Source organism: Rutidosis leptorrhynchoides, chromosome 9 (genome assembly GCF_046630445.1).
Source record: "Rutidosis leptorrhynchoides isolate AG116_Rl617_1_P2 chromosome 9, CSIRO_AGI_Rlap_v1, whole genome shotgun sequence".
NCBI classification, from domain to species: Eukaryota; Viridiplantae; Streptophyta; class Magnoliopsida; order Asterales; family Asteraceae; genus Rutidosis; species Rutidosis leptorrhynchoides.
In genome coordinates, this window is record NC_092341.1 from 82,312,694 (window position 1) to 82,456,872 (window position 144,179).

The following is a 144,179-nucleotide window of genomic DNA, read 5'->3' on the forward strand; positions in this document are numbered from 1 at the left end:
CGATAATAAGGTGGTGATGTTAATAAAGAGGGTGATGATGCTATGCTACTATGATAATGATATTGATGATGGTTTCGCATGATGATGATGATGTATCGACGCTTGACTGGTTTTTTATTCATTGTTACGGAGTATATGAATTCTGAAACCATCTGCTATTAATAATTGGATTGTTAATTGGGCTTAAAAAGAAGATGAAGGCAATAGAAAATTTCGGTTTAAAGTAATTAAACGAGTGAGATAATTCAGAAAGATACAAAGCAGTGCAATGGTTGAGTGTGGTGTTGGGCGAATGGGAGGTCGTGGGTTCGAGCCTGGGCAAGGGTGGTGTTTATTTTTTTTAAAGCTTCTTTCATTAATGTAGTACTATTATTATTATTATTATTATTATTATTATTATTATTATTATTATTATTATTATTATTATTATTATTATTATTATTATTATTATTATTATTATTATTATTGTTAGTTAATTAGGATTACTACTTTTATATTAACATTATTATTATAACAAATAAATATTTTCTATATCTTCTATATAAGAGTAAATATATTACAATTACCATAATATTACATATAAATATATATATTAAGATTACCTATATAAATATTTACATATAACAAATTACTGATTTTTAAAATATAATATTAAACTATATAAATATTAACTATTTTAAATATATACAAACTAAATATATAAGATATATAATATAAGATATAATATACGAATTTATTCGATTACAAATATATGTGTTAATATACATTACATTAATGATATAGGTTCGTGAATCCGGGGTCAATCCTACACTTGTTAAATGTTGCCATATGTATTTTTACTACAAAATACATTAGGTGAGTTTCATTTGCCCTTTTTACTCTTTACGTTTTTGGGCTGAGAATACAGGCAAATGCTTTATTAACTGTTTTACAATATTTACATGCGTGAGTTTCATTACTCCCTTTTTAATTGCTTTCGCAATATATATTTTTGGGACTGAGAATACATGCGCTGTTTTTATAACTGTTTTACGAAATAGACACAAGTAATCGAAATTACGTTCTATGGTTGAATGATCGAAACTGAATATGCCCCTTTTAGTCTGGTAATCTAAGAATTAGGGAACAGACACCCTAATTGACGCGAATCCTAAAGATAGATCTATCGGGCCCAACAAGCCCCATCCAAAGTACCGGATGCTTTAGTACTTCGAAATTTATATCATGTCCAAAGGAGGATCCCGGAATGATGGAGATATTCTTATATACAAATTGTGAATGTCGGTTACCAGGTGTTCAATCCATATGAATGATTTTTATCTCTATGCATGGGACGTATGTTTATGAGAAATGGAAATATGAAATCTTGTGGTCTATTAAAATGATAGAAATGATTATTTATGTTAAACTAATGAACTCACCAACCTTTTGGTTGACACTTTAAAGCATGTTTATTCTCAGGTTTGAAAGAAATCTTCCGCTGTGCATTTGCTCATTTAAAAGATATTACTTGAAGTCATTCATGACATATTTCAAAAGACGTTGCATTCGAGTCGTTGAGTTCGTCAAGATTATTATTAAGTCAAGTATAGTTGGATATATTATGAAATGGTATGCATGCCGTCAACTTTCGATGAAATGAAAGATTGTCTTTTCAAAAACGAATGTAATGTTTGTATAATGTATCATATAGAGGTCAAGTACCTCGCGATATAATCAACTATTGTGAATCGTTTGTAATCGATATGGACTTCGTTCAGATGGATTAGGACGGGTCCTTTTAGTTGGTATCAGAGCGGTGGTCTTAGCGATCCAGGTCTTGCATTAGTGTGTCTAATTGATAGTTGTTAAGATGCATTAGTGAGTCTGGACTTCGACCGTGTCTGCATGTCAAAAGTTTTGCTTATCATTTAGTGTCGAAAATTATTTGCTTATCATTCTTAGTCTAGACATGTCTTACTACCTCTATTGCATAGACAGTGTATAGATAAATTCATATTTTAGCGTATCTGTTATTGTTACCTTTGCCTGACAGCTTCCGTAGATTCCTCCGTAACTTATGGGATTTTAGTATTATATATGCATATGTAAATTATGTATTTCAGGGTACTAATCTACATCCTATAATCTATTTCTTATCGACAATCCTTTATCTGATTGTACGAGATGAATACCTCAACCAGTTCTAGTCCCTCAAATTTCGATGGCTATTCCGATAGTTATTCCGACAACTATTCCGACATGGATATTCACCTAAGCTTTGAAAGCAGTGTCACCGGAATGAATCAACCAATCAGTCATCCCCAATTCATCTGATGGTTTCGTAGTCTACTAAATCAATGGAGATGAGAAGAAGGCAATCCTTTCCACTCACTAACCTGCACTCTTGACAATGAACCTGAAGTGTTTACCGGCGAACCTGTTCGTAATAATATTTTCTCTCTCATTTCCAGAGTATTCCGTCACGATTATATACTATCTGAAATTTAAAACCTTATACATCCGCTCGTTCCGACCGATAATCATCCCTGAGTGATCGAAGAAATCAACGAGCTTCGCGCGAGTAATAAATTTGGAAAATGTGGTGCAAAATGTACCAGCTTCAGCAACATCACCGGCACCAACAGTACCACCAACATCAATAGCAGAACCACCAACAACCCAAGTTTCAACATCACACGCCTCAACATCTCATTATGTACCTCGATCATAATCATCGTTCTACGAATCGATCTACATCTTTATCTTCGTTCTACATGGCGATTATGTAATCTCTAATGTTTTAGAGATTATGTATCATAGTTCTAATCATAAATCAAATGAGATTAATATTATATTAACTCATTAAATCCATGATTACATCTGAAGAAAATATATGTAAGTATATTTTCATAAAGATTGTAATTAAAAATTCTTTTGCACAAACCGTTAATGGTGAAAATATTTTAACGGGTAGGTAATACCTGATGAATATTTAGATTTCACATTAATAAGTTACACTGAATATTCTTCCACTCTGATTCAACAGTCATTTACTATCCTACTTACATCCACAGATATACGTATTTGTTCACCGCAGGATAACCATTTTCATTCAATTTCATATTTGGATTTTGACCTATCAGAATCCAACAAGTGGCATAATGAAGAAAACATTGGACAAAATAAAATTTGTTAGAAACAAACAAATTAATTATGAGAAAATTCTGTTAAGAATCCATGCTAACAATATCCTAGCTAACTGTTTCTATATCCATTATGGCTATTCCTTATAATACACTAGTCTTGGTTAAACGTGAGACAATATAAAATAATCTTGGTTAGTTAAGACAATAGATATACAATACGTCTTCATTAATTAGATTATATATTGAATTATGGAACTATTGGACTACATTTAGACTACTAACATTGGACAATTAAAAGGTATTAAAACATTGGTTATAATATATGCAACTAAACCATTCTTCAAGATTGCCACTTGATTCCATCTTAAACCTCAATTGTATCTTGACGATTACAATCTATGTCCAAACCTTTCATGATTCTTGAAAACACCTCAATCGAGAGGATGAACCAACCACACTTCACCTACGGAAGAAAAGATTGATGCATATAGTTATGCACCTAGAAAACTCTTGGAACCTGAGTAAAGGTTTAACATGTATCAGTGCTAGCTCCTTTGCATTGTTATTATAGAAAATAACATTTCAATTCTTTTTCACAATAGTCAGTTTTGTCACAGTTCCAGCAAGTCAACTTTGATTTTTTATTCAAAACAACCTTATTATAACCTTGATATATATGCGTGCTCTTTTATTGCTATTGGAGAACCTTTTATATTCCACCATATTACCATCAGCGTTTAATCATCTAAAAACACAATTCTCCTGAAAACACCTCGATATGATAACCAATGATCCAGATCCATTAACTTTGAAAATGCTGATGAAGCAGCATGTAGTAAATGGTCTTAATGGCCAAAGGTGACGATAAAAGAATGGAGTGTTGGGAATGCTCGATAGAAAATATTTGGTACTAAAAAATAGATTGAGCTAACCATAAAGGAAACCAAGGAGAAATACAAGTAACATACCCTAAATCATAGAACCCAGATAAATCTGGATCCAACGAAATCTTAGAGAATACCTTGCTCCGAAGTCATGTTAAAATCTTGCGGAAAATTTTTCTTCATCAACCTTCGAACTTAGAAATTCCAAAATATCATCATAAATATCTTCGATATTTCTGACGATATTTTCATAAATATTCTTGTCCGAAATTATCTACCTCTTCGTGTTTTCTGTATTCCATTATATTGGAAACTTCTGTAAAAATCTAAGTATAAATTATGAATGAATTGTGGAGAAGTGTTGGGAATTAAAGCATGAGTTAGTATAATATAATGGCGCTTGGCCAACGTGATTATATTACAGTAAGTCATGCTGAGTTTCTAATGAAACGTGATGACGGTTGACAGTAGATCATACCATCATCATGTGTCATGTTACATAACTCTATCATTCAACTTAACTTCTGAACATATCAAGAAAATGTATTCTTGATGGTTCCACCTTACATGATGTTGATAAATTTGAAAACCAAATCGTGCTATCACGTTCATTTCTGCTTAGAACATTATAATTATTCGAAACTCTATATTTACAAATTCTGGACCATTATTCGCTTGACTTGAAGTCGGGAAGAGAAAACAAAAGCATTGAGTTTCGAAACATAAGGGAGAATATAAAGCCCGATAACAACACATAAATTACAAACCGTGTATGTCAATGTTTATCGCAATATAAAGACACGGGAGAATTAAAAACATTATAACCCCAAGGGCGAAGAGGAAGAAAACAGATTCATCCGGTGGTAATTAGAAAAGGAGAATAATTGTTGCAATAGTAAGAATAAGAACAAGAATCAGAAATGGATTAAGCATTTTCACAATTGTTTGAATTTGAGAATTTAAAATAGGAGTGGTGAAAATAATGGAACGGAGGAAGTTCATTTATAGTGGAGATACCAGACAAAGTAATCGAGACAGGTGATCGTATTAAATTAAAGAGATTTTAATTTCCTTAATCCTGAAGAATCAGATCTTATAGATTTCCAAGATTTTCTTTTAAATCCCTTGAATCCCGAAAATCAACTGTATATACGTCAAGAGATATGATAAAACATTATTTTCTCATTCTACTCTTTTGAGATAGCTTCATTCGTGCTCTTCGAATAAACAAATTGTTTTATCTATATTACTCAATAATGATAAAACTCTATTTATCAACTCATTTTCGTCATGAAAACATTTTTATCGTTATCCATGACCACCTCACTCAAATTTCGGGACGAAATTTCTTTAACGGGTAGGTACTGTGACGACCCGGGAATTTACGACCAAATTTAAACTCAATCTTAATATGAATTCGACACGATAAGCAAAGTTTATATAATTGAGTTTTTAAAATGTTAAGCACTGTTTACATGAATACATTTGACCTTTGACAATTCCGAAGATTCACGAACAATGGGTTGTAAATAAATATAAATGTAAAAATATATACTAACTTGAAATTATAAATTATAATTTAAACAGTAGAATTAAATATGTAAAATAAGATATAAAATAAATAAGTGTAATTAAAATGAATAAATATATAAATATATATATAACTCATAATTAGTTGTAATATAAAATAAATGTTATCATATAAAATAATATTATATATTATATTAAATGTAATTACACATTTAGTTGTTACATTATTACATTCAATATTAATAATATTATTAAAATTTATTATATGAAAATTGATAAGATTATTATTATCATTGTTTTAATTATTTTTATAGGTTTTATTATTTATTATTAATATTGTTATTGTTATTATTATTGATATTATTAGTATTTTTATTATTAGTATTCTTATCCAAATTAATAATATTAATGGATTTTTATTAGTAATTTGATATCAATAATTTACTTAATATAACCCTTATATAAATATAGATATACTACGTATATAAATATATAATAGATAGGTATATATAATAGATAATAAATAAACACGGTTTTATAAATTACAGATATATTATGATACAGCTATAAAGCGCAATGTTTATCTATCACCATCATATTTTAGGCTGGTATGACTAGGAATATATATCCCAAAAACTATATGCAATTGATTTCTATTTATGCATGCTTGATCATTAATCTAATTGCTAGTGCATGTACCACTCCTTATTTACCTACATGGCCGATGCTTATAAAAGAAAAAGAGAAGACAAAACCCACTTGCTACTCAAATAATCAAATAGCCAACATATATCATCATTTTAGGTGAAGTGGGAAACCAGCAAATTTTTTTACAACTTGTCGTGACAAATTGCAAACAACAAGACACCACTTGATATTAAATATACATGTTTGTTGAATTGTAGAAAACATGATTAGGGGAAAAGGATATCAAATTGTAATAGAATTCTTGTAGGGCCATAAAATAAAACGAATCCTAGGGGGTTAAAGTAGGTGTGCGACGAAATGGAAGTCCTTGCTGGCCATCATATTTTCTTTGTTACATTCCTGTTTTTTATTCGTCAAATACAATAGCAACCATTCATTTAAAATGTCCTTGGGCCGTTTGAATTTTTATTTAGTGGACTTCCACTGCTGGGCCGGGGTTTTCTCTCTGTTGGGCCACAAATTCAGTTCTGTTGGGCTGATGGGAAGCTGGGTCAGATTATAAGGATGAGGTTATAATTATGAATGATAATGGTGCTACGTAATATTGAATATATATAATGCTGATGATTCGATAATAAGGTGGAGATGTTAATAAAGAAGGTGATGATGCTATGCGACTATGATGATGATATTGATGATGGTTTCGCATGATGATGATGATGTATCGATGCTTGACTGGTTTTTTGTTCATTGTTACGGAGTATATGTATTCTGAAACCATCTGCTATTAATAATTGGATTGTTAATTGGGCTTAAAAAGAAGATGAAGGCAATAGAAAATTTCGGTTTAAAGTAATTAAACGAGTGAGATAATTCAGAAAGATACAAAGCAGTGCAATGGTTGAGTGTGGTGTTGGGCGAATGGGAGGTCGTGGGTTCGAGCCTGGGCAAGGGTGGTATTTATTTTTTTTAAAGCTTCTTTTATTAAGGTAGTACTATTATTATTATTATTATTATTATTATTATTATTATTATTATTATTATTATTATTATTATTATTATTATTATTATTATTATTGTTAGTTAATTAGGATTACTACTTTTATATTAACAATATTATTATAACAAATAAATATTTTCTATATTTTCTATATAAGAGTAAATATATTAAAATTACCATAATATTACATATAAATATATATATTAAGATTACCTATATAAATATTTACATATAACAAATTATTGATTTTTAAAATATAATATTAAACTATATAAATATTAACTATTTTAAATATATACAAACTAAATATATAAGATATATAATATAAGATATAATATACGAATTTATTCGATTATAAATATATGTGTTAATATACATTAATGATATAGGTTCGTGAATCCGAGGTCAATCCTACACTTGTTAAATGTCGTCATATGTATTTTTACTACAAAATACATTAGGTGAGTTTCATTTGCCCTTTTTACTCTTTACATTTTTGGGCTGAGAATACAGGTAAATGCTTTATTAACTGTTTTACAATATTTACATGCGTGAGTTTCATTACTCCCTTTTTAAATGCTTTCGCAATATATATTTTTGGGACTGAGAATACATGCGCTGTTTTTATAACTGTTTTACGAAATAGACACAAGTAATCAAAATTACGTTCTATGGTTGAATGATCGAAACTGAATATGGCCCTTTTAGTCTGGTGATCTAAGAATTAGGGAACAGACACCCTAATTGACGCGAATCCTAAAGATGGATCTATCGGGCCCAACAAGCCCCATCCAAAGTACCGGATGCTTTAGTACTTTGAAATTTATATCATGTCCGAAGGAGGATCCCGGAATGATGGGGATATTCTTATATACAAATTGTAAATGTCGGTTACCAGGTGTTCAATCCATATGAATGATTTTTGTCTCTATGCATGGGACGTATGTTTATGAGAAATGAAAATATGAAATCTTGTGGTCTATTAAAATGATGGAAATGATTATTTATGTTAAACTAATGAACTCACCAACCTTTTGGTTGACACTTTAAAGCATGTTTATTCTCAGGTATGAAAGAAATCTTCCACTGTGCATTTGCTCATTTAAAAGATATTACTTGAAGTCATTCATGACATATTTCAAAAGACGTTGCATTCGAGTCATTGAGTTCGTCAATATTATTATTAAGTCAAGTATAGTTGGATATATTATGAAATGGTATGCATGCCGTCAACTTTCGATGAAATGAAAGATTGTCTTTTCAAAAACGAATGTAATGTTTGTATAATGTATCATATAGAGGTCAAGTACCTCGCGATGTAATCAACTATTGGGAATCGTTTGTAATCGATATGGACTTCGTCCAGATGGATTAGGACGGGTCCTTTCAATGCATCTTCATAGTTGTACTAATTCTTTCGATTATATACGAGTCACGTTAGCGATGTCATTACACTTTGTTCATTTTAAATCTGCACGATTACATGAACTTGATTTTTATGGAGTGATGTGGGAATGGAGGTATGAGTTAGTGTAATATAACGACACTCGATCAACGTGGTTATATTACAGTAAGTCATACCAAAGTTCTAATGACACGTGATGGTGATTAGACTTGATCAACCTAGTCACCACCATGTGCCATGTACATGACTTTATATTTTTGTTTTGAACATCTGAAAACTTCGAGAATATTGATAACAACCATACCAAGGACACACCTTTGGTTATTGCCGAACAATATTGATGCTTCTGAATAAATGACCAATTCTTTCAACTTCAACACATATGTTACACATGTACACTATCTCGTCTTCGCACAGTTTTATCGATGAACTACAAAATGCTTGATATGCTCACATCGAGGCAGAAACTTCTCTCGCATTATACTCGTACTTCTGTATAAGGAAATATTTTATCTAAATTCTCAATGGAGAGAGAGACTCTTCACGTTATACTAGTATTCGCCACGAGGGTGAATAGTCCTAACAAACGTTTTCAGAAACAGATAAGAAACTTGTTCTAACAAACGTCTTTTAGAAACCAACAAGATGGGAAAGACTTGTACGACTATACATTATAGGAATTCTATCTCAACACGGTGTTCCATTGTCATTTATTTCGGATTGAGATTGTAGTGACCCGAACTTTTCCATGTTTATTTATATTAAATGAAATTGATATTTACATGATTAAGTGTTTCCAACATGTTAAGCAATCAAACTTGTTAAGACTTGATTAATTGAAATAGGTTTCATATAGACATTTGACCACCCAAGTTGACCGGTGATTCACGAACGTTAAAATTTGTAAAAACTATATGATGACATATATATGATTATATATATAGTTAACATAATATTATGATAAGTAAGTATCTCATTAGGTATTTTAACAATGAGTTATATACATAAAATTGAGTTTATTGAATTAAGAAACTCGAAACGATATATATAACGATTATCGTTATAACAATGTCTTACTAAATACATATAAATCATATTAAGATATTGATACACTATATTTAATCATGATAAATGATAAGTAAACATGTCATTAAGTGTATTAACAATGAACTACATATGTAAAAACAAGACTACTAACTTAATGATTTCGAAACGAGACATATATGTAACGATTATCGTTGTAACGACATTTAAATGTATATATATCATATTAAGATATATTAATATATTATAATATCATGATAATATAATAATTTAACATCTCATTAGATATAATAAACATTGGGTTAACAACATTTAACAAGATCGTTAACTTAAAGGTTTCAAATCAACATTTACATGTAACGACTAACGATGACTTAACGACTCAGTTAAAATGTATATACATGTAGTGTTTTAATATGTATTCATACACTTTTGAAAGACTTCAAGACACTTATCAAAATACTTCTACTTAACAAAAATGCTTACAATTACATCCTCGTTCAGTTTCATCAACAATTCTACTCGTATGCACCCGTATTCGTACTCGTACAATACACAGCTTTTAGATGTATGTACTATTGGTATATACACTCCAATGATCAGCTCTTAGCAGCCCATGTGAGTTACCTAACACATGTGGGAACCATTATTTGGCAACTAGCATGAAATATCTCATAAAATTACCAAAATATGAGTAATCATTCATGACTTATTTACATGTAAACAAAATTACACATCCTTTATATCTAATCCATATACCAACGACCAAAAACACCTATAAACACTTTAATTCTTCAATTTTCTTCATCTAATTGATCTCTCTCAAGTTCTATCTTCAAGTTCTAAGTGTTCTTCATAAATTCTACAAGTTCTAGTTTCATAAAATCAAGAATACTTCCAAGTTTGCTAGCTTACTTCCAATCTTGTAGAGTGATCATCCAACCTCAAGAAATTTTTCTTATTTATAGTAATATATATTTCTAATACAAGGTAATACTCATATTCAAACTTTGATTCAATTTCTATAACTATAACAATCTTATTTCGAGTGGAAATCTTACTTGAACTTGTTTTCGTGTCATGATTCTACTTCAAGAACTTTCAAGCCATTCAAGATTCTTTGAAGCTAGATCATTTCTTGTCACTTCTAGTAGGTTTACCTACTAAACTTGAGGTAGTAATGATGTTCAAAACATCATTCGATTCATACATATAAAACTATCTTATTCAAAGATTTGAACATGTAATCACTAGAACATAGTTTAGTTAATTCTAAACTTGTTCGTAAACAAAAGTTAATCCTTCTGACTTGACTTTTAAAATCAACTTAACACATGTTCTATATCTATATGATATGCTAACTTAATGATTTAAAACCTGAAAACACGAAAAACACCGTAAAACCGGATATACGCCGTAGTAGTAACACCGCGGGCTGTTTTGGGTTAGTTAATTAAAAACTATGATAAACTTTGATTTAAAAGTTGTTCTTCTGGAAAAATGATTTTTCTTATGAACATGAAACTATAACCAAAAATTATGGTTAAACTCAAAGTGGAAGTATGTTTTCCAAAAATGGTCATCTAGACGTCGTTCTTTCGACTGAAATGACTATCTTTACAAAAACGACTTGTAACTTATATTTCCGAAAATAAACCTATACTTTTTCTGTCTATATTCATAAAATATAGTTCAATATGAAACCATAGCAATTTGACTCACTCAAAACGGATTTAAAACGAATAAGTTATGGGTAAAACAAGATTGGATATTTTTGCTTGTTGTAGCTACGTGAATATTGGTAACAAATCTATATTAATCATATCCTAGCTAACTTATAGTGTATTATACATGTATTCTAATATATTATGTAATCTTGGGATACCATAGACACGTATGCAAATGTTTTGACATATCATATCGACCCATGTATATATATTATTTGGAACAACCATAGACACTCTATATGCAGTAATATTGGAGTTAGCTATACAGGGTTGAGGTTGATTCCAAAAATATATATGCTTTGAGTTGTTATCTAGCCTGAGACGTGTATACACTGGGTCGTGGATTGATTCAAGATAATATATATCGATTTATTTCTGTACATCTAACTGTGGACAACTAGTTTTAGGTTACTAACGAGGACAGCTGACTTAATAAACTTAAACCATCAAAATGTATTAAAAGTGTTGTAAATATATTTTGAACATACTTTGATATATATGTACATATTTGTTATAGGTTCGTGAATCGACCAGTGGCCAAGTCTTACTTCCCGACGAAGTAAAAATCTGTGAAAGTGAGTTATAGTCCCACTTTTAAAATCTAATATTTTGGGATGAGAATACATGCAATTTTATAAATGTTTTGCGAAATAAACACAAGTAATTGAAACTACATTATATGGGTGAATGATCGAAGCCGAATATGCCCCTTTTGCTTGGTAGCCTAAGAATTAGTAAACTGATCTACTATTTGACGCGAATCCTAAAGATAGATCTATTGGGCCTAACGAACCCCATCCAAAGTACCGGATGCTTTAGTACTTCGAATTCGTTTTTATCATGTCCTAAAGGATTTCCCGGAATGATAGGGGATATTCTTATATGCATCTTGTTAATGTCGGTTACCAGGTGTTCACCATATGAATGAATTTTATCTCTATGTATGGGATGTATATTGAAATATGAAATCTTGTGGTCTATTATTATGATTTGATAATATATAGGTTAAACCTATAACTCACCAACATTTTTGTTGACGTTTTAAGCATGTTTATTCTCAGGTGATTATTAAGAGCTTCCGCTGTTGCATACTAAAATAAGGACAAGATTTGGAGTCCATGCTTGTATGATATTATGTAAAAAAAACTGCATTCAAGAAACTTATTTTTGATGTAATATATTCTTATTGTAAACCATTATGTAATGGTCGTGTGTAAAAGGTATATTTTAGATTATCATTACTTGATAATCTATGTAATGCTTTTTAAACCTTTATCGATAAAATAAAGGTTATGGTTGTTTTAAAAATGAATGCAGTCTTTGAAAAACGTCTCATATAGAGGTCAAAACCTAGCGATGAAATCAATTAATATGGAACGTTTATAATCAATATGAATGGGACATTTCAGTTGGTATCCGAGCGTTGGTCTTAGAGAACCAGAAAATTAAATTAATGTGTTTACCGAGTTTGTTAGGATGCATTAGTGAGTCTGGACTTCGACCGTGTTTTTCTTCAAAAACGATTGCTTAACATTTTTTTTGTTGGAAACTATATATTATTAACATGTAAATATTATGTGATATATTAATCTCTTAACGTGTTTGATATTATGTGATAGATGTCTACCTCTAGTACAAATCCCATTGATTCACCTAATAATAATGAAGAGTCAAATATATTTTGGGAAGATTCACAAATTCCCGAAGAGGAACCGGAAGAGGAGGAACCGGAAGAGGAGGAACCGGAAGAAGAGAAACCAGAAGAGGAGGAATCGGAAGAGGAGGAACCAGAAGAAGAAGAGGTTCCAGAGGAAGAAATATTGATACCTATAGTAAATCGATTAAATAAAAGAAAATCCTCAACCAACGGACCAAAGTTAATAATGGTCAATGGTGTTTCTGCCAAGGAAGCAAAATATTGGGAAGATTACCAATTTTTCGATGAATCGGATCCCGATGAGGATTCCGATGATGTTATAGAAATTACCTCGACCCAATTTAATAAAGCGAAAGAAAATAATAAGGGAAAAGGTATAAAAATAGAGAAACCCGATTCCAACCCCGATGAACTTTAGATGTATCGTCAACATCCGTATTTCCTAAAATGTAACAATGACCCGGGAACCTCTAAACCACCAGGTTTTTCTAAACCATTATGGAAAACGACGGCTCGTATTAGAGGAACATCTTATATTCCTAGAAAATTAGGAAAACGAACCAAGTCCGAAGAAGAAGAAACCAGTGATTCAGATTAGAGGGTTGTAATCATGTTGTGTATTATATGTATTGTAGTGTGCTTGTACTTTTATGTTCTATGTAAAAATTGCTTGTATTGTTTGTTAATTATCTTTTACGAATCTAATCCTTGTCTATTTTACAGTATAAAAACAAAATGGACGTTAAGGGTAGACAACCGAATATTTTAGAAGACCTACCAGAGGATATGATAGAGGAAATCTTGTCTAGAGTCGGTCAGAATTCATCAGCACATTTAGTTATGGCGAAATTAACTTGTCAAACATTTGAAAGACTTTCCGGAAATGCCTTAGTTTATAAAAGGCTTTCCTTTGATAGGTGGGGTATATCACATTGGGCAGACCGTAATTTACGCCGTGTTTTCTTTAAAGCATTAAATGCGGGGAACCCAAATGCAATTTTACGCTACGGGTTAAGAACCTATTTTGACTCAACATATCCCAACATAGGATTTCGTGAATTAGAAAGAGCTTCTAACATGCAACATAAAGAAGCATGTTATGCTTATGGGTTAGTGATGTTCGCTTCTTACCAAAGTGAGAAAAAGAACATCGGATTGCAACTTTTAAATAAAACCTTCCCACAAGTGACGGATTCAGTACTTGGGGTGAGAAACAAGGTTTTTAGATTATTACGGGGCTGTTGGACATTACGAAACCCTCGTCCTTTTGACGACGTTACAACATGCTGCCTAGCCAATGGTCATAACGGTTATTTTCCACAAGACCAAGGATGGGAAGTTGTCTTAGTAAAACCAGAATGCATGACTTGTTTCTGGACTTATGAATTACGTGTCTTTATTTCCTTTGCTGAACAACTTTCGTATTAACTAGGTTTATCTTCAAAACTGTCCTGTATCAAAGTGTACTATATTTCATGTTATATGTAATATAGCGAAGTTGTAAGTTTGAAGAATATTTGTATGTGATATATTATTATAATCAGTTTTCATATGGAATTGTAGTAATTGAATTGTATATTAGCTACTAAGTATGAACTTAACGGTAGGTAGTACCCGAATTTAAACTTATAAAACGCTAATATGAAGAAAAAGCTTTTATAAATGAGTTTATATTATGCTACGAAATACTATTGACTACTCTTAATACTCTGTATGATTAACTCGATTCAGTTGTCTATTTTGAAGGAAATGGCACCGACTACTCGACACACCATGAATATGAACGAAAAGGAATTTCGTACCTTTCTTGCTGTAAACATAGCCGCAGTACAGGCTGTGATACATACCAACAATAACGCTAAATCTAGCAATGCAGCTAACGGCGCAAGAATTCATGTAGGATGCACCTACAAAGAATTCACTGCCTGCAAACCTTTGGAATTTGATGGAACCGAAGGACCAATTGGATTGAAACAGTGGACAGAGAAAGTCGAATCGGTGTTTGCCATAAGTAAGTGTACTGAAGAGGACAAAGTTAAGTACGCTACGCATACCTTCACAGGTACTGCGTTAACGTGGTGGAACACCTATCCTGAACAGGTAGGACAAAATGCTGCTTACGCACTACCGTGGTCGGCATTCGAGCAATTGATGAACGAGCAGTACCGTCCTAGAAACGAAGTCAATAAACTCAAGGCAGAACTTAGAGAGTTACGAACACAAGGGTTCGATGTTACCACATATGAACGACGATTCACAGAGTTGTGCCTATTGTGTCCAGGAGCATTCAAAGATGAAGAAGAGAAGATCGACGCGTTTATAAAAGGGTTACCAGTAAGGATTCAAGAAGATGTAAGTTCACACGAGCCTGCTTCTATACAGAAGGCAAGTCGAATGGCTCATAAACTCATAAATTAGATTGAGGGAAGAATTAAAGAGCAGGCTGCCGAAGAAGCCAACACGAAACAACTCAAGAGGAAGTGGGAGGAAAACGGCGACAAGAGTCACCAGTACAATAACAATAACAATTACAACCACAATCGCAACAACTATCCCAACAACCGTAACAACAATCGCAACAATAACCACAATCCTAACAATAACTACAACAAACATCCCAACAACAACAACAACTACAACAACCGTTTCAACAACAATAACAATCCCAACAACAACCTCAATAACAACAACGGCAACAAAAACCAAAAACAGCCATGTCATAGGTGTGAAGAAAATCACCAGAGGTTTTGCACGACATTTTGCAACAGGTGTAAAAGAAATGGTCATAGCGCGACAAAGTGTGAGGTCTACGGACCAAAGTTTAACAGAACTAAGGGAGCAAATAATGTCGGAACAAGTAATGCCGAAACGAATAGTGTCGGAGCAAGTAATACCAACGCTGTTTGTTATAAATGTGGAAAACCAGGCCACATTATTAGAAATTGCCCGAATCAGGGGAATACTAATGGGCAGGGACGTGGAAGAGTTTTCAATATTAATGCAGCAGAAGCACAGGAAGACCCAGAGCTTGTTACGGGTACGTTTCTTATTGACGATAAATCTGCTTATGTTTTATTTGATTCGGGTGCGGATAGAAGCTATATGAGTAGAGAATTTTGTGCTAAATTAAGTTGCCCATTGACGCCTTTGGATAGTAAATTTTTACTCGAATTAACAAATGGTAAATTAATTTCAGCAGATAATATATGTCGGAATCGAGAAATTAAACTGGTTAGCGAAACATTTAAGATTGACTTGATACCAGTAGAGTTAGGGAGTTTTGATGTGATAATCGGTATGGACTGGTTGAAAGAAGTGAAAGCAGAGATTGTTTGTTACAAAAATGCAATTTGCATTATACGAGAAAAAGGAAAACCCTTAATGGTGTACGGAGAAAAGAGCAACGCGAAGTTAAATCTTATTAGTAACCTGAAGGCACAAAAACTAATAAGAAAAGGTTGCTATGCTGTGCTAGCACACGTCGAGAAAATCAATTCCGAAGAAAAGAACATCAATGATATTCCCGTCGCAAAGGAATTTTCCGATGTATTTTCGAAAGAATTACCGGGACTACCTCCACACCGATCCGTTGAATTTCAAATAGACCTTGTACCGGGAGCTGCACCAATAGCTCGTGCTCCATACAGACTCACACCTAGCAAAATGAAGGAACTTCAGAGCCAATTACAAGAACTTTTAGAGCGTGGTTTCATTCGACCAAGCACATCACCGTGGGGAGCTCCTGTTTTGTTTGTCAAGAAGAAAGATGGTACATTCAGGTTGTGTATCGACTACCGAGAGTTGAACAAACTTACTATCAAGAACCGCTACCCACTACCGAGAATCGATGACTTATTTGATCAACTACAAGGCTCGTCTGTTTATTCGAAGATAGATTTACGTTCTGGATATCATCAAATGCGGGTGAAGGAGGATGATATTCCAAAGACTGCTTTTAGGACGCGTTACGGTCATTACGAGTTTATGGTTATGCAATTTGGATTGACTAACGCACCAGCTGTATTCATGGACCTCACGAACCGAGTGTGTGGGCCCTATCTTGACAAGTTTGTCATTGTTTTCCTTGATGACATACTTATTTACTCGAAGAATGATCAAGAGCACGAAGAACACTTGAGAAAAGTGCTAGAGTTGTTAAGAAAAGAAAAACTGTACGCTAAGTTTTCAAAGTGTGCATTTTGGTTGGAAGAAGTTCAATTCCTCGGTCACATAGAGAACAAAGAAGGTATTCAGGTGGATCCAACAAAGATTGAAACCGTTGAAAAGTGGGAAACCCCGAAAACTCCGAAACACATACGCCAATTTTTAGGGCTAGCTGGTTATTACAGGAGATTCATCCAAGATTTTTCCAAAATAGAAAAACCCTTGACTGCATTAACGCATAAAGGGAGGAAATTTGAATGAAAGGATGAACAAGAAAAAGCGTTTTAATTATTGAAGAAAAAGTTAACTACAGCACCTATATTGTCATTACCTGAAGGGAATGATGATTTTGTGATATATTGTGACGCCTCAAAGCAAGGTCTCGGTTGTGTATTAATGCAATGAACGAATGTAATTGCTTATGCGTCTAGACAATTGAAGATTCACGAGCAGAATTATACGACGCATGACTTGGAATTAGGCGTAGTTGTTTTTGCATTAAAGACTTGGAGGCACTACTTATATGGGGTCAAAAGTATTATATATACCAACCACAAAAGTCTTCAACACATATTTAATTAGAAACAACTGAACATGAGGCAGCGTAGGTGGATTGAATTGTTGAATGATTATGACTTTGAGATTCGTTACCACCCGGGGAAGGCAAATGTGGTAGCCGACGCCTTGAGCAGGAAGGACAGAGAACTCATTCGAGTAAAATCTATGAATATAACGATTCACAATAACCTTACTACTCAAATAAAGGAGGCACAACAAGGAGTTTTAAAAGAGGGAAATTTAAAGGATGAAATACCCAAAGGATCGGAGAAGCATCTTAATATTCGGGAAGACGGAACCCGGTATAGGGCTGAAAGGATTTGGGTACCAAAATTTGGAGATATGAGAGAAATGGTACTTAGAGAAGCTCATAAAACCAGATACTCAATACACCCTGGAACGGGGAAGATGTACAAGGATCTCAAGAAACATTTTTGGTGGCCGGGTATGAAAGCCGATGTTGCTAAATACGTAGGAGAATGTTTGACGTGTTCTAAGGTCAAAGCTGAGCATCAGAAACCATCAGGTCTACTTCAACAACCCAAAATCCCGGAATGAAAATGGGAAAACATTACCATGGATTTCATCACTAAATTGCCAAGGACTGCAAGTGGTTTTGATACTATTTGGGTAATAGTTGATCGTCTCACCAAATCAGCACACTTCCTACCAATAAGAGAAGATGATAAAATGGAGAAGTTAGCACGACTGTATTTGAAGGAAGTTGTCTCCAGACATGGAATACCAATCTCTATTATCTCTGATAGGGATGGAAGATTTATTTCACGATTCTGGCAGACATTACAGCAAGCATTAGGAACTCGTCTAGACATGAGTACTGCCTATCATCCACAAACTGATGGGCAGAGCGAAAGGATGATACAAATGCTTGAAGACATGCTACGAGCATATGTTATTGATTTCGGAAACAGTTGAGATCGACACCTTCTGTTAGCAGAATTTTCCTACAACAACAGCTACCATTCAAGCATTGAGATGGCGCCGTTTGAAGCACTTTATGGTAGAAAGTGCAGGTCTTCGATTTGTTGGAGTGAAGTGGGGGATAGACAGATTACGGGTCCAGAAATAATACAAAAAACTACCAAGAAGATCATCCAAATTCAACAACGGTTGAAAACCGCCCGAAGTCGACAAAAGAGCTACGCCGACATTAAAAGAAAAGATATAGAATTTGAAATTGGAGAGATGGTCATGCTTAAGGTTGCACCTTGGAAAGGCATTGTTCATCCGAGGTATATTGGACCATTCAAGATTATTGATCGTGTCGGACCAGTAGCTTACCGACTTGAGTTACCTCAACAACTCGTGGCTGTACATAACACTTTCCACGTCTCGAATTTGAAAAAATGTTTTTCTAAAGAAGATCTCACTATTCCATTAGACGAAATCCAAATCAACGAAAAACTTCAATTCATCGAAGAACCCGTCGAAATAATGGATCGTGAGGTTAAAAGACTTAAACAAAACAAGATACCAATTGTTAAGGTTCGATGGAATGCTCGTAGAGGACTTGAGTTCAGTTGGGAATGAGAAGATCAGATGAAGAAGAAATACCCGCACTTATTTCCAGAAGATACGTCAACACCTCCAGCTGCTTAAAATTTCGGGACAAAATTTATTTAACGGGTAGGTACTGTAGTGACCCGAACTTTTCCATGTTTATATATATTAAATGAAATTGATATTTACATGATTAAGCGTTTCCAACATGTTAAGCAATCAAACTTGTTAAGACTTGATTAATTGGAATAGGTTTCATATAGACATTTGACCACCCAAGTTGGCCGGTGATTCACGAACGTTAAAACTTGTAAAAACTATATGATGACATATATATGATTATATATATAGTTAACATGATATTATGATAAGTAAGTATCTCATTAGGTATTTTAACAATGAGTTATATACATAAAATTGAGTTTATTGAATTAAGAAACTCGAAACGATATATATAACGATTATCGTTATAACAATGTCTTACTAAATACATATGAATCATATTAAGATATTGATACACTTTGTTTAATCATGATAAATGATAAGTAAACATGTCATTAAGTGTATTAACAATGAACTACATATGTAAAAACAAGACTACTAACTTAATGATTTCGAAACGAGACATATATGTAACGATTATCGTTGTAACGACATTTAAATGTATATATATCATATTAAGATATATTAATATATCATAATATCATGATAATATAATAATTTAACATCTCATTAGATATAATAAACATTGGGTTAACAACATTTAACAAGATCGTTAACTTAAAGGTTTCAAATCAACATTTACATGTAACGACTAACGATGACTTAACGACTCAGTTAAAATGTATATACATGTAGTGTTTTAGTATGTATTCATACACTTTTGAAAGACTTCAAGACACTTATCAAAATACTTCTACTTAACAAAAATGCTTACAATTACATCCTCGTTCAGTTTCATCAACAATTCTACTCGTATGCACCCGTATTCGTACTCGTACAATACACAGCTTTTAGATGTATGTACTATTAGTATATACACTCCAATGATCATCTCTTAGAAGCCCATGTGAGTCATCTAACACATGTGGGAACCATCATTTGGCAACTAGCATGAAATATCTCATAAAATTACAAAAATATGAGTAATCATTCATGACTTATTTACATGTAAATAAAATTACACATCCTTTATATCTAATCCATATACCAACGACCAAAAACACCTACAAACACTTTCATTCTTCAATTTTCTTCATCTAATTGATCTCTCTCAAGTTCTATCTTCAAGTTCTAAGTGTTCTTCATAAATTCTACAAGTTCTAGTTTCATAAAATCAAGAATACTTCCAAGTTTGCTAGCTTACTTCCAATCTTGTAGAGTGATCATACAACCTTAAGAAATCTTTCTTATTTACAGTAAGATATCTTTCTAATACAAGTTAATACTCATATTCAAACTTTGATTCAATTTCTATAACTATAACAATCTTATTTCGAGTGAAAATCTTACTTGAACTTGTTTTCGTGTCATGATTCTACTTCAAGAACTTTCATGCCATCCAAGATCCTTTGAAGCTAGATTATTTCTTGTCACTTCCAGTAGGTTTACCTACTAAACTTGAGGTAGTAATGATATTCATAATATCATTCGATTCATACATATAAAACTATCTTATTTGAAGATTTGAACATGTAATCACTAGAACATAGTTTAGTTAATTCTAAACTAGTTCGTAAACAAAAGTTAATCCTTCTAAATTGACTTTTAAAATCAACTTAACACATGTTCTATATCTATATGATATGCTAACTTAATGATTTAAAACCTGAAAACACGAAAAACACCGTAAAACCGGATATACGCCGTCGTAGTAACACCGCTGGCTGTTTTGGGTTAGTTAATTAAAAACTATGATAAACTTTGATTTAAAAGTTGTTCTTCTGGGAAAATGATTTTTCTTATGAACATAAAACTATATCCAAAAATTATGGTTAAACTCAAAGTGGAAGTATGTTTTCCAAAAATGGTCATCTAGACGTCGTTCTTTCGACTGAAATGACTACCTTTATAAAAATGACTTGTAACTTATATTTCTGACAATAAACCTATACTTTTTCTGTCTAGATTCATAAAATAGAGTTCAATATGAAACCATAGCAATTTGATTCACTCAAAACGGATTTAAAACGAATAAGTTATGGGTAAAACAAGATTGGATATTTTTGCTTGTTGTAGCTACGTAAAAATTGGTAACAAATCTATATTAATCATATCCTAACTAAATTATAGTGTATTATACATGTATTCTAATATATTATGTAATCTTGGGATACCATAGACACGTATGCAAATGTTTTGACATATCATATCGACCCATGTATATATATTATTTGGAACAACCATATACACTCTATATGCAGTAATGTTGGAGTTAGCTATACAGGGTTGAGGTTGATTCCAAAAATATATATGCTTTGAGTTGTGATCTAGCCTGAGACATGTATACACTGGGTCATGGATTATTTCAAGATAATATATATCGATTTATTTCTGTACATCTAACTGTGGACAACTAGTTGTAGGTTACTAACGAGGACAGCTGACTTAATAAACTTAAAACATCAAAATGTATTAAAAGTGTTGTAAATATATTTTGAACATACTTTGATATATATGTACATATTTGTTATAGGTTCGTGAATCGACCAGTGGCCAAGTCTTACTTCCCGACGAAGTAAAAATCTGTGAAAGTGAGTTATAGTCCCACTTTTAAAATCTAATATTTTGGGATGAGAATACATGCAGTTTTATAAATGTTTTACGAAATAGACACAAGTAATTGAAACTACATTATATGGGTGAATGATCGAAGCCGAATATGCCCCTTTTGCTTGGTAGCCTAAGAATTAGTAAACCGATCTACTAATTGACGCGAATCCTAAAGATAGATCTATTGGGCCTAACGAACCCCATCCAAAGTACCGGATGCTTTAGTACTTCGAATTCGTTTTTATCATGTCCGAAGGATTTCCCAGAATGATAGGGGATATTCTTATATGCATCTTGTTAATGTCGGTTACCAGGTGTTCACCATATGAATGAATTTTATCTCTATGTATGGGATGTATATTGAAATATGAAATCTTGTGGTCTATTATTATGATTTGATAATATATAGGTTAAACCTATAACTCACCAACATTTTTGTTGACGCTTTAAGCATGTTTATTCTCAGGTGATTATTAAGAGCTTCCGCTGTTGCATACTAAAATAAGGACAAGATTTGGAGTCCATGCGTGTATGATATTATGTAAAAAAAACTGCATTCAAGAAACTTATTTTTGATGTAATATATTCTTATTGTAAACCATTATGTAATGGTCGTGTGTAAACGGTATATTTTAGATTATCATTACTTGATAATCTACGTAATGCTTTTTAAACCTTTATTGATAAAATAAAGGTTATGGTTGTTTTAAAAATGAATGCATTCTTTGAAAAACGTCTCATATAGAGGTCAAAACCTCGCGACGAAATCAATTAATATGGAACGTTTATAATCAATATGAACGGGACATTTCAGAGATACTCGTTTCACTTCTAAATTTCGGAGTGCCTTACAAGAAGCCTTGGGAACACGTTTAAACATGAGTTCCGCGTATCATCTATAAACCGATGGACCAAGCAAACATACGATTCAAACCTTGGAAAACATATCACGAACTGGTATTGTTGCCTTTAATTGATTCCTCTTACAACGATAGTTATCGTTCGAGTATTAATGCCGCACCTTCCGAAATTTTATATGACCAAAAACGTCGTTCTCCCTTTGTCACACCAAGTAAATGATAATCAATTCACCGGGCCTGAGATTAGTCATGAACGACCGAGAAAATTTATTCATATTCAAGAAACACCCAAAACGACCCGTAGTCGTCGAATGAACTATGCCGATGATTAGACGTAAATGTAACAACCCTGATTTTTCCGTTACTTTCGTTAACCTTCCGTTAGTTTATTTAACGGCGATTATTTAACTTTTATGTGTTTATGTGTAATAAATGCGTACTTGATCTTCGGAGGGTTTTAATAATTAATAAGGGTTGATATTAATTCAAATAAATATTTCGGATAATGAAATACGATAAAAACGATACGATTTTGATAATAGCTTTTGAGCAACGAAACGCTCGGGTTTATTTTAATAATTAATTTTATTAATTATTAACTTTTTAAAATATTTAATTTATTGGGTTTTTAATAAATTAAGCGATTGGTTGCATTTAACGATTGGGTTAGCGTTCCGGGCTTTCGGTACGACTAAACGACACTTAAAACGGACCACAATTACAAGAAATTGGATAATACGAGCCCGGGAATACTTCCCATGTGGGCTATGGCCGAACCCCCTCCCCACCCCTTTTATGTTTAATTTTTGATAACTTTAGAGACTTATGTGCTAATTGTTTAAACTAGGGTTAGTATAAATACAAGTATTAACACAAATTAGGTATAAACCCTCACTTGAAAAAAGAAGCAGTCGACTTCTTCCTCCTCCCCAAAACCGTCGACCTCCATCACCACTACCACCATTCAATTTTCACTTTTTGATAAAACCTTGAACACGAAAGTTGTAATTCCCGATCTCCTCTACGTGTTGGTGTATTTAATTTAGCGATCAAAGGTATAATTGCATAAACCCTAATTCTTAAAATCTGAATATTATTACACTTTCATAGTTATGTTGTCAATTGCTCAAGTCTATACGCATACGTGTTAATTGTAATCGTTATTTTGATTGTTTGATGCGCTAGGGTTTAAAAACGAATTTGTATTTGTTTGATTATAAAAATTAAGTTTTTCAAATGCTAATTATTATGTTATAATCAGATTCCTTGCGAAAAACTATTGAGTTTAGGCTTTGGATTCGCATGATTTCGTTTCCGTATGATTAAGTTATGTCGATTTGAATTATCGTTGTATTTTTGTTGCTTGATCAGAAATCTGGTATTGATAAAAACGAATTGGCATGTGACACTTATACCAATAGAAATATAATTTAAAAACACTCAATTTAGACTAGGATATCATGTCGTTTGCTTATGTATAGCCCAAGATATGCTAAAATTAGTGTAAAAGTAGTTTTATACAGCACATGCATGAAAATAACCTTGTATAATAAAATGTGTTAACTTCTGTGATTAAAGCTTTACATATCTGAAAAGTATACAAAAATTACTTCATCTTTCATGTAGATATTATAGGCTAATTGTATCTAGATCTTCGGATAATCGTATGCAAATGTGACTAACTAAATGAGAATCGAATCTGTAAATTGCACACGGTTTTGTACTCTGTGGATTTTTTGAATTGTTTGAGCATGTATGCTTCTGTAAAATAAAACTTAACATGATATTTTACTTATTGTTAGTTTATGTCAATCTCTGAAACCTTATTCATTAGGCACGATAGAGCTATACTTTATGTGAATTCTGATTTGAGCTGAAAACTGAATGTTCAACTTGCACGAATAAACCGTACAAATTGGCTAAACAAAAGTTGCTATATTTTTTATATGTGTTAATTTGATTTGTCCTTGAACTATGGCCACTGTTCTTGTATCAATTTCATGTTCATAACTCCGGTTATAGCCAAAATGAAATTAGTGCGCGGTCAGAAATTGACTTGGCAAACCCCAAATGTATCCCTTCTGATTCCTGACTTTTAATTGTTGTATGAGTCCCTGGCTGGACTTTTTGGAATCAATTTTAAGTATATTTATGATCTGGAGTTTACCATGTTTACATGAAATATGTACTATGAGATTATATGCTAAGTATGCTACGTGTTCATAAACTTTGTGCATGACGATAAACTGAAATTGTGAAAATGATCATTCATGACCTAAAACGTATTGTTTGACTTAGATTTGACATGTTGACCAATATTTGAGATGAACCTACTTATGTTGACTTTATTTGACCACATTGACCAAGTTTAACTTTCGGTTTGACTTCGGTTGACTTTGTTTGACTTGCATGATATAGTTGACTTTTACTTTGAAACGCGTCGAGTCGAGCAATAAGACAACGTACACTATGAAATCACACTTATTTAAGATACATATATTGACCAACCTACATACGTATACTTAGGTTGCATTACTCGGCTATAAACTGTACAAGATATTTGTTCACTTTTCATTCCGAGCTTATTCAAAGGTGAGTCTACAGTCCTGCTTTTTACATGTTTTCAGGGATGAGAATACACGCTGTTATATTTACATTTTCAATTACTTTTGTATTGACATGAGTACTACACATATGCATACTTAGTTTGTACACAAAGCCTCTAGCTTGAATACTTTTAATACCATCGGTGTAAGCACAATTTAGATGGACGGATCCGTTAGGTTGACAACCTCACCCACTATAAAAGCAGTGGTGCATTTATTTTAAACATTAGATACACTCGTACAGGTGTATAACATTTTAAGAGGTAAATGCGGGTATAGTGGCTTCTATACTCGGGTCATTGCTAGTATTCAGGTGCTCGGTGTATGCAATGATAGAATCTCATGGTCAAGGAAATCAAACTATTTTTCTGATAACTGTTTTTCTTCAGATACTGTTACATTACTTTAAACCTGTAGATTCACCAACATTATTTACTGACCTGTTTTTGCGTGTTGTTATTCTCAGGTCCTTAAGAGGTATGCTTCCGCTGTGTTTGCTGCATGACTGGCCGTGGAGTCAGCATTTGATTTTAAAGAACATTATTTACCTTCGCATTTAAAATTTTTATACTGTTTAAATACTGTTGGCTTGTAGTTACGATCACAACAGTGTTTCAATTTTTGGGATTATTGACTTATGTTTTTGAAAGTTAATTTTTGAATAAAATTAAATGCGATTGCTTTAAACGTCTCATATAGAGGGCGTAACTATTAACTGTGGGACTTGAATTAACACGCCGTCAGATGGTAATTTGGTGGGGTGTTAAAGTTGGTATCAGAGCCAAACGGTTACCTAGGACTAGGCTGCATTAGAGAGTCGAACGCTAGGACTAGTGCGTCTGGACTGTAACCCTAGACTAGTTAAGCTACATAGACTGTAGTTACACCACTTACTACTTTACTTGATTCTATGTCTGCTTAGTATATATCATATATGTTTATATATAAATGCCTCCTATTATTATATATTAGATGTTCTAATGTGAGTGTGCTTCCATGCTGACACCAGATGAAGTATCTTCATGATGTTTACTTAAGTGCTTGGGATGCGGATACCGATTCTGATACTTCCGTGACTGCTCGGGATACTCTTACACCTTGTACTGATGAAGAAAGATTGTCTGAAACTGCTGGGCAGCCTGAGACCAAAGAGGACGAAGAAGATTCCAATGCCGAGGATAACCTTTTGTTTGATTTTCTCGACCGAGAGGATTCCGATGAAGAAGAGGAACCCGTGAATGAGGAAGATTCTGATGAAGAAGATTCTGATGAAGAAAAGGGATCCAAGAAGGAAAAGGATTCCGAGGGTGAAGAAAAGTCTAAGGAACTGCTCACTACTAAACCAAGACTCCAGGATCCGATTATACCTATCACTACACCTACTACCCTTACCGAATCTCGTGTATTGCCACCCACCGAGAATTCTCGTAAGCATAAGATTACATTTAGTTCTCATGACAATGATAATACACGCTACTATGGCTCAAGTACTCCCCTACCTCGTGTTGTTCATCGCCGTTCTAATATACCAACTACTAGTGTTGCAAAGCCTTCATCATCTCCTACCGATGAAGTCCGAGAGTTAAAGGAGATTATTAGGAGTTTGGTAGCCAGAGTTTCAGTGTTAGAAGAGGAACAAAAAGCCACAGTAGCCATCCAAGAAGACTATGAATGCCTTAGCGAAAAGTATGCTGACTTGCATGACGAGTTGGCCGCATTCAAAGAGCCTGTCGGACCAAGTATCCTCCGTTTAGAGCGGAAATTTCCAGATGAAGATGACTCCGAGTGAGATCGAGATTATCTTAACGTACGTTACCTACAGTACCTTGTTTCGTGTTAAGACTAGCAGACGTGTTTCATTATTTGTTTCGTGAGACATATTCAATCACTTCGAGACCTTTTATTGTACTTTCATATTTTGAATGATATTCCTTCTATTTTTATTCGTGCATATGTTGTTGAAAGTTGTTCATTGATGTTATGCGAGGTGTATATGAAATAGCTATATATTTTTACTAGGAAATACTATTAAATATGCAACAATTTTACACAAGTTTTAATTATTTATTTACAAATGGGATATACCTAAACCTTGCTACAACACTATAGGCAGTGTACCTAATCGTAGAGTAGTATAGTTTTTAGGAAGTCCGGTTCATTCCACAGGGAGCGGGCTTATTGCACACTATATTTTTAAACAACTATATTTGTACAAAATATATATAATTATATATAATAATATATAAAAGGGGGTTTACCGTTTAATGACCGGTTTGTCGATTAATATTTTAAGCGAAGTGTATAGTAAATGACGATATTTAAATAACAATATAAAATAAATAACAATAATTAAAATGACAATAAATAAAAGTACGAGAAAATATGAAATAAAATATATTATGCTTATTTAAACTTCCGTAACCATGATGGTTGACGTGTTGATTTTAGTTTTATGCCCATGGGTTAAGTGTCCTTTGTTCTGGATTATTTAATATATCCGTCTGATTTTTGTCCATAACAGTCCATCGGTCATAAATTTAAAGTGCGAGTGTCCTCGTCAAATTATTCTTATACCTGAAGTCAAATATTCCAACTAATTGGGGACTTAAACTGTAACAAGGTTTTAATACTTTGTTTAATAATTACACCAGGATATCGACTGCGTGTAACCAAAGGTTTTAATACTTTGTTATCAATTATGCCAAGTGTCCTTGTACATAATTTCACCCATGTTTTAATAATTCCATAGACTATTAATCCATCCCCGTGTCCGGTCAAATGAACAATAATTCGTACTTATAAATATCCCGCCCATCGTGTCCGATTAAGTGTATGTGGTTATATATAGATACCTAAAATCATAACCTTTATATTAAATTAACGAGGTATCGTTAATTTAATATAAAGCCCATTAATAGCCCATAGTCTAATTTTCACAAGTGTCGTTCTTTTGTCCAAATCCCAATTATGGTACAAAACCCAATTACCCCGTCTTTAATATTTAGCTCAACATCATGATTACTTCGGCTCAAATAAGCATAATAATAACTTAAGTACGAGACATTAATTTAAAAAGGAGAACATAGCTTACATTGATTATTTATCGCGTAGTAGTACACGAACAGAGCTCCGACTTTAAAACCCGTAAAAATAACTTTTAAATAACCCAAACTAATCTAATATAACACTAATCTATACTATATATATATATATATATATATATATATATATATATATATATATATATATATATATATATATATATATATATATATATATATATATATATTATATATATTTATTTATATTATACTACGGAGTATTATTATTATTATGTATATATATTTTTTTTTAAAACTGCAGAAGCTCGTGGCCTTTTATAGGCATTTTGGAATCTGGCTGCTCCGCGAGTCGTGAAGTTTTTGGCCTTCAAACTCCGCGAGTCGTGGAGTTTGATTTTTCAGCTCACAATTTTTTGGATCTTAGCTTGTCGACGTAATTAAATAATAATATAATATATAAATAATTTTAAGAATTATTTAAATATTATATTTTATTTATGTGCATAGTTGACTTGTAATTTTTGCACCGTTCCGTCGCGCGTTGAGAGTTGACTCATGTCCCGGTTCTGGATTTTCGAACGTCCTTTCGTATAATTTAATATCTTGTACTTTGCGATCCGCAACTTGTACTTTTGTCATTTTTAGACGTTTCTTATCAATAAATTGAACCACTTGGATTGTATCTTGTACATTTGAGCTTTTTGATCATTTGCGTCTTCAAATCGTCATTTTCGCCTTTTGTCTTCGCACTTATTTAATATAAACGATTACAACTTAAAATAGGACAATTACAACTAAATAATTTACATATTGGGAGGATATTGCTACTAAATATATGTTCATTTGGAGCACTATAAAATATCCCCACACTTGAACGTTGCTTGTCCTCAAGCAATACAGAACTTGAAATTAAATCGCACGAATCACTTCTTTATTCTTCACACTTTATACATCAGTGATTTTGATATGGCGGTATAAACAATGATAGTAACGATGTGGTTTACAGTCCCACGTGACTATGAAAATGTAGATCCTTAAGGAAACATTTGATCTTTTTGAAAATTTAATCTAGCTTTTACCCTAGATAAGTTTTCCGGAATAACCCTTCACCGGTGTTGCAAAATATTTTTTTGGGTTTTGTGGGTTTCAGATTTGAAAATTTTAGCTCAAAACTTATGTTTTTGTGTCACCCACTTGCTAACCTTGTATTAGGAAAGCAACACGTCCAGTTTACTTGTCCCGTATATTACCTTTCGGTAAACTACCGTCCGGTTGTAAAGGAAAGCGATGAACAAGCAACTGTTAAGGCAATGTCTCGTGACTTGCTTTTGATTATGGTCTATAAACGTGTCAGATGCTAGTACTATCCTTTGTAGGAGCAATAGTAAAGATCATCCTATGATTTTTCGGTCTGGCACAAGGTCCTGTCTTTGACCATGCTATGCAACCACCGTTCTTACGGTTGACACCCGATTTGGTTCAGGTGACCTAATGAATTCCAGGTGAATTCCTAGGATTTTACGTTCAATGGTAATGAAAGCATTGAAAATAGGTTTTCAGAAAACAAATCGGTTTGTAATTTTTGATCAAAATATTTTCTCGTTCAAGCTCGAGTTTAGATATCATTGAATTCCATGAGTTTGAATTCTCAATCTTTAAGGTCAATCTCAAAGATTGAGTAATATCAGTCTTAAAAGCTGATTTTTGATCTTTTAAGGAGATTATCCTTTCTGGGGATCTGATTCATTAGTCTTATCAAGCTAATTTGCACGGTGCCCCCCATTGTACGAGATAAATCCTTCTCATTGTTAGGATAAATCTGACCACTTGGCGACCCTGTTTGATGCTGAGGTCCGTGGATTTTCTGCTGATTTTAGAGATGACTTTTCTAGATTTTTCGTCAACCTACAGCTGGTCTGGACGACAACTTCATGACCTAAATCAAAAAGCGTGTTTCTTTTTCGAAAGACTTTACTTCCTTTTAATGATGGAATTGATTCATCGTGTAGATCCATCTTTTCTTTCAAATATATTACAGTAAATCGGGTAAAACTGATTAAAATCGTTCAAAACAAAAGTACCTGCAATAACTTTACAGAAACATGTGATAGATAGTTTTTAATTGAATAACTTGGTACATTCTCCCCACACTTAGTTTCTTTCTTTGCCTTTTTATTCTCCTTTATTCCATTTTAAATGAATTCAATCGTTTTAGGGTGTTTCTCAATTTATGTCCTTTCCGAGGTAACGATAATTTAAGTATTAACACCTAGTTTTCATCGTTCATAAATATGTATAAACATGATTTTGACTTCATTTAGTTGAAAATTTTTCAAATTTTCACAAAATTTGGCAAATAAACTAAGTGCAAATCCGAGAGAATTTATAACCCTTCCCCACACTTGAGATCATGCAATGCCCTCATTTGCATGAAATCAGACTATAATTATAAATTCATGAGGGTGATTAGTGTAGAAAAGTAATTAAAAATACCCAGTTTGTAATTACAAAGCTCGTCGAATGATAGATGGCGCGCCTCATCGTTCATTCCTTCTTGTTTTATCACACATATTTTTCTTCAAAAACGGTTGCTTTTCTGAACTGTTTGCTAATCTTTAAAAATGCGTCTTTTACCCTAATTTATTATGCATGTTTATTAACGAGTTATGCACTAACCCGAACCCCTAATTTAACGTTAAGTGGGGTTAGACTTCCCCACACTTAGCTGACGACATGTGAAGTCGGTAGTATAAGTTCCACGAATTAGAGTAGTGAGCCAGTAATTTACATCTCGGGTGGTGTATAATATATAAATGGGTTTAAAGTTTAGAATCACCCGATCGTCACTACTTAATTCTTTTTTAAGTGTAGCTTTTAGTAAATGGATATGTCTCTTTTCTGGTTCTTGGTCAAATGGATCGATATACACCGACATACTTATTTCTATAGGGTCGACAATTCCTAATATTTCCTTCCTTTTATTCTCAGGATCAAAGTTTTCACCTCTATTACCCAATTGGGTGAAATTCGAGGTGTCATTATCTATTACAGCTCGTAGTTCATTTCTGGTGGATGACTCGTCTATTGAGAATATTGGGTTGGAAGGTTGTGGAATGGTGAAGTTCGGTTTCCCCTCGGGGGTAAAATTTTCAACGTTATCGTATTCCCAAGAGTACCAATTTGTCACCCTTACTTCTTCTTTATCCATTGATGGATCAATGATTTCGTCGGTAGAGGCTAATGTGTCGATATGTTGTGAAATTGGTAAGACTGAATAAAAAGTATCATCGGGATAGTTGGTGATTTCGGAGCTCTCGAATTCATCAAAATTCGATGATATGAGATTTTCTTGCACACGACTCCTCAGATCAACAGGTGTGTAGTCTGATAGAGTTTCAGCTTGCCGGTTTACAAACTCTCTCATTTGTTCATTTTGAGCATTGAGTTCTTCGAGTTTGATTTTCATATTGTCTAATAAATTTTCAGACACGTAATTTTCCTCGTCTACTGGTTGTTGAGTTTGAAAATATTCTTGGGAATAATCCCAATTTGAATTGTATTCTTCATAATCATTCCATTCAGGTTCCGTGGGTGCGTAATTTTCCATAGGAACGTAATAATAACATTCCCATGTTGAGTGATAATCTCTACAGATTTCACAACCAGTTATTATTTCGTCGTTCGTGATCCAAGATTGACTGAGTGAATTGTCATCAACACCCGTTTGAGAGTATTGATTAAATTGATTTCGGATGTCATAAAGAGTTTCCAAAATATTCTCGAGATTTTCCATAATGCGCTTATTACCAAATTTTAGCTACAATGTGGTGCATTTACTTAATTATCCTATTAGTTATAAAAAAATAAAAATTATATAAGTTATCAAATTAATAGACTTTTCTGCTTTTGCCCACGTTTCGAATAGCCAATAGATGCAGCAAGGAGCCAGAACCCTTTAAATCAAAAGCTCACAACTCAGCCACTAACAAATCCAACTATTACTACGAAGCAGAAAATTTGGATGTCTATCAATTTAACCACTTAAAATAATTTTTCGTTTGGAATTATTAGAGAAGAAGTAGAGAAAATTTCTAAGTCCTAAAAACTAAAGCGTCGAGAAATAAGAAAGAAAAAGAATGCGCGTCGAAAAACATCGAAAAATAAAAATAAGAAAGTAGCGAGTCGTGACTTAAAAGGCACTAAAATTTTAAAATCGTTGCAAAATTCTAAAGCACCTAAATCTTAGTCTAAAGAAATAGCACTTAAGGGATTTTACGGCAAAGCCTAAGAATCTATACATATAAAATAACTACGGAAAAACTAATTTTAAAACTAATTGCGAACGAAAAATATACAAAATATTACGATTACACTAAATAAAAGGATACAAATTAAAAAAAGTGATAAAATTGCTTATTTTTATAAAAAATATTATTTTTATATTTTATAAAAGTATTAATTTTTTATATATTAAAACTAAATTTAATTAATTATAACTAATTAATTTAAAAACTTAAACTAAATAATAATAATAATAATAAAGTAATTAGGGTTAAATAATAATAATAATTAATAATACCCCGTAATAAATGCGGAATAGGGTTTCTGGTCAGGCTGGTCAGGGCGGCTCCGCGAGTCGTGGAGTTTTAAGCCTGCAAACTCCGCGAGTCGTGAAGTTTGAAAAACGTGTTTTTTTTTTAAATTTTATATTGTTTTTCTAAAAATATATATAAATATATTTATACAAAAATAAATTAAAAATATAGCGTTTCGCCGAGTTCCCCGGCAGCGGCGCCAAAAATACTTGATGTTATGCGAGGTGTATATGAAATAGCTATATATTTTTACTAGGAAATACTATTAAATATGCTACAATTTTACACAAGTTTTAATTATTTATTTACAAATGGGATATACCTAAACCTTGCTACAACACTATAGATAGTGTACATAATCGTAGAGTAGTATAGTTTTTAGGAAGTCCGGTTCGTTTCACAGGGAGCGGGCTTATTGCACACTATATTTTTAAACAACTATATTTGTACAAAATATATATAATTATATATAATAATATATAAAAGGGGGTTTACCGTTTAATGACCGGTTTATTGATTTATATTTTAAGCGAAGCGTATAGTAAATGATGATATTTAAATAACAATATAAAATAAATATCAATAATTAAAATGACAATAAATAAAAGTACGAGGAAATATGAAATAAAATATATTATGCTTATTTAAACTTCCGTAACCATGATGGTTGACGTGTTGATTTTAGTTTTATGCCCATGGGTTAATTGTCCTTTGTCCTGGATTATTTAATATGTCCGTCTGGTTTTTGTCCATAACAGTCCATCGGTCATAAATTTAAAGTGCGAGTGTCCTCGTCAAATTATTCTTATACCCGAAGTCAAATATTCCAACTAATTGGGGACTTAAACTGTAACAAGGTTTTAATACTTTGTTTAATAATTACACCAGGATATCGACTGCGTGTAACCCAAGGTTTTAATACTTTGTTATCAATTATGCCAAGTGTCCTTGTACATAATTTCACCCCTGTTTTAATAATTCCATAGACTATTAATCCATCCCCGTGTTCGGTCAAATGAACAATAATTCGTACTTATAAATATCCCGCCCATCATGTTCGATTAAGCGTATGTGGTTATATATAGACACCTCAAATCATAACCTTTATATTAAATTAATGAGGTATCGTTAATTTAATATAAAGCCCATTAATAGCCCATAGTCTAATTTCCACAAGTGTCGTTCTTTTGTCCAAACCCCAATTATGGTACAAAACCCAATTACCCGTCTTTAATATTTAGCTCAACATCATGATTACTTCGGCTCAAATAAGCATAATAATAACTTAAGTACGAGACATTAATTTAAAAAGGATAACATAGCTTACATTGATTATTTATCGCGTAGTAGTACACGAACAGAGCTCCGACTTTAAAACCCGTAAAAATAACTTATACATAACCCAAACTAATCTAATATAACACTAATATATACTATATATATATATATATATATATATATATATATATATATATATATATATATATATATATATATATATTACTTATATTATACTACGGAGTATTATTATTATTATGTATATATTTTTTTTTTAAACTGCAGAAGCTCGTGGCCTTTTATAGGCATTTTGGAATCTGGCTGCTCCGCGAGTCGTGGAGTTTTTGGCCTTCAAACTCTGCGAGTCGTGGAGTTAGATTTTTCAGCTCACAATTTTTTGGATCTTAGCTTGTCGACGTAATTAAATAATAATATAATATATAAATAATTTTAAGAATTATTTAAATATTATATTTTATTTATGTGCATAGTTGACTTGTAATTTTTGCACCGTTGCATCGCGCGTTGAGAGTTGACTCATGTCCCGATTCCGGATTTTCGAACGTCCTTTCGTATAATTTAATATCTTGTACTTTGCGATCCGCAACTTGTACTTTTGTCATTTTTAGACGTTTCTTATCAATAAATTGAACCACTTGGATTGTATCTTTTACATTTGAGCTTTTTGGTCATTTGCGTCTTCTAATCATCGTTTTCGCCTTTTGTCTTCGCACTTATTTAATATAAACGATTACAACTTAAAATAGTACAATTACAACTAAATAATTTACATATTGGGAGGATATTGCTACTAAATATATGTTCATTTGGAGCACTATCATTCATACCATTACTACTATTTATTTACACTAAGGTTATGTCATTTGGACGGTTACACTAACGTTGATTTAAACTAAAACACGAGTGTCATACATTTTCTTTACATGTTGGTATAGTATAGCGTACAGTCAACTCTGAAATTTATTTTTTTTCATATAATATAAGTAGAGCTCTGTTTGCTTGGAATACACGTCAGGGATTTCGTAATAAAGTCCCTTATAACTTATCCAAATAACCGACCCTAACATTTTGAAGGAAGGTCGCATTGAATTAAAACTCACATGACTGTATCTCAAGAATATTACAGCACCTATTTAAGTATAAAGAGCATTGTCAATTTTTATAAGGTCATAGAAAGTCGTGTGAAGGTGAATTTTGGGTCCAAATTCATTAGTAATTCTTTCAATGGGTAAAAGTACACATAGATTCTCGCTACGTGCAATGGAATAACCGTACATGTTTTGCTAATCTGAACTTGTGAAGTAATGTCAAAATGGAAGTATGAGTCGGCATAATGTAATGACCGGGATTATATTACGGTAACTTATATGGAAGTTTCGACAGCATGACATAAGGAATGGGAGGCTAGTCAAAGAAATTTTTCTAAGTTGCACTGCTTATAAAATGAACCTAATAGTCTCTCATAAACTATCGATAATATATGTACTACAACTCATCACTAAGGACCCCACTTGTTACCACGTATCATTAGTTGATATATATTGAACATACCCATCATCTCACATCGCAATTCCTTACTATATATCATTGCCAACCGCTATTCAACACTATTCCTCACTCCTAGTCGATTCAATCACCACTCGTTTCTGGTCGATTTCTATAACGATGTGTCATCGACGCTAGCACGTTATGCTATTTTGTACTAAGGTACACCTCAAATGGTGAGGAACATTAGGGCCATCATGTGTGATCTATGAATTGTGCAAGAAGGCAACCACATGGCCAAATATATTAGAGTTGGAGTTCCATTCCAGTTGGTTAAGAAGAAGGATGGGTCGATGAGGTTGTGTATCGACTGCAGAGAATTGAACAAGCTAACAATCAAGAGTCGGTATCCGTTACTGAGGATTGATGACTTATTTGATCAGCTACAAGGACCCAGTTGTTATTCGAAGATTGATTTGAATCTGGGTATCACCAATTGAGAGTCAAAGAAGCTGATGTCCCGAAGACAGCGTTTAGAACACGTTATGGACATTATGAGTTTACAGTGATGTCGTTTGGTTTGACGAATGCACCAGCAGTGTTCATGAACCTCATGAACCGTGTGTGTAAGCCATACCTAGATAAATTCATCATTGTGTTCATTGATGATATATTGGTGTACTCCAAGAACAGAGAAGAGCACGAACAGCATCTACGCTCGATATTGACTATGCTTAGAGAAGAGCAGTTGTATGCAAAGTTGTCTAAGCGTGACTTTTTTTTACCAGAAGTACAATTTCTTGGCCATGTTGTAGGGGCCAATGGAATACAGGTCGATCCAGCAAAAATTGAGTCGGTTAAGAATTAGGAAACTCCAAAGACGCCAACGCAGATTAGGCAATTTTTTTGGGTCTAGCTGGTTACTACCGGAGATTCATTGAAGGATTCTCTAAGATCGCCTGATCATTAACCGCGTTGACTCATAAGGGCAAGAAGTTTGAGTGGTCAGAACCGCAAGAGACTGCATTTCAGTTGTTGAAGGAGAAGTTAACAACTGCACCAGTATTGTCTCTACCCGAGGGAAGTGAAGATTTTGTTGTTTATTGTGATGCCTCACGTCAAGGAATGGGTTGCGTGCTTATGCAACAAAACAAGGTTATTTCTTATGGATCGCGTCAGTTAAAGATTCACAAGCAGAACTACACTACGCACGACCTTGAGTTAGGAGTTGTTGTCTTTGCACTTAAAATGTGGAGACACTACCTGTTTGGAACCAAGTTCACTATCTTCGCTGACCATAAGAGTTTACAGCACATATTCGATCAGAAACAGCTTAACATGAGACAACGAAGTTGGATGGAACTACTTAACGATTATAACTGCGAACTTCAATACCATCCGGGCAAGGCGAATGTTATGGCAGATGCCTTAAGCGGAAAGGAGCGAGAGAAACCTCTCAGGGTTAAAGCACTTAACATATTTGAACGTACGAATCTCACATCACAGATCCGTGAAGCACAACAAGAAGCCATGAAACAAGAGAATGTTGATGTTAAGTTTCTCAAATTAATGGATAAGAAATTTGACATCAAGGAGGACGGAACACGGTACTCTGCTAACCGAATTTGGGTACCAAAGTTTGGTGGATTGAGAGAACTAGTGTTGGAAGAAGCGCACAAGTCGAGATACTCAATTCATCCAGGATCAGATAAGATGTACCAGGATTTGAAGGCGATTTATTGGTGGCCGAATTTGAAAGCTGACATTGCTACCTATGTCGGGAAGTGATTGACTTGCGCTAAAGTCAAGGCTGAACATCAAAAGCCATCAGGATTATAAACTCAACCAGAGATTCCTCAGTGGAAGTGGGAAGGAATTTCCATGGACTTCATCACAAAACTGCCAAGAACGGCGGGAGGTCACGATACTATTTGGGTTATTGTGGATTGTCTCACTAAGTCCGCACACTTTTTACCAATAAGGAAAACTGATAAAATGGAGAAGTTGGCTCAAATCTACATTAAGGAACTCGTTTCTAGGCATGGAGTGCCTATATCCATTATATCCGACCGCGACAGCAGATTTACTTCCAGGTTTTGGCAATCATTACAGAAAGAAATGGGGACCCGTTTAGATATGAGTACAGCATATCACCCCCAGACGGATGGCCAGAGCGAACGAACTATTCAGACTTTTGAGGACATGTTGAGAGCGTGTGTCATTGATTTCGGAAACGGATAGGATAAGTATTTACCACTAGTTGAGTTCTCATGCAATAACAGCTACCATGTGAGTATTAAAGCTACACCTTTCGAGGCATTATACGGAAGGAAGTGTAGATCTCCCATTTGTTGGATTGAGTTGGGAGATAGTCAGTTGACAGGTCCTGAGATTATTCAGGAGACAACTGAGAAAGTCCTACAGATTCAGGAACGATTGAGAAATGCTCGAAGTCGTCAAAAGAGTTACGTCGATGTTAGGTGGAAGGACATAGAGTTCCAAGTTGGTGACAAGGTTATGCTTAAGGTATCACCTTGGAAGGGTGTAGTACGATTTGGGAAAACGAGGTAAACTGAGTCCTAGATATGTTGGACCGTTTGAGATAACTGAAGGAGTTGGGCCAGTAGCTTACAGATTGGAACTGCCACAAACACTCAGCGGTATTCATGACGTTTTCCATGTATCCAATCTAAAGAAGTGCCTAGCCGATGATAATTTGATTATTCCTTTAGAGGAACTACGTATCGACGGCAAACTTCATTTCATTGAGGAACCTGTTGAAATCTTGGGCCGAGAGGTCAAACAGTTGAAGCAAAGCAGAATTCCTATCGTTAAAGTTCGGTGGAACGCGAGAAGAGGACCAGAGTTCACGTGGGAGCGTGAAGACTAGATGAGGCTGAAATATCCGTAATTGTTTCCCGAGGAAATTACTTCAGCGGACGATCACTAAAATTTCGGGACGAAATTTTCAATAACAGGTGGGTAATGTAACAACCCTGATTTTTCTGTTACTTTCGTTAACCTTCCGTTAGTTTATTTAACGGCGATTATTTAACTTTTATGTGTTTATGTGTAATAAATGCGTACTTGATCTTCGGAGGGTTTTAATAATTAATAAGGGTTGATATTAATTCAAATAAATATTTCGGATAACGAAATATGATAAAAACGATACGATTTTGATAATAGCTTTTGAGCAACGAAACGCTCGGGTTTATTTTAATAATTAATTTTATTAATTATTAACTTTTTAAATATTTAATTTATTGAGTTTTTAATAAATTAAGCGATTGGTTGCATTTAACGATCGGGTTAGTGTTCCAGGCTTTCGGTACGACTAAACGACACCTAAAAAGGACCACGATTACAAGGAATTAGATAATACGAGCCCGGGAATACTTCCCATGTGGGCTATGGCCGAACCCCCTCCCCACCCCTTTTATGTTTAATTTTTGATAACTTTAGGGACTTATGTGCTAATTGTTTAAACTAGGGTTAGTATAAATACAAGTATTAACCCAAATTAGGTATAAACCCTCACTTGAAAAAAGAATCAGTCGACTTCTTCCTCCTCCCCAAAACCGTCGACCTCCATCACCACTACCACCATTCAATTTTCACTTTTTGATAAAACCTTGAACACGAAAGTTGTAATTCCCGATCTCCTCTACGCGTTGGTGTATTTAATTTAGCGATCAAAGGTATAATTACATAAACCCTAATTCTTAAAATCTGAATATTATGACAGTTTCATAGTTATGTTGTCGAATTCTCAAGTCTATACGCATACGTGTTAATTGTAATCGTTATTTTGATTGTTTGATGCGCTAGGGTTTAAAAACGAATTTGTATTTGTTTGATCAGAAAAATTAAGTTTATCAAATGCTAATTATTATGTTATAATCAGATTCCTTGCGAAAAACTATTGAGTTTAGGCTTTGGATTCGCTTGATTTCGTTTCCGTATGATTAAGTTATGTCGATTTGAATTATCGTTGTGTTTTTGTTGCTTGATCAGAAATCTGGTATTGATAGAAAAAAATTGGCATGTGACACTTATTCCACTGTAAATATAATTTAAAAACACTCAAGTTAGACTAGGATATCATGTCGTTTGCTTATGTATAGCCCGAGATATGCTAGAATTAGTGTAAAAGTAGTTTTATGCAGCACTTGCAAGAAAATAACCTTGTATGATAAAATGTGTTAACTTCTGTGATTAAATCTTTGCATATTTTAAAATTAGACAAAAATTACTTCATCTTTCATGTAGATATTATAGGCTAATTGTATCTAGATCTTCGGATAATCGTATGCAAATGTGACTAACTAAATGAGAATCGAATCTGTAAATTGCACACGGTTTTGTACTCTGTGGATTTTTTGAATTGTTTGAGCATGTATGCTTCTGTAAAATTAAACTTAACATTATATGTGACTTATTGTTAGTTTATGTCAATCTCTGAAACCTTATACATTAGGCACGATAGAGCTATACTTTATGTGAATTCTGATTTGAGCTGAAAACTGAATGTTCAACTTGCACGAATAAACCGTACAAATTAGCTAAACAAAAGTTTCTATATTTTTTATATGTGTTACTTAGATTTGTCCTTGAACTATTTCCACTGTTCTTGTATCAATTGCATGTTCCTAACTCCGGTTATAGCCAAAATGAAATCAGTGCGCGGTCAGAAACTGACTTGGCAAACCCCAAATGTATCCCTTCTGATTCCTGACTTTTAATTGTCGTATGAGTCCCTGGCTGGACTTTTTGGAATCAATTTTAAGTATATTTATGATCTGGAGTTTACCATGTTTGCATGAAATATGTACTGTGAGATAATATGCTAAGTATGCTACGTGTTCATAAACTTTGTGCATGACGATAAACTGAAATTGTGAAAATGATCATTCATGACCTAAAATGTATTGTTTGACTTAGGTTTGACATGTTGACCAATATTTGACATGAAACTACTTATGTTGACTTTAGTTGACCACATTGACCAAGTTTGACTTTCGGTTTGACTTCGGTTGACTTTGTTTGACTTGCATGATATATTTGACTTTTACTTTGAAACGCGTCGAGTCGAGCAATAAGACAACGTACACTATGAAATCACACTTATTTAAGATACATATATTGACCAACCTACATATGTATACTTAGGTTGCATTACTCGGCTATAAATTGTACAAGATATTTGTTCACTTTTCATTCCGAGCTTATTCAAAGGTGAGTCTACAGTCCCGCTTTTTACATGTTTTCAGGGATGAGAATACATGGTGTTATATTTACATTTTCAATTACTTTTGTATTGACATGAGTACTACACATATGCATACTGATTTTGTACACAAAGCCTCTAGCTTGAATACTTTTTATACCATCGGTGTAAGCACAATTTAGATGGACGGATCCGTTAGGTTGACAACCTCACCCACTATAAAAGTAGTGGTGCATTTATTTTGAACATTAGATACACTCGTACAGGTGTATAACATTTTAAGAGGTAAATGCGGGTATAGTGGCTTCTATACTCGGGTCATTGCTAGTATTCAGGTGCTCGGTGTATGCAACGATAGAATCTCGTGGTCAAGGAAATCAAACTATTTTTCTGATAACTGTTTTTCTTCAGATACTGTTACATTACTTTAAACCTGTAGATTCACCAACATTATTTGTTGACCTGTTTTTGCGTGTTGTTATTCTCAGGTCCTTAAGAGGTATGCTTCCGATGTGTTTACTGCATGACTGGCCGTGGAGTCAGCATTTGATTTTAAAGAACATTATTTACCTTCGCATTTAAAACTTTTATACTGTTTAAATACTGTTGGCTTGTGGTTACCATCACAACAGTGTTTCAATTTTTGGGATTACTGACTTATGTTTTTGAAAGTTAATTTTTGAAGAAAATTAAATGCGATTGCTTTAAACGTCTCATATAGAGGGCGTAACTGTTAACTGTGGGACCTGAATTAACACGCCGTCAGATGGTAATTTGGCGGGGTGTTAAAGTAAACCTCTCGAATTCCTAGTGGGTGACCGCGTAATGTTAAAAATCGCACCTTGAAAAGGTGTAATCTGTTTCAGAAAACGTAGAAAGCTAAATCCGCGATATTTTGATCCTTTTGAAATCTTGGAGCGTGTTGGACCCGTTTCTTACCGTTTTGAACTCCCAACTCAATTGAATCCCGTTCATCCTACATTTCATGTATTAAACTTAAAGAAGTGTCCGTCCGAACAAGAACTTATTATTCCTTTCGATGGGCTTACTATCGATGACAAACTCCGCTTCATAGGAGAACCGGTTGAAATTATGAATCGTGAGACCAAACTTTTAAACAACGTAAAATACCTATTGTCAAAGTTCGTTTGAATGCCAAAATAGGATCCGACTTACTTGGGAAAGACAAGACCAAATGCAAAAAAAGTACCCTCACTTATTCGTAGAATTTGCAATGCAAGGTCTCGAGGAAATGCAAAATAGGATCTCGAGGAATTTGCAAATGCAAAATAGGATCTCGAGGAAGAATCAACGACTACTACTTCCAACTAAATTTCGGGACGAAATTTCTTTTAAGGTGTGGGTAATGTAATAACCCGCCTTTTTCGTTAAATTATTTTAACGCCGTCTTTTTTTTTTTAGATAATATCTTTCGTTATCTATTTTCGTATCATCCATTTATCTATTTAAAGTCCAATATTTAATAATAACATCTCTCATTCACGCTAGCGCTTTTAAAATAAATCATTCTGTTAATTTACGCACCCACTTTTAAACTCGAGGGACTAACTTTGCCATTTGATCAAAGATGTAACTAGCTGAACTAGTCCACCCATCTCATCTCCACTCATTCACTTCCATCTCCCCACCACATGTTTTCTCTCTAGTTGCAAGAACACACACTTCACCCAACTTCACTAAATCATCATCTAATTCGGATCTAGGAAGCTAGCATCAAATCTAATTGTACATTTGGAATCCTCTCTTCATCCTCTACGTTTTGATACTAATTTCACTACTTGGGGTATAGTTTCTAAAAACTCTAAATTTCTCTAATTCATTTTTATAGACTTGAAATGGTGTTAGTTAGTGTCTATGGCTCAAGTATAACATGAATATGTGATTTGTTTGCTTGTTCTTGATGTTTTGAGTAACTAGCATGAACTTGAAAATGGGTGTTTTTAATCTTGAGTTTTGGTTGATTAAATGTTGTTGTTATGTTAAAGCTCATGTATTAAATGTGTTACTAGCATCATTAGCTCCAATTTGATGTGTAGGTTGACTTGGAAAAACATCACCAACATGATTATTGATTTTGTGATTCTTGGTTAGGGTTTGATAGCTTTTAAAACGAACTTTTGATACACCAAATGCTTTTCAATGTTGTTGGTAAATGTTTAGTTATATTGTATGCATAATTACCTACGAAACGGCATATTATATGTGTATAGTAAGTTCCCGAATCATGAAATGCGTTTTACGAACTTGAAACTTTAATGATGAACTTTTAACGATCATTCGATGAGGATTTGGTCATTTTAAATGATGTAATTGCTTGATGATATGTATTTAGTTGTATTCCTTGTTAAAATACCTTTACAACGATGTATGCCATGCGTTTTAAGTGTTTACGGTTCATTAGTTGTGTTAAAATGAAGTTTGGTTCGAGACTTGAACACTTGAAACAGCTCAGGATCAGCCCACGTCTATTGCCGCGGAGCGGCCCACCCTTGGCGCGGCACGGCATTTGCCTGGTTTGGGGGCTGTTCAACTTTTCTTTTTCACGTTTAATTCTAACTATGCTACGTACCTACGATTAACATGTAACTTGTTCTAACATGCTCATATATGATTAATTAGCTCAGAAAAATTGTCCGAGACCCGACCCGAACGTGTTGACTTTTTCGTTGACTTTAACTTGACCAAAGTTGACTTTTATTCAAACTTAACCAATACTTTGTTTAATCGTTATAACCTCTCTCTTGTACTTGTATCTTGCATGAAACTTGACAACGTGATTCACATGTTATATAATCGAGTCGTAACGAGCCATAGGACTAATTGAACACATTTCACCTGACCTTGTGTCGTAATCGGTAATTGATATAACTTACTTTTTTAGGTCAATGCTAAGCAACTTTCATTGCACAACGTTTAATTACAAGTACTTTGGCATGCAACTACGGTGAGATCATAGTCCCACATTTTCAACAACTTTAACTCTTTAAATTATGGGATGAGAAACATATACGTATCATACTTTTATACTTTGAACACAAGTACGAGACAAACATTCCACGCACAAGTTAGAACAAAAATTCTCAAGTCCAATTATCATCAGTTACACTGCAGGGTGTAAGTGTAAGCGTGAACTTATGTTGTGTGGCCATACGGGTTTGACAAACTCTCATTCGGACGTCTCGCTACCGTCGGTGGATGAAATATATTCTCGGGTATAGTACAGGTTCTAACACTATGATTTAGAGGTACCATTCAGTTAAGCCTTGATAATTAGGTGCTCAGCAAACGTACAACAACTTTGGAATGCAAACAATTTGGATAATCAACTATACAAAATCTTGTGGTTCATAAACAACGTTTACAAATACACCTATGATTTCACTAACGTTTTTCGTTGACAGTTTTCTATATGTTTCTCCGGTTCATACTTGGCTACTTGATACATGTTTCCGCACACTTTGATCACTTACTTGGGGTCAAGCATACATGCATACGCTAGTGATAGAACCTTTGGATTCAAACTTAATGCTTACATGCATACGCTGTTGATAGCATTCGTGATTTTTAACTTATATTATGTCGTAAGTTATTTCATTTATACTTATTTACTTTTGTAAACTTATACTTGTTTCCGAATCGTTTGGTTTACTTAAAACTTTGCAAGTCTTATACATTTCAAATGAATGCGACATAATTTTGGTCAAACGCGTCTCATTTAGGGACTATGACCACCTAACGGGACCTAAGTTGACGGCGCCGGCAATGGCGATTTTGTCGGGTCGTCACAAAAACGAAAAAAGCATATAGCCAAGTGGAAGCTGCAGCTGAAAGGAGCAAGGGTCGCCGACTATGGAGTGTAAACTGCAGAATGTTCCAGAACCAGTCATAATACGAAGTAAGTTGAAGATCAAGAATATTTTAGAAGAGCCGCCAGCTATATCTTTAATAACCGCTGGTTATGGAAATTAAATTCCGTGAACTTGAAGCCTAAGTCATCAAAAAATAAGGAAATGGAATCCGACAAGGATACAAAGAAAAGAAAGCTGCCGACTATGTTCGTTAAAGTCGGCGGCTATGGAGCTATTTATGGAAAAACATAGGCCTCAAGTTACTTGGTGATCAAGAAAAAGTTGCGCGAAGTGCTGATTTTGTTTTGGCAATAACTCACTCATATGGACTTCGTTTAAGGTGAATCAAGTGTCTAGACGTCCGTATGACATAGCTTTACAACTTTCATTCTATAAGTTTTGTCTAAATCAACATGCTTTGGAAGATAGAAGGCATTAAAATGACGCTGAAAATTAACTCCGAATTTTGTATACATTTTTGTAATTTCTTGTCCCACATCACCCAAATAACAATATACAAGGCTCCTCCATACCCTATAAAATGAGGCCTTCACCCTCTAGTTTAAAGGTGCATTTTTTATTTCTTTTCTCTCCTTTGAGAAATGAGAATTTTTCAAACCCTTTGGGGTTTTTGGATTATTAAGGGGTACCATACAAATGTTGAAGGTTTACATTCTACGCTAAACTATTCAATTAGAAGGAAAACAAACGCACCCTAATATTTAAGTCCCATGAAATCGCCGGTTATAAACTAGTAGTATTAGATTTATTATACATTTTATTATCAATAATAATATATTTTCTATACAATGAACTTTTTAAACATGATTGAATTGATTTTTTTTTAGTAGCCCACGAAGTGTCGTAGGTTTGGACCCAATAGATAAACCCAAGTAAGTAAAAGGAAATTTCCAATTTACATCTAATTTTACTAGCCATGAAGTCAATCTCATGTGCATTTACTCCAACACCATATAAAAAAACTCTTGAAGAAATTAACTTTAAGATCTGCTACTATCTTGAAGCTCTTAAATAACATCATAATATTCGACAAGTTGTTACGACTCCATTTCTCAAAGTAGATCGTGTCATCCTTCTTATATTGTAGATGTGAAAGGACCACCTCCTCAATCCTTATGACCGATATTTGCACCTTTTATAAGTCCCTTTTCAATAGCAGATTTAGTAAGTACATTAAGCCCTTCCGCCGCTATAAAGAAGAGGAATTAGGACAATGGATTGCCTTGACGTACCCCACTTTCCAAAGAGATTTCGTTTGTAGGAGATCCATTCAAAAGAATCGAGATATAGGCGGAAGTAAGGTAAGCATGGATCCACTTCCTCCATTTCTCACCGTATCTCATACGCTCTAAAGTGTCAAAAAGGAAAAACCACTTTATGATATCGAAAGTCATTGAAATCCATCTTGAAATAAAACTTTTCTTTTTATTTTCTTTAAGCTTAAAGATCGCATTCTTTACAATTAAAACCCCATCGAGATTCATTCACTCTCTTTAATAAACGTAGATTATTCTATCCCTACTATCTCTGGCACTACTCTTCGGAGATGATTTGCAAGCATTTTGCTACTATTTTGTAGCAACATCCGATGAGGCTTATAGGCCGATATTCTCTAAAAAAAAGTCTGTTGTTGGTGCAAAAAGTCATGCTTTTACCCTCAACATATCTCACATTTTAATCATTTTATTTATATTTATGTCCAAATAATACTTTATTTATATCTATGTCCTAATTGAAGTCAGATTTTTATCGTATGATGGATGAAAGGAAAGAACAACTGTTGCTTAAGACCGTAAGAGAGAGAGAGAGAGAGATATATATATATATAGAGGTCATTGAAGATCCAACATTTTGATATTACTATGCTGCTCGGTCACAGTGAGATGGAATGGAGGAATGCAAAACTCTGTGTGGTCTTGTAAGACCCTGAAATTTATAAATCAGAAAGTGTCACCAAAGAGTGTTCTCAGAAGTGCCACTAAAAGTGAACCTAACACTTATGCATTTTCAGAATTTACATCAGAATCAGAATCAGTCAACCTCAGTCCCTGAATTTCTAAAAACTATGTTGTCTTCGTTTTATGTTGTACTGTTCGCCGCGCACTTAGCCACGCGCCGCGCAAAATGAGCTGGCAGACAAAGTCGTGGTTTTTAATTATTTAGAAGGGCATTTGGGTCTTTTCACTTGATGGCCGATTCTAAGCCACAAAATTGGATCCAAGGCTCAAAATATCTCATTTTCATCTCTATCTTCAAGTCTTAGAGAGAGAAGGTGATTTCTAGAGAGAGAAAGAGTGCTTGATTTGGAGAAGAAAGAGTTGATTTCTCACCAAAGCTCGGTTATTAAAGTTACTCATCTCACTCCTAGCTACATTTTAGTTGTTGTGGTAAGTTCTAACTCTGAATTTCATTGTTTGATTTGATATTCAAAGTTAGAGTTTGAACTTGATTTGTTGAGAAACTCAATTAAAATCATGAAGTGAGTTCAGTGATGCTAGTAATGGGGTTTTATAGTGTCGTTGGTGGATTTTGGGTTGGTTGATGTTTTGCTCAAGTTTAAAGCTTGCAAAATGGGTTAAATCACTAGGTTTAGTGATTATGGAATTATTGAAACCTATTTGGGTGTAGTTGGTTGACTAATTTTGAAATGGGTCAAAATTAGGGTTTATATATCAAATTGGGTAAGACAATTGGTTAACACTTATGATTTGGTTTAATTAGTGTATTAGGACCATTTTCACTTGTGTCAGTGATTATTGGTTAGTTTGGGCGCGGTTCGTGCTTGAAAGTGCATTTGGGTCAAAATTTCACTAAGTGTCAATTTAGGTTGATTTGTAACCCACGTTAATTGTGTTGTGGGTTATGTGAAAAATGGAATAGGTACATTCCATTGGCGAGTTGCGGATTATTCGGTTGCATTCATCGAGGCGCTAAGGTGAGTGGAACATTTATACATGTATGTATGTAGTTTATTTACTCGTACGCGATGTGGGCCTTCGGTGCCACATCGCGAGTTGTGGTGTTATGTCAAAAGCTGGTGACTTACTGATAGTATGGGTGATGAGAACTACGAGTTGGTAGTGTTTTGATAGGTGATTCACAAGTCGGTGACACCTCATGGTGGTCCACAAGTCGGTGACCCCCTTATGTCGTGGTAGGTGACTCACAAGTCGGTGACCTCTTATATGTTGGCGGGTGATTCACAAGTCGGTGACACCCTACTGTGATTCACAAGTCGGTGATGTAGTGACCCGGAAAATTTCGACTAATTTTAAACCAAACTCTCGATACGATTTAATATCTTTGACATGATAAGCAAAGTCTGTAATGTTGAATCTCGAAAACTTTGAAATTTATATTCATGTAATCAATTACCCTTTGACCATGCTCGACGATTCACGAACAGTTGTGTGTAAATAAAAATGTAAATATATATAAATAATAGTATATATAATAATTGGAAATAATAAAATATAATTGAAACATTATAATCAAATATGTAAAATAATATAGAGAGTAATTAAGTTTTTATTATAATGAATCTATATATAAAATATATAATTTCTATATAATTATTATTATATGTAACATATACACATATAGTGTGCAAATATTCAATTATATATTATATAAGTAATAAATTGTAGAATTTATATACTAAGTATAATTACAAGTTTAATTATAGTTGTATATTATTATCATAGTAATTATTATTACTATTATTAACAATATATATACTATTAATATTATTAATGAAATTTGATACATTTGATTTGATATATTATTATTATTATTAATTTTATTGTTAATATTTGTATAGTTAGTATTATTGTTATTAACAATATTATTGCTATACATTTATGGTAATTGTTATCATTATCATTAGTAATATTACTATTGCTATTATATAGTTATAAATTTGTATTATTATTATGTATAATATTAAGAGTACTATATTTATAATTATATTTATATTTATTAATAATATTAATTATAATCTATAAAAATAAATATATAAATATAATACATATACATTTATAGAAATAGATACATACAGATATATATAATATATACATACACAGATATATAAATATATACTTTAGGAAATCAGTGTTAATTTTATTTAGATTATTATTATTAATATAATTATAATTATTAATTATTAATTGTTAATTATTAATATTGATAATAAAAATAAAAAAAATCGTATAACTTGATTTAGGATCAGAATCCGTTTCCATCATTTTCCCACCTGTTGATGATTGATATAATTTGTACAAATTAGGATGTCATCACAGGAACCAAACAAAATCAGTTAGCAATCTTAATCTAACTTTATATTTTTTTTTTTTATATTTTTTCTTTCTTCCTATTCTTGTCTGAGAGATTAAAGTCGACCTTAGCTGCTATGTAATCGATCACTTTACGTTACTGAGGGAATGCATTCCACTTCTTATCACCATATTCAACAAAATGGTACCAGTTATTCAAAGGAATAAAAAAAAAACAGAAATTTTATCTCATTTATTTTTTTTTCGAACGCCTCTGTTTCAATACTTTTTATCAAAAACTCGAAATTTAATCCCATCTCAAAATGTAAAATTGCAGTTATGTTAGGAATCCCTTACTCAAACTATATTCAAAATTCTAGCTTCCAATTCAGTATATCCAGTGAGAATTTTCGAGTCAATGTATTAAAGTCAAAAGGCAACGAATTCGTTCTTGAGGGAAATTCGAGTTAATTGTTACAATTCAAGTTCAATTGACGATTTTAAAAGTTTCCAGTAATGATTTATCACCTCTTTCATGTTGTAATCACTGGCTAAAACAATCTAAATTTCATAATCATGATATGAGTTGTTCTTCGCATTTTCTTTTCAAACTGCAGCTATTAAATTTTTTTTTTTTTTTGTTCTCTGTTAATCCCAATCACTAGGAGTCAATTGTGTTTTGTTTAAATGTCTTAAAACAATTTTTTTGTAATCGTGTTTTGAATAACTGATAATACTCCAGTCGATTTGGTTTAGTGAAGAAGATATAGAACAATAATATATACGGGTTATATAATTTAATTGGGAGAATGAATTAGAAAAATAAGAAGCAGCAGAACGGTTTGTGGGTGTTGTCGGGTATCGAGAGGTCTCGGGTTCGAGACCCAGCAAGGGCATTCATATTTTTTTTAGGCTTGTTACAAGGTAGCCACTCTATTTTCCTTTAAAGTTATTATTATTATTATTATTATTATTATTATTATTATTATTATTATTATTATTATTATTATTATTATTATTATTATTGTTAATGTTATTGTTATTATTATGATTATTATTATTATTAGTACCATACTTACGATTATTATTATTATTACCATATTTATAAGAATTATAATTATTACTATCATTAATATTAGTATTAGTATTTAGTATATGTATTATTATTATTAAGTAGTATGAATATCAATTATTATTATTACTATCAATGTTATTATTTTTATTATCATTAATATTATAAAACTTATTATCATCACTATAAATTTTATAAAGGTTATCATTAAAATTATCAGTAATATCCATATTATTATTATTAAGAGTATTATAATTATGAAAATAAAAGTTTAAAGATATTATTATTAAGATCATAAGTATATATATAAATGTATAGATTTAAAAACTACGAAAATAACACAACTTATTATTATTTTCACTAATACTGGTATTAGTATCACTTTTTAGTAATATTATTATTAACATAAGTATCATTATCAACAATATTATTATTATTATTATTATTATCATTATTAATAAAGTTATTATTATTAATATTAGTAACTTATCATTATAAAAACTATCATTTTAACAAATAAATATTAGTTTCATAAAAGATACTTATTACATTCACTACAATTAAGAAAATATTCCATATAACTATATATCAAATAGGCTAACATTTAAAATACTTATACAATATCGATTTTTAAATATAATACTAAACACATGTGTATATATATATATATATATATATATATATATATATATATATCAAGATAACTAACAGTATAGTTATTAATTATTGTAATGATATAAATATAAAATAAATATATATAACATATAAGTTAAGATATGATTTACATAATTAAAGAATATGTTTTTAATGAAATTTAGAATAATAAATCCTAAATAACTACAAGATATATAAAAGGATATAACAAATAAAATTAGACATATATAAACTTATTCGATTACAATTATGTATATTAATAAGTACACAAATGATATAGGTTCGTGAATCCAAGGTCAACCCTGCATTGTTCAGTTGTTCAATATAGTCATATGTATTTTTACTACAAAATACATTAGGTGAGTTTCATTTGCTCCCTTTTTAAATGCTTTTGAAATATATATTTTTGGGACTGAGAATACATGCGCTACTTTTATAAATGTTTGACGAAATAGACACAAGTAATCGAAACTACATTATATGGTTGAATGATCGAAATCGAATATGCCCCTTTTAGTCTGGTAATCTTAGAATTAGGGAACAGACACCCTAATTGACGCGAATCCTAAAGATAGATCTATCGGGCCCAACAAGCCCCATCCAAAGTACCGGATGCTTTAGTACTTTGAAATTTATATCATGTCCGAAGGAGGATCCCGGAATGATGGGGATATTCTTATATGCATATTGTGAATGTCGGTTACCAGGTGTTCAATCCATATGAATGATATTTTTGTCTCTATGCATGGGACGTATATTTATGAGAAATGAAAATCTTGTGGTCTATTAAAATGATGTAAATGATTATTTATGTTAAACTAATGAACTCACCAACCTTTTGGTTGACACTTGAAAGCTTGTTTATTCTCAGGTACGAAAGAATTCTTCCGCTGTGCATTTGCTCATGTTATAGATATTACTTGGAGTCATTCATGGCATATTTCAAAAGACGTTGCATTCGAGTCGTCGAGTTCATCAAGATTATTATTAAGTCAATTATAGTTGGATATATTATGAAATGGTATGCATGCCTGTCAACTTTTGATGTAATGAAAGATTGTCTTTTCAAAAACGAATGCAATGTTTGTAAAATGTATCATATAGAGGTCAAGTACCTCGCGATGTAATCAATTGTTGTGAATCGTTTATAATCGATATGGACTTCGTCCGGATGGATTAGGACGGGTCTTTACAGTTGGTATCAGAGCGATGGTCTTAGCGAACCAGGTTTTGCATTAGTGTGTCTAACTAGTAGTCGTTAGGATGCATTAGTGAGTCTGGACTTCGACCGTGTCTGCATGTCAAAAGTTTTGCTTATCATTTAGTGTCGAAAATTATTTGCTTATCATCCTTAAAGTCTAAACACGTCTTACTGCCTCTATTGCATAGACAGTATATAGATAAATTCATATCTTAGCGTATCTGTTATTGTTACCTTTGCCAGACAGCTTCCGTAGATTCCTCTGTAACTTATGGGATTTTAGTATTATATATGCATATGTAAATTATGTATTGCAGGGTACTAATCTACATCCTATAATCTATTTCTTATCAAAAATCCTTCATCTGATCGTACGAGATGAACCCCTCCACCAGTTCGAGTCCCTCAGATTTCGATAGCTATTCCGATAGTTATTCTGACAGCTATTCCGACATGGATTTTCACTCAAGCTCCGAAAGCAGTATAACCAGAATGGATCAACCATTTAGCCATCATCTATTCTGGATGAATTGAGGATGGGTTCGTAGTCGACTTAATCCATGGAGACGCGAAGAAAGCAATCCTTTCCATCAACCAAATTCACCTCTTGGTGAAGAACCTGAAACACTTACCGGCGAATCAGTCTGAAACACCATTTTCACCCTCATTTCCAGGATATCTCGCAACTACTATATATTATCCACAATTCTAAACCTTATTCATCCGCCCGTCCCAATCAACAATCATCCTGGAGTAATGGAAGAAGTCAACGAGCTTAGCGTCCGAGTAATAAATTCGAAGAATATGGTGCAAAACATACCAGCTTCAGCAACAACACCGGCACCAACAGTACCATCTGTAACAGCACCAGTACCACCAATAACCCAAGTTTCAACAATCCATGCCTCAACATCTCATTCTGTACCTCGAGTATAATCATCGTTCTACGAATCGTTCTACATCAATTACCTTCGTTCGACATGGCGATTATGTAATCTTTAATGTTTTAGAGATTATATATTCTTGTCCTAACGGTAATTCAAATGAGTTTAATATCATATTGACTCATTAAATTCATAATTACATCTGAAGAAAATATATATGTATATATATTTTCATAATGATTGTAATTGAAAAATTTTTATTGTACAAACTGTTAATGGTGAAAATATTTTAACGGGTAGGTAATACCCGAGGAATATTTAGATTTCGCATTAATAAGTTACACTGTACATTCTTCGAATCTGATTCAACAGTCATTTACTATCCTACTTACAACCACAGCTATACGAATCCGTTCACCACAGAATAACCATTTTCATTCAATTTCATACTTGGATTTTGACCTATCAGAATCCAACAAGTGGCATAATGAAGAAAACATTTGACAAAATAAAATTGGTTAGAAACAAACAAATTAACTATGAGAAATTTTGTTAAGAATCCACACTAACTGTTCCTAGCTAACTGTTCCTAGCTAACTGATTACCTTTTATTTATCGCAATTTATTTATCGCATTTTATTTATCGCAATTTTAATTCTCGCAATTTTATTTATCGTCATTTCTGTTATTTACTTTACGCACTTTATTTATCGTCATTTAATTTCTGTTACTTATTTTACGCACTTTAAATATCGGGACAGGTATACAAGATTTTGACATATCATATCGACGCATCTATATATATTATTTGGAATAACCATAGACACTCTATATGCAGTAATGTTGGAGTTAGCTATACAGGGTTGAGGTTGATTCTACAATAATATATATAGTTTGAGTTGTGATCGAGTCTGAGACATGTACACGGGTCACGATACGTATTAATTAATTCGAATATTATATAGTAAACTATATATGAATTATTATTTGTACACTGCTAACTGTGGACTACCAACATTGGACAATTAAAATGAATTAAAATATTGATTATAACATATGAAACTAAACAATTCTTCAAGTTTGCCACTTGATTTTATCTTAAACCTCATTTGTATCTTAACGATTACAATCTGAATTCAAACCTTTCATAATTCTTGAAAACACCTCAATTGAGAGGATGAACCAACCGCACTTCATCTACGGAAGAAAAGAATGACGCATATAGTTATGCACCTAAAAACACTGGGAACCAGAGTAAACATATAACACGTATCTGTGTTAGCTCCTTTGATGTTGTTATTACCCAAAATAACTTTGCAATCCCTTTCCAAATTAGTCAATTTTGTCACAGCTCCAGCAAATCAACTTTGACTTTTCGTTCGAAACAACCTTATTAATACCTTGATATATACATGTGCTCTTTTATTGTTACCGGGAAACTTTTTATATTCCATCATATTACCAGCAGACGTACCAGCAACCTCGCTGCTCCTTGGCTTAAATCTCTCTGACAAATCACTATATTTATCTATTGAAGTCTCATCATGTACCCATCCGCATCTTGTAGCAAGAATTGCCAACCCAATTACCGGAAATCAGCAAATCTGTACTGTGAATCTCGCAACGTTTTCACATCAACAGTTATATGTATCCATATAACATTTATCTCTTAGAACTATGATCTTTCATTCTGAAATTTTGAAAAGCACTAAGTCTACAAATCAATACTCTAAATTTTTAAAAGGCTTAATGAAGCAGCAGAAACTATATTTGAAATTGGAAAATGGATTGAGCAAAGTATGAAGGAGACTATGGACAAATCACAAGGACTAAATGTGCCTTCAAATAATCCAAATAATTCAGTAACTGCTGACGTCATTAACGAATACCTTACTTCTGACTCCAAACTCTTGAGGACAGATTTTCTTCACTATCCTTCGATATTAGAAATTCCAAGATATCATAGTATCTTTCATTATAAATATCCTCCATATTTCTGAAGATATTTTCATAACTATTCTTATCTGAAATCATTAATCTCTTCGTGCTATCAGTGTTACATAATATAGAAACTATTAGTTTCTATATTCTGTAAACCTTCAAGTTTAAATTATGAATATTTTTGAAGTAGTGTTGGAAACTGATGCATGAGTTAGTATAATATAATGATACTTGATCAACGTGATTATTTTACAATAATTCATGCTGAATTTCTAATGGAATGTGATGATTCACAGTATCATCATCATGTGTCATGTTATACGACTCTTACATTCTACACAATCTCCAAACATATTAAGAACATATCTTCTTGATAGTTCTATCTTTTCAGATATTCTGGTAATTTGACAAATCAAGATCATGCCATTACGATTCCCTTCTTAGAATATTAACTATGTCATTTCAAAATTTCATATCTACAAATTCTGAACCATTATTTGTTTGACTTAAAGTCGGGAAGAGAAAACATAAGCATGGAGCTCTGATATATAAGGGAAGGTATAAAGCCCGACAACAACACTTAAATTACAAACTGTGTATATCAATACATATTGCAAGGTAAAGACACGGGAGAATTAAAAACACAATAACCCCAAGGTAATTGTGAAGGTAAGTAAAATCCTCTGGTGGTGGATGGAAAAGAAGAATAACAGATATGAAAGTTAGGAGTATATCAAGAATTTGAACTGGATGGAGCATGTTGGCGAATGCTTTAAAATATAAATTAAGAGAGAAAGAATAGAAGGTATGAGCTGTGGAAATAAGGAAACGAAGAGGGTGGATTTTTAGTGAAATCTCAGACAAAGTAATCAAGACAGATTATCACATTTAACCAAAGAGGATTCTAAATTCCTTAATTTTCGGAGAATCAAATCTTATTACAAAGATTTTCTCCAAATTCCTTGAACTTTGGAAATCAATCCTATCTACGTCACAAGATATGACGAACCTTCATTTACTCATTTCACTCTTTTGTGATAGTTTCACTCGTACGTTTCGAGTAATTGAATTGTTTCATTCATATTACTCAAGGATGATAAAACTCTAATTTTCAGCTCGTATGTGTCATGAAAACATGCTTATTGTCAGCCATGACCATCCCAATCAAATTTCGGGATGAAATTTCTTTAACGGGTAGGTACTGTAGTGACCCGGAAAATTTCGACTAATTTTAAACCAAACTCTCGATACGATTTAATATCTTTGACATGATAAGCAAAGTCTGTAATGTTGAATCTCGAAAACTTTGAAATTTATATTCATGTAATCAATTGCCCTTCCATGCTCGACGATTCACGAACAGTTGTGTGTAAATAAAAATGTAAATATATATAAATAATAGTATATATAATAATTGGAAATAATAAAATATAATTGAAACGTTATAATCAAATATGTAAAATAATATAGAGAGTAATTAAGTTGTTATTATAATGAATCTATATATAAAATATATAATTTCTATATAATTATTATTATATGTAACATATACACATATAGTGTGCAAATATTCAATTATATATTATAAAAGTAATAAATTGTAGAATTTATATACTAAGTATAATTACAAGTTTAATTATAGTTGTTTATTATTATCATAGTAATTATTGTTACTATTATTAACAATATATGTACTGTTAATATTATTAATGAAATTTGATACATTTGATTTGATATATTGTTATTATTATTAATTTTATTGTTAATATTTGTATAGTTAGTATTATTGTTATTAACAATATTATTGCTATACATTTATGGTAATTGTTATCATTATCATTAGTAATATTACTATTGCTATTATATAATTATAAATTTGTATTATTATTATGTATAATATTAAGAGTACTATATTTATAATTATATTTATATTTATTAATAATATTAATTATAATCTATAAAAATAAATATATAAATATAATAGATATACATTTATAGAAATAGATACATACAGATATATATACATACGCATATATATAAATATATACTTTAGGAAATCAGTGTTAATTTTATTTAGATTATTATTATTAATATAATTATTATTATTAATTATTAATTGTTAACTATTAATATTCATAATAAAAATAAAAATAAAATCGTATAACTTGATTTAGGATCAGAATCCGTTTCCATCATTTTCCCACCTGTTGATGATTGATATAATTTATACAAATCAGGATGTCATCACAGGAACCAAACAAAATCAGTTAGCAATCTTAATATAACTTTTTTTTTTATATATTTTTTCTTTCTTCCTATTCTTGTCTGAGATATTAAAGTCGACCTTAGCTGCTATGTAATCGATCACTTTACGTTACTGAGGGAATGCATTCCACTTCTTATCACCATATTCAACTAAATGGTACCAGTTATTCAAAGGAATAAAAAAAACAGAAATTTTATCTCATTTATTTTTTTTTCGAACGCCTCTGTTTCAATACTTTTTATCAAAAACTCAAAATTTAATCCCATCTCAAAATGTAAAATTGCAGTTATGTTAGGAATCCCTTGCTCAAACTATATTCAAAATTCCAGCTTCCAATTCAGTATATCCAGTGAGAATTTTCGAGTCAATGTATTAAAGTCAAAAGTCAACGAATTTGTTCTTGAGGGAAATTCGAGTTAATTGTTACAATTCAAGTTCAATTGACGATTTTAAAAGTTTCCAGTAATGATTTATCACCTCTTTCATGTTGTAATCACTGGCTAAAACAATCTAAATTTCATAATCACGATATGAGTTGTTCTTCGCATTTTCTTTTCAAACTGCAGCTATTAATTTTTTTTTTGTTCTCTGTTAATCCCAATCACCAGGGGTCAATTGTGTTTTGTTTAAATGTCTTAAAACAATTTTTTTGTAATCGTGTTTTGAATAACTGATAATACTCTAGTCGATTTGGTTTAGTGAAGAAGATATAGAACAATAATATATACGGGTTATATAATTTAATTGGGAGAATGAATTAGAAAAATAAGAAGCAGCAGAACGGTTTGTGGGTGTTGTCGGGTATCGAGAGGTCTCGGGTTCGAGACCCAGCAAGGGCATTCATATTTTTTTTTTAGGCTTGTTACAAAGTAGCCACTCTATTTTCCTTTAAAGTTATTATTATTATTATTATTATATTATTATTATTATTATTATTATTATTATTATTATTATTATTATTATTATTGTTAATGTTATTGTTATTTTTATGATGATTATTATTATTAGTACCATACTTACGATTATTATTATTATTACCATATTTATAAGAATTATAATTATTACTATCATTAATATTAGTATTAGTATTTAGTTTAAGTATTATTATTATTAAGTAGTATGAATATCAATTATTATTATTACTATCAATGTTATTATTTTTATTATCATTAATATTATAAAACTTATTATCATCACTATAAATTTTATAAAGGTTATCATTAAAATTATCAGTAATATCCATATTATTATTATTAAGAGTATTATAATTATGACAATAAAAGTTTAAAGATATTATTATTAAGATCATAAGTATATATATAAATGTATAGATTTAAAAACTACGAAAACAACACAACTTATTATTATTTTCACTAATACTGGTATTAGTATCACTTTTTAGTAATATTATCATTAACATAAGTATCATTATCAACAATATTATTATTATTATTATTATTATTATTATTATTATTATTATTATTATTATTATTATTATTATTATTATTATTATTATTATTATTATTATTATTATTATTATTATTATTATTAGTATTATCATTATTAATAAAGTTATTATTATTAATATTAGTAGCTTATCATTATAAAAACTATCATTTTAACAAATAAATATTAGTTTCATAAAAGATACTTATTACATTCACTACAATTAAGATAATATTCCATATAACTATATATCAAATAGGCTAACATTTAAAATACTTATACAATATCGATTTTTAAATATAATACTAAATACATGTGTGTGTATATATATATATATATATATATATATATATATATATATATATATATATCAAGATAACTAACAGTATAGTTATTAATTATTGTAATGATATAAATATAAAATAATTATATATAACATATAAGTTAAGATATGATTTACATAATTAAAGAATATGTTTTTAATGAAATTTAGAATAATAAATCCTAAATAACTACAATATATATAAAAGGATATAACAAATAAAATTAGACATATATAAACTTATTCGATTACAATTATGTATATTAATAAGTACACAAATGATATAGGTTCGTGAATTCGAGGTCAACCCTGCATTGTTCAGTTGTTCAATATAGTCATATGTATTTTTACTACAAAATACATTAGGTGAGTTTCATTTGCTCCATTTTTAAATGGTTTTGCAATATATATTTTTGGGACTGAGAATACATGCGCTACTTTTATAAATGTTTGACGAAATAGACACAAGTAATTGAAACTACATTATATGGTTGAATGATCGAAATCGAATATGCCCCTTTTAGTCTGGTAATCTAAGAATTAGGGAACAGACACCCTAATTGACGCGAATCCTAAAGATAGATCTATCGGGCCCAACAAGCCCCATCCAAAGTACCGGATGCTTTAGTACTTCAAAATTTATATCATGTCCGAAGGAGGATCCCGGAATGGTGGGGATATTCTTATATGCATATTGTGAATGTCGGTTACCAGGTGTTCAATCCATATGAATGATATTTTTGTCTCTATGCATGGGACGTATATTTATGAGAAATGAAAATCTTGTGGTCTATTAAAATGATGTAAATGATTATTTATGTTAAACTAATGAACTCACCAACCTTTTGGTTGACACTTGAAAGCATATTTATTCTCAGGTACGAAAGAAATCTTTCGCTGTGCATTTGCTCATGTTATAGATATTACTTGGAGTCATTCATGGCATATTTCAAAAGACGTTGCATTCGAGTCATCAAGTTCATCAAGATTATTATTAAGTCAATTATAGTTGGATATATTATGAAATGGTATGCATGCCTGTCAACTTTTAATGTAATGAAAGATTGTCTTTTCAAAAATGAATGCAATGTTTGTAAAATGTATCATATAGAGGTCAAGTACCTCGCGATGTAATCAATTGTTGTGAATCGTTTATAATTGATATGAACTTCGTCCGGATGGATTAGGACGGGTCTTTACAGGTGACACCTCGTGGTGGTTCACAAGTCGGTGACCCCTTATATGTTGGCGGGTGATTCACAAGTCGGTGACACCCTACGGTGATTCACAATTCGGTGACACCTCAAGGTGGTTCACAAGTCAGTGACCTTTTATGTATTGGCGGGCGATTCACAAGTCGATGACACGCTATGGTGATTCACAAGTCGGTGACACCTTATGATGATGCACCGGTGACATCTCTGCGAGTTGGACTCGACGTTATTGGTCGACTACAAGTCGGTAGTACCAAAGCGGGGGAATGGTTAAGCATGTTTATGCCTGGTTATGTTTGGTTTTTATTTGTGGTGATTTATATACTAATGTTGTTGCCAGTTGCATGTTTGGTGATGCTAGCTCGTTTATACGTTGTTTGCATGCTATTTGTAAGTGGATGCGTGTAGGTAAACTATATATGTATATGTATAAGTATTGCATTCACTAAGCATTAGCTTACCCTCTTGTTGTTTACATTTTTAGGTTCGAAAGCGAATTTGGCAAGGGTATGCTCGGGATTTAGATGATTTTTCCTTTTGTTGCTTGCTTGGATTACTCTTGGATTCGACCTAGGATTGGGTAGTTTATCCCCAAACATCATGCTCGTAGTTTGTTTGGAAATTAAACTCATTTGGGTCGAAATCGCCACTTTAATGTATTTTACGGGTCGTTGGAGTCCCAAAGGTTGTAATGTACTTTTGTCGATTAAAAACCCGGTGGTTTGATGTTTGAAAAGTGTTGGAATTGGTTTTGGAGTTTAACGGGACTCGGGATGGGTGAAAATGGTTGTCATACTTAAAAATGGGCTGAACTGGCTTCCCAGCTGTAGTGCGCGCCCGAACACGGCCTTGCGCGCCGCGCAGTTGGCCAGTTGCTGGTAGTCAGTCCAGTTGTTGACTTCTGATCTTGTTTCACGAGTAAAGCATGCTGCGCTTTCCTATGTGCGCCGCGCATATGGTCTGTGACAGGATTGCTTTTTTTTAAAAAAAAAACGTATTTTCTCGTAAGGAGTTTTGGGTCGTTACATGTAAAGACCTCGACCTTATCCTCCCGGACGAAGTCTTCAACAGTTGATCCCATCGCGATGATCGACGCCAAGTAATGCCCTTAACATGAGCTAATGCACAGCGGAAGACTTAATTTGTACCTGAGAATAAACATGCTTTAAAAAGTCAACATAAAGTTGGTGAGATATATAGGCTTGATGCTAGCAGCGTTATAACTATGGACCACAAGATTTAAAGTTTATAAACATAATACACTCGCAAGTGTATGAAAAACATTCCAAGCAGTGGGCACCGGTAACTAGCCTTAACAAGAGTGTGTACCCCTGAGTTATAATAATATGTGCACCGAATCAAGTGCGTTCCGTTAACCTCGAAGTACTAAACACCCGTTCTTCTAATTTAGTAGTGACTAGAACAACATCTGGGTGGGGGTGTAAAACCCGATAGATCTATCTTTAGGATTCGCGCCTACCAGTTCATAAACCAATAGTTAAAGTTACCAAGCTAGGGGATTTTTGATTCAAACCCATGTAGAACGTAATTTTAGTCACTTGTGTCCATAACGTAAATCATTTATAAAAATAGCGCATGTATTCTCAGCCCAAAAATATTTAAAGTTTAAAAGGGACTATATACTCACCTAATGTATTTTGTAGTAAAAATACATATAACATCATTGAACATGTGTAAGGTTGACCTCGGATTCACGAACCTATATCAGGTATATATATATATCTATTAACACACATAATTGTAATCGAATGAATTTATATAGTATTTTGTTATCTTAGTAATTTATATGTTTCATTAATAACTTAATTAACTATTTTTATTTCATATATTTTAAATACATAAATAATATTGCTTATAAAATATTAATATATTTAAGTCATACATCTTTAAATATATATATATTTTTTTTTATAACAAATAATTATTTGGTAAAATAATATTAATAATAGTTATTAAAAGGTGTATAATAATACTAGTAATAATAATTTTAATAAAAGTGATAATTTTTCTAATAATGATATTCATAATGATATTAATACTTATTTTAATAATGTTAATGATTCTAATGATTTAATAATAATAATAATAATAATAATAATAATAATAATAATAATTTTATCAACTACTACCTTTAAATGTTAAAAAGGAAATAAGGTATCCAAGCTGGGACTCGAACCCTCGACCATTCGCTCACCCTCTAACACCCTCACCATCCATCTGTCTTGCATTTTCTGATAGAGAATGGAACTAAATACTTATAACCCGTGTACTTCTGTCTCTCTTTCATCAAACGACCCAACACACATAAACTACTTCGGCCCAATTTTTATTGTGGGGCACGGCCCAAGCAAATTTGTAAAGCAAGTTGGAACCTTCACTAATCAATACGTCATCCCTTTTATCATCATGTCATGATCAACACCACATATCAAAAATAGAGTAATTGGAAGTGGGTCTCGGTTCCTTTGTCTTTTCTTTTTAAACCGATGCACACATGTGGGGTGTGGGTTCATGATTTACCACCTATTATGTTAGAAAATTTTTGATACCCCTTTCTCTACCGACACTCAAGGTCCTCCACTACCTATATCATATTACTTCTTTATTTATATATATGTTTTCATGTATCATACTCCTTACTCCCTTCTTGTTGAATCCGAAACATAAAGACTGCAATAGCAGTTAAATAAAAGGTTCAGGTGGCGACGGTGATGATTTTCTGTCAACAGAAACATACAGGAATGAATCAAGTTGATCGTTGATGAGGTATTGGATTTCATGATGGAAACAGACGACAAGGAAAACAGAAGTGTACGATCTGCAGATGGTAGCGATACAAAGAGGAGAAAGAGAAAATTTGGCGATTTTATGGTGACAGTTTAACGAGTTTGAAGTGGTGTTGTTGAAGGATTCACGATGGTGGGTGTCGAAACCTAAACAGGAATATGTAGGAGAAGCCATGGTTTGTGTTGGTGTTTTAATAGTTGTCGAGCAAAATCTCAATTAGGGTGGTTTTTCGAATAGTAACAGATAACAGTGACGAGAAATAGATTATGAGGGTTGAATGGTGTTTGTTCATAGTTGTTGTTGTTCAAACACGAAAGAAGCAAGAGTCGAATGACAAGAGGAAAGAGATAGGGTTTTCGGTTGGTGGTTCCTCGTGATGTTTGGAGGTGACGGTTGTCGTGGTGGTTTCATGGTGTCGAGTGAAGTTGTTGAAAAGGGACAAATGGGTAGTGATCGATTAGGTTGGCATGGTGGTGTAAGGTGGCGGGTTGTGGTGACATAAGATGATGGTGTTCTCGTTCATGAAGAAAATATCGAAGGTGGTCGTGTTTTCCTTTTGAAATATCAGTTTTTGTTAAATGAATTTCAGAAGTGAAAATATATAATGAATTATGTAACGATCTCAACAGCACCACGATTTGACTGCAATTGTTTTGTAGTTGAGATTTAGTCGACAAGTAATATTCGAGCAATAAAGATAAATACAAAAAAAAATATAAAGATCAATTGTGATGGTTAACAGATTTTGGACTCTATTGATGTTAAATTCCACAATTAGAAATAGTTATAATCAATCAGTTACAGTTGACGAGATTTTAAACTGATTTGATTCCTAAATGTGAAGATACGGATTTATCTATATTTAGATAAGTGTATAATTATATTTATATATATATAACTATATTTTGTTTACTTATATATATCTGATATGTATCTGACTATAATCTATATAAATAAATATATATGTATATTAATAATGATTTCATATTAACCATAATTATATAGATAACAATAATAATAAAATTTTTATAATGATAATAATAATGAAAATAATAATAATAATCTTATTAATAATACTATTAATATTAATACTAATATAGTAATTTATATATATCAATTTCATATCTATAGAGTATTTTATATTATGCGTATATACATTACAATATTCATACAATAATTATATATATATATCATATCTATTTACACACAAATGTTCGTGAATCGTCGGGCTTGGTCAAATGGTAACTAATCACATAAATATAGATTTCAGACTTTCTAGACTCAACATTAGTGTTTTTGCTTATCGTGTCGGAAACATATAGAGATTAGAGTTTAAATTTGGTCGGAAATTTCCGGGTCGTTACAGTACCCACCCGTTAAAAGGATTTCGTCCCCGAAATTTGGTAGAGATTGTCATGAATAACAATAGGAATGTTTTCATAACGAATATGAGAAAATAATAGAGTTTTATCATTATTGAAAAATATAGATAGAACGATTCGATCATGTGAAGCGCACGAGTGAAGCTATCACAAAAGAGTGAAATGAGTAAATATTGAATTGTTTTTAACCGATGTCGTGAGGAGAATTGATTTCCGGAATTTAAGGGATTCTAAGAAAATCTTACGTAATAAGATTTGGTTTTCGGCGATCAGGATCTTCTTTGATTTAACGCACCAATTCGTTTTGATTTCTCTGTCGGATATTTTACTATAAATCTACTCCTTCGTTTCCTTATTTTTCACATCTCACATCTTCTACTCTTTCTCCTTAATTCCTACTTCAAAACATTCATCGATATGCTCCATCTCATTCCGATTCTTGATATACTCCTAACTTTCGTATCTATAATTATTCTTTTTCATCTACCGCCAGAAGAATCTATTTACTTCTACTATACTCTTGTATTTATAAGGTTCCTAGTTCTCCCGTGTCTCTATATTGCTATTTGTATCGATGTACATGGTTTGAAATTTATGGGTGGTTGTTGGGTTTTATATCCTTTCTTATTTTTCGGAACTTCATACCTTCGTTTTCTCTTCCCGTCTTCGAGTCAAGCGAGTAATGGTCCGGAATTCGTAGATATGAAATTTGAAATGAATATAGTTAATGTTCTAAGATAGAAATGGTATTGGCACGATTTTGATTTGTCCAGTTACCGAAACTTCCCGAAAAAGATAGAACTATCAAGATGATATGTTCCTAATATGTTTGGAGATTGGATAGAATGTAAGAGCCGTGTAACATGACACATGATGATGGTACTGTGAATCATCACATTCCATTAGAAACTCAACATGACTTACTGTAATTTAATGAAGTTGATCAAGTTTCATTATATTATACTAATTCATGCATCAATTCCCAACATTACTTCAAAACATTCATATTTCGTTTTCGAAGGTTTCAGAATTTAGAAACCAACATAGTTTCTTTTATTTTATAACGCAGATATTACAGAAAGATACATGATCGCAGGTAGGAATAGTTGTGAAAATATCACCTGAAATATGGAGAGTATGTGTAACAGAAAATATGAAGATATCTGAAGAATATCATCCGGAAAGGTTTAGAATATCGAGTAAGATTCTTACTAACGGTTTCAGCAGGTACTGAATCGTTTGAATTCTTTGAAAGTAGATTCAGTTCTTGGGATTTATCTACACCTTCCTTCATACTTTGCTCAATCCGTTTTTCAGTTCCAAACCTCCTCTTTTTTCTGAGCTTTACCAACACATTATACTTTCTTGACTGTTAAAGCCGTTTATGGTTTCTGCTGATTCATTAGCATTTCATGAACTACTTCATAGTTCTGGGGGTTTTTCAGAAACTTCACATTCATAGTATGGAACTCTCAGGGATAGACGTTGTAGGTATGCCAGAAAAAAAAAAATTCTGCGAGATTTTCAAAATACTTATTGCGGATTCCGCCAGAGAGATAACGATCTACTGGTACATCTGATGATAATATCGTGGAATATAAAGGTTCTCTAGTAACGATGGCGAAAGGGCAAGGTATAAATATCGAGGTTTTATTAAAAGTAGTCTTTCTAGGGAGTCGAAGTGGAGCTGTGACAAAATTAGCTTCTTGAAAAGGAATCGTATGGTTGTTTTTGCTAATGAATGATAAGGAATTCAACACAGGTACGTTTTAAACTATAAATTTGGATTCGAGGGTTTTTCAGGTGCATAATTCTTTCTCTCCATAGATGAAGCGCGGTTGATTCAACTTCTCGATCGAGGTGTTTTCAAAAATTATGAAAAGATTTGAACGCGAATTGTAATTGTCGAGGTACAAATGAGGTTTAGGATAAAATCAAGTGGCAAGCTTGAAGAATTATTTAGTTTCATATGTTATAATCAATATTTTAATTTAATTCATTTTAATTGTCCATAATTAGCAGTCTAATAGTCCGATGGTTCAATGATTCATATATAATTTAATATATAATATTCGAATTAAATAATACGTATCGTGACCCGTGTACCGGTTTCGGTGTCGATCACAACTCAAAGTATATATATATTTTGGAATCAACTCCGACCCTGTATAGCCAACTCCCACCTTCACATATAGAGTGTCTACGGTTGTTCCGAAATATATATATAGATGGGTCGATATGATAAGTCGAAACCTTGCATACGTGTCCCGTTATTTAAAGTGCGTAAAAATAAATAACAGAAATTAAATGACGATAAATAAAATTGCGAGAATGTAAATTGCGATAAATTAAATGTTAATCAGTTAGCTGGGAACAGTTAGCCGGAACAGTTAGCGTGAAATCCTATCACATTTCCAATTATTTAATTCGTTTGTTTCTAACACTTTTTATTTTTATCCAATGTTTTCTTCGTTATGCCACTTGTTGGATTCTAATAGGTCAAAATCCAAATATGAAATTTGAATAGAAATGGTTATTCTGTGATGAACGGATACGTATATCGGTAGTTGTAAGTAGGATAGTAAATGATCGTTGAATCAGATTCGAAGAATGTACAGTGTAACTTATTAATGTGAATTCTAAATATTCCTCGGGTACTACCCACCCGTTAAAATATTTTCATCATTAACAGTTTGTACGAGAGAATTTTTAATTACAATCTTTATGAAAATATACTTGCATATATATGTTCATCGGATGAAATCTTGGATTTAATGAGTCAAAAACTCATCTGATTTATCATTAATATTAGATTACATAATCTCTAAAACTTTAGAAATTACATAATCACCATGTCGAATGAGGAAAAATGGGGTAAAATGATACGTAAAGCGAAGATAGTCGATGTAGATCGATGTGTAGAACGAAGTTCATACTCGAAGTAGAGATGGTGATATTGAGGCGTGTAATGTTGATATTCGAGATACAGATTGTGATATTGAGAGTTACGGCGCGGTTATGGTTTAGAGATGATAAGGGTACTGTCGACGTCGATGATGGTGGTACTGATTATGCTGCTGGTGCTGCTGCTGGTGTTTGTAACCTTCGCACCAGGTTCTCCAAAGTCGTCACACGAGCGCGTAGTTCGTTAACTTCTTCTAGTACTACGGAATGATTGATGGTTGAAGCGAGTGAATGATTAAGATTCGAACTATGGAATAGTATGTAATCGTGATGGGATACTCGGAAAAAAGGGAAGAGAAAATGGTTTCTCGAACAGGTTCGCCAGTAAGCGCTTCAGGTTGAAAAAGGGCAATTTGGTGGATGGAAAAGATCTTCGACGTGAAATGATTTTCGGATATCGGATGATATTATAACTATATAGAATATCTATATGTATTTCGTAGACTACAGAGGAATTTACGGCATATATCAGGCAAGTCTACAGATATGCTAAGATATGAATCTTGTCTTATACACTATCGATGCACTAAATGCAGTAAGACGTGTCTAGACTTATGAATGATAAGCAGGAAATTCCCTAGGGATGATAAGCAGATGATTTCCGACTAGAATGATAAGCAAAACTTTTTGACAGGCAGACACGGTCGAAGTCCAGACTCACTACTGTATCCTAACAACTACTAGTCAGACACACTAATGCAAGGCCTGGTTCACTAAGACCAACGCTCTGATACCACCTGTAAAGACCTCGACCTTATCCTCCCGGACGAAGTCTTCAACAGTTGATCCCATCGCGATGATCGACGCCAAGTAATGCCCTTAACATGAGCTAATGCACAGCGGAAGACTTAATTTGTACCTGAGAATAAACATGCTTTAAAAAGTCAACATAAAGTTGGTGAGATATATAGGCTTGATGCTAGCAGCGTTATAACTATGGACCACAAGATTTAAAGTTTATAAACATAATACACTCGCAAGTGTATGAAAAACATTCCAAGCAGTGGGCACCCGGTAACTAGCCTTAACAAGAGTGTGTACCCCTGAGTTATAATAATATGTGCACCGAATCAAGTGCGTTCCGTTAACCTCGAAGTACTAAACACCCGTTCTTCTAATTTAGTAGTGACTAGAACAACATCTGGGTGGGGGTGTAAAACCCGATAGATCTATCTTTAGGATTCGCGCCTACCAGTTCATAAACCAATAGTTAAAGTTACCAAGCTAGGGGATTTTTGATTCAAACCCATGTAGAACGTAATTTTAGTCACTTGTGTCCATAACGTAAATCATTTATAAAAATAGCGCATGTATTCTCAGCCCAAAAATATTTAAAGTTTAAAAGGGACTATATACTCACCTAATGTATTTTGTAGTAAAAATACATATAACATCATTGAACATGTGTAAGGTTGACCTCGGATTCACGAACCTATATCAGGTATATATATATATCTATTAACACACATAATTGTAATCGAATGAATTTATATAGTATTTTGTTATCTTAGTAATTTATATGTTTCATTAATAACTTAATTAACTATTTTTATTTCATATATTTTAAATACATAAATAATATTGCTTATAAAATATTAATATATTTAAGTCATACATCTTTAAATATATATATATTTTTTTTTATAACAAATAATTATTTGGTAAAATAATATTAATAATAGTTATTAAAAGGTGTATAATAATACTAGTAATAATAATTTTAATAAAAGTGATAATTTTTCTAATAATGATATTCATAATGATATTAATACTTATTTTAATAATGTTAATGATTCTAATGATTTAATAATAATAATAATAATAATAATAATAATAATAATAATAATAATAATAATAATAATAATAATAATAATAATAATAATTTTATCAACTACTACCTTTAAATGTTAAAAAGGAAATAAGGTATCCAAGCTGGGACTCGAACCCTCGACCATTCGCTCACCCTCTAACACCCTCACCATCCATCTGTCTTGCATTTTCTGATAGAGAATGGAACTAAATACTTATAACCCGTGTACTTCTGTCTCTCTTTCATCAAACGACCCAACACACATAAACTACTTCGGCCCAATTTTTATTGTGGGACACGGCCCAAGCAAATTTGTAAAGCAAGTTGGAACCTTCACTAATCAATACGTCATCCCTTTTATCATCATGTCATGATCAACACCACATATCAAAAATAGAGTAATTGGAAGTGGGTCTCGGTTCCTTTGTCTTTTCTTTTTAAACCGATGCACACATGTGGGGTGTGGGTTCATGATTTACCACCTATTATGTTAGAAAATTTTTGATACCCCTTTCTCTACCGACACTCAAGGTCCTCCACTACCTATATCATATTACTTCTTTATTTATATATATGTTTTCATGTATCATACTCCTTACTCCCTTCTTGTTGAATCCGAAACATAAAGACTGCAATAGCAGTTAAATAAAAGGTTCAGGTGGCGACGGTGATGATTTTCTGTCAACAGAAACATACAGGAATGAATCAAGTTGATCGTTGATGAGGTATTGGATTTCATGATGGAAACAGACGACAAGGAAAACAGAAGTGTACGATCTGCAGATGGTAGCGATACAAAGAGGAGAAAGAGAAAATTTGGCGATTTTATGGTGACAGTTTAACGAGTTTGAAGTGGTGTTGTTGAAGGATTCACGATGGTGGGTGTCGAAACCTAAACAGGAATATGTAGGAGAAGCCATGGTTTGTGTTGGTGTTTTAATAGTTGTCGAGCAAAATCTCAATTAGGGTGGTTTTTCGAATAGTAACAGATAACAGTGACGAGAAATAGATTATGAGGGTTGAATGGTGTTTGTTCATAGTTGTTGTTGTTCAAACACGAAAGAAGCAAGAGTCGAATGACAAGAGGAAAGAGATAGGGTTTTCGGTTGGTGGTTCCTCGTGATGTTTGGAGGTGACGGTTGTCGTGGTGGTTTCATGGTGTCGAGTGAAGTTGTTGAAAAGGGACAAATGGGTAGTGATCGATTAGGTTGGCATGGTGGTGTAAGGTGGCGGGTTGTGGTGACATAAGATGATGGTGTTCTCGTTCATGAAGAAAATATCGAAGGTGGTCGTGTTTTCCTTTTGAAATATCAGTTTTTGTTAAATGAATTTCAGAAGTGAAAATATATAATGAATTATGTAACGATCTCAACAGCACCACGATTTGACTGCAATTGTTTTGTAGTTGAGATTTAGTCGACAAGTAATATTCGAGCAATAAAGATAAATACAAAAAAAAATATAAAGATCAATTGTGATGGTTAACAGATTTTGGACTCTATTGATGTTAAATTCCACAATTAGAAATAGTTATAATCAATCAGTTACAGTTGACGAGATTTTAAACTGATTTGATTCCTAAATGTGAAGATACGGATTTATCTATATTTAGATAAGTGTATAATTATATTTATATATATATAACTATATTTTGTTTACTTATATATATCTGATATGTATCTGACTATAATCTATATAAATAAATATATATGTATATTAATAATGATTTCATATTAACCATAATTATATAGATAACAATAATAATAAAATTTTTATAATGATAATAATAATGAAAATAATAATAATAATCTTATTAATAATACTATTAATATTAATACTAATATAGTAATTTATATATATCAATTTCATATCTATAGAGTATTTTATATTATGCGTATATACATTACAATATTCATACAATAATTATATATATATATCATATCTATTTACACACAAATGTTCGTGAATCGTCGGGCTTGGTCAAATGGTAACTAATCACATAAATATAGATTTCAGACTTTCTAGACTCAACATTAGTGTTTTTGCTTATCGTGTCGGAAACATATAGAGATTAGAGTTTAAATTTGGTCGGAAATTTCCGGGTCGTTACATTACAGGTCTTAAAACATTTCCATACGATTAGGGCCTTTGAGAAGAGGAGGGGGGGGGGGAAGTAGAGGATTATAGGTTTGGTTTGAATCTTACAACTATTTAGTATCTGTCACTTTATGTCTAATTTTTATTTTTATTTTTAGTTTGTGCTTAACAACATGAATGTAACAACAAGAACTGGGGGTGATCGGATCATATTGAGGATCGGATGAAGAACGGACGTTTATTAATGCTACTTAATCTCGTATTCGTATTCTTATCTTTATCTAGACTTATTCGTATTCTTAGTTTTACCTTGAATTACATAGATTTACTATGATGATAATCCAATATAGATGGTAATATAAATTAGAATGCAATGCTTAGTCTTATGAACTTTCTGGACCATTTTTAGAATTGGGGTTAATATGATTTTTAGAATGTAATGTATGATGATGATATCCGAACTATTGTTATACGAAGTATAAGTTTTCATATTCTTAATCATTTACATTGTTGTTATACTTTATGAGTCAAGCAATTACAAAGTCTTTAAAAACAAAGAGTGGAGCATATCAAATATGATGCAGTCACGATTAGGTTTGTTGGGCTGGTTGCTGGGCCACAAAGGATGCCAATTACTCTAGAAGACTATTTTGCTGATTTATATGTTGGGCCAAGTTAGTGCTAGCAAACGGATGACAAGCTGTGAAGACCTATTGCTTAAGTTAATTTGAATAAGAGAGTTTGTTAAACTCCCAAGTTTTTCTCATGTTTATCTTTTAGCTATTTTGAACTTATATTTTCATTAGTATTTATATTGTAATCCAAAAAACAGATGGTGGTTGTTGGATTTATTTTTTTATCGTGAAATAAACAGAAAAACCGAGAAGGTTTCTCATCCTATCGTTACTTCAATTTCTTATTTTTTTTCTTTGGGTTGTTTAGCCACGATCGAGTACTCATTATTTGGTATCAGTTTCCAGGCATGGCTGAGCATTCTTACCAAGGGAGAACACGAGGTGAAGTCAGTCGCAGAAACGCCGAAGGAGGCAGCTATGTCGACCCACGTGATGAAGAAATTGATCATCTTCAGAGACGAATTGCTGAACTCGAACTCAATTATGATAGGGGTTATACAGATTCTGAACGGACACCAGACCGGGAGGATCATAATAACGCATTTGGGCGGCAGCTTGGATACGGCAGGGAATACCGAGATGATCCTTTGCATAATATAGGGATGAAAGTCGAGATTCCCGAGTTCACTGGCGCAGCACATCCCGATGATTTTCTGGATTGGTTGAGTACAGTGGAGCGTGTGTTTGACATCAAAGATATTCCGGAGAACTTGAAAGTGAAACTTGTTTCCCTCAAGCTCAAGAAACACGCTTCACTTTAGTGGGACCATGTTAGAAAACAACGGGCTCTTGCCCGCAAATCTCGAGTTGAAACATGGAGAAAAATGAAGAAATTATTGAAGGAGAAATTCTTACCTGCCAATCATCGACAAGAGGCATTTCTCGAATACCATAATCTACGACAGACATCAATGTCCATGGAAGAGCACATTCACAAATTTGATAGATTGCGGATGAGATGTGACACAAACGAAGAAGAAGAACAACTTATTGCTCGTTTTTAGGTACAATTAAACCTGAAATCGCCGACGTCGTCACCTTACAGCCTTATTGGACTTACACGGATGTGTGTAAGCTTGCGTTGAAAGTGGAAAAGCAGCTACAGGGTAAGTCTAAAACACCATTTATTCGTTCTCCTTTAACATCAAAACCTACTGTTACACCCTCCACCAAAAGCCCTGTTGTTGCGAGACCAGGTGCTGCTACACAAGGACAAAGTTCTAAATCTCTAACATGTTTCAAGTGCCAAGGTACAGGTCACTACGCACGTGATTGCCCTAACAAACGAGCAATCACTATGTGGGATGAATCAGGTGAACCACAAGATGATATGGATGAAAATTTGGATCGAACACTCGAGAATGAAGAGGCTGATCAGGAGGAAATAATTTATGCAGATCAAGGAGAATGTTTGGTCATACGTCGTGCCCTTAACAGTTCTCTTGCCACTCCAATTGATGACGTCTCTTGGCTCCGTAACAACATTTTTCAGACCAAAGTGACCGCAAAAGGAAAGGTGTGTTCGATGGTCATTGACGGGGGTAGTTGTAAAAATGTTGTGTCTAAGGAGATGGTTGACAAACTCGGGTTAAAAGCAGAGGATCACCCGGAACCATATCGATTAACATGGCTAAAGCGCGGTAATCATGTTAAAGTGGACAAACGTTGTTTAGTGAAATTTTCTATCGGTAACAAATATCACGATGAGGTGTGGTGTGAAGTCGTACCCATGGATGCATGTCATTTGTTGTCAGGTCGACCATGGCAATTCGATCGCAAGACTAAACATGACGGGTACAAGAATACATACAGTTTTGTTAAATATGGCGTCCATATTACATTGGCACCTACTGATACACGCAACGTTATAGAGAAGGGACCAAATTTTTTTCTTAATCGCGCCGAGTTTGAATTAGCTACACAAGCATCCTCCATGGTATTTGCTCTGGTTGTTGAAAAGAACAATTATATTCACGAAAACAGTCCACCTGAAGTACAAGCATTACTGGATACTTTTTGTGATGTCCTTCCTGAAGATGTTCCGTCCGATTTACCTCCGATGCATGATATCCAACATTGTATAGATTTCATGTCCGGTGCAGTGATCCCTAATAAACCCGCTTGCCGATTGAACCCCAAAGAATTTGAGGAACTATAAAGGCAGGTTAGTGAGTTATTGGAAAAAGGACTAATACAAGAAAGCATGAGTCCTTGTGCTGTGCCCGCATTACTCGTCCAGAAGCATGATGGAACATTTAGGATGTGTATTGACAGTCGGGCTGTTAACAAGATAACGGTTAAGTATCGGTTCCCTATACCACGTTTTGATGACCTGATTGATCAGCTTTTTGGGTCTACAGTTTACTCCAAAATCGACTTCAGAAGTAGTTATCACCAAATCAGAATGAGGCCCGGTGATGAGTGGAAGACTGCTTTTAAGACACGCGATGGTCTTTATGAGTGGATGGTCATGCCTTTCGGACTGTCCAACGCTCCTAGTACATTCATACGACTCATGAACCAGATTTTTAAACCTTTTATTGGGAATTTTTTTGTGGTTTACTTTGAAGACATTTTGGTTTATAGCCTCACCAAGGAGCAACATCTCGATCACCTACGACAAGTGTTCTCAGTCCTTCGCGAGCAACAACTTTACGCTAATGAAAAGAAGTGTCATTTTTTCTCACACGAGGTGACATTCTTGTGACAACCCGGGAATTTCTGACCAAATTTAAACTTAATCTTTATATGATTTCGATAAGATAAGTAAAGTATGTAATGTTGAGTCTAGAAAATTTTGAAATGATGTTCATATATTCAATTGACCTTCGACTGCTCTTGACGATTCACGAACAATTAATTGTAATTAGATATGTGTGTATGTATATATAAATAATAATTCAAAATATAATTTGAAGTATTATATGTTGTTGTTATTAAAAATTAATAAAATAAAAATAGGATATTATAATATTTATTATTTAAAATATATCTCTATATATAAATAAAGTATATTAAATAAGTATATATATAGTTTCGAATTTATTTTGTAATAGTCAGTAGCACTCAATTGTCATTCGTTGGATATTAAGCAAGTTAAATTCAAACTTATATAATTTGAAAATAAACGGTGATTCGAAAATGTGTTATATAATTTATAGGCTTATTCAATATGTGTTTAGGAACCATTGGTTAGGTTTTAAAATTTTTTTTTATATTTTACCTGGGATCGGGAGTGGACAGTGAGTTAATTTTTGTTTAATAATTTTAAATAGTTAATGACTGAATTTTATACCATAATGACCAAAATAAATAAATATAGTTAATTTAAAAATATGGGATTTTTCTGAACACTTTTATCCTCCACTGATTATCAACGGGGCACGAATTTCAGTCCGTGGGAAACTGTCGGTAACGTATGGACAAGTGGTATTCACATGAATGTAATTCGATTACTGTACCTGCAAGTGTCAATTGAATTTTATTATTATATTATATTATTATATTATAATTAATATTATTGATTACTGTATGATATATACTTTTAACCGAATCCATCAATCTGTCCTTGTTTTATTCATTAATATCTCTGCTATCATAAACTATGATATACAAACAAAATACAGTCACCACTTTTTCCTTCTAATTGATTCCGTGTTTTACTATCTTACTATTTCAAATTGGTATCCACGTAATTCATAGCTTTATATATATATAATATACAATGAGTGATAGATATATATTAATCCTCTTCCTCAACACCATCTTCCACATCTTTCTTTCTTTTTTTGTTTGAATTCCATAACCACAAACCCAATTCAATCACCTCTTGAATCACTTGAATCAACCAATAACACCATCCATCTCGACTTATAAACTACTACAACTGCTCATCGACTAAGTAATTGTGAAATTTCTGTTTTGACGTTCGAACAATCCTAAACCCAAACTCATTTAAACAATCACTAAACATCACTATCAAACTTATATATATATACATACACATATGCTACCTTCAATGAAATCAAACCAACATTCGTACCATCTTCTACATCACTATAACCACCATCATCATGTTAGTTTCCTTTTTCGTTTTCTTTTTCTGTTTTAAAGCCAAAATCAACCATAGACGTCACCAATCACTAATCACTGGTAAGCTACTTCAATCCTCTATTTACTTCTGTCCAAGACCCAAACCACCACCATTTGATCACCCTAACCGATATCACAATTCGCCCACTGTTACACCTGTTAATACTTTCTGTTCCAAACAACCCAACACCACCCATTTTACACGATTGCCATAACTTGATTGTATGATGTTTTCTGTTCGAGCCAGGATGAAACCAACCAACATTATGTCAAACTATGATCAACTATTGTAGCTACAAAACTATCTGTTGATCACTACTATTACAAATCGATACCTCCTTATCTCGGTTCGAATAATTGTGAAACCCATAAACCACCACTGCCCAACTTGTCAGTCTAATCGAAAATCTTGAAACAACAAATCATCACCACCCTCATTATCTTAAACGATCAATCAACAAGAACCCCACAACTAGTCATGAACGGTAGCTACTTTATTCGTTCCTTTTTCTGTCGAGCTCAAACACGAACCATCATTAAAGGTCACTAGTTGCTGCTGCTGCTGCGTGTACCTTGTTAATGTTGCTGCTACACGATCAAGTTAATACCACATTCATTTCTGTTTTGTTGCTAACCATTTCCTGTTACTACAAGCAAATAACGATGGTGAATGTTAGTTTTATTAAAGTTTTAGCAACTTGGATATAAATAATATATACATATCGCTTTATCAAGTAAATTTGTGGAACAATTTAGCACAGCAAGGTTGACCAAAAAGGGATTTCATAAAGTGATGTATAATATTATTTTTGTATGGTGGTGTCGGATGTGATTGAGACTAGGAACAAAAATAGATGCAACTTGCTTGTGTGTGTTCACGAGAAATAAACACCAACAATTTTGGATATTAAAACAGTTAAACGGGCCAAATTATTTTATCTCTTGGGCTCGTTTTATTTAGTGAATTTGGGATATAGGATTTGGGCTCAAACATTTAATACACTTTGTATCAAGAGGTTGATTTGATAAAAAGGATGAGCAAAATTAGGACACGATGATGACGGGATATGAAGTGAAGATGGTTATACGATGTTGATGAAGATACGGTATAAGATGATGATTATGATCAGGGTACTGTGAACATAATGATACAGAGATGTTAGTAGATAAATTTGATGATGATGAATAGTTTTGGGTTTAGTTTGTGAAGAATAAAGGTACACAGAAAAAAACGAGATATATATATCTAGAGTGTCATAAATTCAGTAAAGCAATGACAGTTGGATGGTTTAGGGTGTTGTGTGTTTAACGAGAGGTCACGTGTTTGAGTCCCGTCCCGTGCAGTTTATATCTTTTTAATGCTTCCAAGGTATTATTTGATATTATTATTAGAATTATCATTATCATTATTATTATTAACATTATTATTATTATTATTATTATTATTATTATTATTATTATTATTATTATTATTATTATTATTATTATTATCATTATTATTACTTTTAAACATTTTTACTATTAACATTATAATTAGCTTTAATCATTATTATTATTTTTGTCAAAACTATTATTACTTTATTATTATTTTAACAAACGAATGATATCTATATAAAAAATATAATTATAAGTAAGCTAATACTACATACTAATATGTTTTTAATATACTAACTAATATATTATTATTAATATAACATTAATTAAATTATATATCATATATCTATTATAAGTATAATTATATGTAAAGATATTAACTTTAATAAATTATATAATATAAGTTAATTAAGTAGATTAAATGGGATATGTGTTAATATATATATAACTGTTATAGGTTCGTGAATCCGAGGCCAACCCTATACTTGTTCAATATCGTCATATGTATTTTTACTACAAAATACATTAGGTGAGTTTCATTTGCTCCCTTTTTAAATGCTTTTGCAATATATATTTTTGGGACTGAGAATACATGCGCTGCTTTTATAAATGTTTTACGAAATAGACACAAGTAACCTAACTACATTATATGGTTGAATGATCGAAATTGAATATGCCCCTTTTAGTCTGGTAATCTAAGAATTAGGGAACAGACACCCTAATTGACGCGAATCCTAAAGATAGATCTATCAGGCCCAACAAGCCCCATCCAAAGTACCGGATGCTTTAGTTCTTCGAAATTTATATCATGTCTGAAGGAGGATCCCGGAATGATGGGGATATTCTTATATGCATATTGTGAATGTCGGTTACCAGGTGTTCAATCCATATGAATGATTATTTTTGTCTCTATGCATGGGACGTATATTTATGAGAAATGAAAATCTTGTGGTCTATTAAAATGATGGAAATGTTTATTTATGTTAAACTAATGAACTCACCAACCTTTTGGTTGACACTTGAAAGCATGTTTATTCTCAGGTACGAAAGAAATCTTCCGCTGTGCATTTGCTCATTTTAGAAACATTACTTGGAGTCATTCATGGCATATTTCAAAAGACGTTGCATTCGAGTCGTTGAGTTCATCAAGATTATTATTAAGTCAATTATAGTTAAATATATTCTGAAATGGTATGCATGCCGACAATTTTCGTTGTAAAGAAAGATTGTCTTTTAAAATTGAATGCAATGTTTGTAAAATGTATCATATAGAGGTCAAATACCTCGCGATGTAATCAACTGTTGTGAATCATTTATAATCGATATGGACTTCGTCCGGATGGATTAGTACGGGTCTTTACAGTTGGTATCAGAACTGTGGTCTTAGCAAACCAGATCTTGCATTAGTATGTCTAACTGATAGTTGTTAGGATGCATTAGTGAGTCTGGACTTCGACCGTGTCTGCATGTCAAAAGTTTTGCTTATCATTTTTGTCGGAAATCATCTACTTATCATCCTTAAGAAATTACCTGCTTATCATTCCTAGTCTAGACACATATTACTGCATTGATTGCATGAATAGTGTTTAGACAAAATTCGTATCTTAGCGTATCTGTTATTGTTACCTTTGCCTGACAGATTCCGTAGGTTCCTCCGTAACTTATGGGATTTTAGTATTATATATACATATGTAAACTATGTATTGCAGGGTACTAATCTACATCCTATAGTCTATTTCTTATCAAAAATCCTTCATCTGATCGTACGAGATGAATCCCTCAATCAGTTCGAGTCCCTCAGATTTCGATAAGCTATTCCGATAGTTATTTCCGACAGCTATTCCGACATGGATATTCACCTAAGCTCCGAAAGCGGTGTCATCAGAATGAATCAATCAATCAGCCATCCCCAATTCATCTGATGAGTTCGTAGTCGACTTAATCAATGGAGACGCGAAGAAGGCGATCCTTTTCACCAACCGAATTTATCTCTTGGCGATGAACCTGAAGCACTTATCAGCGAACCAATCCGAAATACCATTTTCACCCTCATTTCCCGAATATCTCGTCATGATTACATACTATCTCAGATTCTAAACCTTATTCATCCGTTCGTTCCGACCGACAATCATCCCAGAATAATAGAAGGAGTCAACGAACTTCGCGCTCAGGTAATCAATTTAGAAAACATGGTGCAAAACTTACCAGCTTCAGCAACATCACCGGCACCAATAGTACCATCAACAACCCAAATCTCAACATCACATGTCACAACATCTCATTCTGTACTTCGAGTATAATCATCGTTCTACATGACGTTCTACATCATTTATCTTCGTTCGACCTGGCAATTATGTAATCTCTAATGTTTTAGAGATTATATATATTCTTGTTCTAACGGTAAATCAAATGAGTTTAATATCATATTGACTCATTAAATCTATGATTACATCTGAATAAAATATATATGTATATATATTTTCGTAAAGATTGTAACTAAAAATTCTTTTGTACAAACTGTTAATGGTGAAAATATTTTAACGGGTAGGTAATACCCGAGGAATATTTAGATTCCACATTAATAAGTTACACTGTACATTCTCTGAATCTGATTCGACGATCATTTACTATCCTATTTACCTCCACAGATATACGTATCCGTTCACCCCAGAATAACCCTTTTCATTCAATTTCATATTTGAATTTTGACCTATCAGAATCCAACAAGTGGCATAGTGAAGAAAACATTTGACAAAAATAAAATTTGTTAGAAACAAACAAATTAACTATGGGAAAATTTTTTTAAGAATACACGCTAACTGTTCCTAGCTAATTGTTCCTAGCTAACTGATTACATTTTATTTATCGCAATTTAATTATCGCAATTTACATTCTCGCAATTTTATTTATCGTCATTTAATTTCTGTCATTTACTTTACGCACTTTATTTATCGTTATTTAATTTATGTTATTTATTTTACGCACTTTAAAAATCGGGACACGTATACAAGGTTTTGACATATCATATCGACGCATTTATATATATTATTTGGAATAACCATAGACACTCTATATGCAGTAATGATCGAGTTCTCTATACAGGGTTGAGGTTGATTCTACAATAATATATATAATTTGAGTTGTGATCGAGTCTGAGACATGTACACGGGTCACGATACGTATTAATCAATTCAAATATTATATATTAAACTATATATAAATTATTGGACTGTTAACTGTGGACTATCGACTGTCGACGAATAATTTTGGACAATTAAAATGAATTAAAATATTGATTATAACATATGAAACTAAACAATTCTTCAAGTTTGCCACTTGATTTCATCTTAAACCTCATTGCATCTCGATGATTACAATCTGCGTTCAAACCTTTCATGATTCTTGAAAACATCTCAATCGAGAGGATGAATCAATCGCATTTCATCTACGGAAGAAAAGATTGATGCATATAGTCATGCACCTGAAAATACTCGAAACCTAAGTAAACGTTTAACACATATCAATGCTAGCTCCTTTGGCATTTATTAGCAAAAATAACTTTGCGATCCCTTTCCAAATTAGCAAATTTTGTCACAGCTCCAGCAAGTCAACTTTGACTTTTCGAACGAAACAACCATATTATAACCTTGATTTATATGCGTGCTTTTTTATTGTTACCAGGGAACCTTTTATATTCCACCATATTACCATCAGCATTTAATCATCTAAAAACACAACTCTCTTGAAACCACCTCGAATTGATAACCAATGATTCAGATATGGTAGCATTAAATGCAGAGGAAATAGCAAAATCGTAGATGGTCTAAACGGCCAAAAGTTTAATAATAAAGAATGGAGTATTGGAAACATTCAATAGAAAATTTAGTACTGAAAAACAGATTATGCGAAACTATGAAGGAAGCCGTGGACAAATCACAAAGAATAAGTTTGACTTCAAAGAATCCAAATGATTCAATGCCTGCTAAAGTCTTTAGCGAATATCTTGCTCCTTACTCTAAACCCTTGCAGACAATAGTTTCTATCATCCTCTGATATTAGATATTCCGAGATATTATCGTATCTTTCATTATAAATATCCTCGATATTTTTGAATATATTTTCATAACTAATCTTATCTGAAATCATTAATCTCTTCGTGCTATCAGTGTTACCTCATATAGAAACTGTTAGTTTCTATATTCTGTAAACTTTCGAGCTTAAAATATGAATGTTACTGAAGTAATGTTGGGAACTAATGCATGAGTTAGTATAATATAATGACACTTGATCAACGTGATTATATTACAGTAAGTCATGCTGAGTTTCTAATGGAACGTGATGATTCACAGACTATAACGTCATCATGTGCCATGTTACATAACTCTTTCATTCTACTTAACTCCTGAACAAATCAAGAAAATGTATTCTTGATGGTTCTATCTTCCGTGATGTTGATAAATTTGAAAAATCAAATTGTGCTATCACGTTCCTTCCCGATTAGAACATTATAATCATTCGAAACTCTATATCTACAAATTCTGGACCATTATTCGCTTGACTTGAAGTCGGGAAGAGAAAACAAAAGCATGGAGCTTTGAAATATAAGGGAAGATATAAAACCCAACAACAACGCAGAAATTACAAATCATGGATATTAATACGAATAGCAATATAAAGACACGGTAGAATTAAGAATAGTATCACCCCAAGGTAATAGTAGAAGTAAATAGATTTTTCTGGTGGAAGATTGAAAAGAAAGATACATAAGTGATAATGAGAAAAATATCAAGGATTAGAACGGGATTAAACATTTTCACAATTATTTGGATGTATCAAATAAGAAAGAAAGTATAGGAATGGTGAGAATAATGGAACGGAAGAGTTTAATTTATAAGGAAAATATCAGACAGAGCAATCGAGGCAGATCGCCGTATTTAATTATAGAGATCTTAATTTCCTTACTCGCCGAAGAATCAAATCTTTTAGATTTCGAAGATTTTCTTTAAATCCCTTGAATTCCGGAATTCAACTCTGACTCTGTCTAAAGTTAAGATGAATCTTTACTTTCCTATTTCACTCTTTGGTGATAGCTTCATTCGTACTCTTCGAATAATCGAATTATTTTTATTCATATTACTCAATGATGATAAAACTCAATTTATCAACTCATATTCGTCATTAAAACATTTTTATTGTTAGCCATGACCACCTTACTCAAATTTCGGGACGAAATTTCTTTAACGGGTAGGTACTGTGACGACCCGGGAATTTCTGACCAAATTTAAACTTAATCTTTATATGATTTCGATACGATAAGCAAAGTATGTAATGTTGAGTCTAGAAAATTTTGAAACGATGTTCATATATTCAATTGACCTTCGACTGCTCTCGACGATTCACGAACAATTAATTGTAATTAGATATGTGTGTATGTATATATAAATAATAATTCGAAATATAATTTGAAGTATTATATGTTGTTGTTATTAAAAATTAATAAAATAAAAATAGGATATTATAATATTTATTATTTAAAATATATCTATATATATAAATAAAGTATATTAAATAAGTATATATATAGTTTCGAATTTATTTTGTAATAGTCAGTAGCACTCAATTGTCATTCGTTGGATATTAAGCAAGTTAAATTCAAACTTATATGATTTGAAAATAAACGGTGATTCGAAAATGTGTTATATAATTTATAGGCTTATTCAATATGTGTTTAGGAACTATTGGTTAGGTTTTAAATTTTTTTTCTATATTTTACCTGGGATCGGGAGTGGACAGTGAGTTAATTTTTGTTTAATAATTTTAAATAGTTAATGACTGAATTTTATACCATAATGACCAAAATAAATAAATATAGTTAATTTAAAAATATGGGATTTTTCTGAACACTTTTATCCTCCACTGATTATCAACGGGGCACGAATTTTAGTCCGTGGGAAACTGTCGGTAACATATAGACAAGTGGTATTCACATGAATGTAATTCGATTACTGTACCTGCAAGTGTCAATTGAATTTTATTATTATATTATATTATTATATTATAATTAATATTATTGATTACTGTATGATATATACTTTTAACCGAATCCATCAATCTGTCCTTGTTTTATTCATTAATATCTCTGCTATCATAAACTATGATATACAAACAAAATACAGTCACCACTTTTTCCTTCTAATTGATTCCGTGTTTTACTGTCTTACTATTTCAAATTGGTATCCACGTAATTCATAGCTTTATATATATATAATATACAATGAGTGATAGATATATATTAATCCTCTTCCTCAACACCATCTTCCACATCTTTCTTTCCTTTTTCTGTTTGAATTCGATAACCACAAACCCAATTTAATCACCTCTTGAATCACTTGAATCAACCAATAACACCATCCATCTCGACCTATAAACTACTACAACTGCTCATCGACTAAGTAATTGTGCAATTTCTGTTTTGATGTTCGAACAATCCTAAACCCAAACTCATTTAAACAATCACTAAACATCACTATCAAACTTATATATATATATACATATACATATGCTACCTTCAATGAAATCAAACCAACATTCATACCATCTTCTACATCACTATAACCACCATCATCATGTTAGTTTCCTTTTTCGTTTTCTTTTTCTGTTTTAAAGCCAAAATCAACCATAGACGTCACCAATCACTAATCACTGGTAAGCTACTTCTATCCTCTATTTACTTCTGTCCGAGACCCAAACCACCACCATTTGATCACCCTAACCGATATCACATTTGGCCTACTGTTACACCTGTTAATACTTTCTGGTCCAAATAACCCAACACCACCCATTTTACACGATTGCCACAACTTGATTGCATGATGTTTTCTGTTCGAGCCAGGATGAAACCAACCAACATTATGTCAAACTATGATCAACTATTGTAGCTACAAAACTATCTGTTGATCACTACTATTACAAATCGATACCTCCTTATCTCGGTTCGAATAATTGTGAAACCCATAAACCACCACTGCCCAACTTGTCTGTCTAATCGAAAATCTTGAAACAACAAATCATCACCATCCTCATTATCTTAAACGATCAATCAACAAGAACCCCACAACTAGTCGTGAACGGTAGCTACTGTAATCGTTCCTTTTTCTGTCGAGCTCAAACATGAACCATCATTATAGGTCACTAGCTGCTGCTGCTGCTGCTGCGTGTACCTTGTTAATGTTGCTGCTACACGATCAAGTTAATACCACATTCATTTCTGTTTTGTTGCTAACCATTTCCTGTTACTACAAGCAAATAACGATGGTGAATGTTAGTTTTTTTAAAAGTTTTAGCAACTTGGATATAAATAATATATACATATCGCTTTATCAAGTAAATTTGTGGAACAATTTAGCACAGCAAGGTTGACCAAAAAGGGATTTCATAAAGTGATGTATAATATTATTTTTGTATGGTGGTGTCGGATGTGATTGAGACTAGGAACAAAAATAGATGCAACTTGCTTGTGTGTGTTCACGAGAAATAAACACCAACAATTTTGGATATTAAAACAGTTAAACGGGCTAAATTATTTTATCTCTTGGGCTCGTTTTATTTAGTGAATTTGGGATATAGGATTTGGGCTCAAACATTTAATACACTTTGTATCAAGAGGTTGATCTGATAAAAAGGATGAGGAAAATTAGGACACGATGATGACGGGATATGAAGTGAAGATGGTTATACGATGTTGATGAAGATACGGTATAAGATGATGATTATGATCAGGGTAATGTGAACATAATGATACAGAGATGTTAGTAGATAAATTTGATGATGATGAATAGTTTTGGGTTTAGTTTGTGAAGAATAAAGGTACACAGAAAAAAACGAGATATATATATCTAGAGTGTCATAAATTCAGTAAAGCAAAGACAGTTGGATGGTTTAGGGTGTTGTGTGTTTAACGGGAGGTCACGTGTTCGAGTCCCGTCCCGGGCAGTTTATATCTTTTTAATGCTTCCAAGGTATTATTTGATATTATTATTAGAATTATCATTATCATTATTATTATTAACATTAGTATTATTATGATTATTATTATTATTATTATTATTATTATTATTATTATTATTATTATTATTATTATTATTATTATTATTATTATTATTATTACTATTATTATTATTATTATTATTATTATTATTATTATTATCATTATTATTACTTTTAAACATTTTTACTATTAACATTATAATTAGGTTTAATCATTATTATTATTTTTGTCAAAACTATTATTACTTTATTATTATTTTAACAAACGAATGATATCTATATAAAAATATAATTATAAGTAAGCTAATACTACATACTAATATGTTTTTAATATACTAACTAATATATTATTATTAATATAACATTAATTAAATTATATATCATATATCTATTATAAGTATAATTATATGTAAAGATATTAACTTTAATAAATTATATAATATAAGTTAATTAAGTAGATTAAATGGGATATGTGTTAATATATATACAACTGTTATAGGTTCGTGAATCCGAGGCCAACCCTATACTTGTTCAATATCGTCATATATATTTTTACTACAAAATACATTAGGTGAGTTTCATTTGCTCCCTTTTTAAATGCTTTTGTAATATTTATTTTCGGGACTGAGAATACATGCGTTGCTTTTATAAATGTTTTACGAAATAGACACAAGTAACCTAACTACATTATATGGTTGAATGATCGAAATTGAATATGCCCCTTTTAGTCTGGTAATCTAAGAATTAGGGAACAGACACCCTAATTGACGTGAATCCTAAAGATAGATCTATCGGGCCCAACAAGCCCCATCCAAAGTCCCGATGCTTTAGTTCTTCGAAATTTATATCATTCCCGAAGGAGGATCCCGGAATGATGGGGATATTCTTATATGCATATTGTGAATGTCGGTTACCAGGTGTTCAATACATATGAATGATTATTTTTGTCTCTATGCATGGGATGTATATTTATGAGAAATTAAAATCTTGTGGTCTAAATGATGGAAATGTTTATTTATGTTAAACTAATGAACTCACCAACCTTTTGGTTGACACTTGAAAGCATGTTTATTCTCAGGTACGAAAGAAATATTCCGCTGTGCATTTGCTCATTTTAGAAACATTACTTGGAGTCATTCATGGCATACTTCAAAAGACGTTGCATTCGAGTCGTTGAGTTCATCAAGATTAATATTAAGTCAATTATAGTTGGATATATTCTGAAATGGTATGCATGCCGTCAATTTTCGTTGTAAAGAAAGATTGTCTTTTAAAATTGAATGCAATGTTTGTAAAATGTATCATATAGAGGTCAAATACCTCGCGATGTAATCAACTGTTGTGAATAGTTTATAATCGATATGGACTTCGTCCGGATGGATTAGTACGGGTCTTTACAATTCTTGGGTTATGTTATTTTGGGTCATGGTATCAAGATGGACGAAGAGAAGATACATGCCATTACAAGTAGGCCGACACCTACCAGTATTCACGAAGTTCGAAGCTTTCACGGGTTGGCTTCATTCTATCGGCGGTTTATCAATAACTTTAGTTCTATCATCGCACCCGTAACTGAGTGCATGAAACAGGGTCGTTTTATGTGGACTGAAATGGCAGACATTGCATTCAATGCTTTGAAGACTAAGGTAACACAAGCTCCCATTCTTGCTTTACCAAATTTTAATGACGTTTTTCAAGTGGAGTGCGATGCATCCGGTGTCGGTATCGGTGGTGTCTTAAGTCAAAACAATCATCCAGTTACTTACTTTAGTGAGAAACTGAATAACACACGCAGGCGATACTCAACCTATGACCGTGAATTTTATGCGATTGTGCGCACCCTTGAAAATTGGAGGCATTACTTACTGCCATCCGAGTTCGTTTTGTACTCTGATCATGAATCACTGAAATATATCCATGGCCAGCACAAACTGAGCCCTCGCCACGCTAGATGGGTAGAGGCGCTTCAAGCGTTTTCATTTATTATCAAACACAAAGCCGGAAAAAACAACCAAGTTGCAGATGCTCTAAGCCGCAGACATTCTCTTGTTTGCACTATGCAGGTGCGAGTTCACGGGTTTGAAACTTGGCGAGATATGTACAAAGATGACAGAGATTTTAGTGCAATCTGGGCAAACTGCAAACAAGGTTTCTTTAAATCCTTTTTTATACATGATGGGTATCTTTTTAATGGTAAAAAAATATGCATTCCTAAGTCTTCTTTGAGAGATGATATCATACTGGATGCTCATGGTGGTGGTTTGGGAGGTCATTTTGGCATGAATAAAACAATTGCTTTGATTCGTGATAAGTTATATTGGCCGCACATGATTAGAGATGTAAACCGCATAGTGAATCGTTGTCAAATGTGTCATCTGGCCAAATCGCAAAGCAACAATTCAGGCCTTTATACTCCTTTGCAGGTCCCAACAGCACCATGGGAGGATGTTTCCCTTGATTTTGTTTTGGGGCTGCCACAGACACAAAGATACAAGGACTCCATCATGGTTGTTGTTGATCGATTTTCAAAGATGGCACACTTTGTCCCGTGTAATAAGACGTTCGATGCAAGTCAAGTGGCAAGGTTGTATTTTTCTGAGATCGTTAAGTTACATGGGATCCCTAAGTCATTAACCTCAGATCGTGACGTCAAATTTGTTAGTCATTTTTAGCGTACGTTATGGGCCCGAATTGGTTCTAAATTAAAGTTTAGTAGCTCGCACCACCCGCAAACTGACTGGCAAACAGAAGTCGTGAATCGCAGCTTGGGAAACTTGTTACGAAGTCTAGTTGGTGACCATCCCAAGCAATGGGATCTCATACTTCCACAAGCTGAGTTAGCTTTCAATCGCTCTGTTAATCGGACGACGGGGAAAAGCCCATTCGAGGTAGTGTACGTTACAAATCTCCTAACTCCACTTGATTTGGTTCCACAATCTATACAGCGAGAAGGTCCTACAGATGGAGTTGATCAGGCTGAACATCTTAAGGCTTTGCATAAGGAGGTGAAAAATCGTATTGCTTCACAAAATGCAGGTTATAAACGTCGTGCTGATGAGCGTCGCAAGCATGTGGTATTTGACGAAGAAGATCTCGTATGGATACATTTGCGCAAAGAACGCTTTCCAGGTGGTAGATTTGGAAAGCTGAACCTACGTGCAGACGGCCCGTTTCGTGTTTTAAAAAGAATTAACGACAATGCTTACAAAATCGAACTTCCGGGGCACTATAATGTCTCGGCTACCTTTAATGTTGCTGATCTTTCACTTTATCATGGCCCAACGATTTTGACTCGAGGTCGAGTCTTTTCGAAGGGGGAGGGGATGATGCAGTCACGAATGGGCTTGTTGGGCTGGTTGCTGGGCCACAAAGGATGCCAATTACTCTAGAAGACTATTTTGCTGATTTATATGTTGGGCCAAGTCAATGCTAGCAAACGGATGACAAGCTGTGAAGACCTATTGCTTAAGATAATTTGAATAAGAGAGTTTGTTAAACTCCCAAGTTTTTCTCATGTTTATCTTTTAGCTATTTTGAACTTATATTTTCATTAGTATTTATATTGTAATCCAAAAAACAGATGGTGGTTGTTGGATTTATATTTTTTATCGTGAAATAAACAGAAAAACCGAGAAGGTTTCTCATCCTATCGTTACTTCAGTTTCTTATTTTTTTCTTTGGGTTGTTTAGCCACGATCGAGTACTCATTAAAATATCTTATTCGAGATGCAAACCACGAGTTTCTGTTGGATTTCAAAGCGTAATAAGAAGCTTTTATTGAATAGCACCAATGGATGCTCAATCCAGATTTCTATGCTGCTCCTTCAAATAATAGAACATGGTTAATTCATTTATATGCCAAGTCTTTTTTTGTTTCGTTTTGTTTTGGTTGTTTATATAACGGTGGTTTGAGTCGTATATATTTTAACTGTTTATTTTGATTGGTCATTCTTGTTGTTAGTTCGTTTGTATTTGTTTGTACATATGGGTTAAATGTATGGGAGTTGATCCTGTCACATTACATTTTAGTCCATTCACACTAATTTAAGTAGAATTTCAATATTACCCTTTATCTCAAGACAAAATGTCATACAGTGACAGTATTATTTATCGCTTTAATTTTAGTTAATTGAATTGAGTCAGAAGGGTAATATAGGAACTCCATTAAAATTGGTGTGGATGTATTAAAATGCATTGCGACAGGATCAGCTCCCTGAATGTATATATTGTTTGTTTTTTTTTTTCAAAAAAAATATAAATTGTTTGTGATCTTTGAATTTATTTGTTTATATTCACAACTCTACTTTTTTCCAAAAATAATTTTATAAAAATAGAAAACGTTTATGAAAAAAAAACAAATTAAGAATTTAAAAATCTATAGTCTATAGTTTCTATTAAAATCCTATAATGATGATGTCATTATTAAGCTATTTCCTTTGTTAACAAAAAATCAAAAATAAAAAGAAAAAAATCTAAGCGATGATGTCATTAACATTAATTAAATATTTTATTATTTATTTAAGGTTTTTATCATATATACTCTTATTAACTTTAATAATAACATATTTACCCACTTAAATATGATTATATCATATGAGCCCATTTAAACATATAAACTCATCATATTTACTCATTTATTCAACCTTAATGTGATACGTCTTTATGCTCTAATTTTTTTAGCGACAATTATTCATGCTTGCTTTTTTTTCTTCTCTAAGCTATGTACTATGATATTAACTACCATAATCAATACATGCTAATCATCTAATCCTCAATGGTATAAAGCTATTATAAGTTGAGAATACATAATGTGATCACTATTAGTTATCTTTATTTATCTTTAGCTGACTGGAATTTTTTTTATTGCTGTTAATTTCTCTTAATTGATAGGCTACGGATACTATAAATCACGTTTCGTCAATATGTTTGTAAAAACAATGACAAGTTTTTTAGTCGGAATATGTGGTTCCACGGGTCATTAAACTAAATGACTTTAACATTTACTTTCACTTAATACATAAAACATATCGTTAAACCGTTTTATTTAAACAAACTCGTGATTCCACGGGTCATTTAACTAGGAATTAAAATCAATTAATAAGGAGTATTTAATACCACATCAGAAAAAAATATATGCTGTAGCTATTTGTACCCGATGCATATAAAAGTGTATCTCATCGGGTCAAAATATCATCAACCAGACAACTATTACCAGATCTGGAAACATCAAAATAGTATCGTTCATCCACTTTACAAAAATCCTTCATATCTACAGTACACTCCTATGTTCAAAATCAATGAATCACACAATAATGATTATATTTCGATTCAATTTCTTACTCTTATGTTCATCACTTGCAATTGCTTCTTCACGTTTTAATCTTTCTCACTACATTTACCCTAAAATCAGCGATGAATTTCGTCCTCAACCGTCTGTATTCTTAAAGGTAAATTAAGTCTCTATAACTTTATATGAATTCATGTTATTAATCAATTGATTGTTAATTTTGTTGTTATTTTGATCTAGGATGTTCTAGGAGCTATATCGAATAGTGAAAAATGGAAGCCGGATGAATTTAGGGTTTCAAAATTAGAAATTGAGAAAGTTAGGTTTGGGAATATGCAGAGATATGAGATTCAGTTTATGTTAGGGAATAAGAAGGATTTCGTGTTCGATATGCGAGATGAGGTTTCGTTGTGGAAGAGGTTTAAGGATAGTGAAGAGATGGAGTTTGAGGTTTTGGCTAATCGAGTGAGTTCGAAAGCCGTTACTGGTTCGATTCGGATTGAAGGACCTGTTGAATTGCTTGTCGGTGGAGACGATTTGTTGTCGTTAGCAATGCCGGTATGCTTCTTACTAGATTTGTATGAATTTGATTGTGTAATGTGTATTTTTCTTTCGTGTATACAATGTTGTTGTAGCTGAAAAGTTTGTGTATGTGTTATTGATTTGATTTGTACGCTTGAATTACGTGTTTCAGTGGAATGCATCACATACTGGTTTAAGACGGATACTGGTTGGTGAAGACATTACTGTAGAAGTAAAGAATGCACATGAAGTTTCTGTTTTTCAAATGTATGATATTGGACAACTTGCAGAACGAAATATCGTCGATCAAATGGAGCAATGTAACCGATGGTTCTTTCCGTGTTTGAAATGTATGGCATTAGTTCCAGTAAAGATTTCAGGCCCTGCATCTGTAGTTGCCTTTAGGACTCGAAATCGTAGTTCACACATCACATCAAATTTTCTATCACGTGATGTTATTGAATTGCTTCCAGATATATGTTACTCTAGACATATTCATAAGAAGCGACAGTTTTCGATTGTATCATTGAGGTTGAGGATACGATTGTTGGAAAGAGTATTGAAGACCTTTTTAGTTGACAGTATTAATCACAAGGTAAAAATTAAAGCAAAGATTGATGCATCAATTGCATTTCGTTTTCAGTTGGAAGTGGAAAGGAATATTAGGACGAATGATACTCGGTGGACTACAATGTCAGAATGGCGTACAAGGCCTAGTGTTGAGCGTGTATGGTTTGAGGTATTAGCAAGATATGAAAAGAAGTGGTTAAAGCCGTTAGTTGTTAAAAAGATTAAACCTTTTGTTGGAGTAGATTCATCTGCATGGAGTAATTTCATGGCGAACATGTCTTTTACTAAATTGTCATCTGCTCTTGTTGCTCCAGAGGCTTTAACATTGGATGTGAATTGGTAGGAAACGTTTATGTATATCTCCGGTAAAGCCCTTGTACCATGAAATAACTTTTGGGATCAGATTATGTATCAAAATTAATTTGTAAAAAAGTTTATAGTTCGGACCCTGAAGTTTGTAAAGCATCCGTTGTTTGAAAGAGTATTGAAGATTTGGGTAATGGAGAACCAAACAGAGACATTTTTCGTTGTCGATACTTTGCCTTAAAAACTGTTGGGTACAATTCAATATTTATATTTATTTCTTGATAAATAGATAGATGTATTTAATACTTTGATTTTAATCCTCAACCCGTAACTGTTGTCTGTCATAAGATGAAATGTGCATATGATATACTGCAACCCCATCATAATGGTGACACTTAGAAGCTGAAAAAAGATCTGTAATTCATTAGAAGTTTACAAAATTAGTAAGTAAAGTTGTAAATTTGCCTTATATTGATCTTTCAAACTCTAAAAAGTGATTTCCATAATAGTATGGAGGAACCAATTGCGATACTTTTGTTAGATCTAGCAGAAATTTCTTGTTAGTCATTAACCCTTTGAAGTGAGCTCATTCAAGAAGTTAAGTTACACTGTTTAAAAATACTAGTCGATGTAAGCTATCTTACATATTTCTATAACTAAAAATCGATTCCACTTATGAGTAGTATTCAGCGAAAGTTAGATCATCATGCTGTCAGAAGACCTTGATTCGAATTACGAGCAAATTCATGCTTTAGTTGCCTTGGTGCATCGCTGCTTCTTTTTGTAAACAAAATTGCTGTATATCCCATTAGAGTTACTGGATAGACATTTAATTTTGATTGTGAAAATTGTTACTCCGTATTAAGAAAGTGGTGGAATAATTCGTTGTGGTAAACACTTACGTCTAGGGTGCTTACAAAGCCTGCCAAGTAATGTATCTTCCATCTTTTAATTTTTTTTTTTCTTCCGTAGCATGTACATAACTGTAGGCTAAGTGATAAACTATTCATTTATGTATGTGATGCTTGGGATTTGAATAGTAGAACCAAAACTTTTATTATCAATATAATCATATCAGCCTGTCTGGAAATAGCGTATTGGTAACCTAGCCAGAAAACACTCATGGGTAGAGGGTCAGGTGAATCAACCATGTTATTGTCTATAGCCGCCCATTTACGGCGAGTTTCTACAGTTCAAGCCACTACCAATTGAGATGGTGAGTGAACTTTCTTACAAGTGGCACCACAAATCAATCATAAATCGGGATTAGAATAAACAGGAACGCTCAGTTGAATTAATGGAATGGATTAGAATTAGTAGAAACACTCGTTAATGGTGCACCCATGATCTGCGCACATAAAAAGTTCAGTATAACCTGGAAAAGTTACTAAAACGACATGAAGATAGCATTAAAAACCATATTTATTATATAATTGTTCATCTCGAGGTTGATTGTTATGGTCCGTTTTGTGTTCTTCTGTTGGTTTCACTCATTGTATTTTCGTGTATTTTTTCTGTTTTTGTTTGGTTGTATGGTTTCTTTTGGGATGTGAGGGGAGCTCGTTTATAGATAGTTTTTGTTTAAATAGTTGTTTTCTAGGTTAGAGCTTTTCCGTTTTTCCCTTGTCCTTTTGTATTCGTGTTGAGGGCGTTTTCTTTTGAAAAACGGCCTCGTTTCTATATGAGTTTTCGTTTTTTTCGCCCAAAAAAAAAAAAAAAAAAAAAAAAAAAATTTAGGAAAGCATTATAAAACATGAAGTAGACCGTCCAACATATTGCCTAAGTTCTGAAAGCAGCTTTCTATGCTTAGAAAATTAACCGATGTACATAAAAACCATACTAATATATAACACATATACATAAAATATAGAATATAAATTCATAAGCGTAAAGTATTTTATATAACTTTATACAACATAATTATTATTCCTGTTTTATTTATCATGTAAAAAAACAAATGTTACTTTGCCGGTAAAATGATATATATATATATATATATATATATATATATATATATATATATATATATATATATATATATATATATATATATATATATATAGGGGCAGGATCAATGAGGAAGTAACCAATCGGGAGGAAGCGGGGGGAAGCAAAAAGGTTTTTTTTTTTTTTTTCGTTTTTTTGGAATTTTTTTTTCCGGCATCAAGATCACACGAAAATATGAACATTTAGAAGAGACACTTCGTGATGAATGTTATTATTTAGGCGGGAAAACGATCGACAAAAATAACATTCAAGATAATATTATTCGTGAAGAATATGAATGTTTTTTTTCATGTTTTGTGAAGTAAAATTTAGCCCGATTTAGAGTTTAGGGTTTAGGGTTTAGGGTTTGGTGTTTTGGGTTTATGTAAACCCTAAACCCTAAACTCTAAATCGTTCGTGTTAAAAACTCAATCTAAATCCTAAATCTAAACCCTAAATCTAAACCCTAAACCCTAAATTTCTAAACCCTATAAACCCTAATATCTAAACCCTAATATCTAAACCTCAATAGCTAAAACCTCAACATACGCTCGAAAAACACGATAATTGTTATATATTACTTCTTCGAGCGTTTTCCCGCCAAAATAAAAACATTTATCACAAAGTGTCTCTACTAAATGTTCATATTTTCATCTCATCTATAATGTTCGTGAACAAAGTTTTTTCAAAAAACGAAAAAAAAAAAGTTTTTGCTTCCCCCGATTGGTTACTTCCCTCTTGATCCTACCCCTATATATATATATATATATATATATATATATATATATATATATATATATATATATATATATATATATATATATATATATATATATATATATATATGGGCAGGATCAATGGGGAAGTAACCAATCGGGGAGAAGCGGGGGGAAGCAAAAAAAAAAAAATTTGTTTTTTGAAAAAACTTTGTTCACGAACATTATAGATTGGATGAAAATTAGAACATTTAGTAGAGACACTTGCGTGATGAATGTTATTATTTTGGCGGGAAAACGATTGACAAAAATAACATTCAAGATAATATTGTTCGTGAAGAATGTTAACGTTTTTTTTCTTCATGTTTTGTGAAGTAAACTTTAGTCCGATTTAGAGTTTAGGGTTTAGGGTTTGGTGTTTTGGGTTTATTCCATAAACCCAAAACACCAAACCCTAAACCCTAAACCCTAAACTCTAAACCGTTCGTGTTAAAAACTCAATCTAAATCCTAAATCTAAACCCTAAATCTAAACCCTAAACCCTAAATTTCTAAACCCTAATATCTAAATCCTATAAACCCTAATATCTAAACCCTAATATCCAAACCCTAATATCTAAAACCTCAACATACGCTCGAAAAACACGATAATTGTTATATATTACTTCTTCGAGCGTTTTCCCGTCAAAATAAAAACATTTATCACAAAGTGTCTCTACTAAATGTTCATATTTTCATCTCATCTATAATATTCGTAAACAAAGTTTTTTCAAAAAATGAAAAAAAAAAAATTGGCTTCCCCCGCTTCCCCCGATTGGTTACTTCCCTCTTGATTCTACGGATCAAATGAGAACTTTTTAGGTGAGAGAACTCTAAGAACTCAATTGGTCGAACAAATAATGAGACTGACGAACAAAATTGAATGCGGTAGAACAAAAAGTACTGCCAGATGTGTCAAATTAGGGCAGTTCCACAATTCACCTGCCTTCTCATACACCCAAATCAAATACCTACCAACAAAATCAAACACCTAACAACAACGTTGATTTTGACCAAATTAACCATCAATTCATCAATTACCTACATTGAAATACACTACAAAACTCTAAATACTACTGTACAACACAACTTGTTGCAGACAATTGTACAAAAACAAATCAAAAGGTACAAGTTTGATCAAACACCCATGTTGTCTACAGTGAAGGATACTTTTACCACAGTGAAGGATCCAACAAAAATCTACACCCATGTTGTCTTACTAAAAAAAAAAAAATTTCAATTTGGCGAAATGAAGTTTCTGCTTTGTGAGAAAATAAAATGTACTATTGCAACTTGAAGAAGAAAGATAACGGAGACAAATGTTGTCGTTACACAATCCAGGGCCACGATTTGCTCATATTTCATTGATTTTGATTTTGTTGTTTATTTAGAAGATGCATCTCTATGCATCTATGTAAACAATAAAAGTGAAATATGGTGAGTTTCTGCTTTGGGTGATAGGATGTTTTTTTAAGAGATAATTGTGCCTTTTCAGGTTATGTGCTTTTTACAAGTTATGAAAGTGAATATGGTGGGGGGAGAAAGAATAGAGATGTAGGTGTGTTTGACTTGAGTAATGGTAACAACAAATGTAAAACAACAAACTGATGCATCTTTTTTTTTTTTTTTTTTTTTTTTTTTTTTTGTAGAACAACCAAGTTTTACAAATAATTGTAGAACACCAAATGTAGAACAAGTCCGAATTTCATCATATTTTTTTTTTAATTTAGTCCGATTTAGAGTTTAGAGTTTAGGGTTTAAGGTAAAAAACTCATTCATCTTGATTCTATAATTTGAAATATGTTCATTCTACAATTTGATATAAGTTCGAACAAAAAATACCAAATTCGAACAAATTTGGAGAAATTAACAAATTTGGAGAAATTCGAACAATTCCCTATTCTACATTTTATGGAATTCGAACAAAAAAGGGAACAAAAAAAGGTAGAATCGAACAATTTTTTACTAATTCGAAAAAAAAAGAAGGGAGAGCAAATATTTTGATATTAGAACAAAAAATTTGAAATTAGAACAATTTAAGTTCTACAATTTAAATTCTACAAAAAAAAATGCATCATCTTTTATGCATCTCAATTTTGTTCTAATACCTTAAAATTGTTCGCCCTTGTTTTTTTTTTTTTGTTCTAATACATCAAATTTTGTTCTAATACCTTCAATTTTGTTCTAATACATCGAATTTTGTTCGCCCTTGTCTTTTTTGTTCTAATACTTCCAATTTTGTTCTAATACATCCAATTTTGTTCGCCCTTGTTTTTTTTTATTCTAATTGCTCGAATTTCACCAGTTTTGCTCGAATTTCACCATTTTTGCTCGCCCGCCATTTTTTTTTGCTCGAATTTCTTGTTTTTTGTTCGCCCGCTGATCAAGAGAAAATTGACCTGAGTGCAAAAGATTGTTGTGACTAACCTTCGGAAGGGGTTCCTCCGGTTAACGCGATGGGTTTGAAGGGTGTTGTGGTGGTTGACTTTTGCCGAGCCTCCAAGGTGAACTAATCAAAGTGATCAGTAATGGTAAGTGAATGCTGATTGTTTTTTACATATCGTAAATGATTGATTATGGCTAGTATTTATAGGAGAAAGATGGCGGTTATTCTAGGTAACTACCATCAGTCCACTAACCCACGATTACCACTCCTGGAATCCTCTAATCATGCCCACTAATTGCTCCACGTTCTCTTGATTTGTCGGACGGACAAGCGACTGAGCAGACTGAGTCAACATTCAACGGTACGCTACGGGTGGCGTAGCGTGAGAACAATCATGACCTGAAGACAGCGTTGACTTAGTTGTAATGCAACCAGGAATTGAAGCTAAACGTCCAGCTAAGAAGTACGCCATGCGGCGCACGTGACGGTCATGGCGGGACGTACGTCATTAAGTCCCCCCAGTTTGGTTGGAATCCAATTACCTTGAATTGTAACTAAACTATATTAAATAAATTACTATAAAAAGCCATCATTACTGACACGCAGTAAACGTCAAATCCTGTTCCCTCGTAGGGTGTGCTAGGGATGACGTCAGCATTCATTTCGTTTTACAGCTGTAAAAACTGAAACGACGCGAATCCAACGGTTGTGCCTCAACATCGTATGACACGTGTTCGATCAGGATCAAAGCCCATGAACTGGGCCCACAGTAAGTTTCTTCTATAAAATGGCGTTTTTACCTCCTCATTGTTACATCTCTTTCTCCGCCTCCTTATTATTAAAAAATTCTTATCTCCTCACCATACGTGTGCCGTTTTCATTCTAAGGTAAACCAAAATGTCTAAGGCTAACGTTTCTACTGAAAACACTACCGTTACGACGGAAGAGATGGAGAAATTTATAGCCGAGTATCCGGTACTTCAAAACGTACCGACGATGGTAGCGATACCCGGCCAGCGTGCCGACGAGCCGCCACAAGGATACTTTACCTTGTATTGGAAAGCGGTGGCATTGGGCAACTTGCGTTTTCCGTTGAGCCCATTCATGGCGGCTGTGCTAGACCATTATCATATTAGCGTCTCGCAATTACATCCTCACGCATGGCAGCGTGTTACAATTTTCGAGATGTTTTTTAGGGCGCAAAATAGGCCCGCGAGTCTGAACGTTTTCCGAGCGACGTTCAAACTCACTGCTTCCGGAAAGGGATGGTACACTTTTGAGAAAAAGTGAAAATTTACCACCAAGAAGTCTCCGTCCCTCCATGATTGGAGGGGAATGTTCTTTTTTGTCGGGACCGAACTGCTGGGAGAAGGGCGTGCCCACCTCGTACAATGGCGTTCAAAACGTTCTCCGGATGTCTCCAAAACTCCAGACCTTGACCAAGGGGAGTAGGAGCTTTTTAATTTGTGTAAGGACTCTACACTAGAGATGCGTCCTTACGGCGAGGTGATGCTGAAACTCTGCAATGTTCAGCATTATTGGCCATGGAGTGACAGAGTGCCATTAATCATGTGCGACGGAAGGGGTATGCTCTTCGTGCCGCTACGTCTTTAAACTTGTAAGTATTCTGCTCATGTAATTTTTCTAACTCAATTTCTTTTGCAGAGATGGATTTCAACAGAGTTCTCCGCAGCCCTTCTCTTGACGGTGTTTCCTTCAAGAGGTTCCCAAAGGCCAACCTTCCGGAAGGTCATCCGTTGAAGGGGGATGGTGCTGCTGCTGGTTCATCCACCAACGCTGCCAGCGACGTGGAAACAACACAACCTACAACCGAATCAACTCCTGTCACCAATCCGGACCCGATATCTGTCGCTCCTCCCCCGGTTCAGCCGTAACAGCAACTTCAACAGCAGAAACGCCCCCATTCTCCCCCAAAAGTGACAGCCACAACTGGCGGTCACAAGAAGAGGAAAACGCCACGAGAAGTTGCAGAAAGCAACTTAAAAACTTTTGAAGAGATTCCCAGCCAAAGTGGGTATTATGAAAACCCTAATAATAACCCCGCTACGTCACCAAAATCCCAATGGGAGAAACTAATCAAGTTTTTTATTTCTCCAGGGTTACGCATGGGAGTCCCTATCGTCCATCTCCAAGATTCATCCGACGCCCAAGGAAAGGCGTCGGAAAAAGACATACTGACGGCGTCCGATTCTGGCAGCGCTTCCGGCCAACGTTCTACTTCTTTGGAGGAGCCTTATTCTCCTGGTTTTGGGAAACAACCCACCTTCAGCCACATGGAGACTATGTGGAACGTCTCTCACAGCGGCGTTTTGTCGCAGTTTGAGTATCTGCAACGGATTTGCCCTCCGGTACTTTACGAGGCGGTCCGAAAAATACCCGATAGCGCCGCTCGTCGCGCCAGGTTCAGCACATTTATGAAGGTTGGTGTTGACCCGGGACGAGCTACAGCGGACTATTGATCTGGACCAACTTGCCCGTCGCGCGGAGGCTGACGGTAAAGAGCTGAATGTTGAAATTGTCAAGATCAGGGAGGAGCTGGAACGGGCTAAGAAAACCGCTGCCGCAGCGGAGGTTGAAAAGAAGCAGGCCCTAAAGGAGGCCCAAAAGGCTATCAAAGAAATGACCTTGTGCACCGAAAAAGAACAAACTGCGCTAAAGGACCTGGAGGCGGCACATAAAGAGCTGGCGGAGGAGAGAGCCAGTAATGAACTCCTCACCGCTAAGAACCAAGAGTTGTCGGCTGCCAACCGAAAGGTAGCGGACGACTTTCAAGAGCTTTGTAGCCTCATCCCCTCTATTTTTTATAAGGCTCTCAAAGTGCCAGAGGTGAAGGAGCCGTTCCAGAATTTGGTTGACGCTACGAGGAAAGTGGAGCGCTTGGACGCGTACACCACGTTGGTGCAACATGTTGAAATAGCAGAACCAATTCCAGAGGCGATCCGAGACATGGCGGATGAGGACGCCTATGACCTCCACGATACGGCGGTCAATGTTTGCGCGGCTATTAAGGTGCCGTTTATTGAACAGATTGGGTCGACGCCGGACCTTACTTTGGCTAAAGTGAAGAAGATGATCCCGTAGTTGTAGGGATTTTTGTAATCTTGTATTCATTTTTGATCCTGATGTAATGATTGTAATTAAGTTAATGAAATATCATTTCCTTATGATTCTTGTTATTTTACTGTGTTCCCACTGTAGTAAAACATGTTTATATAACTATGTACGTACCGTCGTCACGGTAACGTACCATTTGTCAAGGTTACACTTGATAATTGTCGACATTGCACTCATCTACTTAGTGTTGGGATTAATGCGACGGATACGAAATCCGGAGGCACCCCGTTCCGAGGGCTAGGCGTACCTCCAATACGCCTGGCGTCGCCAATGCCGTCCAAAGATTAGATGATATCTTTGTTCATGGCATAAGTAACTTGTGAATGGACTTACATTATTACATTCTTACGAAACACCGAAGTGCTGCCATAAAAGTTACGTAATACATTAATAATGAAAATTGAAAGATGCATTTAACTGAAACAACTAAAAAACAAAGAAGTCTAATGCGCTACGCGCTTACATTTGTGGTGATCAATCACAAACTTAGGTAAAATGAAAAAGAACAAATTTCAACAATGGAACATGTCGAAATACTTTAAACATAAAACTTCTTTAAGTTGGTCGCGTGCCAAGTACGCGGTACAAATTTGCCATCATGCGTCTTGAGGTTATACGCCCCGTTGCCAATTGCTTCTGCAATCACGTACGGGCCCTCCCAGTTGGGTCCCAATTTGCCAGTGTCCTCGACCCGGCTGGCATTGTTGTTACGCCACACAAAGTCACCGGGGCGGAAAGTACGTTCCTTCACACGCTGATTGTAGTACTTGGCAATCTTTTGTTTATTAGACGCTTCCCTGATGGCGGCGGCGTCGCGCCTTTCTTCCAACAAGTCCAAATTTTCTTTCAAGCTATTAACGTTGGACTCATCGTTGAATTGCATTACACGCTGGGTTGGAACAGCAATTTCGGCGGGAATCACCGCCTCGGTACCATAGACAAGGCTAAATGGCGTTTCTCTGTTGCTTCCTTTTGGTGTGGTTCGGAATGCCCATAAGACTTGTGGAAGCTCATCTGCCCAACCTTTTCTGTCTGTGTCCAACCTTGCCCTTATCCCGGCAACGATATCCCTGTTTGTGACTTCCATTTGCCCATTTGCCTGCGGATGGGCAACGGAACTGAAAGTATGTTTGATATTTAACCCGTCACACCATGAACGAAACAGATCGTGAGCAAACTGTTTGCCGTTATCGCTGACAATTTCATGTGGTATTCCGAAACGGCACACGATTTCCTCCCAAACAAAGTTCACCATCTGTTTCCCCGTTATGCTCTTCAAGGTTTTGGCTTCGACCCACTTGGTGAAAAAGTCGATTGCAACAACCAAGTGTTTTCCGTCCGGGAAGGGGCCTACTAAATCGATTGCCCATTTGTAAAAGGGTCAAGCAGACGTCATGGGAATCAGCTCATGCGCTGGCATGTGAATTTACTGTAGTGACCCGAACTTTTCCATGTTTATATATATTAATTAAGATTGATATTTACATGACTAAATGTTTCCAACGTGTTAAGCAATCAAACTTGTTAAGACTTGATTAAATGAAATAAGTTTCATATAGACAATTGATCACCCAAGTTGACCGGCGATTCACGAAGGTTACAAAATCGTAAAAACTACATGTTGTGGTATATATAAACATATATATATGGTTGACATAAGATTATGATGAGTAAGTATCTCACTAAGTATATTAACAATGTGTGATATACATAAGAAATGAGATTGCTAAGTTAAGAAACTCGAAATGATATATATAACGATTATCGTTATGATAACGTCTACTAAATACATATGTATCATATTAAGATATTGATACACTATATTTAACATGATAAAATGATATTTAAATATATCATTAAGTGTGTTAACAATGAACTACATATGTAAAAACAAGACTACTAACTCAAGAATTACGAAACGAGACTTATATGTAACGATTATCGTTGTAACGATATTTTAATGTATATATCATATTAAGAGATATTCATACATCATAATATCATGATAATATAATAATTTAACATCTCATTTGATATAATAAACATTGGGTTAACAACATTAATTGAGATCGTTAACTTAAAGGTTTCAAAACAACACTTACATGTAACGACTAACGAAGACTTAACGACTCCATTAGAATGTATATACATGTTGTGTTTTGATATGTATTCTTACACTTTTGAAAGACTTCAAGACACATATCAAAGTACTTCTACTTACCAAAAATACTTACAATTACATACTCGTTCAGTTTCATCAACAATTCTACTCGTATGCACCCGTATTCGTACAATACACAGCTTTTAGATGTATGTACTATTGGTATATACACTCCAATGATCAGCTCTTAGCAGCCCATGTGAGTCACCTAACACATGTGGGAACCATCATTTGACAACTAGCATGAAATATCTCATAAAATTACAAAAATATTAGTAATCATTCATGACTTATTTACATGAAAACAAAATTACATATCCTTTATATCTAATCCAAATACCAACGACCAAAAACACCTACAAATACTTTCATTATTCAATTTTCTTCTTCTAATTTATCTCTCTCAAGTTCCATCTTCAAGTTCTAAGTGTTCTTCATAAATTCCATAAGTATAGTTTCATAAAAATCAAGAATACTTCCAAGTTTGCAAGTCTACTTCCAAGCTTTCTAATCCATTCCAAGTAATCATCTAAGATCAAGGAACCTTTGTTATTTACAGTAGGTTATATTTCTAATTCAAGGTAATATTCATATTCAAACTTTGATTCAATTTCTACAACTATAACAATCTTATTTCGAGTGAAAATCTTACTTGAACTGTTTTCGTGTCATGATTCTGTTTCAAGAACTTTCAAGCCATCCAAGGATTCTTTGAAGCTAGATCCATTTTTTTCATTTCTAGTAGTTTTATCCAGAAAACTTGAGGTAATAATGATGTTCATAACATCATTCGATTCATACATATAAAGCTATCTTATTCGAAGGTTTAAACTTGTAATCACTAGAACATAGTTTAGTTAATTCTAAACTTGTTCGCAAACAAAAGTTAATCCTTCTAACTTGACTTTTAAAATCAACTAAACACATGTTCTATATCTATAAGATATGCTAACTTAATGATTTAAAACCCGGAAACACGATGAACACCATAAAATCGGATATACGCCGTCGTAGTGAAACCGGGGGCTGTTTTGGTTTGGATAATTAAAAACTATGATAAACTTTGATTTAAAAGTTGTTCTTATGGGAAAATGATTTTTTATATGAACATGAAACTATATCCAAAAATCTTAGTTAAACTCAAAGTGAAAGTATGTTTTTCAAAATGGTCATCAAGATGTCGTTCTTTCGAGTGAAATGACTACCTCTTTAGTAATTGACATGTAACTTAAATTTTCGACTATAAACCTATAATTTTTCTGTTTGTATTCTTAAATTAGAGTTCAATATGAAACCATAGCAATTTGAGTGAAATTTTCGACTATAAACCTATAATTTTTCTGTTTGTATTCTTAAATTAGAGTTCAATATGAAACCATAGCAATTTGATTCACTCAAAACGGATTTAAAATGAAGAAGTTATGGGTAAAACAAGATTTGATATTTTTGATCTTTTTAGCTACGAGAAATGTTTAACAAATCTATACAAATCATATCCGAGCTAACTTATATTGTATTATACATGTATTCTAATGTATTATGTAATCTTGGGATACCATAGACACGTATGCAAATGTTTTGACATATCATATCGACCCATGTATATATATTATTTGGAACCACCATAGACACTCTATATGCAGTAATGTTGGAGTTAGCTATACAGGGTTGAGGTTGATTTCAAAAATATATATACTTTGAGTTGTGATCTAGCCTGAGACGTGTATACAATGGGTCGTGGATTGAGTCAAGATAATATATATCGATTTATTTCTGTACATCTAACTGTGGACAACTAGTTGTAGGTTACTAACGAGGACAGCTGAATTAATACACTCAAATCTTTAAAACATAATAAAAATGGTTGTAATTATATTTTGATCATACTTTGATATATATGTACATATTTGTATTGGTTCGTGAATCGATCCGTGGCCAAGTCTTATTTCCAAGAAAGGAAATATCTGTGAAAGTGAGTTATAGTCCCACTTTTAAAATCTAATATTTTTGAGATGAGAATACATGCAGGTTTTATAAATGATTTACAAAATAGACACAAGTACGTGAAACTACATTCTATGGTTGAATTATCGAAATCGAATATGCCCTTTTTATTAAGTCTGGTAATCTAAGAATTAGGGAACAGACACCCTAATTGACGCGAATCCTAAAGATAGATCTATTGGGCCTAACAAACCCCATCCAAAGTACCAGATGCTTTAGTACTTCGAAATTTATATCATATCCGAAGGGGGTCCCGGAATGATGGGGATATTCTTATATATGCATATTGTTAATGTCGGTTACCAGGTGTTCACCATATGAATTATTTTTATCTCTATGTATGGGATGTGTATTGAAATATGAAATCTTGTGGTCTATTGTTACAATTTGATATATATAGGTTAAACCTATAACTCACCAACATTTTTGTTGATGTTTAAAGCATGTTTATTCTCAGGTGAATACTAAGAGCTTCCGCTGTTGAATACTAAAATAAGGACAAGATTTGGAGTTCATGTTTGTATGATATTGTGTAAAAACTGCATTCAAGAAACATATGTCGATATTGTGTAAATAGTATATTTTAGATTATCATTATTTGATAATCTATGTAATGCTTTTAAAACCTTTATTGATAAAATAAAGGTTATGGTTGTTTTAAATATGAATGCAGTCTTTGAAAAATGTCTCATATAGAGGTCAAAAACTCGCAACGAAATCAATTAATATGGAACGTTTATAATCAATATGAACGGGACATTTCAGTTGGTATCCGAGCGTTGGTCTTAGAGAACCAGAAAATTTTCATTAGTGTGTCTTATCGAGTTTATTAGGATGCATTAGTGAGTCTGGACTTCAACCGTGTTTTCTTTAAAAATGATTGCTTAACATTTTTGTTGGAAACTATATATTATTAACATGTAAATATTATGTGATATATTAATCTCTTAACATGTTTGATATTATGTGATAGATGTCTACCTCTAGTACAAATCCGATTGACTCACCTAATAATAACGAAGAGTCGAATATATATTGGCAAGATTCACAAGTTCCCGAAGAACCGGAAGAAGAGGAAACGGAACCGGAAAAAGAGGAACCAGAAGAAGAGGAACCAGAAGAAGAGAAACTGGAAGAAGAAGAGGTTTCGGAGGGGGAATAGTAGGAACCACAGAAAACCGGTCAAATAAAAGAAAATCCTCAACCAATGGACCAAAGTTAATAATGGTCAATAGTGTTTCCGCTAAGGAAGCAAAATATAGGGAAAATTACCAATTTTCCGATGAATCGGATCCTGATGAGGATTCCGATGATGTTATAGAAATTACCCCGACCCAATTTAATGAGGCAAAAGAAAATAATAAGGGAAAAGGCATCAAAATAGAGAAATCTGATTCCGACCCCGATGAACTTTATATGTACCGTCAACACTCGTATTTTCAATATCGTGACAATAACCCGGGAACCTCTAAACCACCAGGTTTTTCTAAACCAATGTGGAAAACGACGACTCGTATTAGAGGAACATCATATATCCCTAGAAGATTAGGAAAAAGAACCAAGTCCGAAGAAGAAGAAACCAGTGATTCAGATTAGAGGGGTGTGAGCATGTTGTGTAATAAATGTATTGTAGTGTGCTTGTACTTTTATGTTCTATGTAAAAATTGCTTGTATTGTTTGTTATTACGAATCTAATCCTTGTCTATTTTATAGTATAAAAAAAAAATTGACGTTAAGGGTAGACAACCGAATATTTTAGAAGACCTACCAGAGGATATGATTGAGGAAATCTTGTCTAGAGTCGGTCAGAATTCATCAGCATATTTAGTTATGGCGAAATTAACTTGTCAAACATTTAAAAGACTTTCCAGAAATGTCTTAGTTTATAAAAGGCTTTCCTTTGATAGGTAGGGTATATCACATTGGGAAGACTTTAAGTTACGCCGTGTTTTCTTTAAAGCGTTAAATGCGGGGAACCCAAATGCAATTTTACGCTACGGGTTAAGAACCTATTTTGACTCAACATATCCCAACATAGGATTTCGTGAATTAGAAAGAGCTTCTAACATGCAACATAAAGAAGCATGTTATGCTTACGGGTTAGTGATGTTCGCTTCTTACGAAAGTGAGAAAAAGAACATCAGATTGCAGCTTTTAAATAAAACTTTCCCATAAGTGACGGATTCAGTAGTTGGGGTGAGAAACAAGGTTTTTAGATTATTACGGGGCTGTTGAACATTACGAAACTCTCGTCCTTTTGACGACATTACAACATGCTGCCTAGCCAATGGTCATAACGGTTATTTTCCACAAGATCAAGGATGGGAAGTCGTCTTAGTAAAACCAGAATGCATGACTTGTTTCTGGACTTATGAATTACGTGTCTTTATTTCCTTTGCTGAACAACTTGCGTATTAACTAGATTTATCTTCAAAACTGTCCTGTATCATAGTGTACTATATTTCATGTTATATGCAATATAGCGAAGTTGTAAGTTTGAAGAATATTTGTATGTGATATATTATTATAATCAGTTTTTCATATGGAATTGTAGTAGTTGAATTGTCTATTAGCTACTAAGTATGAACTTAACGGGTAGTCGAATTTAAACTTATAAAACACTAATATGAAGAAAAAGCTTTTATAAATGAGTTCATATTATGCTACGAGATACTGTTGACTGCTCTTAATATCCTGTATGATTAACTTGTTTCATTTGACTATTTTGAAGGAAATGGCACCGACTACTCGATACACCTTGAATATGATCGAAGAGGAATTTCGTGCCTTTCTTGCTTCAAACATAGCCGCAGTACAGGCTGCGCTACATACCAACAATAACTCTGAATCTAGCAATACAGCTAACGGCGCAAGAAATTGTGTAGGTTGCTCCTATAAGGAATTCACTGCCTGCAAACCTTCAGAATTTGATGGGACCGAAGGACCAATCGGATTGAAACGGTGGACCGAGAAAGTTGAATCAGTGTTTGCCATAAGTAAGTGTGCTGAAGGAGACAAAGTGAAGTACGCTACACATACCTTCACAGGTATTGCGTTAACATGGTGTAATACCTATCTAGAGCAAGTGGGACAAGATGCTGCTTATGCGCTACCGTGGTCAGCATTCAAGCACTTGATGAACGAGAAGCACCGTCCCAGAACCGAGGTCAATAAGCTCAAGTCAGAACTTAGAGGGTTACGAACACAGGGATTCGATATTACTTCGTACGAAATACGATTCACAGAATTATGCCTATTGTGTCCGAGAGCGTTCGAAGATGAGGAAGAGAAGATCGACGCGTTTGTGAAAGGGTTACCGGAGAGAATCCAAGAAGATATAAGTTCACACGAGCCTGCCTCCATATAAAAAGCATGTAGAATGGCTCACAAACTAGTGAACCAGATTGAGGAAAGAATTAAAGAACAGGCGGCCGAAGAGGCCAACTTGAAGCTAGTCAAAAGAAAGTGGGAGGAAAACGGTGATAAGAGTCACCAATACAACAACAACTATCCCAACAATCGCAACATCAATCGCAACAACAACAAACAGCACAACAACAATAACAACTACAACAATCATCCCAACAACAATAACAACCGCAACAACAACAACAATCAGAAGCAGCTATGCCAAAGGTGTGAAAAGTATCACTCGGGGTTCTGCACCAAATTTTGCAACAAGTGTAAAAGAAATGGTCATAGCGCGGCGAAGTGTGAGGTCTACGGACCAGGAGTTAACAGAACGAAAGGAACAAATGGTGTCGGAACAAGTAATGGCGGAGCAAGTAGTGTCGGAGCAAGTTATGCCAATGTAGTTTGTTATAAATGTGGAAAACCGAGCCACATTATTAGAAATTGCCCGAACCAGGAGAACACGAATGGACAAGGCCGCGGAAGAGTTTTCAATATTAATGCGGCAGAGGCACAGGAAGACCCGGAGCTTGTTACGGGTACGTTTCTTATTAACAATAAATCTGCTTACGTTTTATTTGATTCGGGTGCGGATAGAAGCTATATGAGTAGAGATTTTTATGCTAAATTAAGTTTTCCATTGACGCCGTTGGATAGTAAATTTTTACTCGAATTAGCAAACGGTAAATTAATTTCAGCAGATTATATATGTCGGAATCGAGAAATTAAACTGGGTAGTGAAATATTTAAGATTGATTTGATACCAGTAGAGTTAGGGAGTTTTGATGTAATAGTTGGCATGGACTGGCTGAAGGAGATGAAAGCAGAGATCGTATGTTACAAAAATGAAATTCGCATTGTACGAGAAGAAGGAGAACCCTTAATGGTGTACGGAGAAAAGGGCAACACAAAGCTACATCTTATTAGTAATTTGAAGGCACAAAAACTAATAAGAAAAGGTTGCTATGCTGTTCTAGTATACGTCGAGAAAGTACAAACTGAAGAAAAGAGCATCAATGATGTTCCCGTCGTAAAAGAATTTCCTGATGTATTTCTGAAAGAATTACTGGGACTACCTCCACATCGATCTGTTGAATTTCAAATAGATCTTGTACCAGGAGCTGCACCAATAGCTCGTGCTCCTTACAGACTCACACCCAGCGAGATGAAAGAACTACAAAGCCAACTGCAAGAACTATTAGAACGTGGTTTCATTCGACCAAGCACATCACCATGGGGAGCTCCTATTTTGTTTGTCAAGAAGAAGGATGGTACATTTAGGTTGTGTATTGACTACAGAGAGTTGAATAAACTTACCATCAAAAACCGTTATCCACTGCCGAGAATTGACGACTTATTTGATCAACTACAAAGCTCGTCGGTTTATTCGAAAATCGATTTACGTTCTGGATATCATCAAATGCGAGTAAAGGAGGATGATATTCCTAAAACTGCTTTTAGGACGCGTTATGGTCATTACGAGTTTATGGTTATGCCGTTTGGATTGACTAACGTACCAGATGTGTTCATGGACCTTATGAACCGAGTGTGTGGGCCATATCTTGACAAGTTTGTCATTGTTTTCATCGATGACATACTTATTTACTCAAAGAATGATCAAGAGCACAAAGAACATTTGAGAAAAGTGCTAGAAGTACTGAGGAAAGAAAAACTGTACGCTAAGTTTTCAAAGTGTGCATTTTGGTTGGAAGAAGTTCAATTCCTCGGTCACATAGTGAACAAAGAAGGTATCCAGGTGGACCCGGCAAAGATCGAAACCGTTGAAAAGTGGGAAACCCCAAAAACTCCGAAGCATATACGTCAATTTTTAGGATTGGCTGGTTACTACAGAAGATTCATCCAAGATTTCTCCAAAATAGCAAAACCCTTGACTGCATTAACGCATAAAGGGAAGAAATTTGAATGGAAGGATGAACAAGAGAAGGCGTTTCAGTTATTGAAGAAAAAGCTAACTACGGTACATATATTGTCATTGCCTGAAGGGAATGATGATTTTGTGATTTATTGTGACGCATCAAAGCAAGGTCTCGGTTGTGTATTAATGCAACGAACGAAGGTGATTGCTTATGCGTCTAGACACTTGAAGATTCACGAGCAAAATTATACAACTCACGATTTGGAATTTGGTGCTGTTGTTTTTGCATTAAAGACTTGGAGGCATTATTTATATGGGGTCAAAAGTATTATATATACCGACCACAAAAGTCTCCAACATATATTTAATCAGAAGCAACTGAATATGAGACAACGCAGGTGGATTGAACTGTTGAATGATTATGATTTTGAGATTCGATACCACCCGGGGAAGGCGAATGTGGTAGCCGACGCTTTGAGTAGAAAGGACAGAGAACCTATACGGGTAAAAGCTATGAATATAATTATTCGTACTAACCTTACTACTCAAATAAAGGAGGCGCAATAGGGGGTTGTAAAAAAAGGAAAGTTGAAGAATGAGATACCCAAAGGATCAGAGAAACATCTTAATATTCGGGAAGACGAAACCCGATATAGGGCTGATAGAATTTGGGTACCAAGGTTTGGAGATGTGAGAGAAATGGTACTTAACGAAGCACATAAAACCAGATATTCAATACATCTCGGAGCGGGGAATATGTATAAAGATCTCAAGAAACACTTTTGGTGGCCGGGTATGAAAGCCGATATTGCTAAATATGTAGGAGAATGTTTGACGTGTTCTAAGGTCAAAGCTGAACATCAGAAACCATCAGGTCTACTACAACAACCTAAAATCCCGGAATGGAAATGGGAAAACATTACCATGGATTTCATTACTAAATTGCCAAGGACTGCAAGTGGTTATGATACTATTTGGGTAATAGTTGATCGTCTCACCAAGTCAGCACACTTCCTGTCAATGAGAGAAGATGACAAAATGGAAAAGTTGGCGCAATTGTATTTGAAGGAGGTTGTCTCCAGACATGGAATACCCATCTCTATTATCTCTGATAGGGATGGTAGATTTGTTTCAAGGTTCTGGAAGACGTTGCAACAAGCATTGGGCACTCGTCTAGATATGAGTACTGCCTATCATCCACAAACTGATGGGCAGAGCGAAAGGACGATACAAACGCTTGAAGACATGCTACGAGCATGTGTTATTGATTTCGGAAATAGTTGGGATCGACACCTACCATTAGCAGAATTTTCCTACAACAACAGTTATCATTCTAGTATTGAGATGGCTGCGTTTGAGGCACTTTATGGTAGAAAGTGCAGGTCTCCGATTTTTTAGAATGAAGTGGGGGATAGACAGATTACGGGTCCGAGAAAATCATTCAAATTCAACAACGATTGAAAACCGCCCAGAGTCGGCAAAAGAGCTACACGGACAGTAAAAGAAAAGATATAGAGTTTGAAATTGGAGAAATGGTCATGCTTAAGGTTTCACCTTGGAAAGGCGTTGTTCGATTTGGTAAACGAGGGAAATTAAATCCAAGGTACATTGGACCATTCAAGATTATAGATCGTGTCGGACCAGTAGCTTACCAACTGGAGCTACCTCAACAACTCGCGACTGTACATAACACTTTCCACGTCTCGAATTTGAAAAAATGTTTTGCTAAAGAAGATCTCACTATTTCGTTGGACGAAATCCAAATCAATGAAAAACTTCAATTCATTGAAGAACCCGTCGAAATAATGGATCGTGAGGTTAAGAGACTTAAGCAAAACAAGATACCGATTGTTAAGGTTTGATGGAATGCTCGTAGAGGACCCGAGTTCACCTGGGAGCATGAAGATCAGATGAAGAAGAAATACCCTCATCTATTTCCAGAAGATTCGTCAACACCTTCAACAGCTTAAAATTTCGGGACGAAATTTATTTAACGGGTAGGTACTGTAGTGACCCGAACTTTTCCATGTTTATATATATTAATTGAGATTGATATTTACATGACTAAATGTTTCCAACGTGTTAAGCAATCAAACTTGTTAAGACTTGATTAAATGAAATAAGTTTCATATAGACAATTGATCACCCAAGTTGACCGGCGATTCACGAAGGTTACAAAATCGTAAAAACTACATGTTGTGGTATATATAGACATATATATATGGTTGACATAAGATTATGATGAGTAAGTATTGAAATGTCCCGTTCTTATTGATTAAAAACGTTCCATATTAATTGATTTCGTTGCAAGGTTTTGACCTCTATATGAGACGTTTTTCAAAGACTGCATTCATTTTTAAAACAAACCATAACCTTTATTTCATAAATAAAGGTTTAAAAAGCTTTACGTAGATTATCAAATAATGATAATCTAAAATATCCTGTTTACACACGACCATTACATAATGGTTTACAATACAAATATGTTACATCGAAATTAGTTTCTTGAATGCAGTTTTTACACAATATCATACAAACATGGACTCCAAATCTTGTCCTTATTTTAGTATGCAACAGCGGAAGCTCTTAGTATTCACCTGAGAATAAACATGCTTTAAACGTCAACAAAAATGTTGGTGAGTTATAGGTTTAACCTATATATATCAAATCGTAACAATAGACCACAAGATTTCATATTTCAATACACATCCCATACATAGAGATAAAAATCATTCATATGGTGAACACCTGGTAACCGACAATAACAAGATGCATATATAAGAATATCCCCATCATTCCGGGACACCCTTCGGATATGATATAAATTTCGAAGTACTAAAGCATCCGGTACTTTGGATGGGGTTTGTTAGGCCCAATAGATCTATCTTTAGGATTCGCGTCAATTAGGGTGTCTGTTCCCTAATTCTTAGATTACCAGACTTAATAAAAAGGGGCATATTCGATTTCGATAATTCAACCATAGAATGTAGTTTCACGTACTTGTGTCTATTTTGTAAATCATTTATAAAACCTGCATGTATTCTCATCCCAAAAATATTAGATTTTAAAAGTGGGACTATAACTCACTTTCACAGATTTTTACTTCGTCGGGAAGTAAGACTTGGCCACTGGTTGATTCACGAATCTATAACAATATATACATATATATCAAAGTATGTTCAAAATATATTTACAACACTTTTAATATATTTTGATGTTTTAAGTTTATTAAGTCAGCTGTCCTCGTTAGTAACCTACAACTAGTTGTCCACAGTTAGATGTACAGAAATAAATTGATAAATATTATCTTAAATCAATCCACGACCCAGTGTATACGTATCTCAGTATTGATCACAACTCAAACTATATATATTTTGGAATCAACCTCAACCCTGTATAGCTAACTCCAACATTCACATATAGAGTGTCTATGGTTGTTCCGAAATATATATAGATGTGTCGACATGATAGGTCGAAACGTTGTATACGTGTCTATGGTATCTCAAGATTACATAATATACAATACAAGTTGGTTAAGTTATGGTTGGAATAGATTTGTTACCAATTTTCACGTAGCTAAAATGAGAAAAATTATCCAATCTTGTTTTACCCATAACTTCTTCATTTTAAATCCGTTTTGAGTGAATCAAATTGCTATGGTTTCATATTGAACTCTATTTTATGAATATAAACAGAAAAAGTATAGGTTTATAGTCGAAAAAATAAGTTACAAGTCGTTTTTGTAAAGGTAGTCATTTCAGTCGAAAGAACGACGTCTAGATGACCATTTTAGAAAACATACTTCCACTTTGAGTTTAACCATAATTTTTGGATATAGTTTCATGTTCATAATAAAAATCATTTTCTCAGAATAACAACTTTTAAATCAAAGTTTATCATAGTTTTTAATTAACTAACCCAAAACAGCCCGCGGTGTTACTACGACGGCGTAAATCCAGTTTTACGGTGTTTTTCGTGTTTCCAGGTTTTAAATCATTAAGTTAGCATATCATATAGATATAGAACATGTGTTTAGTTTATTTTAAAAGTCAAGTTAGAAGGATTAACTTTTGTTTGCGAACAAGTTTAGAATTAACTAAACAATGTTCTAGTGATTACAAGTTTAAACCTTCGAATAAGATAGCTTTATATGTATGAATCGAATGATGTTATAAACATCATTACTACCTTAATTTCCTTGGATAAACCTACTGGAAAAGAGAAAAATGGATCTAGCTTCAATGGATCCTTGGATGGCTCGAAGTTCTTGAAGCAGAATCATGACACGAAAACAAGTTCAAGTAAGATCATCACTTGAAATAAGATTGTTATAGTTATAGAAATTGAACCAAAGTTTGAATATGATTATTACCTTGTATTAGAATGATAACCTACTGTAAGAAACAAAGATTTCTTGAGGTTGGATGATCACCTTACAAGATTGGAAGTGAGCTAGCAAACTTGAAAGTATTCTTGATTTTATGAAACTAGAACTTTTGGAATTTATGAAGAACACTTAGAACTTGAAGATAGAACTTGAGAGAGATCAATTAGATGAAGAAAATTGAAGAATTAAAGTGTTTGTAGGTGTTTTTGGTCGTTGGTGTATGGATTAGATATAAAGGATATGTAATTTTGTTTTCATGTAAATAAGTCATGAATGATTACTCATATTTTTGTAATTTTATGAGATATTTCATGCTAGTTGCCAAATGATGGTTCCCACATGTGTTAGGTGACTCACATGGGCTGCTAAGAGCTGATCATTGGAGTGTATATACCAATAGTACATACATCTAAAAGCTGTGTATTGTACGAGTACGAATACGGGTGCATACGAGTAGAATTGTTGATGAAACTGAACGAGGATGTAATTGTAAGCATTTTTGTTAAGTAGAAGTATTTTGATAAGTGTATTGAAGTCTTTCAAAAGTGTATAAATACATATTAAAACAATACATGTATATACATTTTAACTGAGTCGTTAAGTCATCGTTAGTCGTTACATGTAAATGTTGTTTTGAAACCTTTAGGTTAACGATCTTGTTAAATGTTGTTAACCCAATGTTTATAATATCAAAAGAGATTTTAAATTATTATATTATCATGATATTATGATGTACGAATATCTCTTAATATGATATATATACATTAAATGTCGTTACAACGATAATCGTTACATATATGTCTCGTTTCAAAATTATTAAGTTAGTAGTCTTGTTTTTACATATGTAGTTCATTGTTAATATACTTAATGATATGTTTAATTATCATAATATAATGTTAACTATATATATAACCATATATATGTCATCATATAGTTTTTACAAGTTTTAACGTTCGTGAATCACCGGTCAACTTGGGTGGTCAATTGTCTATATGAAACCTATTTCAATTAATCAAGTCTTAACAAGTTTGATTGCTTAACATGTTGGAAACATTTAATCATGTAAATATCAATCTCAATTAATATATATAAACATGGAAAAGTTCGGGTCACTACAGTACCTACCCGTTAAATAAATTTCGTCCCGAAATTTTAAGCTGTTAAAGGTGTTGACGAATCTTCTGGAAATAGATGCGGGTATTTCTTCTTCATCTGATCTTCACGCTCCCAGGTGAACTCGGGTCCTCTACGAGCATTCCATCGAACCTTAACAATTGGTATCTTGTTTTGCTTAAGTCTTTTAACCTCACGATCCATTATTTCGACGGGTTCTTCGATGAATTGGAGTTTTTCGTTGATTTGGATTTCATCTAACGGAATAGTGAGATCTTCTTTAGCAAAACATTTCTTCAAATTTGAGACGTGGAAAGTGTTATGTACAGCCGCGAGTTGTTGAGGTAACTCAAGTCGGTAAGCTACTGGTCCGACACGATCAATAATCTTGAATGGTCCAATATACCTTGGATTTAATTTCCCTCATTTACCAAATCGAACAACGCCTTTCCAAGGTGCAACTTTAAGCATGACCATCTCTCCAATTTCAAATTCTATATCTTTTCTTTTAATGTCAGCGTAGCTCTTTTGTCGACTTTGGGCGGTTTTCAACCGTTGTTGAATTTGGATGATCTTCTCGGTAGTTTCTTGTATAATCTCCGGACCCGTAATCTGTCTATCCCCCACTTCACTCCAACAAATCGGAGACCTGCACTTTCTACCATAAAGTGCTTCAAACGGCGCCATCTCAATGCTTGAATGGTAGCTGTTGTTGTAGGAAAATTCTGCTAATGGTAGATGTCGATCCCAACTGTTTCTGAAATCAATAACACATGCTCGTAGCATGTCTTCAAGCGTTTGTATCGTCCTTTCACTCTGCCCATCAGTTTGTGGATGATAGGCAGTACTCATGTCTAGACGAGTTCCTAATGCTTGCTGTAATGTCTGCCAGAATCTTGAAATAAATCTGCCATCCCTATCAGAGATAATAGAGTTTGGTATTCCATGTCTGGAGACGACTTCCTTCAAATACAGTCGTGCTAACTTCTCCATCTTGTCATCTTCTCTTATTGGCAGGAAGTGTGCTGATTTGGTGAGACGATCAACTATTACCCAAATAGTATCAAAACCACTTGCAGTCCTTGGCAATTTAGTGATGAAATCCATGGTAATGTTTTCCCATTTCCATTCCGGGATTTCGGGTTGTTGAAGTAGACTTGATGGTTTCTGATGCTCAGCTTTGACCTTAGAACACATCAAACATTCTCCCACGTATTTAGCAACATCGGCTTTCATACCCGGCCACCAAAAATGTTTCTTGAGATCCTTGTACATCTTCCCCGTTCCAGGATGTATTGAGTATCTGGTTTTATGAGCTTCTCTAAGTACCATTTCTCTCATATCTCCAAATTTTGGTACCCAAATCCTTTCAGCCCTATACCGGGTTCCGTCTTCCCGAATATTAAGATGCTTCTCCGATCCTTTGGGTATTTCATCCTTTAAATTTCCCTCTTTTAAAACTCCTTGTTGCGCCTCCTTTATTTGAGTAGTAAGGTTATTATGAATCATTATATTCATAGATTTTACTCGAATGGGTTCTCTGTCCTTCCTGCTCAAGGCATCGGCTACCACATTTGCCTTCCCCGGGTGGTAACGAATCTCAAAGTCGTAATCATTCAATAATTCAATCCACCTACGCTGCCTCATATTCAGTTGTTTCTGATTAAATATGTGTTGAAGACTTTTGTGGTCGGTATATATAATACTTTTGACCCCATATAAGTAGTGCCTCCAAGTCTTTAATGCAAAAACAACCGCGCCTAATTCCAAATCATGCGTCGTATAATTTTGTTCGTGAATCTTCAATTGTCTAGACGCATAAGCAATCACCTTCGTTCGTTGCATTAATACACAACCGAGACCTTGCTTTGATGCATCACAATAAATCACAAAATCATCATTCCCTTCAGGCAATGACAATATAGGTGCCGTAGTTAGCTTTTTCTTCAATAACTGAAACGCTTTCTCTTGTTCATCATTCCATTCAAATTTCTTCCCTTTATGCGTTAATGCAGTCAAGGGTTTTGCTATTCTGGAAAAGTCTTGGATGAACCTTCTGTAGTAACCAGCTAGTCCTAAAAACTGGCGTATGTGTTTCGGAGTTTTCGGGGTTTCCCACTTTTCAACAGTTTCTATCTTTGCCGGATCCACCTTAATACCTTCTTTGTTCACTATGTGACCGAGGAATTGAACTTCTTCCAACCAAAATGCACACTTTGAAAACTTAGCGTACAATTCTTCCTTCCTCAATACTTCTAACACCTTTCTCAAATGTTCACCGTGTTCTTGGTCATTCTTTGAGTAAATAAGTATGTCATCAATGAAAACAATGACAAACTTGTCAAGGTATGGTCCACACACTCGGTTCATAAGGTCCATGAACACAGCTGGTGCATTAGTTAAACCAAACGGCATGACCATAAACTCGTAATCACCGTAACGTGTTCTGAAAGCAGTCTTTGGAATATCATCTTCTTTCACTCGCATTTGATGATACCCGGAACGTAAGTCAATCTTTGAATAAACAGACGAGCCTTGTAGTTGATCAAATAAGTCGTCGATTCTCGGTAGTGGGTAGCGGTTCTTGATGGTAAGTTTGTTCAACTCTCGGTAGTCGATACACAACCTGAATGTACCATCTTTCTTCTTGACAAACAAAACAGGAGCTCCCTACGGTGATGTGCTTGGTCGAATGAAACCACGCTCTAAAAGTTCTTGTAATTGGCTTTGCAGTTCTTTCATCTCGCTGGGTGCGAGTCTGTAAGGAGCACGAGCTATTGGTGCAGCTCCTGGTACAAGATCTATTTGAAATTCAACGGATCGATGTGGGGGTAATCCCGGTAATTCTTTCGGAAATACATCGGGAAATTCTTTTGCAATGGGAACATCATTGATGCTATTTTCTTCAGTTTGTACTTTCTCGACGTGTGCTAGAACAGCATAGCAACCTTTTCTTATTAGTTTTTGTGCCTTCAAATTACTAATAAGATGTAGCTTCGTGTTGCCCTTTTCTCCGTACACCATTAAGGGTTTTCCTTTTTCTCGTATAATGCGAATTGCATTTTTGTAATAAACGATCTCTGCTTTCACTTCTTTCAACCAGTCCATACCAATTATCACATCAAAACTCCCTAACTCTACTGGTATCAAATCAATCTTAAATGTTTCGCTAACCAGTTTAATTTCTCGATTCCGGCATATATTATCTGCTGAAATTAATTGACCATTTGCTAATTCGAGTAAAAATTTACTATCCAAAGGCGTCAATGGACAACTTAATTTAGCACAAAAATCTCTACTCATATAGCTTCTATCCGCACCCGAATCAAATAAAACGTAAGCAGATTTATTGTCAATAAGAAACGTACTCGTAACAAGCTCCGGGTCTTCCTGTGCCTCTGCCGCATTAATATTGAAAACTCTTCCGCGGCCTTGTCCATTCGTGTTCTCCTGGTTCGGGAAATTTCTAATAATGTGGCCTTCTTTCCCACATTTATAACAAACTACATTGGCATAACTTGCTCCGACACTACTTGCTCCACCATTACTAGTTCCGACACCATTTGTTCCTTTCGTTCTATTAACCCCTGGTCCGTAGACCTCACACTTCGCCGCGCTATGACCATTTCTTTTACACTTGTTGCAAAATTTGGTGCAGAACCCCGAGTGATACTTTTCACACCTTTGGCATAGCTGCTTCTGATTGTTGTTGTTGTTGTGGTTATTATTGTTATTGGGATGATTGTTGTAGTTGCTGTTGTTGTTGTTGTTGTTGTTGTTAGGCCGTTTGTTGTAGCTGCGATTGATGTTGCGATTGTTGGGATAATTGTTGCGATTATTGTTGTAATTGTTGTTGTTGTTGTATTGGTGATTCTTATCACCGTTTTCCTCCCACTTTCTTTTGACTTGCTTCACATTGGCCTCTTCAGTAGTCTGTTCTTTAATTCTTTCTTCAATCTGGTTCACTAGTTTGTGAGCCATTCTACATGCCTGTTGTATGGAGGCGGGCTCGTGTGAACTTATATCTTCTTGGATTCTTTCCGGTAATCCTTTCACAAACGCGTCGATCTTCTCTTCCTCATCTTCGAACGCTCCCGGACACAATAGGCACAATTCTGTGAATCGTCTTTCGTATGTGGTAATATCAAATCCTTGGGTTCGTAACCCTCTAAGTTCTTTCTTGAGCTTATTGACCTCGGTTCTGGGACGGTACTTCTCGTTCATCAAGTGCTTGAATGCTAACCACGGTAGTGCGTACGCATCATCTTGTCCCACTTGCTCTAGATAGGTATTCCACCATGTTAACGCAGAACCTGTGAAGGTATGCGTAGCGTACTTCACTTTGTCCTCTTCAGTACACTTACTTATGGCAAACACCGATTCGACCTTCTCGGTCCACCGTTTCAATCCGATCGGTCCTTCGGTTCCATCAAATTTCAAAGGTTTGCAGGCAGTGAATTCTTTGTAGGTACATCCTACACGATTTCCTGTACTGCTAGATCCAAGGTTATTGTTGGTATGTAGCGCAGCCTGTACTGCGGCTATGTTTGAAGCTAGAAAAGTACGGAATTCCTCTTCATTCATATTCACGGTGTGTCGAGTAGTCGGTGCCATTTCCTTCAAAATAGTCCAATGGAACAAGTTAATCATACAGAATATTAAGAGTAGTTAATAGTATTTCGTAGCATAATATGAACTCATTTATAAAAGCTTTTTCTTCATATTAGCGTTTTATAAGTTTAAATTCGGGTAGTACCTACCCGTTAAGTTCATACTTAGTAGCTAATATACAATTCAACTACTACAATTCTATATGAAAAACTGATTATAATAATATTTTGCCTTCAAACTTTTATACAATATTTTACAAACTTACAATACCGCTTATTTTACATAAAGCATGAAATATAGCACACAATAACTTTGATACAAGATAGTTGTGAAGATAATTCTAGCTAGTACACAAGTCGTTCAGCAAAGGCAATAAAGACACGTAATTCATACGTCCAGAAACAAGTCATGCATTCTGGTTTTACTAGGACTACTTCCCATCCTTGGTCTTGTGGAACATAACCGTTATGGCCGTTGATAAGACAGCGTGTTGTAACGTCGTCAAAGGGACGAGGGTTACGTAATGTCCAACAGTCCCGTAACAATCTAAAAACCTCATTTCTTACCCCAATTACCGACTCCGTCACTTGTGGAAACGTTTTGTTTAATAGTTGTAGCCCGATGTTCTTGTTCTCACTTTGGTGAGAAGCGAACATTACTAATCCGTAAGCATAACATGCTTCTTTATGTTGCATGTTAGCCACTTTTTCTAAATCACGAAGTCCAATATTCAGATATATTGAGTCAAAATAATTTCTTAACCCGTTGCATAAAATAGCATTTGGGTTCCCCGCAATATATGTGTCAAAGTAAACACATCGTAACTTATGGGTTTCCCAATGTGATATCCCCCATCTTTCAAACGAAAGTCTCTTATAAACCAAGACATTCTTGGAACGTTCTTCGAATGTCTTACAAACTGATCTCGCCTTAAATAGTTGTGCCGAGGAATTCTGACCGACTCTAGACAAGATTTCATCAATCATGTCTCCGGGTAGGTCTCTTAAAATATTGGGTTGTCTATCCATTTTGTGTTTTTAAACTGTAAAATAGACAAGAGTTAGATTCATAAAAAAATACTTATTAATACAAGCAATTTTTACATATATCATAAAGCATAAGCACACTATATTACATATATTACACCACACGAATACAACTATCTTATTCCGACTCGCTCGTTTCTTCTTCTTCGGTTTTGGTTCGTTTTGCCAAGTTTCTAGGGATATATGATGTTCCCCTAATACGAGTCGTCGTTATCCACATTGGTCTAGAAAAACCGGGTGGTTTAGAGGTTCCCGGGTCATTGTTACAACTTAAGGACTTCGGGGGTTGACGATACATATAAAGTTCATCGGGGTTGGAATTAGATTTCTCTATTTTTATGCCCTTTCCCTTATTATTTTCTTTTGCCTTTTTAAATTCAGTTGGGGTAATTTCTATAACATCATCAGAATTCTCGTCGGAATCCGATTCATCGGAGAATTGATAATCCTCCCAATATTTTGCTTCCTTGGCGGAAACACCATTAACCATAATTAACCTTGGTCGGTTGGTTGAGGATTTTCTTTTACTTAACCGTTTTATTATTTCCCCCACCGGTTCTACTTCTTCATCCGGTTCCGATTCTTCTTCCGGTTCCGATTCTTCTTCCGGTTCCGACTCTTCTTCCGATTCCTCTTCGGGAACTTGTGAATCAGTCCACGAATCATTCCAATTTACATTTGACTCTTCATTATTATTAGGTGAGTCAATGGGACTTGTTCTAGAGGTAGACATCTATCACATAATATCAAACGCGTTAAGAGATTAATATATCACATAATATTCACATGTTAAAAATATATAGTTTCCAACAAAATTTGTTAAGCAATCATTTTTCAAGTAAACACGGTCGAAGTCCAGACTCACTAATGCATCCTAACAAGCTAGATAAGACACACTAATGCAAAATTCTGGTTCTCTAAGACCAACGCTCGGATACCAACTGAAATGTCCCGTTCTTATTGATTAAAAACGTTCCATATTAATTGATTTCGTTGCGAGGTTTTGACCTCTATATGAGACGTTTTTCAAAGACTGCATTCATTTTTAAAACAAACCATAACCTTTATTTCATAAATAAAGGTTTAAAAAGCTTTACGTAGATTATCAAATAATGATAATCTAAAATATCCTGTTTACACACGACCATTACATAATGGTTTACAATACAAATATGTTACATCGAAATTAGTTTCTTGAATGCAGTTTTTACACAATATCATACAAACATGGACTCCAAATCTTGTCCTTATTTTAGTATGCAACAGCGGAAGCTCTTAGTATTCACCTGAGAATAAACATGCTTTAAACGTCAACAAAAATGTTGGTGAGTTATAGGTTTAACCTATATATATCAAATCGTAACAATAGACCACAAGATTTCATATTTCAATACACATCCCATACATAGAGATAAAAATCATTCATATGGTGAACACCTGGTAACCGACAATAACAAGATGCATATATAAGAATATCCCCATCATTCCGGGACACCCTTCGGATATGATATAAATTTCGAAGTACTAAAGCATCCGGTACTTTGGATGGGGTTTGTTAGGCCCAATAGATCTATCTTTAGGATTCGCGTCAATTAGGGTGTCTGTTCCCTAATTCTTAGATTACCAGACTTAATAAAAAGGGGCATATTCGATTTCGATAATTCAACCATAGAATGTAGTTTCACGTACTTGTGTCTATTTTGTAAATCATTTATAAAACCTGCATGTATTCTCATCCCAAAAATATTAGATTTTAAAAGTGGGACTATAACTCACTTTCACAGATTTTTACTTCGTTGGGAAGTAAGACTTGGCCACTGGTTGATTCACGAACCTATAACAATATATACATATATATCAAAGTATGTTCAAAATATATTTACAACACTTTTAATATATTTTGATGTTTTAAGTTTATTAAGTCAGCTGTCCTCGTTAGTAACCTACAACTAGTTGTCCACAGTTAGATGTACAGAAATAAATTGATAAATATTATCTTGAATCAATCCATGACCCAGTGTATACGTATCTCAGTATTGATCACAACTCAAACTATATATATTTTGGAATCAACCTCAACCCTGTATAGCTAACTCCAACATTCACATATAGAGTGTCTATGGTTGTTCCGAAATATATATAGATGTGTCGACATGATAGGTCGAAACGTTGTATACGTGTCTATGGTATCTCAAGATTACATAATATACAATACAAGTTGGTTAAGTTATGGTTGGAATAGATTTGTTACCAATTTTCACGTAGCTAAAATGAGAAAAATTATCCAATCTTGTTTTACCCATAACTTCTTCATTTTAAATCCGTTTTGAGTGAATCAAATTGCTATGGTTTCATATTGAACTCTATTTTATGAATATAAACAGAAAAAGTATAGGTTTATCGTCGGAAAAATAAGTTACAAGTCATTTTTGTAAAGGTAGTCATTTCAGTCGAAAGAACGACGTCTAGATGACCATTTTAGAAAACATACTTCCACTTTGAGTTTAACCATAATTTTTGGATATAGTTTCATGTTCATAATAAAAATCATTTTCTCAGAATAACAACTTTTAAATCAAAGTTTATCATAGTTTTTAATTAACTAACCCAAAACAGCCCGCGGTGTTACTACGACGGCGTAAATCCAGTTTTACGGTGTTTTTCGTGTTTCCAGGTTTTAAATCATTAAGTTAGCATATCATATAGATATAGAACATGTGTTTAGTTTATTTTAAAAGTCAAGTTAGAAGGATTAACTTTTGTTTGCGAACAAGTTTAGAATTAACTAAACTATGTTCTAGTGATTACAAGTTTAAACCTTCGAATAAGATAGCTTTATATGTATGAATCGAATGATGTTATGAACATCATTACTACCTTAATTTCCTTGGATAAACCTACTGGAAAAGAAAAAAATGGATCTAGCTTCAATGGATCCTTGGATGGCTCGAAGTTCTTGAAGCAGAATCATGACACGAAAACAAGTTCAAGTAAGATCATCACTTGAAATAAGATTGTTATAGTTATAGAAATTAAACCAAAGTTTGAATATGATTATTACCTTGTATTAGAATGATAACCTACTGTAAGAAACAAAGATTTCTTGAGGTTGGATGATCACCTTACAAGATTGGAAGTGAGCTAGCAAACTTGAAAGTATTCTTGATTTTATGAAACTAGAACTTTTGGAATTTATGAAGAACACTTAGAAATTGAAGATAGAACTTGAGAGAGATCAATTAGATGAAGAAAATTGAAGAATTAAAGTGTTTGTAGGTGTTTTTGGTCGTTGGTGTATGGATTAGATATAAAGGATATGTAATTTTGTTTACATGTAAATAAGTCATGAATGATTACCCATATTTTTGTAATTTTATGAGATATTTCATGCTAGCTGCCAAATGATGGTTCTCACATGTGTTAGGTGACTCACATGGGCTGCTAAGAGCTGATCATTGGAGTGTATATACCAATAGTACATACATCTAAAAGCTGTGTATTGTACGAGTACGAATACGGGTGCATACGAGTAGAATTGTTGATGAAACTGAACGAGGATGTAATTGTAAGCATTTTTGTTAAGTAGAAGTATTTTGATAAGTTTATTGAAGTCTTTCAAAAGTGTATAAATACATATTAAAACACTACATGTATATACATTTTAACTGAGTCGTTAAGTCATCGTTAGTCGTTACATGTAAATGTTGTTTTGAAACCTTTAGGTTAACGATCTTGTTAAATGTTGTTAACCCAATGTTTATAATATCAAAAGAGATTTTAAATTATTATATTATCATGATATTATGATGTACGAATATCTCTTAATATGATATATATACATTAAATGTCGTTACAACGATAATCGTTACATATATGTCTCGTTTCAAAATTATTAAGTTAGTAGTCTTGTTTTTACATATGTAGTTCATTGTTAATATACTTAATGATATGTTTAATTATCATAATATAATGTTAACTATATATATAACCATATATATGTCATCATATAGTTTTTACAAGTTTTAACGTTCGTGAATCACCGGTCAACTTGGGTGGTCAATTGTCTATATGAAACCTATTTCAATTAATCAAGTCTTAACAAGTTTGATTGCTTAACATGTTGGAAACATTTAATCATGTAAATATCAATCTCAATTAATATATATAAACATGGAAAAGTTCGGGTCACTACAAGTATCTCACTAAGTATATTAACAATGTGTGATATACATAAGAAATGAGATTGCTAAGTTAAGAAACTCGAAATGATATATATAACGATTATCGTTATGATAACGTCTACTAAATACATATGTATCATATTAAGATATTGATACACTATATTTAACATGATAAAATGATATTTAAATATATCATTAAGTGTGTTAACAATGAACTACATATGTAAAAACAAGACTACTAACTCAAGAATTACAAACGAGACTTATATGTAACGATTATCGTTGTAACGATATTTTAATGTATATATCATATTAAGAGATATTCATACATCATAATATCATGATAATATAATAATTTAACATCTCATTTGATATAATAAACAATGGGTTAACAACATTAATTGAGATCGTTAACTTAAAGGTTTCAAAACAACACTTACATGTAACGACTAACGAAGACTTAACGACTCCATTAGAATGTATATACATGTTGTGTTTTGATATGTATTCTTACACTTTTTAAAGACTTCAAGACACATATCAAAGTACTTCTACTTAACAAAAATGCTTACAATTACATACTCGTTCAGTTTCATCAACAATTCTACTCGTATGCACCCGCATTCGTACAATACACAGCTTTTAGATGTATGTACTATTGGTATATACACTCCAATGATCAGCTCTTAGCAGCCCATGTGAGTCACCTAACACATGTGGGAACCATCATTTGACAACTAGCATGAAATATCTCATAAAATTACAAAAATATTAGTAATCATTCATGACTTATTTACATGAAAACAAAATTACATATCCTTTATATCTAATCCATATACCAACGACCAAAAACACCTACAAATACTTTCATTATTCAATTTTCTTCTTCTAATTTATCTCTCTCAAGTTCCATCTTCAAGTTCTAAGTGTTCTTCATAAATTCCATAAGTATAGTTTCATAAAAATCAAGAATACTTCCAAGTTTGCAAGTCTACTTCCAAGCTTTCTAATCCATTCCAAGTAATCATATAAGATCAAGGAACCTTTGTTATTTACAGTAGGTTATATTTCTAATTCAAGGTAATATTCATATTCAAACTTTGATTCAATTTCTACAACTATAACAATCTTATTTCGAGTGAAAATCTTACTTGAACTGTTTTCGTGTCATGATTCTGTTTCAAGAACTTTCAAGCCATCCAAGGATTCTTTGAAGCTAGATCCATTTTTTTCATTTCTAGTAGTTTTATCCAGAAAACTTGAGGTAGTAATGATGTTCATAACATCATTCGATTCATACATATAAAGCTATCTTATTCGAAGGTTTAAACTTGTAATCACTAGAACATAGTTTAGTTAATTCTAAACTTGTTCGCAAACAAAAGTTAATCCTTCTAACTTGACTTTTAAAATCAACTAAACACATGTTCTATATCTATAATATATGCTAACTTAATGATTTAAAACCTGGAAACACGATGAACACCATAAAATCGGATATACGCCGTCGTTGTGAAACCGGGGGCTGTTTTGGTTTGGATAATTAAAAACTATGATAAACTTTGATTTAAAAGTTGTTCTTCTGGGAAAACGATTTTTCATATGAAGATTGAACTATATCCAAAAATCTTGGTTAAACTCAAAGTGAAAGTATGTTTTTCAAAATGGTCATCAAGATGTCGTTCTTTCGATGGAAATGACTACCTCTTTAGTAATTGACATGTAACTTAAGTTTCTGACTATAAACCTATACTTTTTCTGTTTAGATTCTTAAATTAGAGTTCAATATGAAACCATAGCAATTTGATTCACTCAAAACGGATTTAAAATGAATAAGTTATGGGTAAAACAAGATTGGATATTTTTGATCTTTTTAGCTACGGGAAATGTTTAACAAATCTATACAAATCATATCCTAGCTAACTTATATTGTATTATACATGTATTCTAATGTAATATGTAATCTTGGGATACCATAGACACGTATGCAAATGTTTTGACATATCATATCGACCCATGTATATATATTATTTGGAACAACCATAGACACTCTATATGCAGTAATGTTGGAGTTAGCTATACAGGGTTGAGGTTGATTCCAAAAATATATATACTTTGAGTTGTGATCTAGCCTAAGACATTTATACACTGGGTCGTGGATTGAGTCAAGATAATATATATCGATTTATTTCTGTACATCTAACTGTGGACAACTAGTTGTAGGTTACTAACGAGGACAGCTGACTTAATACACTCAAATCTTTAAAACATAATAAAAATGGTTGTAATTATATTTTGATCATACTTTGATATATATGTACATATTTGTATAGGTTCGTGAATCGATCCGTGGCCAAGTCTTATTTCCGAGGAAGGAAATATCTGTGAAAGTGAGTTATAGTCCCACTTTTAAAATCTAATATTTTTGGGATGAGAATACATGCAGGTTTTATAAATGATTTACAAAATAGACACAAGTACGTGAAACTACATTCTATGGTTGAATTATCGAAATCGAATATGCCCTTTTTATTAAGTCTGGTAATCTAAGAATTAGGGAACAGATACCCTAATTGACGCGAATCCTAAAGATAGATCTATTGGGCCTAACAAACCCCATTCAAAGTACCGGATGCTTTAGTACTTCAAAATTTATATCATATCCGAAGGGTGTCCCGGAATGATGGGGATATTCTTATATATGCATCTTGTTAATGTCGGTTACCAGGTGTTCACCATATGAATGATTTTTATCTCTATGTATGGGATGTGTATTGAAATATGAAATCTTGTGGTCTATTGTTACAATTTGATATATATAGGTTAAACCTATAACTCACCAACATTTTTGTTGGCGTTTAAAGCATGTTTATTCTCAGGTGAATACTAAGAGCTTCCGCTGTTGCATACTAAAATAAGGACAAGATTTGGAGTCCATGTTTGTATGATATTGTGTAAAAACTGCATTCAAGAAACATATGTCGATGTAATATATTTCTATTGTAAACCATTATGCAATGGTCGTGTGTAAACAGTATATTTTAGATTATCATTATTTGATAATCTAGGTAATGCTTTTAAAACCTTTATTGATAAAATAAAGGTTATGGTTGTTTTAAAAATGAATGCAGTCTTTGAAAAACGTCTCATATAGAGGTCAAAACCGCGCAACGAAATCAATTAATATGGAACGTTTATAATCAATATGAACGGGACATTTCATTTGCGGGGCGTGACGTTGACATGAAGCACAAGCCTTAATGATTTCTTTCGTGTCACGGTACATGGACGGCTAAAAATACCCTAGCCGCATTATCTTTCTCACAACGGTCCTAAATCCTGCATGCATGCCACAAGTCCCTTCATGCACCTCCCTTACAATTGTTTCTGCCTCGCTTGGACCGACACACCTTAAAAGTGGTACCGTGATGGATTTCTTGAATAGAATTCCATCCCTCAACAAATACATAGGTGCTTTCATACGAATCTTACGTGCCATTGACCCGTCGACTGGCAACGTCCCGGTCTTTAGATACTTAACAATGGGACTCATCCATGTCTCGACCTCCTCTAAGGGCCCGCCTCCTGTGATTATTTTTCAAGGAAGTTAGTACATAAGTGTACGTTGTGTTTTAAACAGATTATGCGTATAGCGTATTTTTTATCGAAGCGAGTCGATACCTGTATCACGTCAGTGGATTTTTGACTAAGGACCTCCACCCAAACGTCCTTGGCGAAGTGGCTGAATACGCTCGACGCGAGCTTGATGAGTGTGTCGGCCTTCTTGTTCAAGGATCGTGGTACCTGCGTTATTGAAAAACGCTCGAATTTGTTGGCCATTTCTTCGGCCAATGCCAAATAGTTTTGCATAGTCGGATCTCTAGCTTCAAACGTCCCGTTCATTTGGTTTGTTACGAGTTGAGAATCAACCGACACCTTCAGATTTTTAATTCCCATTTTTTCAGCCATTCTTAAACCAGACAGAATGCCTTATATTCCGCTTCATTATTATAGGCGGGGAACTCAAAACGCAACGTGTAGGTATGTTCCTCGCCGTCAGGGCCAATTAGGATTAGACCTGCACCTGCACCGTCAGAACTTGACGCACCGTCAGTGAATAGTTCCCACGTGACGGTTTTCGGTACTTCTTCGACAACCGGCTCTGGTGACGCAGCGCCTATAAAATTCAACCATAAAATCTGCCATGATCTGGCCTTTGATAGTGGTACGGGGGGCGTAATGGATTTCATGTTCTCCCAATTTGATTGCCCACTTGGCTAGGCTGCCCGAAACCTCCGGTTTGCTCAGTACCTGCATGGAAAACTTGTTAGAATAAATTTCCTCCAATTTGCTCCGGTTTCGACCGCCGTACCGTACCTGTTTAATAGGTGAATCTGTTAGCACCAGCATTAGGTGCACTTGAAAGTAACATCTCAATCGTCTTGCGGTGTGTATTAAAGCGAAAATAAGCTTCTCAATTGGTTTATAGTTAACTTCGCCATGTTGTAGCACTTTGCACACTAAATAAACTGGCATCTGCATGCCACCACGTTCTACGATGAGCACCGAGCTAACATCCTCAGTTCCCGCCGCCAAGTAAATTGTCAGAGTTTCTCCTGAAAACTCTTAACACGTTAGCGTTTCAAGATATAAAAATTCGCAAAAAATTATCACGGAACGGTTACTTTACCCGGTACCGGTGCCGTTACTGTTGGCAACGTCCTGATCAAGGTCTTCATTTCCTGGAAAGCGCGATCCTTTTCAGGGGTCCAATCAAAGTTCCGTCCTACGTTTTCCTTCAACACTTTGAAAAATGGAAGTGACCGCTTCGCTGCTTTCGATAGGAATCTGGACAACGCTGTCAGTTTTCCGTTCAAGCTTTGCACTTCCTTCCTTGTTCGCGGCGCTACCATTTCTTTAATAGCTTGAATTTTCTTAGGGTTTGCCCGTATGCCACGCATCGTGATGACGTGTCCCAAAAACTTTCCCTCTTCGAATCCAAAACTACACTTGTCCGGATTCAGCTTCATGTTGATTCTTCGCAGCGAGTCGAACGTTTCTTGGATGTCTGTCAAAAGATCTGGCTCGGTGTGAATTTTGATTACTATGTCGTCAACATATGCCTCCACATTTCGACTAATTTGTTCCCTAAACGCAGCGTCGATGACGCGCTGGTACGTGGCTCCAGCATTTTTCAAACCAAAGGGTATCTTTTTGTAACAAAAAATGCCTTGATCTGTGTGGAACGTGGTTTTGTCTTCGTCGCGTTTCGCCATCTGGATCTGGTGGTATCCCTTGTAAGCATCGAGGAAACATTTGAAACTAAAACCCGCCAGCGACTCTACCTTCTAATCTATCTCTGGCAATGGATAATTATCCTTGGGACAAGCCTTATTGATGTCTTTAAAATCGACACACATTTACCACGAGCCGTTCGCCTTCTTGACTAATACTGGATTAGTGACCCATGTCTGATACTTAACCTCATGTAGTATGTCTGCATGTACTAACTTTTCTACCTCGTTTTTTAAGAAGGCACTACGCTCCGGAGCCATACCTCATTTCTTTTGCCTCACAGGAGTTATACTTGGGTTAATGTTTAAGCGATGTTCTGCTATGGTGCGGGGTACTCCCGTCATATCAGACTCTTGCCACGCGAATACATCGGCGTTGTTTGCCAAAAGTTCACATAACACGCTTTTCGTCGCATCGGATAGCGTTTGCCCAATCTGAACCGTCTTTTCGGGAAAGGAATGGTTAATGATGACACTCCCCTCATGCTCAACCGGTGCCATCCGCTGTAGCGGTTGCTCAACCTGGCCTACAATCAGTATTCGATCAGAGTAAACCATTGCAATGCCTAACGGGGTTGGGAATTTCATCATTCCGTGTACCGTAGAAACTATAGCACCGAATTCACACAACGCTTCCCGTCCCATTATAATGTTATACTTCAATTGGCTTCTAACGACCACGAAATTCAGGGATACTGTTCGCCGCTTCGCATTTTCTTCTAGCGTAACATCAATATTTACCCGGCCCAAAGGCCAAGTGGTTTCTCCCGTGAAACCCGCGACGGGATGAAGCGGTGGTTTTAACTTATCCTGCACATCCTGTGGTAACTGTAAGAAGCAGTGTTCGTATAAGACGTCAACGGCGCTTCCTGTATCCACATAAATCCTGGAGACCTTTCACCGTCCCACCGTGGCGGTTATCGTCACGGGCAAATTGGTAGGACAGACTCTCCAAAAAGCAGGAAACGTGATAGGGGCACATTCCCATTCCTCCAAAACTTCTGCCTTTCGGACATGACCTGCGTGCCACATTTTTATCATGTGGATGTGCTTTTCAGGAGCTTTTTCTTTTCCGCTTTGCCAAGAAAATTTCTTTGCCCTGGGGGTTTTAACACGTTACGGCTTCAGATGGTCAAATTCCCCAAGCTTCAATCGTTCGACTATTACCTTTTTAAGTTCCCTACAGTCATCTACATCATGCCCCTTATCTTCATGAAAGATACACCACTTACTTTCATCCACAGTGAAGCGTAGCTGCATTGGTTTTGGCGGAGGAAAATCTTTACTTAGTTCCTCCGTTGTCAGAATTTCCTTAGGCGTTTTAAAACAACGATTTTATCAAACTCTCCTCTTCTGCCGACAACCTTTTTGGGGCATATCGTTCGTAAGGACGATAGTTGTTACGGTGGTCATACTTGTGGCTGGAACGCCCGTAGCCCCTGTTGTTCCCGCTTCCACTTCCTTTGTACTTGTTACCTGTGTTGCCTTTGCTATTTCCCTTATCGTCTTTATCGTGCCGGTCCGTTGTGCTGTGGTCCCCAACGGTAGCATCTGCAAACTCCTCGGAACGCACATAATCCTTTACCATTTTCACAGCCTCAACGAACGTCTTCGGCAGCTTATGCCTCATCGACTTTACTAACGAAAAATAACGGGTTTGATAGATTCCCATGATGTACGTGGAGATCTGCTGCGATTCAGGCAGATCGGGGATCTTTTGGCACTCCGCCGTGAAGCAAGAAGTGAAATTCATTAGGGATTCACGCGTCCTCATCTTGATGCTGTGCGCATCCAGGTGAGTGAGTTCGGTGCGTTTAAAGTTCTGGAAACGTTGCACGAACTTAGTTCTGAGGTCAGTGTAGCTGGATATGCTCAAGGCATGAAACTTGGCGAACCATTCCCTCGCGACGGCTTGTAGCTGTCCCGGGAACATGTGGCACGCCGTCGGACTATCCTAATACTGCATTTTGACGGCGTGTTCGAATTGCTGCAGAAAGTCTTCCGGATCCATGGTGCCGTCAGACATCCCTAGCGTGAGAGGGGTAGTAAGGACGGCGGGCAACAGATGGGTGGCTATCTCTCAAGTAAACTTCTCCGACATCGCAGAAACTTCAAATGTTCGCTTAACGTTGTCTCCCATCATAGCGTACCAATTGTTCAACATGTTATCCGCCACGCCAGGCTGCTCGACCTGAACGCTCATGGATTCTGGTGCGGCTAGAATTAAGTTCTCGATTAAGTCCTTTCGTGCCTCCTCTCTGGTTTTGCCAGAACTCTTACCAGTCTCTAACGCCGAACGTGTAGAGCTTTGTGGATGAACTTTGGACATACCAGTCGGTTTTTCGCTGCCTTTGGACATGAGCGACGGTAAAACAAATCCTCCTTTTGCCAAAAAACGTATCGCCTCTTCGCCACCGATGGGTTTAAGCTGGCTTAAGTTCGCTTCAGGGGTTCCTGTCCCCTTGATGTCACGCTTATTGGTCTCGTCATCATCGTCGAATTGCAACATAGTATGCTTGATAGAGTCGTCTGGTGTCTCGTAAACACTGTCTTCAGTGGGCTTTAAAGGATCGTACGGTTCTTTGCCAGTGTTAGCGGTTATTGATGGATTAGAATCGCCTGTCATCTTGTGTGAAAGTATTGATCAAATGGTCCCACGGATGGCGCCAAATGATCAAGCCAAAATTGACCTGAGTGCAAAAGATTGTTGTGACTAACCTTCGGAAGGGGTTCCTCCGGTTAACGCGATGGGTTTGAAGGGTGTTGTGGTGGTTGACTTTTGTCGAGCCTCCAAGGTGAACTAATCAAAGTGATCAGTAATGGTAAGTGAATGCTGATTATTTTTTTACATATCGTAAATGATTGATTATGGCTAGTATTTATAGGAGAAAGATGGCGGTTATTCTAGGTAACTATCATCAGTCCACTAACCCACGAATACCACTCCTGGAATACTCTAATCATGCCCACTAATTGCTCCACGTTCTCCTGATTTTTCGGACGGACAAGCGACAGAGCAGACTGAGTCAACATTCAACGGTACACTACGGGTGGCGTAGCGTGAGAACAATCATGACCTGAAGACAGCGTTGACTTAGTTGTAATGCAACTAGGAATTGAAGCTAAACGTCCAGCTAAGAAGTATGCCATGCGGCGCACGTGACGGTCATGGCGGGGCGTACTTCATTACCCGCCAATTTTTTTTGCTCGAATTTCACCAAAATTGCTTGAATTTCACCAAAACTGCTCGAATTTTGATATCGGTTAAAAAATCACATTTTCACCCCGGTATTAAGGCCCAAAAACAACAAAGATTCGAACTTTATCGGTAAAATACCCACTTCGTCGGTTAGAATTGAAGAACAAGTAATTACGAAGGCTGTGCAAAAAGAATCAAGAGAATCGAAGCTAAAACAAAGATTCTAGAGCGAAAACGGTGAAAGACAAGAAATCAAGTTACGATTCAGTGAATCAAGGCTGACCAGCATCAAAAACGGCCTGCCAGTATGGAAACGGCCTGCCAAATACGGCTCACCAAGCGGCCTGCCATACGGGCTGCCAGGAAAACAGCCTGCCAAATACGAGCCACCAATCGGGCTGCCAAACAGTATGCCTGCCGTATTTTGGCAAATTCCTAGTCTATTTAAAGGGGCTTTGTCATTCATTCCAACACAAATTTCAATTCACTTCTTTCTCTCTCTTCTACAATATTAGTCATACTCTCAAGGCCTTCGACTCCGTGCGGGAAACCTAGTACCCGGAGAAGAACGCTGAAGATTGTATTAGGAGCGGTCTGGAGTCTTGAAGTTGTCACTTTTGTATTCAAAACTCGTTTAATCTACTGGTACTTCTATCCTTTATCTTATATAATATTTTATTATATTGTTGCCATGATTAGCGAGTAGTTATCTTTTGTGTATGCTATGATGTAAGCAGTTATAATGCCGAAATAATATTATGGTCTGTGTATGCTGTTGAAATACTTTCCGATTATGTTTTAAACTCAATTGCTTTTCCAACTAATAGAATGTAGTTATAGGCTCTGTTATCGGGAAGTCTGTGTCACCCCTTGGTAAGAGAAGTCTATCGGATACAACGTAAGATCGACCGAGGCACACCGGTTGTAGTAAGTCTATCGAGCTTTGGATTCCGACTGAGGACTCTTTCGTAGTGAAACATCTGACTAGACCTGTAAAGACCCGTCCTAATCCATAAGAACGAATACAATAACATATGATTACATCGCAAGGTATTTGACCTCTATATGATACATTTTACAAACATTGCATTCGTTTTAAAAGAAAAACTTTCATTACATCGAAAGTTGACAGGCATGCATACCATTTCATAAAATATCCAACTATAATTGACTTAATAATAATCTTGATGAACTCAACGACTCGAATGCAACGTCTTTTGAAATATGTCATGAATGACTCCAAGTAATATCTCTAATATGAGCAAATGCACAGCGGAAGATTTCTTTCATACCTGAGAATAAACATGCTTTAAAGTGTCAACCAAAAGGTTGGTGAGTTCATTAGTTTAACATAAATAATCATTTCCATCATTTTAATAGACCACAAGAATTTCATTTCCAGTTCTCATAAATATACATCCCATACATAGAGACAAAAATCATTCATATGGTGAACACCTGGTAACCGACATTAACAAGATGCATATAAGAATATCCCCTATCATTCCGGTAAATCCTTCGAACATGATAAAAACAACATCGAAGTACTAAAGCATCCGGTACTTTGGATGGGGTTCGTTAGGCCCAATAGATCTATCTTTAGGATTCGCGTCAATTAGGGGTGCACTAATTCTCAAAATTAGTGATATTCCCTAATTCTTAGGCTACCAAGCAAAAGGGGCATATTCGGCTTCGATCATTCAACCATATAATGTAGTTTTGATTACTTGTGTCTATTTCGTAAAACAGTTATAAAAGCAGCGCATGTATTTTCAGTCCCAAAAATATATTGCAAAAGCATTTAAAAAGGGAGTAATGAAACTCACCCTACAATATTTTGTAGTAAAAATATTAATACGACGAAACTGAACAATGTAGAGTTGGCCTCGGATTCACGAACCTATATCATTTATATATATATATATTAACACACATAATTGTAATCGTACCAATTTATATCATTTTTATATTAATAACCTATAGGTTTCATATATTCTTTTTATATATTTAAATTAAATAAAAATAATATTTTTGTTATGTTGTATGTATTAAATATATTTTTGTGTGTATATATATATATATATATATATATATATATATATATATATATATATATATCGTTTGTTTGTTAAAATTATAATAATATTAAAATAATATTAGTAATGGTAAAAATAATAACAATAATAATAGAGTTAGAAATAATACTTGTAATATTAATGATAAAAATGATAACTTAAATAAAAATGATACTTTTAATAAAAATGTTGATTTTAATAGTAATGAATACTAATAACTATAAAAATAATTATTTTACTAATAATAATAATGATACTAATATTTATATTTTTAATATTTGTTATAACATAATAATAATAATAATAATAATAACTATTAACATTAATAATAATAATAGTAGTAGTAATAATAATAATAATAATAATAATAATAATAATAATAATAATAATAATAATAATAATAATAATAATAATAATAATATTAAGTAATAAGTAAACTACCTCAAAGAAGTAGCCCTTTAAAGATGCCCAAGTCCGGGTTTGAACCCGCGACGTCCCGCTAACCCGATAACGTCCTTTTAACCTAATATCTGACTACCTTATTCTTCTTCATCATCTATTTAACTTCCTAACCCAAATCATCATTATTTATGTTCATTGTTTCATGAATCATAACATCATAACTCATTATTACGATCATCATCTTTATATTCGTTATCATCATCAAGTTATCACCATATCATCAAATATTTTTATCATAATCACTACTTTATCAATTTTGATCAAAATTTTACTCTTATACTACTTATCATCATTATCATTAACCGTCCGACTAACTGTGACCAAAGTGAGGTTCGGCCCAACAGAGAGTATTAGTCCTCGGCCCAACAGAGTCCACGGCCCAAATAACCAATAATGGCCCAACAGTTTTCTTTTCTCATTTTCATAATCTATCACTAATCTAAGTCATCATCCTATATCCTTGTTTCACTATTAACATATAAGTTTTATCATAATCTTAATCATTATCTAATTATCATCGTTATCATATCACATCATCATCATACTCATCACCATCTTATGAACATCATCATCATTTTGATCATAATCATCATCTGTATCCTAATTCACATGAACCGAATAACCAAAACTATATATAACATAAAGTTTTTCGTGGGTTTTGCATGAACAATTAGCCCAACAGATAAACGAGACTTGGATCACAACCCAAATATTATGAGTTGGATCTCAATCCAACAAGACAACGTGGCCCAACAGAGAAAGGAAATCAGATCAGTTAGTTTAATAGGAAAATGATCCAGCCCACAAGAATACTTGTATTGATCGACTTCTCTAGTTACCTCATACATCATCATCATGTCATATTCCATTATCATATTTGTAATAGATAGGTTACCAACTAAATTGATAATACTTGGTATAACACAAAAGTCTCACTTTCTTTACAGCTCATATTCAATCCTAATTACTTTATTGTTTCAAAACTGAATTACGCGTAATTATCATCATGAATATTGTATTTTTGTTATCATCTAATAGAAGCAAGGACGGTGCAGTTGAAGCGTAACCAGAAACTCAAGTTGCAGTAGGTTTTCGATTGTAATGGGGTTAATGGTTGTTGAATCCAAAACAGAAAGATATTAAAGTCTTTAATGGTGGTGTGGTGATTTAGGGGTTGAAGTGGCGACTGTTTGATGATGGTGGTGGTTCTAAGTGTTGGGTGGCGGCAGTAGTAGAGGAAACAATATAGAAGAAAATCTTGGGTTTTAAACATTTGTGTTCGAATGAAAATAGAAATTGTAACATTAAAGGTGGTGGGTTTGATCAGAATAAATAGCAGCTGCAAGTGGTGTTTTGTAGTGATAGTAGGGTGGTTCGATGGAGGTTTTGGTGGTTACAGTAATACCAACAACAATAAAGTAGGGATGATCGTGATAGAAACAGAAAGTATAAACAACAACAAGTTGTAGTAATAGTTACCTTAAATCATGGTAATGGCTTTGGGTCTGTTTGAATTGAAAAGAGATCACAGCAGTAGCATTAAGTTTTCAAGTGATATTCTTTGTTAGAAGATGATGGGTCGATGGTGAACTTGTCTCGTTCGAGCAACAGAAGGGATAGGAAAAAGATAATGATGATGACTGATGGTTTGTGATTGTTTAATCGTGAAAACAGGAAAAAAAATATAGAAAGGTGGTGAAGTGGTGATTTGTACCCGGAAATAGTAGTAATAGGTATAGGAACAAATGGTGACCGTTTGTTGTTTAATTTGATGAATATAATGAGATCGATGATTCGTGATATGGTGATGGTTGATATCGTGATCGATGGTGAATATTTGTAGTCATGGGTGGTGACGGAAACCGAAGAAGATGGTGATGTTGTGGAGATCATAGGGATTGTGGTGGTAATGGGTTGAGGAGGGTAATTAAAGATGGTAATGAAGAAGTGGTGGGGATGGTTGAAGAGAATGATCATGGTGGCGAGCAGGAGTAGCAACTCCAAAATGGGTTTTCATATCTCTGTATGTGATGTATGCATATGTATATATTTAAAAGATATGTAGATATAATAAGATAGATAAAAGATAGATAAAGTGATGAAGTGGTGTCGATGGAATTAGAAACAGATACTAGTTTTTGCGTTGTTGGGTATGTGTAATCATATATATATATATATATATATATATATATATATATATATATATATATATATATATATATATATATATATATATATAAATATTGTAAGGGAATCAAAAAGCATAGTAATCCTAATTACATCATATACAGTAGTTGATTGATATATGTATCAAATTTTATTGGATGTAAGTGTTTGTAAAGAATAAATATATGATTATATTAATAATAATATAAAGTAATACTACAATAACAATCATGAAATAAAATCATGCCAACTTAATTATTATCTGCCGACAATTTAATTTCGAATAGTATATCGTGATCCGTTGATAATCAGTGACGAATAAAAGTGTTCAGAAAAACCCCATATTCTTAAATTAACTATATTTATTTATTTTGGTTATTATGGTATAAAATTCAGTCATTAACTATTAAATAAAAATTACATTAATTATTCACTCCCAATCCCAAGTAAAATATAAAAAGTTTTAAAATTTAATAACTAGGTCCTAAATACATTTTTAGTAAGCCTAAAGTTTATAGAACTCATTTTCGGATCACGGTTTATTTTAAAATCATATAAGTTCAAATTTCACTTTTCTAATTAATAATCGAAACGTCCAACAAGTATTACAATTATTAAATAATTACATTTAATATACAATATATATATTCACTTTAATAATAAACTTTATTATATCTTATATTATTTTATTTTATAAAAATTAATTCCAATAACTAAGTAATATAATATTTCAAATTATTTTTCGAATTAATACACATATCTATACTTTTAAATATATATACATCTATTTACAAATAGTTGTTCGTGAATCGTCGAGAACAGTTGAAGGTCAATTGAATATATGAAGACAATTCAAAAATTTTCCGAGACTCAATATGACAGACTTTGCTTATCGTGTCGAAATGATATAAAGATAAAGTTTAAATTTGGTCGGAAATTCCCGGGTCGTCACAGTACCTACCCGTTAAAGAAATTTCATCCCGAAATTTGAGTGAGGTTGTCATGACTAACAATATATATGTTTTCATGATGAATCTGAGTTGTTAAATAGAGTTTATCATTATTGAATAATATAGATAAAACGATTTAATTACTCAAAGCGTACGAATGAAGCTATCACTAAATAGTGAAATGTGTAAATGCAGATTTGACTTAACCGATAACGTAGTCACGGTTGATTTTCGAAATTCAAGGGAATTAAAGAAATCTTTGAAATCTGAATAAGATTTGATTCTTCGGGATTGAAGGGAATTAGGATCTTCTTAAATAAATGCGATCTGCCTTGATTGTCCTGTCAGGTAATTTCTTTATAAATTGACCTCTTCCGTTTTATGATTCTCACCATTCCTATATCTTCTTCCTTAAACCATACATCTAAAAATTGTAACAATGCTTAATCCAGTTCTGATCCTTGTTCTTATTCTGACTATCGTAATGATCGTTCTTCTTTTCCAACTCCCACTGGAAGAATCTGTTTATTTCTACTATGCCCTAGGGATTATTGTATTTATAATCCTCCCATGTCTTTATATTGCTATACGCACTGATATCCACGGTTTGTAATTTCGATGTTGTTGTTGGGCTTTATATTTTCTCTTATATTTTAGAGATCTTTGCCTTTTTATTCTCTTCTCTACCTCTAGTAAAGCGAGTAATGGTCCAGAATTCATAAGTATGAAGTTTCGGATGAACTTATTGTTCTAAATAAGAAAGATCGTAATAGCACGATTTGATTTTTCAAATTACCAGAATCACTGAGAATAGAACTATCAAGAATATATTTTCTTAATATGTTCAGAAGTTAAGCAGAATGAAAGAGTTATGTAACATGGCGCATGATGACGTTATGATCTGTGAATCATCACATTCCATTTAGAAACTCAGCATGACTTACTGTAATATAATCACGTTGATCAAGTGTCATTATATTATACTAATTCATGCATCAATTTCTTTACATTTCTCCAGAATTCATTCATAAATTAAACTTAGATTTTACAGAAGTTTCCAATATAATGAAACACAGGATGCACGAAGAGGTATATAATCTCGGACGAGAATATTTAAGAAAATATCCTCAGAAATATCGAAGATATTTATGATGATATTTTGGAATTTCCAAGTTCGAAGGTTGATGAAGAAAAATTTTCGCAAGATTTTAACATGACTTCGGAGCAAGATATTCTCTAAAGATTTCAACGGATCCAGAATTACCTGGATTCTTTGAATATAGGGTATGGTCCTTGTATTTATCCTTGGTATTCTTCGTGGTTAGCTCAATCCGTTTTCCAGTTCCAACTTTTTTGAGCTTTTCCAACATACTATTCTTTATCATAAAACTTCCGACGGTTTTTGCTGCTTCATCAGCATTTCGAGGACTAGTTCGCAGTTCGGGGTGTTTTTCAGAAACTTCACATTCAAGCATGTAAGTCCAGATGATAGACGTTATATGTACACATATAACTGTTGGATAGGCATGCTGCGAGATTTCAAAATTACTGATTGCTAATTCCCGATGATTCGTATGGCAATTCTTGTTATAAGATGCAGATGAGTAAATGATGGGGTTTTGATAAATATAATGATTTTTTGGAAAATCCTAGATCAATACAGTTGCTGATAAGTATACTGCTAATGTGGTGGAATACAAGCGGTTCCCCGGTAACGATGGCGAAAAGGAAACGTATATATCAAGGTTATAATAAGGCTGTTTCGACTGAAAAGTCGATGTTGACTTGCTGGAGCTATGACAAAACTGACTACTTTGAAAAAGAATTGGAATGCTATTTTCGGTAATAACAATGCCAAAGGAGCTAGCACAGATACGTGTTAAATGTTTACTCAGGTTTCGAGTGTTTTTCAGGTGCATAACTATATGTATCAATCTTTTCTTCCGTAGATGAAGTTCGGTTGGTTCATCCTCTCGATTGAGGTGTTTTCAAGAATCATGAAAGGTTTGAACGCAGATTGTAATCGTCAGGATACAAATGAGGTTTAAGATGAACTCAAGTGGCAAACTTGAAGAAATATTTAGTTTCATATGTTATCATCAATATTTTAATTCATTTTAATTGTCTAATGTTATTAGTCCACAGTCGATAGTCCACAGTTAACAGTCCAATAATTTATATATAGTTTAATATATAATAATCAAATTAATTAATACGTATCGTGACCCGTGTACATGTCTCAGACTCGATCACAACTCAAACTATATATATTATTGTAGAATCAACCTCAACCCTGTATAGCTAACTCCAGCATTACTGCATATAGAGTGTCTATGATTATTCCAAATAATATATAGATGCGTCGATATGATATGTCAAAACCTTGTATACGTGTCCCGATATTTAAAGTGTGTAAAATAAATAACAGAAATTAAATGACGATAAATAAAATTGTGAGAATTAAAATTGCGATATATAAAATGCGATAAATAAATTGCGATAAATAAAAGGTAATACAAAATTAACAGTTAGCTAGGAACAGTTAGTGTGGATTCTTAACAAAATTTCTCATAGTGAATTTGTTTGTTTCTAACAAATTTTATTTTGTACAATGTTTTGTTTATTATGCCACTTGTTGGATTCTAATAAATCAAAATCCAAATATGAATTTGAATAAACATGGTTATTCTGCGGTGAACGGATACATATATCTGTGGATGTAAGTAGGATAGTAAATGACTGTTGAATCAGATTCGAAGAATGTACAATGTAACTTATTAATGTGAAATCTAAATATTCCCCGGGTATTACCTACCCGTTAAAATATTTTCACCATTAACAGTTTGTACGAAAGAATTTTTAATTACAATCTTTATGAAAATATACTTACATATATATTTTTTTCTTCAGATGTAATCATAGATTCAATGAGTTAATATAATATTAATCTCATTTGATTTACCGTTATAAGTAGAAAACATAATCTCTAAAACATTAGAGATTACATAATCGCCATGAAGAACGAAGATAATTGATGTAGAACGATACGTAGAACGATGATTGTACTCGAGGTACTGAATGGGATGTTGAGGCATGGATTATTGATGGTACTGTTGCTATTACTGATGGTACTGTTGGTGCCGGTGATGTTGTTGAATCTGGTACGTTTTGCACCATATTTTCTAAGGCTACAATTCGGGCGCGAAGCTCGTTGACTTATTACTCTGGAATGATTGTCGGTAGGAATGAGCAATTGAATAAGGTTTAGGATTGTGGATAGATTATAATCGTGACGAGCTACCCTGGAAATGAGGCTGAAAATGGTGTTTCGGATAGGTTAGCCAGTAAGTGCTTCAGGTTCTTCGCCAAGAGGGAAATTCGGTGGGTGGAAAGGATCACCTTCTTCTTGTCTCCAATGATTAAGTAAATCACGAACCCATCCCCAATTCATCCAGAATTGAAGATGACTAATCGGGTGATCCATTTTGGTTACATTGCTTTCAGAGCTCAGTTGGATCTCCATATCGGAATAGCTGTCGGCATCCGAGGAATTCGAACTGGTTGAGGAATTTATCTCGTACGATCAGATGAAGGATTTTCGATAAGAAATAGATTATAGGATGTAGATTAGTACCCTGCAATACATAATTTACATATGCATATATAATACTAAAATCCCATAAGTTACGGAGGAATCTACGAAAGCTGTCAGACAAAGTCTACAGTAGCAGATATGCTAGGATATGAATTATCAGTTACGCTAAGATATGAATTTTGTCTATACACTATTCATGCAGTCAATGCAGTAAAACGTGTCTAGACTAAGAATGATAAGCAGGTAATTTCCGATAAGAAATGATAAGCAAAACTTTTGACATGCAGACACGGTCGAAGTCCAGACTCACTAATGCATCTAAACAACTATCAGTTAGACACACTAATGCAAGACCTGGTACGCTAAGACCACTGCTCTGATACCACATGTAAAGACCTGTCCTAATCCATAAGAACGAATACAATAACATATGATTACATCGCGAGGTATTTGACCTCTATATGATACATTTTACAAACATTGCATTCGTTTTAAAAGAAAAACTTTCATTACATCGAAAGTTGATAGGCATGCATACCATTTCATAAAATATCCAACTATAATTGACTTAATAATAATCTTGATGAACTCAACGACTCGAATGCAACGTCTTTTGAAATATGTCATGAATGACTCCAAGTAATATCTCTAATATGAGCAAATGTACAGTGGAAGATTTCTTTCATACCTGAGAATAAACATGCTTTAAAGTGTCAACCAAAAGGTTGGTGAGTTCATTAGTTTAACATAAATAATCATTTCCATCATTTTAATAGACCACAAGAATTTCATTTCCAGTTCTCATAAATATACATCCCAAGCATAGAGATAAAAATCATTCATATGGTGAACACCTGGTAACCGACATTAACAAGATGCATATAAGAATATCCCCTATCATTCCGGAAAATCCTTCAGACATGATAAAAACAACATCGAAGTACTAGAGCATCCAGTACTTTGGATGGGGTTCGTTAGGCCCAATAGATCTATCTTTAGGATTCGCGTCAATTAGGGGTGAACTAATTCTCAAAATTAGTGATGTTCCCTAATTCTTAGGCTACCATGCAAAAAGGGGCATATCCGGCTTCGATCATTCAACCATATAATGTAGTTTGATTACTTGTGTCTATTTTGTAAAACAGTTATAAAAGCAGC

At 33.8% G+C, this 144,179-nt stretch overlaps 1 protein-coding gene across 1 annotated transcript; it reads left to right on the forward strand.

The window, feature by feature from the left end:
• Positions 1–90,759: 90,759 nt before the first annotated feature.
• On the forward strand, positions 90,760–92,576 carry LOC139867038 (protein TUNICAMYCIN INDUCED 1-like). Its single transcript, XM_071855354.1, has 3 exons — positions 90,760–90,991; positions 91,072–91,389; positions 91,526–92,576. The coding sequence occupies exons 1-3, from the start codon at positions 90,842–90,844 to the stop codon at positions 92,264–92,266; spliced, it is 1,209 nt and encodes a 402-aa protein (XP_071711455.1). The 5' UTR covers positions 90,760–90,841; the 3' UTR covers positions 92,267–92,576.
• The last annotated feature ends 51,603 nt before the right edge of the window (positions 92,577–144,179 follow it).

Bases quoted from the DNA above. Each gene is read 5' to 3' on its own strand.
- LOC139867038 (XM_071855354.1), top strand. From the start codon at position 90,842: ATGAATCACACAATAATGATTATATTTCGATTCAATTTCTTACTCTTA. The intron at 90,992-91,071 runs GTAAATTAAGTC...ATTTTGATCTAG, and splicing joins AACCGTCTGTATTCTTAAAG to GATGTTCTAGGAGCTATATC. The intron at 91,390-91,525 runs GTATGCTTCTTA...TACGTGTTTCAG, and splicing joins TGTTGTCGTTAGCAATGCCG to TGGAATGCATCACATACTGG.